Below are 128,381 nucleotides of genomic sequence, written 5' to 3'. Positions count from 1 at the left end.
TAATCCTGCTGGCACAAACGATCACCGTGGCTCACACGTTTTATGAAAAACACTTGAATATGAGTTTAATTATCATTTAACTTTCAGTTCATCCTTTAGTACATATATCATTAACATAAGCATCTGTCGATTATCTTTATCTGGGAGGGAAACAAAGAAAGAAAGCTCTGTATTCAAACCACTAATCACTGCTCCACTGTTAACGCTCTAGCATCAAAATGATGCTGTGAAATACTTTGATATCAAAGTGCTTGAGTGAGTGGAGGTACCATGGGATTGTGCAATAACGACCATGCGGTTGTACTTCCTGTACTACCGACAGGATTATAGAATTTGGGTCATTTCATACTGGAAACACAAATGTTTATGCCGAACCACAGTAATAATGTCGGTGTAGCATTATACCATACAATGCCATGTCCAACTAATGACTGGCAGCTCTTACATGGTTTGTCCTTGGACTTGTAATAATAAGATAATGACAGCTCACAGAATGACATAAGAGCACAGGGACACACAAGTCTTAGCAGCAGTCGAGCTGCAACAAGAACACGACCTGTGCCGACACCAACAGCTGCACCTGTGTGGTACGGGAGGTGGCAGGATGTTACCGACAGCTCTGCAGTTTTACAAAAGGAAAGGGTACAGCTTGGAAACAAAGGGCTCAAAAAATCCCGAAGGTGAAAGAAAAATCCTTGAATAACCCCCCCACAGTTAAACACGAGAAGACTTTGACTCCAACAAGACACAACATGGCGGGAGCAGATAGCATTTATCACCATCTAGTGTTTCCATTCTTATTTCGCCCATCTAAAGTCCAGCCATCAGCACTTCTCATGGCCTCGCCGCATCATTTTCACTGGAAAAGAACACAAAAGTGGATCAAGGCTGTCAGGGTGAGCGTCACTGTTGCCTCCGCGCTGACTGTTTTCGTTTGTTTTATCAGAGCAGGTTTGAGCTGCACATTGCCTATCATATCACACAGGCTTCTCTGTTTTTCAAAGCAGCTCCCACACAGCACATGAAATGCACGTTGTTTCCCCTGGGTGAAAACGGAGCTTTTCAAGACAATAGCGCACATTCAAGGTCTGTAAGTTAAAGAGTTTATGATGTTATAAATAGTTAATCTAAATATACTTACGTCATAGGATTGGATAACAGTTGCAGGGATGTTACTTCTTTTAAGTGTCCTTGATGCACTAAGCTTTTTGGTTGCAAGTCCTGAGAGTTTAAAGTTTCTCTCTCAGTTTACTTGCATGCATGTCACTCTGCACTGCTTCAAAAGTGATAAAACATCCATCCATTACATGGTATCTTTGGAAACAGCAGTGTAGTTTGTAGTTTGTTGGTAACCTTTGAGGAAAATGAGCATGACGTTGCATCAGCAGCAACACTGAACATTAAAACCTTCAGGAAAGGTTTTTACAGGACCACAATGTGACAGGACTGGTCCATGAAATTAACAAAATAAAATAGAAATAGATGAGGCACAGCACTTATATAATGAGAGACACACTATTGTCAAATTAAATAATAATAATTGTATACATGGATCTAATTCATAACCAGTGACCACTATTCAGACATTTGTCCGTTTGTTGTTATCCACTTAAATCCAGATTATATTTAATTTGCCAACGTTTTCCTTCATTTCTGCAGAAAAAGATGCAGAACTGTTGTAATGTTCTGCATCAGTGTGAGCTACATACCTCATAAACTAGCAGCTGAGTGTTCCTAATGCAATAACCGTGTATTCTATAAGGACAATATTTGGAGCATTGTTTTCTGGAGGGGGGTGAGTGTGAAGAATCAGGAGCAGCATTAAATCATTGATTTGTCCATTCATGCCAGCTCTGGGTGATTCCCATTGGCTGACAACTTGCGTCTCTGTGACACAGTGAAAACCAACACGCCTTAAACTTTCCATCAGAGGTCTGGCCGAGGTAAACTCGTGACGGCCGGATGGCTTCGTGTTACCAAAGTCAGAGTCAGGTCATGAAGAATTCAACAGGTAGGCCAGGTGAGTCGCCATCTGTGACCGGCTCCTGTGTTTACCATCGCAAAATCAAAACAGCAGCACAGAATGGACACAGCAGGTGTTCAACAGTCTGTATAATTTAATCACTTGTTTCATTCCTGTTTCAAAAACAAGACACAACGCTCAATTTCACAATTAGTCAAATAATGTGGAGAATGAATTCAAGCCTTTGAGATCGTCAGGCTTTTTATTTACTAATGTGTAACACTACATATTGGGTTATAATATCACAGCACACACTCACCCACTCTGGCGTGTGATGCACGAGCTGCATCTGAGACAGCTGTTCTGTAGATGGTTTAACCAGCGGAAAGATGACTGGAAATAGATTGTAATAAAGAACATGAAGAGGAAGATGACAACACTGGAGATGAGTCAGAGAAAGAGTCACATACCCGACTGGTAAAGGGCAACATAGAAGACAGTTGGGTGACCATGAATTCTATAATATTCACATCATTGTCATATTAACCATTCTGTGACCACTCCCATTGTTTTCCCAAAAAATACCCAAACAATGCCAAGAACACATCAGCATAACAGACCCCTCACTGCAGCGCTCGGGTCTGTACCGTCCTCTTGGTCATCGTTTATATACATGTTGATAGGATTCACTTATTCTTTATTGTATCAGGCATTGTGTGCTTTAATCTGTCACCCGTCTGAATGTGATAATCATAGACTGTAAATAACAAGTTGACGTCGTCACCGTGACGTCACACATTGGTTTGTGGACTACGGTTTGCCAGCTTTGGCCGTCGCCATCTTTGTTTCTTGTAACCAGAAGTGACAAGAGAGGGTCCTTTTTAGTTAACTGAAATGTTATGTCATGGATAGAAAACACGCTGTGAAAGGGTTGCAATCAAATCAGGTGATTTTCTCATAGACTTCTATACAAACAGACTTCTTTTTGCAACCTGTGGAGTCGCCCCCTGCTGGCCGTTAGAGAGAATGCAAGTTTAAGGCTTCACTTTTCAGACCCAGTTACCGTTTTGTGATCATATAATAATTTAAATAGTGTTTTGGATAGCGACATAAATACATGAATGAATGAATAAAACTTAATAATCATTTCCATCGACAGAAACATCGTAATATCCAGAAATATGCACTTTATATGCTTTTGGATATTAAAGATGAAAATCTGTATTTATTGTTTTATTTTATGTTGTATCATCATCATTATCTTTCAGTAGATGTGTTGGCTGTTTTCTCTGTCTGGTCTGAGTCCAGTTGACCCCAGGTGACCTTTGGAGCTGGGAGGTTTTCATCATCCTCCTTTTGTTCCTTTAGACAAAGGGACATCTTCAAACCTCACACACGGCTGACCTGCAGCATGCCACACAGTCTGTCTCATGAGCGGAGTCATCTTTTTTTTATCATACACCATAAAGAAGAGGGCATTCTTCCAGCCAGACAGTGACATCATGGATTCCTTGAAAGACGAGCTGATTCCTATACCCTCATCTGTTCAAATAAAACATACACCCGGTGGTCACATGCATACAGATCCTTACACTCACTACCAGGAACAATCCTGTGGAGTTATGATTAGGACTCTTTTCAAATCTGGACGAGTACGACCTTCAGAAAAGACACTTTTTAGCTGACTGGTAAAACTGTTACATTAATGAATGTAACTGTCGCCACAGAGACTGATGATGAGCCCATCTGTTGAGGGGAGATCAATGCAAAATGAATCTGTACTCCTCACTCGAGATGATAGGATGATCCGATAGAAGAACTCACAGCGCGAGTGCTGATAGAACTCACAGATGTTCTGCTGCCATAGTTTTTGTTGTTCAACTTGAGAAATGTTGCACTGAAAAGAAACTTTGGTACTGCATGCTGTAAAGGGAACGTCGACCAGCAGCTCTGGTGAGATAAGTGCTCGAGCATTTTCACTCCTTCGTGTGTTTTAAAACCGAAACATTGTGTTACATGTCTGTCTCTCCTCAGTTGCTCCTCCTGGTGTTTCTTTCTATCGTTCATTGTTAAAGGGTTTTGTTTTGGGAGTTTCTCCTTATCTGAAGCAAGTGTTGAAAGGACAGAGGGTGTTGTATGCTCTACAGATTATAAAGGCCCCCTGAGGGGAATTTGTGACATGTGATATTGAGCTTTATAAATACAATTGACTTGTTTTAGGCTCACTCAAAATGGCTCAACAAGAAGTTTCAGTTTACTAAAATAACAAAGTAAATAATAAGAGACAAAGAGAAAAGAGCGGCGAGAGAGAGAGAGACATGCAACCAGGGATGTTTAGGTTCGTCAAATTGTTCGTCTTTGTCTCAATAGATTGAGCTGTGAAGTGTTTTCTGCCTCTGAATCCACTCTGTCATGCAGAAATGTTCATAATAAGTTGAGCCACTTGTATCCTATTAGTCAGAGCCACCGGCCAGCTGCTTCATGGCATGACAAAACCCTGAATGACTCAAAATCACCATAATACATCATGCCATAAATCCACTGCTTCCCATTCCCAGAGGGTTAGTGCAGGCGTGGTGTGCAGCCTCACGCTGGTTCTGTGTATTCTGTGTGACCTGTCAACGACATCTTCAGCTGACCTACAGAGAGGGCAGCCTGCCGGGTGTGGAGGTACCAGACACTCAGCTCCACACCAACGTCCTCTTTCATTTCCCTCTTTCACTGAAAGATGTTTTTTGCACTACAGAACTGTCTTGAAGCAAAATGATCATACATGTGGTGAATATATTGACATATTATCACGCTGTATTGAAGAAGACTTGCAAACTAGCGACCGTGTGAGGCCATGAACTCATTAGGAAAATGTTTGCTGAAGTAATAAATCAAGTGAGAAGTAGGATTATTTTGTACGTGTACATACGTACGAGTTTAAGACACTTCTGCACTGGCTTCACTTTTCAACCCGGAGGTTGCCACCTTGACTAAACACATCCGTTCACCACTGCACACACGACGCTGGAGCATGTTTGTATCTGGGAGCTGACCACAGTTCGGGATCTGCTCAGCAACACACTTTGAAAGGGTCAAAGGAGGACGGGAACAACCGTATGTAATAGCTGAACGTTCAACGCTATACGCTGTGAACAGATGGCGATTACTGCAATAATAATAGCTCTCTTGGTTTTTGAATGGTTGGTGGCACACGGCTAAATAATGTATAAGATAACTACAGGGTCATCAGCTAAAAGAAAATGCACTAATAGAATGAACATGATGTTTTACTTCACTGCTCTCAGGGTTTCTGTGCTGCTCTGCTGATGAGACGGAGGCTATTAGCAGCAATCAATAAGACTGCTACTTAGGCTGCTGTCGCTGAGCTGCTGCAGAGAAGTAAAAGTGCAGTGAGCAGGCAACATCCTGGACATGCTGTACAGTGAGGACGACGGGCTGCGTTCCTGTCACGAGCGCAGAAATATAAACGATAATGTCTGAGATACTCTTCATCCTTCAGGAGAGTTGTAAAGAGAGGTGATAAGAGCTATGAACCTGAAGGAATAGGATTTGTGTGAGCATCAGATACACATTCTCACACACACAGTTTGGCCTGGAAAAGAGCGCCTGACAACCGCTGGGAGATGTCTGCCATGATTGTCCTCGATGCACCTGGAACTCTGTGGGCGGACATCACAGCGCACTCTGGGGCAACTCAGGACAAAGACATGGGTGGTTTCAGTCTCTCCTTTCCAACGTACACTTGCAAAGGATTCCACTTCAAAGATTAAGCCATGAATAACAAGTACAGCTTCCCAGGGAGAAAAGAAAGTAATGCCACCTTCATTCTGACTCCTCTTGGACAATGTTAGGTTCACGTTAGGTGTTGTAGATAGTGCACAAATCACAAAGAAAATGAAAGAACAACAATCAAAGCATGGGAACAAAGTGGGGTATACGTGTCTTTACATCCATATTGTCTTTAGATTCAGAGCGTGAGGAGAAGGTGCTCATTGTTCACAGTGAAGGCGATCCAGTGGGGAAACTTCAGCTTCTCCATCACAGATGTATCCCTTACGAGGGATGACTTTTTGAAGTCTGGGAGTTTTAGTTTTATACCTTTTTGCTGCATAGCAACAAATACAATCTTTAATCATTAACGATTTCAAACATCAACAAACTGTCATTTTAAAATCGGCAGAAAGGAAGCAGGACATTTCTCTTTAAATTAAAAAGAAAGAGGACACAGAATGATAGCACATTCCATACATAGGAATCAAAGGAAGGGTTATGTGAAGTAGAAGTGTGACCCTAAAGCTGTGATCTGACTGGGAGGTGCATGAGTGCCCTTAAACAGTTTCCTCCCACGACCCAATTTCAGTTGTTTGAGTCATACCATTTCACTTTGAGCCCAAACCAAACCTCTCCAACACTCACCACATAGTCACCTACTCACCTACTTTTAACTGCCTTAACCAATGCTGTGCACAACGTGACACTTTGCAAACTTTTCACACCCAAAGAAAAGAAAACTTGTCACACCATGCAGTTAAGTTCACATCTGTATATAGAGATATCATATTGTGGGACATTTTTATTTCATTCTAGTCTTTACCATGTACATTTTGCAAGATGAAAGTCATGAAACCAATGATTCAACAAGCACAGACTTTCAGTTTTTGGAGTGACACCATTTCACTGTGAGGTTTTAGCTCAAGTTTTCTCGCTTAACTTTACCAAAGGCTCTCTCAAACACTTTTAACTGCCTACTTATCTACTCATATACCTGAATACTGTTAGGTGACTTAATCTGTGGCTGCATTTCATAAAATCACCATTTTTTTTGTGGCAAGTAGCTACTAGCCTACTGTTGTTCTTGTTTTATCTATTCATTAAATATGTTAGTAATGCTGACGATGTGACGATGCTTCTTTAAATTGCATATTGTTTTATGTATGTTTATCTATATTTAGTAGCACTCTGTGTTAGTATAGTGTGTATGCTGTGTAAGGTTTTAATTGTATGAAATTGCTCTGGTGGCATTTTATCGCACAACACATTTCTTGAATGAAATATATTATTTATCAAATGAATTTTAAAAACGTTCACTGACATTAAGGACCGTTGTATTGTCTAAATATGTTTGAAATAAACTCCTGTGTATAAAAGGAATAGTTCTCCGTTTTTTTTCTAATTCAGAAAAAAAGATTTCTGTCTCGTCTGGGCTATATGGTAATTTATATTTTTAACCTCAAAGGGTGCGCGGGTGGATGTCGATGACGCGCAAAATCCCGACCTTGAACAAAAACCTCGCATATTACGTGTTAAAATCCTAAATACTGTTTGTACTCCGATATCAAACGACAGCACGGAAATAAATCAGTATAATGTACAAGTGTATAAATATCCGGTAAGGGAAATGAGCGTTTATAAACAGAGCCACATTGCATTTCATCCTTAAGCCAGCCCCTTTCAGTGTAGTAGTGGACTGTACCAAGTACAACAACAGGGGTGGTTAGAAAACGAAAACGCTAATTTGACCTAAAATCTGAATAAATACATCACGTATAACACGCAGTGGGGTTTAATATGGGTTTATAATGTGTATGCAGTGAGGTATATTGTGGATAAAGAGTGTAAAAGTGATCCGTAATAGGTGCATTGAAGTCAAACACCCCTCTATGCGCGTGCCATGTGTCTGGCTAGGAGGTAAAGAAGTACAGCACCCGGGCTGAAGGATCACACCGGCCTGACTGGTTTACACAGAAGCAAGTGATAATGCCTTCCCCGTGCATGTGCTCTCATAATTTCATTCCTTGAGATTCATCATTTCAGAAAAAGGACGACTATTACTCTACACGGGTGAGTAGCCAGCACTGCATCCTCAATGGCATGTATTAAGCTAATGATAAAGGCATGGCATGATGTGTGTGTGTGTGTGTCTAGTGTGTGTGTGTGTGTGTGTGTGTGTCAGGCTGACTGAGGTGCCAGTGCGCAGGATGTGGCTGGCTACTGAATGATGAAACACTTCATAGGGATGTCATGAAGACTGGGCGGGAGGGAGGACATTAATTTATTCTCATTCCTTAGAGAACACATTGTGCCTGGTTAGATGAACGAGCCACATGCCCCCGGGGTGAATTGTTCGCTTTATTTCCTTTAGTAATTTCCTCCATCCGCATTTTTGTCGTTGTGTAGGCTTCCCTCGGCCCGTTTATTGACAAATCATTCCTGAGTCATGTGCAGACGGAGAGGAGAAGGGCAGAAAAAAAAAAGCCCCTTTGTCTTTGTGCATGTATTTATTCATCATCCCCCGGATAAACACCACCATGTCCTCATGTTCCTCATGGTCCTTTAATATTATTCCTTATCGCAGCCGCCATAATAACCGCAGCATCAGCGGTCCTTCTGGCTGCTGTGTTGCGTTCACTGGGTTGTGAAACGACGGCCTTTGCCGAATACAAACCAGGCTAATCTGCAAGCGGTAAAGGAAATCTATTAATCACTTAATCCTCTGCTCGGTAAAAAGGAGGAGGAGGAGCGGGGGGGGGGGGGCATGTTTTATATCTGCAACATGGTCGCATCTGAATATTTTGCGCCTGTGATGCATTTTTCTGAACAAAAATGCGTAATATTGAAAACCAAGACGCCCTAGGATGCTAACATTTAGAAGAGAGGAGTGAGGCGCACCTTAACCCGCTTCTGGGTGGATAGAGTCCACACCCTTCAATCTTTTCCAACGCTATTTATTGTGTAAATTATAGCGGTTATGCTATTAAATCTGAATAAATAATGATTGTGACCAGTACACCTCTGTTTCCTCCACCCTTTTGGTCAGGGAACCTTCGCACGGCTGCTTATATTCCCTATTTTTTATTTTGGAAGTTTATTTTAAAGGGCTTTCCCCATCCCAGAGAGCTGCGGAGAAAAGTGTTTGGGTCCGTATGCAAATGGCCCCCTCCCTTCAATTATTCAGGAGGCTGGAAACGTGATCGTCTCCATGCCTCGACCTGTGACTGTCCCAGTCACAACCGGCCTATAGTGTTGCCTGGCGCTTTTCTTTTTTTTGGTAGAACAATGGCTTGTAATAAAAATGATTCCCATTCATTGAGCCATGTGACTTCCATGTGAGAAATAACTCTGCACTCCGGATAAAGCAATAATTCTCTGTATTGAATTTGAAAGATGGTGTGGGATAAGTACAGACAGTAAAATGATGAATCATTTTTAAAAATGAAATAAAAGTATGATTAACACTTTACTGTTTGGGTTGTTCAGTTAAAGTACTTGCGTATAGGATTAGAGTTTGGGTTTTAATTTTACATTTCGGATATTTACAGAAAGTCTATTCTTGTCTTGTCAAAGTAAGTTATAAAAAGTAACTAAACTAGACTCAACTCATCAAATGTGTTTTCTTACACACAGTTATTGGCTGTTTACTAACTGCAATATTTCCTCTTCTGCTCCACAGACATTTGGTGATAATGACGAAATAAACAATCTTCTGATCACTCAACCTCCACAAACTGTCAAAAAAAGAAAAAGAGTTTTTGCACATCAAAAGTTCAAAAAGAGATTTTCCCCACACGCCGGCCCTGCCCTTCCAGCCTGCCATCCAAAAAGACGTTCCACCCCTCGCCCTTGTTTGCTTTGTCAAATGCCCAAAAACAGCAAGGCCGTCAAGAGAGAGCTTGACGACGATGTCACAGAGTCTGTCAAAGACCTGCTTTCCAACGAGGACGCCTGTGACGATTCCTTCAAGAAGACCTCGCTGATCGTCAACAACCATGAAGGGGAAGGGAAAGAGTGCGATGTGGAGGAAGGGGGCTCGGACGGAGAGGAGGAGGAACGCCCGGCCTGGAACAGCAAGCTCCAGTACATCCTGGCCCAGGTTGGCTTCTCTGTAGGCCTGGGCAACGTGTGGAGGTTCCCCTACCTGTGTCAGAAGAACGGAGGGGGTGAGTTACCATCAGCGGTCCTCACTTCACTTTCACTGACAACCACACACACAGTAGGAGTGGGCAGCATGGGAAAACAAAAGCAGTGATGATAGTCAGATCTTATGTCAGGGTCTTCTTCTCATCATCTTGTCCTTTTACTCACAGGAATAGTTGCAACATAGCTACAAGAAATTCCAGCGGTGCATAAACACAAGCATTAAGATGATGAGAGACTACAGAAGGACACCAACTAATGTTAGCAGTAATGACTTATTTCACAACTACGGCAAGAAGAGTGGGTCAAAGCGGCTCCACAAAGTGTCTCTGTACGCCGTGAGGAACATTTAGAACCAACAGTTTGGGTAATAATTGTACGATAATAAGATAATGTTATACAAAGAGCAATGGTGGCCCCACAAGGTGCACGTTGTCAGGAACCAGAAGTATCTTTTAAAGGGAGTACAGAAGCAGAACTTTATAATGAGCAGTTCCCATACAGCTGTCAAACTGAGAACAAACTGCCACAATGTGACACGAGGGCCAGCTGAAGGTTCACATTTAAACAGCATTACAAAGAGGGCATCATGGGTGGTGTGAGACACATACAGAAGGTGCAAAGAAGATGACGGTACAGTAGTTCTAGTTTCTGAGAAGCACATCTCTGCTGTATTTGGTATTACAGAGGGCAAACGAGGACAAAATAAATTATGGATGCGATTCACTTCTCTGTATAGTCTTCCTCTTTTAGTTTGACGCTTGTATGTGGGTCCCAATTTCACAAAAAGAGAATGCAGCTTTTATCTTGTCCCTGTGTTCATACTGTGTTTACAGTGTGAGTGCAGGGTCACATATCAACATCCAAGCAATGTGAAAGTGAGTGTTTGTCTACAACATGTCTTAAAAACACTATCGTAAGAAAGACCAGCCAAATGTACACGTAAACGGTCTTAATTAGTCCTAAAATGCATATCTGGAATCAGCATGCACTAAACAGATGCAGGTATTGCATAATGTGCAATGGAGAAACCGTCTTTTCCTGTTTTTGTACTCGTCTGTCAAAACCAAACTGCTTTGTGACCTTCAGGGTCGACAAGAGCGCCACGTGACCACCTGTGTCTCTGTGCACGCTGCCGCTTTTAACTTCAGCCAAACCAAGTATAGACAACACTGCTGTCAACACGCAGGTAGTCATTCTGTGAGATACAATCAAACCCACATTTCCCACAGTGCCGTGCTTGACTCGCTCCCGACTCACTGCAGGGTTAACACTCTAATGTTTACGTGTGTATGTGTCCCGGCAAGGTGATACCATGTTGCACTTCCCACCTGGAGATTACGTAAAGCCATTGACTGCCTGAAGGAAGCTGATTAAATGAAACCTTGTCAGACAGTTTGTCCAGACGAGATGTAATCTCAAATCCAAGTCAAGTTTATCTGTTATCACTAACAATGTGTCTGAGGGCTTTACTGAATGCAATGCTTCCCAAAAACACCAGCAGTGCAGAACCAAGACAAATCTATTTGACTTTTCCTCATCACATATTATAATATCGTCGTGTGCCGCAGGGCGGGACTGTAATGATCACGTGTTGACTCAGTGTGTTGGGAGTTTATTTAAAGTTTTACACGTTAAAAGAGTTGCAGGTGATAAAAGTGAACCGTGCACAGTGCATCTGATATGTGTTGGTATTGTGAGAATGAGCATTGATAGTGATGTTCAACCATATCGCCCAGCCCTCGTATGAAGCAATGAGTTTTAAATGAGGAAACAACCTTTGTTTATTAATTTTGTGTGAATATTGTGCGTCATGTAATCTCATGTGGGCTTGGCTATTACAATGTTATGACACGCACACACACACACACACACACACACACACACACACACACACACACACACACACACACACACACACACACACACAAAACTAGTTTGAGAAATCTTATTCTTTCTTGGGAAAATTGGCAATTACAAAAATTACAATTACAAGTTTAAGGTTAACGGACGGGAGGGTGTGTGTGTGTGTGTGTGTGTGTGTGTGTGTGTGTGTGTGTGTGTGTGTGTGTAACCACGTGATAAATTGATGATTAAGCCCCCCAGTGCCCAGGTGTAGTTAGATTAAGATGGGGGAGATCTGTGTGTGAGATCTGACATGTGTACGTTCCTCATTGCCTTTCATCTGCTTACTCTGCACCATATTTCCAAGTACAGTGCTGGAGCCAACAATTACTTTAAATATCAATTAATCTGTCAATTATTATTATTGTTAGCATGTTCTGCGCCCCTGAACTTTCCCTTCTTGTAAGTGCACATGTGCCGTCTGTCCGCACCTGAGCTTGAATCTGGAACATTCAGTCAACACTTTAAATCCAAAACCTGCTGCGCCAAATACTTTCAGACACAAAGCGAGTGTAGCTCCATTGTTAGGAAGACTCCTGCATTTTCTCCCTCTGTTAACATCTCCTCAATTTAATCATACGTGTACTTAAGCAACATTTAAGTCTGTGTTGATATGGTGACTCATTCCTCGTTGCTCACACTACAGGTATGCAAATCCTTCCACACCCCGTGTCTCTGTGTACGTGGGGCTGCCAGAAATTACACGGAAATGTACAGAGGACAATGCCGAGACAGGATAAACCAGCTATTTACTGGTAGTGAAAGAAATGTAAGGAAAGATGAAATGCACTCTTTGCTTTCTGCCATCAAAGTGTCCAAGAGAGACCGTCCTGCGTTTGAGAAGACAATGGAAACTGAAGGCGACTGATGTTTAAAGCCTCTTCCCAGAATTAACTGTGTACCAAAATTAGACTTTTTAATATTAGAAAGCAGCTTGTATGCTGTAGATACACAAACACACACACTTAAAACAACAGACACACGTTTACTTCCCTATTCTGTTATCACTTCCATCCAAGCTAAACCTGGGAGGGGCAGCAGGACTCAGGGAAGGATGTGAACGAACGTCCGGACTGATGGAACAATAAACGCTATTGAAACAGGGATGAAGCTAATCTTTAAAAATATACACCCGTGACGGAAGCTCGTCATCAGTGACTCACGGCAGATGTTACAGTACGCCGACCGGACAATTTTAGCATTTGATGGTGTGGTTTAGCTCGTGCGAGGGAGAGAATTAAGTCACAAAAGGGAATTTTATTTTGTAAAACCACAAGAAGTTTGCTTTCACACAAAACCTTCATCGCACACACAGGAAACAAACCCTTAGCTTCCTGCCTGCCTTGTCATCTGTGTAACAAGAAAATAAAAAGGCACATTATTTTGAAATCTAACCACCGGCCATTTCTTCTAAACAAAGACGTTAAGGTTCTCTGCTTCTCTCCCGGACATCATGTGCCTGGCAGTCTTACCGCTCACAAGTACTCTTGTCACAAGAGATGTGCCCCCCTGTACTTTCTTTTTGCACCACGCTATTATAGCCTATCTTAATGTTAGTCATTCACCCTGAAACCTTAATTCTAGAGAGGAATGCTGCCTTTGCAATGTGCCTCCAAAGTAATCCCACTATAATTTAGCTAATTTTAGACTTCGGTATATTTCCTGGTTTGCAGAATTATTTGATTCAGCAGGGATGTATTAGGTGGAGACACACGGATGCAGCTCAGAACATGTGTAGTGTTTGTGTATGTTAATAGTGACAGATACTGCTAAAGAAGACTGCTGTGTACCTTTAGGTGATTTTATGCAAATGTGTCACCATCAGCGGAACATTAGGTTTCAGTGTAGCTCCAGTTTAAGAGGCTACTGAGTTTGTGTGAGAGTTTCAATATAGCTTCTGGCAGATCGAGAGATGTGAGAGATGTGAGAGATGTGTGCGTCGGCTGCTTTCAGGAAATGGTGAAATGGTTCACGGTTATCTTTTGACACAGTTTCCCTTCTTTGCATGTTCTTCATTTAACTTGCTGCATGTGTTGTTTGACTGGCAGGAGCGTACCTGGTGCCCTACCTCATCCTGCTGATATTGATCGGCATCCCGCTGTTCTTCCTGGAGCTGGCAGTGGGGCAGCGGATCCGCAGGGGCAGCATCGGGGTGTGGAACTACATCAGCCCACGGCTGGGGGGCATCGGCTTCGCCAGCTGTATGGTGAGTCGTAGAGTAAAGGTGTAGCAGGAGTAAGAAGGTTATAAAGAATCTTTTCTAGGGCTCCAATTGAAGATTATTTTCTTTCTCGATGAATCTTGTGGTTTCGTGTGTCTGACTCGCCTCTCCTGCCTGTAGGTGTGCTTCTTCGTGGCTCTCTACTACAATGTCATCATCAGCTGGAGTCTCTTCTATTTCTCTCAGTCCTTCCAGCAACCTTTGCCGTGGCACGAGTGTCCACTCGTCAAGAACAAGACCAGCACATGTACGACCCAATCAGACGTATTAAAGCTCCGGTGTGAAGTTTATTTGTGTTGTCGTTGGGGAAAAGATTGGTGACAACCTTTCAGGATATTGTCATTTGAACTGTATTAAGGTGTACAAAAGGAGGTGCAGAAGTCTAGTTTCCTCTCACACCACTTGAATTACAATATGCTGAAAAGTTAAACTTGCACACCGCAGCTTTAAGACCAGATTCACTCACCAATTCAATGAAAAAGTCAACGTTTAACCCCGATTACAAAGCCTGAATGCTTATTTCACGCTGTTTTCTGTCCATAGATGTGGTGCCAGAGTGTGAAAAGAGCTCGGCCACCACCTACTACTGGTACCGGGAGGCCCTGAACATTTCTGACAGCATCTCTGAGGGTGGAGGGCTCAACTGGAGGATGACCCTGTGCCTACTGGCTGCCTGGTCCATGGTTTGCCTTGCCATGATAAAGGGAATCCAGTCATCTGGGAAGGTAAGGAGGACTTGGTTCTCTGTTAGTGGAGGAAATGTCTTATTACTGCTGCCCTGCAATCCTAACTACTTTTATTGTCATCCCGATGTCTCCTTGCACGATAGAAACATTGCGATATTGCACTTTGAATATCGCAACAGCATATTATATACAAAAGGCTGTTTTGGAAATCCTCTCACACATACTTAGCTCACTTTAAGGTAGAGGCTTAAAGAGTGCAAACTGTATTGATGCCGGCTCTAAAGACACTGCTAAGTGACTACTGTAATGTGACTTGACAAATTGTTCTAATGATACCGTCTCCGATATGAGCCTGAGAGCTCATGTGATCTTCTGTGAGATTTCTGGTGAGGCTTACTTTAGCTTAGTGTAGCAAAGCTGACAGTAGCGTGACTAGCATCCGGAAGGATTAGCCCACTGGCTAAAGGTTGGCCGTTTGCACCCCGCTCCTCCTCTCTTTCTACAGGTGATCTTTATCATTCCACACGCTCTCATATCATATGACAAGTATTAGCCGGTGCACTTCCACAGTTACAGTCAAGCTTTCGCTAATTGGAAGAATGGTCACAATTTTAATCTTCCCAGAATAAGCTTTGACGGAGAGTCATTTGATTTTGGTATTATCCTCACTTCTGGGCCGGGTTACAACAAAGTGCAGGGTCAAACTTAATTTCAGAGATCACATTTTTTGTCTGCGATAGAGTAAAGTCTCACAGAATTTGAATCAACTTAACTCAATGAAATGAGTCTTTGTAATAGTGCCAAAATCATGGATACTTAACACCCAGCTCTGCGACTCTATTAGGCTTTTAAAGCCTCTTTTAGCTCATTATTTTGGTTTTACAGCACATTTACTGTATGGTTTAGTCTCAGCTGCATTCATCAACTACTGTACGCAACACAACACAAAGGCTCTGACAAATCCACTGCATGCAACCAGCACACAAAGACACAAAGTTAGCGACTAGCTGGTGAAAAAAGTGCAACAACGAGCAGCAAAAAGATGTTTTTTACAGGAGTTGGTGGAGACCAAACCAGAGCTGAAAAGAGTCAGAAACATGAGTCCATTGGGATGCTCATGTTGCTCTGTGTCAGTGTTTTACCGCAACATTAGCCATAACGGCTTCATAAGGCTGTGTCTCTGCTAAAGACTGTATATAACAAGTTGACGTTGTCGCCGTGAAGTCAGTTTTGAAGCCTTAAGTGTGGCATTTTGGCCGTCGCCATCTTGTTTTTTTTTTTGGAACCAGCAGTCACTGAAAAGAGTACAACCGAAAGCTCAACAAGACACTTTTAGGCGGCTAAAATGTTGCAATTAACTTTCATTAACTGAAAACACAAACTGTGAAAGGGTTACCACACCGTTGTAGCGACCTGTCAATCACAAGGTAGCCCCGCCCTAGAGCATACCCTGCTTTATCGCGATCTTACTAATGGGACCAGAAGTTACTAAATGAACATCATGCTGTATTGAAAAAAACTTGAAACTAGCGATAATAATAATAAATCAAGTGAGAAGTAGGGTCATTTTCTCATAGACTTCTATATAATTGAACCAGTACCTGCTAACCATTGGAAAGAATGCAGGTTTAGGGCACTTTCCCATTGGCTTCACTTTCCAGACTCTGCAGGTTGCCCCTTTTGTATCTGCCGGCTTGTTTTGCTATTTTCTTGCCCTCCACTGGCCAAAACAAAATATGCAGCTTTAAGGATTTGGACTTCCGGTTATTAAACATTGGGTCAACGCTAAATGAGTTTTTCCAGCTTTGATCCAGACATTGTCTTTAGCTCAGGTCTTAACCCAACAGCTGTCTGCTGTTTGCTGGGCTCCACTGAGCCTTCGTCTTTTGCGTCACATTCACCACAACAGCCACAGACAAAACAACAGAGGTGCTTTAATCTTGATTTGTGTCACGATGGCTTTGCTGTACCAGACAGTCTCATTTCCCACATCTTCTACCTCTTTCTACTTGGCGAGAAATGTCCCTGATAACCACAATCATTTTCACAATCACTATCACGACTGCCGCTCTGTCGGAGGAAACATTATGTTCTTCCAATGTCATCATTAAAATACAATGAACTGCCCAAACAAATAAGAAATAACCGCTCATTTCTTTCGTGAGGAGCCAAAAAGAACCACCCAAGCTACGGGTTAATTGTACAGTTTGAGCCAGATGGTCGTCCTCCAACTACCTGGTGTGTCTGGATGGCCTTTTGAGTTGCCAAGAGAAGAAATGGGGAAGAACTTTCCCTCGAAGGGGCCAGCTCCAAGTGTCTTTGAAGTTTAATCAGCGCTGTGTGTTACAAAAGAATATTAATGCTCTCCCTCCACCCGTGTTCACAAAAGCCCTTTTCCAAGGAATATCCCTACTGCGATCTGCATTTCTCTCCTGTGTGTGTGTGTGTGTGTGTGTGTGTGTGTGTGTGTGTGTGTGTGTGTGTGTGTGTGTGTGTGTGTGTGCGTGGGTGGGCGTGGGCGTGAAAGGGATCAGGCCGTTTTGGTTACCATGGTTATACGCGCTCTTTTGGCTTGGCTTGATTGTCAAGAGTGTGGCCAAAAAAACAAGAAGGGGTAGGGGAGGGTGTTATTGGCTTATGATGGGGGACAGAAGGGGGCTTGTCGTGGATTTGGTAAAAAAAATAAATAGTGGTGAAATTCATCAGAAGTATTTGAAAGTTGCTGAACACCATTCAAAGTAACCAATTATACGCCAGGTCATGTGTACATGTTTACACAATTACCTTTCTGTCTGCCTTTTATGGGAAAACCTATATTTTAAGAAGATAACAGTTCTCAGAACACGACCTTTCCAAGAAGCACATGCTATCTGTCGTGACACAGAATCTTTCATAATAAAAGCTCTTTTATAGAACATAAGGCTGAGGTTACAAAGAAGCCGATATCTGCTTATCACACAAAATAAGAGCCTGTTTGGCTTTGTGCTGAACCAAGGCCACCACGGTGTTCGTGAACGAGAGCAAGTTGTGGGCGGTTTAATCAGTAGAAGCTGACGAGCTGCAGCTGAGGAAAGTTTTTTAATAAACTAAGCGAAGGGTTTTCCAATTATGACATTTGACTTTATATTTAGGGGTATAGAGAAGTGTCCAGTTCCTTGAAAAACAGTATGTCAAAGCTTTGTTGCACCACTTTACAAGGTAAACTAAAGGTCACTAAAAACAGGAAGAGTATGAGTTGGTATGAGTTCCTGTGGAGGTGCATTAGCAGAGAACAAATGCATGGGACATAGCAAGTATAACCAAAAGGCTTCAAGTTCAGGAGAATCCCAGATTAGTCTTTCTTTGTCTCCAAGCACTTGAAGAAAATATCTTAATGAATCCTGCTTTAGGGTGAATTATCCCTCCCCCCCTTAAGACGAGACATTACAGTCGTTTCAGAGCTACATAAGGACCACCATGTGTTAGAGACGCAATGTCTCTGAATCACATTCTGATTTAACCCCAAACCATCTCCCAGTGCCTCGAGCCACACCCCACTGCCAGTCCTGTAGGCTGACGTGTCACAGCGGCTGAGTCAGGCCTCTCCGTTTTTAAGTACCACCTAGTCTACACAGAAGAAGGAGAAAGAAGACATGAGGCCCACTGTCTAATTAGCACCATGATTGGACAAAGAGACTCGCACAGGCACAGAGACCCTGCAGATATTGAATATACGGCTTTCATGGTACATTAAGTCCTCGCTACTTTAAGATGTCATTGTCAAAGATGCACAAAGGTTTAAATACATGTGCCATACGCTGCAAAATTGGGAAACAAAAAAAAAACGAATCCTGACATTCAGCTGCGATGAAACGTTAGACAGAACTGCTCAGGTTTCACCCTCTTTTCTGCACAATGTGATCTTCCTGTTAAATGATCATGATCAACACTGCATAGATACATAGATAGGCTGTAGGTTCACACTACATTTATTCTGCTTTCAGGAGCCGAACAGCAGTTATCATCTCATAGCCAACATTTGTGAACGTGACTCTAATCTAGAAACGCATGATACAGAACGAGACCTAATGTACATCAAAAGTTATCGACAGTTCAAAATGTAAACGCAGCTTAGTTTGATTTTTCAGCTGCTTGTTATCACAGAACATTTTCTCCTTATTGCTTAAAGGTTCAAATTACTGATTCAATTCCTGATAGTCTCATTTCTTCCAAGACGTGGTGTGCCACACTCAGAGGAGGGGTAGGACATCTTAAAGTATGCAGAGGAAATGTATTACAGTACAGGCTGCCTGCACAGGTTTGATGTGGTTTTGTTTGCTGACAGGTGATGTACTTCAGCTCCCTGTTCCCGTACGTCGTGTTGATTTGCTTCCTGGTCCGGGCTCTGCTCCTGAAGGGCTCCGTGGACGGGATTCGACACATGTTCACACCAAAGGTAATGCACGTTACAAGTCTCTAAACTGTTTAAAGTATAAAATCAGAGCCAGGGAGCCGATTATGAAGCCACCAAGATGAAACCTTTGTGAAGTACTTAGCCATAGCAGGGATATCTTAAACACAGGTATAACAATTATTTTCATTATTGATGAATTTGCCAATTGAATCTATAAAACGTTTTAAAAAAAAAGTGACAAATTACAATAAAATTTGGCCGGAGACGAAGTAAACATCTTGAGCAACAGTCCAAAACCTAAATATTGTACATTTACTCTCAGCAGACGTAGAAATACTTCTGTTATTTCTTTTACTTAATATCCCCCACTGACAAGGAGTACACATCAAGCAGCCACTGTTGAACTGAATGCACTCACCGTTTATAAAAAAAATAAAAAAAGGTGTCTGAACTCAGAAATTAAATCTGCGCTGTGATTGGCCGGCTCCTCGGCAGCAATGGGCCAATGGCACCTCAGGCTGTGGAATCATGTCACCATGGAAACAAGAGTTACTGAGGCTTTATGTAACCGACCAGCCAAAGACGCTCACAGCCGAGTCTGGGTGAGTCTCGTGTGTCTGCTCAGTCTCCTCGGCTGACATCTCACGACTTCAAACGCCGCGGCGTTGTACCTGCGGACATCAAAGTCCCGCCGCGTGTTCTGCTTTTTGAAATAGAAACGTGGAAACTGTCAAGATGCCAGCTTTGTCTGCTTTTAATGAGAATAATTGATATAATGGAGATTATGGATTGTTGTTGAGTATGTCTCTTAAAAGTTATTTTGTAGACATTTAATGGACCAAAAGTTAAACTTTTAAACCTTCAGCTTTAACTTCATTGTCCCCAAAGCAAAAGTGTTTGCTTACCTAAGCATGAAAGCATAATAAAAAACATAAAGCATAACACAAATATGTTAAAAAAACACACAACTAATGCTAACCAATCACACACACACACACACACACACACACACACACACACACACACACACACACACACACACACACACACCATCCAGCCATCATTAATCATAAGTTATTGAAAGTATTGTTTTGTATATTTATGTCTAGAGCTGCAATAATGAATCGAGTAAATGATAAAATGTCAGAACGCATCAATAAGTCTTCAAAAGTCAAGGTCCACTTACTTAATTCTTCTGCACTCTCAACCACCTCTCACAGTCCTCTGGCTCCCGTGTCATCATGTGACCCTCACCAGGTCATCAGGAACTTTTATAATGCTGCTCTCCTCAGATATAAATATCCCGTTCCATCCTGAGAACGTACACAAACACAACCGCATGCCATCAATGATAACCATGTGTTGTGTTTTCAGTTGGAGATCATGTTGGAGGCCAAGGTGTGGCGAGAGGCGGCCACCCAGGTGTTCTTCGCCCTCGGCCTCGGCTTTGGAGGCGTCATCGCCTTCTCCAGCTACAACAAGCGGGACAACAACTGCCACTTCGACGCCGTCTTGGTGTCGTTTATCAATTTCTTCACCTCCGTGCTGGCCACCCTGGTGGTGTTTGCAGTGCTGGGCTTCAAAGCAAACATAATGAACAGCAAGTGCATCATACTGTGAGTAGCACAAGCTTCCTCTCACATTGGGATATTTATAGACTTCCTGCAGACCATCAAAGAGCCCATCGTGAAGTTCAGTCGTGAATGTAACGATGTCGAATGTGGAAGGGTGATTGTGGGGGCTTTTAAAGGCTCTGTAGTATTTCTACATCTAGCGGTTGAAGATGCAGAGAAGGAAACAGTTTGGGGAAGTACTTTAGTGACCAAGTGATATTTTAGACTTTCAAACAACTGAACATGTTTTCTCTCAAGGATTTTGAAGTATGATGTTAAATTGACCCATTTTTGAAACTCCTCCCCCGAACAGCGACTGCCCTCTCACAGCACTGAAACTGTAACTAGGCACAGCAGATTTCTCCTCATGCTGAAGAGCAATACTGCGCATTTAAAGACTTGATTTTAGCCTTTTCAAATCAAAAAACACTCAATTCAGCCGACAAAAGTGAAAAACTAACTTCTGTCTACTTCTCGCTGAAATGAGTGACACGTTATTAAAACAAAGACTGATTATAAGCGATACATCGCTGTATACTTGATATGCATAGCAAACAGTAGCAACTATCAATTTTGTTTTCTAGGAACACCAACAAGATTGTGTCGTTGTTGGGGAATGGCATTGACCAAAGCCTGATCCCCCTCCACGTCAACCTGACGCACGTGAGCGAGGTCAGTGCTGAGGACTACCATCAGATGATTGGCATCATCAAGGGGGTGAAGGAGGACGAGTACCTGAAACTGGGACTGGAGGCCTGCAGCATTGAGGACGAGCTCAATAAGGTACATGCAGCTCAAAAGAACATAACAAAGACGTCTCACGTAGCACGTAGCACGCTGTCGTACAGAAGTGAACATGGAGGCCACTGAAGTCAGCGTTTACGGTTTCTTTTATAAGTTGGCGTGCGGTGGAAGGAATATGTGAGCAGATGTTAATGAAGATGAGGAGAAAGAGAGCCACGCTTTTAATTGTGTTATACTTGTATTCACCAGGGGACCAGTTGTCCGAATCAGAATCCATTTGTGCTGTTCACACGGTTATGTGCACGTAGCCGACGCTAACCAGCTGCTTGTTGTAGCTTCATATATACCGTTCAAGAGGAATCAATCTTCTCATCCAACTCAGCTTTTACTACATCAGCAGAGTCGTGTCACACTCACTTCTCTGATGCTTACATTTTATGACGTTAAGCTGCTGCTAATGTTTCACAATAAAAGCTTTCCAGGAGAGGGAAAGGATTATGCCTGCTGAACTTCTGAGAGGGCTTTAATGTGAAACAGATGAGCGTTTTCATCATACTAACAAAACAGGGTAGTTAGAAATAAAGGTTCATAAGGTCCTTAAAAGGCACCCAAATAAAGACCACCTCAGTGGAGGTAAAATAAAGACCCTGGCTACTGATTCTGACCTCTTCTTCTTCTTCTTCTTCTTCTTCTTCTTCTTCCTCTTCTTCTTCTTCTTCTTCCCCTTACAGGCAGTCCAAGGCACAGGCTTGGCCTTCATTGCCTTCACAGAGGCCATGACCCACTTCCCCGCCTCGCCCTTCTGGTCCGTCATGTTCTTCCTCATGCTCGTTAACCTCGGCCTGGGCAGCATGTTCGGCACCATCGAGGGCATCCTCACTCCGCTGATAGACACTTTCAAAGTCCGCAAGGAATTTCTTACAGGTAAGAGAGCCCTCCAACTACCTCTCCTTTAACTCATGCAAGGATCAGATGGTAAGATGTTGACGAATACAGTTAAAGTCAGGGCAGTTCTTACTGTTCTTTATACTTCTTAGTTCTGTAAAGGGTTCCCAATGATGGTTGTGGGTGCAGGACATATGGAGGTGGTAATGGTGGGCGGATGCAGGATTGCAAAAAGTCCTGTGCAGACTTCTTGTATGTTGAATGTTGAGCTTAAGTCCGGGATGTCTATGGAGAGTGAAGCAACTCTTTAACTTCTCCACGGATGGGTTAGTCTAATAACGTCATGATGCCAGAACAAAGTCTTAAACCTTCAGAGTAAAAACATGCACAACATCTAACGAGCTGCTCCTCTCCTGCAGTGGGATGCTGCGTGTTGGCCTTCTCCATCGGTCTCCTGTTTGTTCAGCGTTCAGGGAACTACTTTGTGGCCATGTTCGACGACTACTCGGCTACTCTGCCTCTGCTCATCGTGGTCGTACTGGAGAACGTGGCAGTCGCTTGGGTCTACGGGATCGATAAGTAAGTACACAAACATCCTCATCTGCGAGTGTCTCAACCTTTCTATGAGTAACTCATCTCTTGCAACAGATACATCTAAATACCTGGTATTTAGACGTGCAGGAGCTTTATCTCTCCATGCTGTTACTGAGAGTTGTGACTCTAAGTGGTCTTGAAACCACTGAATGGGTATTGTATTTTAATGAAACAATTAAAAAGGAGCCATGAAAGGATAATACAAACAGCATGTACAGGCCGTCAGGTTTATAAAGCGGACATATGAAACTATTGTGAAGTCTTTACCGCAGACATCTGATCTCCCCTCCTGCTGCGTCGCTCTGTTTTCTCTCAGATTCTTTGAAGACCTGAAGGACATGCTGGGCTTTACGCCGTACCGCTTCTACTACTACATGTGGAAGTACATCACACCCATCCTGCTGCTGGTCCTCCTGTGCGCCAGCTTCATCCAGCTGTCCATGACGCCGCCCAGCTACAGTGCCTGGATACAGGAAGAGGTGAGTCAACGTCTCCGGCTCGTCTCTCCTGGGACGAGGCATCAATGGGGGTGGGAGTCCTCCCGCTTGTTGAAAACCTGGAACAAGTAAAAAGCAAATTTAAGGGTTCAAAGTAAATGAGGCCGTAGCTAAAATAAATGGGGGGTTTTCACATGTACAGGCGTCTTTTAACACTCAGACAATCAACAATCAACAGGATGTGTGGTCTACCAGCGAGACCTGTTTGATCACATCAGGAGAAAACATGTCATTCTGAAAGCTTCTGTAAGTGGAGCAAAGGCCAAATGGAACAAAGTGTCTCTGCATGCGCTCCCCAATCTGTCCAGTTAGACTAAGTGAATTATGTTCCCCTGCAGCTGAAGCATCTCTGAGAGATGGCTCTACCTCACCGCAGTAAGGTGCTCAGAGATGTTCTTCAAGTGCAGACACTTAATGCCGTAAAGTCGACACCTTCGCAATTTCCCCGAGCCCACGGTGACATCCTCATATTTGCGAAGCTGAATCTAATTTTTAGACTTACAAAATATATAATTACCCTTCAGGGAAAAGAGCGAAGGATCCATTCGACAGCGTAAATTCCATATATTTAATGAATGTGACTGTTGTCTACTAAACACATTGATTACAGGATGCTTCCTGTCGTATACATTCTAAATGATCATCACTAGGGATCAACATTCAACAACTTGCTTCTCTGTCCTCCAGGCCAAAGAGCAGATCGTGGACTTCCCCACATGGGGCATCGTAGTCTGCATCTCCCTGGTGGTGATGGCCATCATGCCCGTGCCCGTGGTCTTTGGCTTGCGCTACTTCAACATCATCGACGACAACACTAGTGGCCTCTCCACCGTCTCCTACAAGAAGGGCCGCATCATCAAGGAGACTGCCCGGCCGGGCGAGGATGACGACACCAGCCTGATCCAAGGCAAGACACCCAGCGAGGCGCCCTCGCCGATGCCCGGCAACACCATCTACCGCAAGCAGAGTGGCGGCCCTGAGGCGGACACCGCACCCAACGGCCGTTACGGTATTGGGTACTTGATGGCCGACATGCCGGACATGCCCGAGTCGGACTTATAGACTGACTATAGTAAGCCCTGCCCGGCCGCACCGGCTGGCCACTCCTCCCCTCCACCCCTCTGCGTGCGTTTAGTTGGCCGTATCATAAATGTATATTTTACTTGTAATGTATATTCTTTGTAGATATCTTAGCTCCTCTCTTATTTGTCGTCTCTGAACCTTATATGACTGTGCACCTTTAAAAACAAAAAATAAAAAAGGTGTGGATAAATGTCCTCCTTGTCGAACCCTTCACCCATTTAGCTGCGTCCCAAACTCCTCTCTGGCTCCCGCTGCCTCCTCCTTGTGTGTGCTACAGGAGAGCAAAGGTGTATGCAATAAGGTGGAGGCTCCACCAGGCCGACATGAAGAAGAATCTGCAAAGAGGAGTCTGCGAAGGAGCGGGTTAGGGGGTCAAGAGGTCGTCTTGGGGCTGCACCTGCGTCTGTGGGCAGTGTAAATCAAGCCAGCTTTATGTCCTGCTGTAAAAAAAAATGGTTGTGTACATTATGATCCCCAACGCTGGCCAACAAGTCCTGAGATTAGTAGCAGTTTAGCCGCTCTGGATTACGTAACGATGCAAGATCTTTGTTGGTGAAAGTTCAGGTCAAGCTCGTTCAAACAGCGAGAGGATGGCCTTTGAAAACCACTCCCATGATTGTTTGAGACAAAAGTGTGCCTAAGTAATTTATATTTGTTTATAGAATACATGATGGCTGTTGTATATTTAAGGTATTCTGTAAATATAATATAAATATTATAAATATATTTATCTTGATAGTTTGGATATCAACACCGTGTTTTTAAGGTTCAGAAGTACTTCAACTCCTTAACTCCTGTGTCTTTGTTTTTTACTAATGTGCTTTCAATGTGTGTGAGGACCGAGTCCTCCGTGTAAATAATTTTTCCATGAAATGGCTTCAAATGCAAATGTCTTTTTTTCCCCGTCAAAATTAAAGGTCTACTATGGTCCATACCCTGAAACTAATGTCCTTTTGTTTTGTCTTTTGTCTTTTTCAAAGGCCAATTTTCAGGTTCCCAATACATACAATATATATATATATATATTCTTTTTAATTATATATATCTATATATATATCTATATATAGATATATATATCTATATATATATTCTTTTTAATTATATATATCTATATATAGATATATATATATATATATCTATATATATATATATATATATATATATATATATATATATATATTCTTTTTAATATATATATATATATTATTATATTAATGTAAAAAACAAATACAAGATACTTAATATATATATATATATTATTATTATATATATTAATGTAAATAAAACAAATACAAGATACTTAATATATATATATATTATATATATAATATACATGAATGTAAAAAACACAAATACAAGATACTTAATATATATATATATTATTATTATATATATTATATATATATATTAATATATATTAATGTAAAAAACACAAATACAAGATACTTAATATAAAGAAATTTATTCTGAAAAAACATGACAAAATCAGAATTTCTTAACTGTAAATCCAATAATTAAAACTTTAATTTAAAAATAAAAAAATAACCATTACACTCCTTCCGCCCATGTAAATACTGCTCTGACAATATAAACAGAGAGCCATCACATTACATAAAATAGTATACACCTTCACAAACTTTAGCTTACGTGACATAAAACCCCGGCAGCAGCTGAGAAGTCTGTTCTGTTGACTCGTGTGGAGTGAAGGAGCTCACAGGTAAACACACACACACACACACACACACACACACACACACACACACACACACATATCACAATAAATAATCAAATATACACTTTGAGGCTTCTTTTCCTTTGGCTTTCTTTTCAGTTTTTTGGTTGTTTTAAAAAAAAAAAAGTAAACAAACATCTGTAATTATTCTGAGCAGGAAATGAGACCATCTGTGTCCCTTTTAGAAAAATGTCTCTCTTCACAAATGACAACGATTGTCTTCATCTGGCAAAACAAGTGCATCTTGACAACAACAACTTCCGTTTTCTTATTGGGATCGATTGATTGCAACGTGCCCCCGTCATCAGGTCAGGTCAGTGTCTCCTGTCGTGCGCTGCTCACACGTCCATCCACTGGAGTTGATCCCTTTTCCACAAACATTCTGCAGAAAGTAACTTTAATTTACTATAAATACCAGTCAAACTATGAAATATGGTTGAAACGACAGAATTACAGACACTTCTGGATGTTGACAACGTGGCCAACGTGAATGTGAAATGAAATAAATGGGATTAAAATGCACACGTACAGATGTGTTCAGTCGTCGTGGAGCTGCTCTCTCATTTTGGCTGCGATCTGCTCTCGTTTCTCGCAGTGTTTGTTCAGGTCTTTGATCTCCATCGACAGCGTGCTGTTCCACACCATCAGCACCGACTCCTCGTCTGAGAGACAAACTCACACTTTAGAGACACTCGCACCTTTTCATCAAAGTGTGGGACAAACGATGCGAGGGTCGGACTCACCGATCTGATTTGTCTCTTGTGGGAGTTTCCTGCCCAACACCAGCACCACATTCTTCCAGTTTAGAGTTTCTATTCGTGAAGAAAAGGCTCGTTTAAGATGCAGCATTTAAAGCAAAGAGCAGAGGGAACGGCAGACACATTGAGTTCAGCATGCTGGCTTCTGCACGCAGCAGCTCTGACAGACTCACTCTGATGAAAGACAAAAGCTCAGCTGTAGTAAGATGGCTCTTTTCATCGTTTCCCTCCTCACCAAGTGCTTCTGCTGTGGCATTATGTATTTCTTTAATGTGCTCAAATACTTAAAGAGAAATTGGACTGATGAGATACAGATAAGACATGAAGTTGAAGTGTAAAGGAATCTAAAACGATCACCACACAAAACATGAGCACTTCTGCTAATGAGGTCAATAAGAGGCTAAATCCCTCAGTATTAATATGCTAATCATAATCATATATTACATAACAGCTGTCACTGTGGACTGCAAACCTGAAGAGTGAGCTGTTATCGTTTCAACAATACATTCTTTATTTAATTATAGGCGCTCCAAGTCTGTCAGTGAATGTAGGCCAGTTCTGTCACGACTGCAAGGTGTCCTCGCACAGACTCCATGACGACTGATCGCAATGACTTGCACATGTGGCACAATGCTGGCATCGCATGAGAAGTGAAAAGTTAAGCACACACACACCTATGAGTGCAGAGGCGATGCAGCGGATGGAGTCGCAGCAGGGGCCGATGACCTGCAGCGCCTGGTGTTTGGAGAGCTCCAGCAGCAGCAGGTGGCCCCCTCTGGTGCCGATCCAGAGAGTTGCAGCGCTCTGCACCAGCAGGGCCTTCACTCCAGCCCAGGAGGGAGCGGCCTCAGTGGGCAGCTCCACCTCGCCGCCCTTCCTGCCTCTGCGGCCAGAGTCATGTCTGCGGCGAGGAGAGGAGATACATGTTACAAGCAGGTGCAAGTCTGCAAAGCAACTGCATGATGCATCGTACACACTACTTCATATGTCATGGCTAAGAGGAAGGTCATCCACGGGAGATTACTGTAACACTTCATTATGCACAACACAAAATATAACAAATCTTTATCTGTGTGTGTGTGTGTGTGTGTGTGTGTGTGTGTGTGTGTGTGTGTGTGTACCTGATGATCTGAGCACAGTCGATGCAGTCCACCATCCTCTCGCTCCTTTTATCCCAAACCTCGACGATTGGAGTCCCAGCTTTGCTGAGATAAACATATTTGTCCACGACCATCCGAGACACAAACGCATCTCCTCCCAACACGCGCTGCTGCCTGAACAACATAACAACATCATGACTTTAACTCTAAACTCTTTCCTTTAACCCTTTCTCTCCTTTCAGACGCTGCTGATTTGAAAACCGAAACGTTGACCCACAAGCTGCCTCTCATTGGCCGACAGGACATGGACTCACTGAAAGATGAGGTTGGGTCTGGTGTCGATGCTCTTGCAGACGTCGTAGTCTGCGGTGAAGGACAGGATCTTGCTCCCGCAGCCGGCCCACACAGACCTGCTGTCCAGCGAATGCCCCGACTGGCCCAGACACACGACGGGCGTCCTGACGTTTCCCACAGTGAGAGTTTTAACCGGCTGCCCGTTCTTCTGCTGGAGGGAGGAGAACAGGGAGGACATTAATCTCCAACCTCCCGCTGGATACAGTGTCCTACATTTACAGCATAGGGGGGGGGGACTAACATCTGAGCACAATGTCAGAGAATCAAACAAACAACACGGGATCTTTTATGTAATCTCACCTTGAGAACAGAGTCCTCATACACAGTCAGCACTCCATTGGCTGTCCCAACCAGCAAGTAATTCTTTCTTTGGCTGCAAAACAAAGAGAGACTTTTAATCACTTGGTTTATACACGTGTCCTTCTCCAACAGCCCAAAACAAGCCAGACACAGTTAGCATCTAAACATTTAGCAGACCCTCCGATTTACAATATCCTGCAGCACCGCCGTCAGATCCAAATGTGTCCCGACCAGGCATCTCAGATTAAAACTGTGGATATTGAAACATTGAAATCTCACGTGCGACGAGGATGCACATGGAAGTACAGCGAGGTGACGGCGTCTGAGACTCTCTGCAGGTGGTGCCAAGTCGACGTGTCCTGCGTGCTGATGACCGCTAAGGAGCCAGATTGTGTGCCTGCAACCAGCCAATCACAGGCCTCGGTCGGGATTTGGACGGTCACAAGACACAAGACGGGACTGGTGTCGATCACCTGCGGGAGAAGGAGAGACCGCGTGTAAACAGGAAGTATGAGGTGGGCTTGAGGAGATGTCCAGTGAACAGCGCTGTTGGCACCTGTGTAGTGACTGCGTTGGTGTCCAGGTCCACGGCGGTGATGAAGCCTCGCCTCTGGGTGCTGCTGCCTCCACCCACCCAGGCTGTGTGGCTGTCGGAGGGGCCGTCTTCACTGCCGGAGCTCACTGTGAAGCACTCGGCGTTGAACGTCCGGGGAACCAGCAGCTCCCTCATCAGGCACAGCATCTCCCCTGAGTTCAGCCGATCAAACACCTGCACACGTTACAGAAGACACAAATCCTTCATTGTGAATGAGGCTCTGAAATGTAACGAAAGCCACTGCATTGTGTGTGTACGATAGCACCACTAGGGGGGCGCTCCACCACAGCTTGTGTGCGCAACGCTCTGCCTTCACAGTCACACGGTCCGAACCTGAGCAGAGGTGGGTCGACCCTGAGGACTTTCCCTCAAACAGTCCTTCATCAGCGCCTGGAAGCCCGGCCAAGGGGAACAACCGTAGTGCTTCACTGGGTCTGTGGACAGGACAGTGAATGTTCTTTCATATCTGTGCATATATATCTATGGCATTCATAACTTTACAATGTGAACATTTTACCTGGCAGTTTCCCCTGCACTGCAACCTCATCAAACTCACTGGGGAACTTCATGCCGTCGGAGATGCGCTCACCACAGGTGAGGAGGTCGTAGAGCAGCAGGCCGAATGAGAACACGTCCGCCTGCTGGTTGTAGATCACATTACCTCGGGCGATCTCTGGTGCTCGGAAACCTGCCGGATACACAGGAGTCCGTTTACAGGAAGCGACAGAAAGACACTGACCACAGTTCACTGGAGGTCCAGTTCCTCAGAGGTCAGACTCTTTAAGCAGAACGACCTTAAATATAACCAGGATGTGGAAAGTTTGAGGAGGCGTTTAACCTGGCGTGCCCTCTGAGCTCCTCACTCCCATGCTGCAGCAGTACTGAGCGATGCCGTAGTCGGTAATCTTGGCGATGATCTCGGAGTCGGTCTTCAGGTTGAACAAGAGGACGTTGTGGGGCTTGAGATCCCGATAGATGATCATGGCTGAGTGAAGGTACCTGATCACACAGCATCATGGATCATATTGTAATCTGGACTCAAGACTTTTATCACACTTCTCCAATACCTTATTTATTCTAAATGCATCTGGACGGGCTGAACAAGACAAAGGACGTAATGCGACTGTACCTGAGTCCGTCGGCCACCTGCAGGGCGATTCTGTGCTGCAGCTTTCGGTTGAGGCTGCCGTTCTCGTGCTCAAAGAGCGAGTCGAGTGAGCCTCGCAGAGCCAGCTCCATCACGAGGACCTGAGGAGCGGAGCTGGCTGCCAGCAGACTTACCAGGCTGGGGTGATGGAGGCGACTCAACACCACCAGCTCCTGGAGAACAACGGAGAAGGAAAGAGAACGTTAGTGGCAGCAACCTGAGAAAAGGCGCTGAGGTCCATGTAGAGTCCAGCAGCCGTCGGGACCTTTTGGTTCGTTATTGTAAATCACCTGTCGGAGGAGTCTGTAGATGTAAAGCTCAGATGCATGCTTGTTGAATATTTTCACGGCGACTTCTTCATTTTTGTAGCCACTTCGATAGACAGTCCCAAAGCCACCGTCCCCTGTAGACGACACACTCAATATATTTATGGCTTTCATTTGACGTTCTTCAGGCATTGTGAGAATAATAAGTAAAAATGAAACGCGTGGAAATGAGACGCATGTACCCAGTCGGTTCTCTTTGGACATGTCTATCTCCAGCTCTTCACTGTCCAGTATTGTTCCCGCAGGCTGGTCACTCAGCACCAAGTCAGGAGCGATCTGAGAGATGGGCAGTGTGCAGCGGGGGTCCTCCGGGTTCACCAGCAGAAAATCTACGATTGATAAGGAAGTAACGCTCGACATCATCAATTGTAGATAATTGTGACAGGATTAAAGTCAGCTGATCCTGAGCACTTTAGGAAACCAAATCCGATGTTTTGGATTAAAAAAGGAGCTTCATGGCAGTGCTGATACTGATAATACTGAAATATTGATCTCATGTTCATAATTTAAATGTCTCCCGCCCCGGACGTCCCACACACATGCTCGTATTTTGATCGCACTTGATTTGCCAATTATTTAGTTTTTTACTGTGATTTATGTACCATTTTCAAAACAGGTGAAGAGGTCCTCGAGCAGAATCTTGCTCCACTCCTGTCCGTCCTCAAAGCTGTAGAGAACCCACTTCTTCAGCAGAGCCTCGCCGCTGCCGTGCACGTCGGTGTTCAGCAGGCCAGGAAACCATTCCTCCAGCAGGGAGTCGATGTGATCCACCACCTGACCCAGCAGCACGCGGCCTGGGGGGGGAGACAGGCAGCAGTTCTTGGATTGTGAACATCTATATCTCAGTCCTCTCTTTCTCTGCTCTTCGTTTGTTTCTACTTTTCTGTTGCTGCTTGTTTTGTTTTTTAAATGAATTAATACAAATGTTTGTGTCTTTTTTTAAATCCTTGGCACCTTTGCGTGAAGAGGGCACAGTGACCCTGACGAAGCTGGAGGGGTTCTCCTCCACCGGGGCCGCCTCCACCAGACAGTAGGCGTCCGGGGACCAGCTCAGGTACACGCCTCTCCTCCAGTAAAGAATTCCGGTTGGGTCGCACCGCTTTTCCTGGATAACACACAACGAGAGAATAATTGTTATTTTCATCATTATCGATTTAATCTGCAAGAATTTATTTTCTAGATTCAATGTTTAAGCTAATGAACTATGTGAAACATTTCCATCTCTGTCACTGGAGATGTTTTGTAAAGGTCTTGTTTTATTAGTTCAAAAGAAATTCATTTTATATGATATAAAGTAGGAAAAACTATTTTATAATATATTTATTTATTTTATGTTTTAGGATATATTTATATATCGAGGAGATATATATAGAATATTAATAGATATAATAGAGATATGTAAGAGAGTATATTATTTATAGATTAGTAAGATTATTATATATATAATAATAAATTATATATATATTATTGATATATATATATATATTATTTTATATTTTTTATTATATATATTTTATATATAAATATATATATATATTTATATCAATATATTTATATATATATATATATATATATATATATATATATATATATATATATATATATATATATATATATATTTATATAATTAATTATGTTTGTCTGTCTTGGAAAATCTATAATAAATGTAAATGAAAGAAAACTATATTTTATATATAGTTGCAGCTCTAATCTGCAGAGAGAATGATGATGATGATGTTCAGAGAGAACAGTAACTGTGTCTGCTCTACGTTCAGTTCACCTCTTCCACACAGCAAGTAAGAAGAAACTTCCAGCAGGCGACTGATCTGGCGAGACCAGTAATCCAAGGGGAAGTACGGCATCTCATACAGACGCACAATCACCTCGGAGTTCTCACAGTGAGGCAGCTCTATCACCGGCCTGTGTTTGGACAAACTGGAACGGAAGAGATCGGTGACTTTTATTTGGTCCCATCTACAAAAAGCACAATCCAAAAAACTGCACATTTAAAAAGAACATACCTGCTGGGTACCAGGAGCTGATCCTCGCCGAAGGGTAGAGCGATCTGAAACTTCTCCAGCAGCTTGAAGAACTGCGTCAGGTGGCTCTTGGGGAAACATTTGGTCTCAAACAGAAACCTCTCCACCACTGAGCGCTGAATGACTCCTTTAGGATGCTCCCAGAAGCCACAGCTCTTTAAGGTCAGCTTCTACACAGAGAACAGAAGACACATTCATGCACCCGACAGCTCTGACACGATCTTCAGCAATCATGTTCCTGCATACGAGTGTTAACAGACGGCTTGTATGTGGCCGCTGACTAAAACAAGACTGTTGCTTTGTTTGTTGTTGCTCAGCGACACAGCTCAGCTGAAGCACGTGTGATCATCTCTGGGTGTCCAGATGAAGCTACCTGAGAGATGATGTTGCACAGCCACTGCGGGTCGATGAAGTAGAGCTCTTGGAGCTCAAGTGCAGGATCATCAAAGTGCAGTAAAACCCCTTGAATGAGAGGAGAGACAGAAACCCCACCAGGCGTGGTCAAACATTAAAGTCAGGATGAAATTCAGTGCGTTGTAGAATTGCTACATCTTCGTATGGGTTACTATTTGCACATGTTAACAAGGAGAAGTAGAGAACACGGTTGAGATGTTTGTTATGCAGATATTGAGGAATTCGGACAGAAGCTGAACGCAGCTTGACTTTGACTAACCTGCTTCGCTGAGGAAGTGGACAGCGTGGGGCAGCTCTGCCTCCTCCAGCGGCAGCTGACTCTCCTGGATGAGCTGCAGCAGCTCATGGTGCCTGAGGACGGGGAACTCCGGGGGAACCCTGGTTCTCTCCTGCAGAACACGGCGCTCCAGCTCCACGTAGCTGTCTGGAACCAGCTGGCCCATCACAGGCTGACCCTGGATCTGTGGAAGGGGGGGAGGAGATGAGGACGGAGCAGCGCTGCATAATGTAAAGGCTCAATCGGCCGTTTGCGTCCTGTTACCTTGAAGCTGGTGACTTCCCGGGCGATGGCCTTGCGCAGCTTGGAAATGGCGTCCGAGTCCTCGCAGGCGGAGACCATGTGGTAGTCCCTGATGGCAGGGAAGCCCTGGTGGCTCAGCAGCTCCTCTCGGATCTTGGTCAGGCAGGACTGGAGTTGCAGGTCATCGCTCACATCTGTGTGTGTTCCCACCAGGATGACCGGGGACAGAGGAGCTACGGCCTGAAGGACAGAGGAGTGCATGGCTTTCTCAAAAGAGGGGGGGAAACATCTAGTTTGGCTTCTAACGATAGAAACCGGATTAATAAACTGCGTGAACCTTTCGCTCTGTGACTCGCCTTGATGTTGAAGAGCCAGGGCTTGAGGGCGTCCACCTGACTGGCTCCTTTGCTCAGGTTGTACACCACCAGGTAGAGAGCTCTGGACGTGAGGAAGTGAGGGTGAGAGCCACTGAACTCCTCTCCACCTGGGGGGTTCACAATGTGGGGTTTGGATCAGTGTGTTGCAACATGCATGACATAAGACATGAGAATGTTGCACCTCTAATGTGTGACTTCATGTTTTTAACCAACCTGAGAAGTCCCAGACGTTCAGAACCATTTTCTTCTTGTCCCGCTCCCTGATGGCCCAGTCCCGGACGTCAATGCCAACAGCTGTCCGCTTCGAGTTCAGCTCGGAGCGCTTCAGCTTCATCAGCTGCTTGATCAGCGTCGTCTTCCCACTGCCCGCATTCCCCACCACGATGAGCTTCATGCGGTAGTGCGGCACCGCCTTCTTCAGCCGCTGCTGCAGGAACCTGGGAGACAGGGTCGAGGGGATGGTGAGATGTATTTCATTGTGTTTCTTCTGAATGGCACAAAGGGTGTTTGAGATTACCTGACAATGTCTTTGGTCTTGCTGCCAATGAGTTTGAGGTCCAGCTGGAGTCGAAGGCCGTCCAGCGGCAGGTCCCACAGTCGGCTCAGTTTCCCCATCTCATCGGGGAAGGACCGCAAGTTGGTATTACGACTCACGTCCAGGGAGGTCAGGCCTTCCAACAGTCCGATCTGTGGCGGGATCTGAACACAGACAATACTGATTACAACAGGTGTCAGAACGAGGAAATAAGACACGTCTTTGGAAGGTGAACCATCCTGCACCTCAGTGAGCTTGTTGTCACTCAGGTGGAGCTTCTCCAGTCGGGTCCATTTGTAGATCGGCCCACTCAGATCCAGAACTTTGATGCAGTTCTGACTGAACATCAGCTCTCTGAGGTTACTGGACTCCCAGAGTCCCGGACCAGGCAGAGCTGCGATGTTGTTGGTCCTCATGTCCACTGACCGTAAACTGCACACACACACACACACACACACACACACACACACACACAGGAGTGTGAGAATGAAGGAACGTGTCACGCAATCGTATACATTAGAAACATGGGACTTACTTTGGGAGATGAAGGATCGCCTCAGGGATGCAGGTGAAGCTGTTGTTTGCTAGTTTCAGTGCTGTGATCTTGGATGGGAGGAGCGACAGGGAACCTGGAGAGGGCAGTGAAGATGTTTCTGATCGCACAATATGAGCGTAGGACAAGTTATGGAGAAAACACTCCATAACACACGGTTATATGGATCCATCCTTCTCATAAAGTGACTGTCCTATGAGATAACAAACTGACCTTTAAAGGAATATTCTCAAATATTTTGAAATGAATTGTTCGGTCCACATAATCTGGAGTGTAGTCCAGAGAACATAGAAGTGCAACGCTAGAAATCACTCACAGATTCTGTTCATGGAGGCGCTGAACGTCTCCAGCTTGGGGCAGCAGGTCAGGAAGTCTGGAGAAATGCTCTCCACGCTGTTCTTGCTGACATCTAGCAGCTTGATCTCCGGCAGACTCAGAGGCACACGCAGCTCAGTTATACTGTTACTGAAAAGAGAAAGAAGATTATGAGATGCTAATTATTGTGCTTCAGTCGGGGTTGTTAGGGAACAGAACATCTCTCCAAAACATGTTTACTGTCTTCAAACAAGTTCGTCTGAAGACTTTGGTGCTAAATTAGAACATTTTGACTTGAAGGAATTCTTAAAATTGGGCAATAAAGATGTAACATGATTACCATTAAAACAACAAAGAGGGTTGAGCAGCACACAAGAACATTGTGAGAAATGTGGTCCATAAAAAAATTACATTTACTATGAGACAACTATTTCTGAACTGATATGGAAGTTCAGACAACTTCAAAACCCTCATACACAATAGAAGTCTTTATATAGCCCGTCTCAGGAAATACCCAACCACCCCTGGACATGTGCCCAGCTTTCTGCCACGAAGTAAATGGTTTCAATCAAATTTCATAATTTCTAAATATTTGTATTTTCTTCTTTCTGAATCGCAAAAGTCCAGAGAACATTTTATTCTTGTTCCCTTTTAGTAATCGTGTTGAGTGAATAGACTAAAAAGGGAACAAGTTACAGACAAACACTTGTTGAAGTCGTGAACTGTATGTAAACATGTTGGAGCGTTCCACCGGCAGCCTACCCTTCCATAAAAAGCTCCTCCAGCTGATCCATGGCGCGGCCCAGCTCGTGAGGGAACGTGGTGATTTTGTTGAAGGACAGATTGAGCTGCCGCAGTGATTGGCAGGTTACAGCGGGGTCAAAGGTCAGTATGGGACCCACGCAGTTACGAGAGACGTTCAGCATGCTCAGTGAGAGCAGAGACAGCAGCTCCACTGGCAGAGACTGGAGCTGGTTGCCCTGCAGGTCCAGCCGAGTCAGACTCTTCAAACTCTGTCAAATCAAAAAGAAGGAAACAGCTTCAGAGTGAACGGATGGAGTCATGGATTCTTTTTTTGGGGGGGGGGGGATTCGGCACGGATTAAATGCTACCTGGCAAAGAGCGGAGGGAAACTCCAGCAGACTGTTGTGGCTCAGGTCCAGGCGGAGAAGATGCCCCAGCTGCTGCCGCACGAAGCCGTCGTCCATGAGACAGGACAGAGAGTCCAGCTCGTTACCCGACAGGTCCAGCAGGCGGATCCTCTCCCTCTCTTTGGACAGAGCCACAGAGCTCTCCCCTCCAAACACTGAAGAGGTGAAGAGTTGGATTAATAAGTAGTTCAACTGTAGACCATTTATTTCATTTGTAATGCTGTGAACTCGAATCTAGAACCATAGAAGAAGTCATTAGTTCCTTAACCCTTGTGCTTCTCTTTAAAAAGGTCAAAGAACTGCCCACCATTATTATTTTGGACTTTCACAAGAGTTAAATATTTTTCACAAACTTGTGACTTCATCACAACCATCAAATATGAATTAATTTGAAGAGTTTTAAGCCTTTTTATATAATGCCACTGCGGTTACAGCTTGTTGTTGTTCCGTAGGGCAAACTACTCAAGCCGAAGTTCTAGATTGAAAGCCTGATGTAATAAAATGATTGATTTTATGCTGTAATGGCAGTGAAATCAAAAATGATGGTTTTAATTGGTTTCAATAGGGACTTTCTTCTGTGTGTCTGTTGAGCCAACAAGATCCAGAATTTGAGATAAACAAGACAAAAATATCATTCGTGCAAAATTGTTAATCTTGTAAGAAGGAACGTTAGAACATGCTATTTTCTTATGAATTACCGGTACTTCATTTGATCTACGTGGAAATTTTATATTCTTAAGCAGATATTGTTCAAATGACCTTTTAACCGGCATGACAATAAAAGTTACATCAACACGTGAAGGTCATGTGAAATAGGAAAGCAAACGGCCGCGTGTAAATCTGATGGAGAAACCTTTGTGGTTTGAGCCGGTCCTTCCACATCTCCTGTGCACATGTTCACTGTGTTCACTCAGTCTACGCTCTGCAAAGGAAAACAGAAGAGCAAAGCAAACAGTGAGGCAACAGAAGTACATCTGGGTGCATTTACAGATCTAGAACTAGGAACGGGACATTCAGTCTTTCACTTAAGAGTAATTCAAACTTTGCTTTATGACGTAAACTTTAAGGCAAGTCCAATAAAAACAAATGTTCTGACAACTGCACGAAACACGAGATGTTAACGAAGAGGTTTTACCTCGGCGCTGGCATGTCTGCGGCGCCCCGGCTTCATTTTGAAGGACCCCCCCCTCAGCTCTTCTGTTGAATTATTAAGCGGCTTTGAAGACAGAACCCCCGACAGTGAATCACTCCCTGCAAGGAACAACACACAGAGGTGAGGACGTTATCATCCGCAGGTACACAACGATTTTACTCTCGCTGCCACAAATGTTTTTATGTAATCTAATTTTAGAAGGGTACTGATTATCTTTTTTATTATGAACATATTTGTATTTATTTATTCTTCAAATGTTCTTTATATTTAATAATCTCCCCCAATTTGGCCTTGAATTTATTATTTATTTTTATTAATATTATTATTATTATTAATACTAATAATAATTAATTTATATATGTGTATGAATAATAATATTTTTCAGTATTTATAAAAATATTATTAGTATTATTATAAATAGATTTGTCCGCATATCCATCTGCCTTTTCTTTAGCTCAGTGGTCTCAGAATACAAAGAAATATTGTAATAATAATTTAATAATAATAATTTAATAATAATAATTTATAATAATATTATTAATAATAATATTTTTCATTATTAATAATAATATTAATCGCATCGATATAAAAATATTTTCTTTGTATTCTGAGACCACTGAGCTAAAGAAAGGGCGTCCAGACAGATGGATATGCGGACAAATCTATTTATAATAATAGTGAATACTCTGTAAATACTGATTCTTTGTAAATGTCACGCGAGACATAATCAGATATGCTTGATGTCTTTACTGTTATTGATGATTAATAGACATGCTTTAAAATGTGTACTTTTAAAACAACACAGTAACTGTGACATGACGGATCACAAGTCAAAAATATCTGTAGCTAATCTCCTTTGATGTGCAGCAGACTGTGTAAAGAGTTAAGATGGATGACAAAATGAAGTGGAACAATACAAGATCTACTGGGAATTAACTTGCACTGATGAGCTTCAGCCGTATAAATCTGATAAAGTCCCCCGTGTGGCAGAAATGTCCGACGTTTATGAACTTTACCATCACTCTCCATGTCGTCGTTGACAAACAGGCTGCCGTCCATGGAGACGAAGCTGAAGCTGAAGCTGGAGTCGTCGCTCTCGTCAGAGATGTAGCCAGAGGTCATGCAGGGGTCGCCCAGAGACCTGAGAGGACCACTGACACTCTTGGCTCTCTGTAAAGACTGAATGTACCTCGCCAGACTCATACCTTTACCTTAAAGACAGAACACAGTACATAGACATTAAGACAGATGGTTTTGGTCTAAAACTCAAAGATAATTAATTTACGACGTTACAAAACAGAGAAAAGCATCAACTCTTCCTCACTCTTGTTGGAACGGAGGCTGTGCGTTCTGTCTCTTTCAGCCAGCAGGGGGCTGAGCCAGGCAGCGTCCAGGCGGCCCAGCCTGAAGCCCCCGAGGCAGAGGGCGCTGTTGTTGAGGTCCAGACCCAGACGGCCCAGCAGCTGAATGACTGTGGGTCCTTCGCCCCGCTTCACGCTCACAGCCAGAGCCCTGCGGAGCTGCTGCTCGTGGGCGCCTCGGCTGAGCAGCAGCTCCACCAGATCCAGAGGTCCGCCTCTCTCACACACCTGAAGAAGAGAAGAGTAAAGTTTAAATACAATGCTAACATGCAATGGTGTTTAGCAGCTATATGTATGTTAGCATGCTAACATACTCACATGACAATGCTAACATGCTGATGTTTAGCAGCTATATGTTGTGTTAGCATGCTAACATACTCACATGACAATGCTAACATGCTGATGTTTAGCAGCTATATGTTGTGTTAGCATGCTAACATACTCACATGACAATGCTAACATGCTGGTGTTTAGCAGCTATATGTTGTGTTAGCATGCTAACATACTCACATGACAATGCTAACATGCTGGTGTTTAGCAGCTATATGTTGTGTTAGCATGCTAACATACTCACATGACAATGCTAACATGCTGGTGTTTAGCAGCTATATGTTGTGTTAGCATGCTAACATACTCACATGACAATGCTAACATGCTGGTGTTTAGCAGCTATATGTTGTGTTAGCATGCCAACATGTGCAAGTAATGAACAAATCAAATGTTTGTCCAGTCAGGGGGCGTCTGACCTGGTAGATGAGAGATTCTGTTTTGGTCTTCGTGTTGATGTCTGCGCCCAGCTCGATCAGACACTCGGCCAAGGTCGTGTCTCCGTCCTCGCAGGCCTTTTCCAGCATGCTGTAGTGCAGCTGTGAGTCGCACCACATCTTAGACAGAGCCAGGCACACCGACTTACGCAGCTTGACAGCCGACAGAGAGGGATGAGATAAAGTTCAATCGTTCACTTTTTTACTCAATTATGGTGAAGATTTACAGTCTTTCTAGCAAATGCATTTTCTAAGTTCTTTCCAAGAAGTAGACAAGTGGCCCTATATGCTTAATCTGAACCGTATACTCGGGCATGTCTGGAATGTCCTGCATGGTCCTTTTGCACTACATGTGTGTGTCAACATGACTTATACACAGTATGTGACTGAGACTGAAACTCAGCTAATCTCACACACACTACTGGGCCCATCAGCCTAATATATTGTGAGATTTGGACTCATTTTGAGCCGGAGCATCGGCAGCTTAATTCCATAACCAATGAATTATTATCCACTAAAGTTGGGCACGATAACGGATGAAAAGATCCCTCTTTTTGTTATCTTTGCCACCATCTTGGCTATAAGGGAGCCGGAAGGGACAGTTGTGTGAGATTACATTTGATCTGCGGTTCTATCTAACTCACAGCATTGTTGCAGTGGTCAGGAGTCTCCTCTCTGAGCTGTTGGAAGATGTGCCTGTCAAAGTCTTCTCTCTGCAGTTCAGCTGCTGCTCCTGAACAGGCGTCCAGCATCCTCAAAGCCACCTGAAAACACTGCGAGACGCACGACCAGAGACGAGTCAACCAAGAGAAGTCAAGTCTATTTTACTTAAAGTCACAAAATCTGCCTGGAAGGGCTTTACACTCTGTAGAGCGTGCAACACCCTCCATCCTTAGGTCACAAGTCTACACTGCTGAGACTGGAGCTCTGCAACCAACTGATAAAATAATGTATAATTGTGTTCAGATGTCACCTTCAGGAGCATCTCGGAGTCTTCTCCGTACTGGACGAGTGAGGCGACCACGACGGAGGCCAGAACAGGTACAATCATCCTCGACAGCTTCTTCTTGGATACGAGGCAGCTGAGCAGGGTGAGACCCCAGGAGTGTATCTCTGTTGGGAAGTTAGCGATTAATCATCTCTAAAACTCACGTTTGTGTACACAAACAAACACACATTCTTCTTTTCTTCTGGAACTTCCAGGATCTAATTATTATTCCCCAAATTCACTTTAACCAAAGTGCTTTATTGGCCCGACCTAACGGAGGTAATGACAGACAAATTACTCAAATGTCAGTTTTTATTACAGACTATCATTTTAAAAGGCAACAACACTGTTGTCCTGTTTAAGACGTGGGTTGCAAATCAATGATAGGTCAAGGTTTAGCTGATTTCCCCCCCCCCCCCCCCCATGCTGAAACAGACAAAAATCTAACCTCGTTCCTGTGGAAACATCTGTAGTGTGTGCAGCACTGTGTCTATCGCCCCCTGCTGGCAGAGCAGGTCCACAGCACCAGAGCAGTCAGCCAGAGCAGACAGCACCTTCAGTCCACACTTCTGTATGATGGAGCTGCTGATGAACTACACACACACACACACACACACACACACACACACACACACACACACACACACACACACACACACACACACACACACACACACACACACACACACACACACACACACACACACACACACACACACACACACACACAGCTGAGCTATTTATTCTGTGGGTACGACCATAAGATGTATTATAAAATGGACGAATGAGAGAGATATTTTAGGGTTGGTCGGTGTGCTCGTACCCTGTTGAGAACCTCCAGGTAGAGGGTGTGAGCTCCTTCCACCACACACTGGTTCTTCAGGACCTTCAGCGACACGTCGGCCATGTCGGGATCTGCCACCGAGACGCCATGCTCCCTCAAACTCCTGTCTGGGAATCAAACACACCGAGGGAAGTGAAGACAAAGAGGCAAACAAACACACACACAGCCGCTCTGTTATCACTAATCTAATTAGGAGTGTAACGAGGAGCAGAGGAAGCGTACACCATGGCCTCATTGATAGAAATTAAAAGCAGACAAGTTGCTCCACTGAAACGACTTTGTCTCATTTGTAGTCACACACAAATGAAACCCTGATTTAGTTTCCTTTGGATTAGAAGAATTGAAGGACAGATCCAGCATATCATGGAATACAATATTATTGAGGAGGAGCACATCATTCATTTTCAGTTCCACGTTTAGTTTTGCTTCGCTCTACTGGATGATTCCAAGTCCAATGTTCCCTCTTCTTCCTGCGCCCACACACCCACACACCCACACACACACCCACACACCCACACACCCACACACCACACACACACACACACAGCAGTGCGAACACTAGGGCTGCACCGGACGTCATCTTGTGTTATTGTGGTTATATAAATGTCATTTATAGTTCGGATAGATCGCTGCTAGCCTCGTTAATACAGGTGCATGCATTCGATAGAGTAAACTGTGTTGTGACCGCTGTCAGAACGCTGTTTCTGAAAGGCTAAACGGCAGCGAACATGGATTTAATCAGAACATTTCATTAGATAACTGCATGTTGTGATTTTTGGAAATTATTACATTTATCTTTTTTCACTAAATCTTGACTTTTGAACTACAGAGATGAGGAGTGTGTGTGTGTGTGTGTGTGTGTGTGTGTGTGTGTGTGTGTGTGTGTGTGTGTGTGTGTGTGTGTGTGTGTGTGTGTGTGTGTGTGTGTGTGTGAAAGATAGAAAGAGACACACAACACGCCCGACTCATCTTGAAGACACCTTGAGTCTTTAACAGCAAAGATCAGCGTACAGCCAACATCTCACTGTCAGGTCACGACTTATACGTTACCTGGGCAGAGGAACACCAGGCTGGCCTGCAGAGCCTCCAGCTGAACTTCTGGCTGGAAGTTGTGAACCTTCATGGTGCTCAGGATCTGACTCATGGCCATGTTCAACTCATCTAGACTGGCTGTCCTGCAGACATACAGAGGCAGGCTCATTACTTAATATTACATCCTGCACACAGATGTTGGGGGTCTGTGATAAAGTCCCAAGCATCTCTAGAAGCCACTGTGTTTGTACCCACCTTCCCTGGAAGAGCAGCTTGAGCAGTTTACAGGCGCTGACGGAAACTTCAGCCGAGGTTGAATGTCTCCTCATCATCTCCACTAGATTGACGTGGAGGCCACAGGACAGCAGCAGCGAACGCATTTTACCTGCAAACAGAGCAGATGAAACGCTCAGTGAAGGAGCAGACAACCTGCAGGCAGGAGAACTCGCTCCTCATCTGATGCATCGTTCTGTAAAACAACATGGAGTACAGCCGCTTTAGTGTGCTGAAGACTCACTGTTGTGTGTGAGGAGTGTGGCGATGGCACTGGTAGCAGCTTGGAACACACGGGGAGAGGAGGAGTGGAGCAGCATGGCTGCCATTAACTGTCTGTGAACAGGAGTCCTGAAAACAACAACAGATGACATCATATCTCTCATCAGACCTTTTTAAATACGTCTTAAGCATCCCTCATGACATGCACAACACTGAACTATGCTGATGTCCTATATATTCTAATAGAGGACACAGATAATGTATCATGTCCTTTGTGTTTTGAAGCTCCCACCTCTCCTCCTGCTCCTCTGCAGAGTGCTTCACTCCGGCTCCGTGCAGCAGCAGATTATGAATGGCCCAGCTCGCAGCTTCCTGACGCAGCACAAAGGATTCACGCAAGTTAGAGACCTTTAAAAATGATGCTTTGTGAAATATTGTCCAGAAGAACGTGGGACTGACCTGAACATCTGGCTCAGCAGCGTGGAGCTCCAGTGCCGTACAGCAGGCCTCCATCCAGCCCAGGCCCATGTCCTCCACCTCCTCCCGACCCCTGTTCTCCTCCTCCTCTCCTTCCTCCAGACCCTGCTCAGCCACCGCTTTGTTCTGCACGATGGTCGCAGCTAACACACAAATACAGTACGGAGTAAACGACTGCACCGAGACCGAATCGATTTCTGTTCTTATCAACAGCTGACTGCATTTATAAGAAGTACAACTGGTCCTTCTCCTCTGAATATGTTCTACTGAGAACTCATTGTGATGCATGGAACTCACTGATTCTGTCTGCTTGTTTGGCTGATTAGCAGATTATATCAAAGCTTAAAGGTTTGATGATGCTGAACAAAAAAAGCCTTTAACATCCTGCACAGACAATCCACAGTGGCACCAGCCTCACTTGTACTTCATGGATGTAGAACAGCACTAATCTTACTTTCTACGGCAGGAAAGAAAGAACATTCAAGAAAGTTTTTTTTAACTAAATAAAATGTATGAAGCCGCTCTGAACCATTTTGAAAAAGTAATTTTTTATTGATTTGCATTATTAAAGGAAATGTATTTCTAATTTTCATTGAAAGATACATGACATACATGACTTCTGAGCGGATCCGTACCACACAACAATGTTCCCGTAAGTCTGTCTGATATGATGTTAAAAATGTGATTAAAGATTAAAATGTGATTAATTGTTCAGCCCTAAGTTTTACGTTTTCTCGCATTGTGTCGATGTTGAGGTTAAATAAGAGTGTGTGTGAGTGTGAGCCTCACTGAGGTCGGCCAGGCAGGAGAGGGCGGCGGCTTGCAGCGCGGCGTTGTCGGGGAAAGTCTGACAGGCTCTCACTGCGATCCTCTGGACGCCGTTAAGAACCAGGATGTTGTAGTAACTCTCTACGAGAAGACACAAAAACAAGCGCACCCTGGATTAAATTGACGCCTCTACTGACGCCTTTAATCTTAATCTGTCGACTGGCAAACACACGAGCTCTTCAGGACAGTACTGCAGTGACATTATCTGCTAAACTCAGACATGAACAATTTATCCACAAATGAAACAAAGATTAAAGATTAAAGTTAAATATTAGGCTGTTCACATGTGTCTGTGGAAATGTCCTGTCTGACCTGATGTAAAGCTCCTGAACAGGCAGCAGCCCGCCTCCTGCAACGCCTCCACCTCGGGGAAGGCGTCCATGGCGGCGATGATGGCGCTGTAGCAGCGAGTGCCTCCCGACATCAACATCTCCACGTTGCTGCCTGCGAGAGAACATTCCATGAACGCGTAACAACGACAGCATCTCTGCTCTTTTGTCCTTTCAAATGACACCCTCAGTGTCTCAAGGTGTAATGACAGTGTTGTAACAATATGCACCATTTTAGATTCCTACACCCAAAAGAATGATGTCGGTCAAATTCAGCAAAAGAAAAGAAAAATATGAATTAATAAAAGACAAACGGAGGGTCAGAAAAAGTCCCTCGCAAATCAAGAGTATCTCCAAGCAGCCTGGAATCCCCCCATGAGTGTAATCAATCACACATCTGTGAAAAGCACAGATTAAAGTGGAAAAGTATTTATGACCACGTCCTGTTTTCATGCAGAAGTCCTCCAGTCTATAGCAACGTCTGCAATAACAGCAATATGTCATCTTGTGTATTCGCCCGGTGTTTGTTGAGTGACAAGCTTTTAATGCAGACAAACGCTCATTTACAAACTACAAACTCAAACAATCGCTTGCAATGCGGGACAAAAAACTAATATTTGGTGCCTTCAACCCTTATTATTATTATATATATCACATAATTATGCATGCACAGAGGCTCAACCAAGCAGGCAGCTGTGTTCTTCACCATGGAGGGAATAAAACAACGCTCTCCTGTCCCACGAACTGCTGTTCTTACACCGCAGCACAACGCCACACGTGTTTACTGGTGTTTGAGGGATAATCTCATTACCGTCAGGGTTCTTTGAAAAGCGTGGATGAAAGGTTAATATGTGGTGGACTCTATCCGGTCACCCAGAGTTATTTTCTCCCCACATTATAAACATCACTGGGGTGTAATGAGGTCTTACCGGGGCGAGCCAGTGGCAGCAGCACCCTCATGGCCTGCAGCAGCAGCTTGGGGCTGTCGGGGAAGCTCTGCAGAGCCGCCAGAACAACCACGTGATCCTGGTTCTCCACAAACTCCACCAGGTGCTCATCACTCACTGGAAACACAGAAACAACAAAGGTATGCAGATTCTGTACGCAAGCAAATAGAGAAAGCGTAATGCAAGGCGAGCTGTTGGATATTAACGTAACTGTAGGCGTGTTAAAGGGACAGTTCACCCCATACTTTTTATAAAAGCCTGCTTCTGCTCGTGCTCCCTCAAGAAAATAGTTCCTAACAGCACAACAAGCCGAGCGCAATCTAGTTGAGATATATTGGAGAGACGGCTGATCTCTGCAACACTCGGGAACTAGATTGATAAATAGCACGACAGGCTGTAACCTGCTAATTTATGCATGTTAGCAAGTTAGTAAGCCAACGTCCTGAGATGCTAATGCTAGCTTTTGTGCAGTTAAGGTTGACAAAGCACGTCTAGACTCAAAGTCAAAATATCCTAAAATTGTCAATTTACAGAGGATTCAATTTAGATAAACTCTTATTTATCAAGTCCGAAGCTTCTCTCCACGTAATGAGCATTACAACACCGCAGGACTCTAAACAGAGCCGTGTCTCTGTAACACAGGATACAGAGACAAATACACTGCAAGAACATGCATGTACCTCTGCACACGGGTATGTTTGGAGGTCAGATTGCATGTGTCAGCTCACCTTTCTCCAGGAGTAACTGCAGAGCTCCACAGCCTTGGAGCTGCACCTCTTCACTGGTAGGAAACATCTTCATCGCTTGCACTACCAGGCCAAACACATCCTCCTCCTCCTCCTCCAGCACCAGCAGAGGAATCATGTCTACATAACCAAGAATTAAACAAGTACACGTAATAAGTCTGAAGCCTTGATGGGATCAGGGGTATTGAATATTTCCTAGAAGTTGCACTTTTGAGTTTTCTTGCTTTTTGGGATTATGTGAATATTTTTCGGCTTTATTTTATTATTATTAGTATTTATTTGGATCCTCAGCAGTGCAGCCACTGACATTGTTCTGTCCCAAACAAGTGAAGGCAGTTTGCAGACCATGTGACGCTTTCTCAGAAGCTTCACTTCACACAAAACAAAATAAAATATAAACCACAATCAATGATCTTTTCAGGAAAGAGAAGAAAGGAAAGAAAATGTTGCTCTAAAAATAATCTACAATAAGTTGTCGGCTTTGTTTCTTGCTCACATGACGTGCGGGCAAGATCTCCCTCTTCCTCACTGTCATAAAGCAAGACTTACTTTATTTAAATCTAAATGACTTTTGAATGTATTCGTGTCCTGTCCTGATCAGATGATGACCATTAAAGGAGCAGAAGAGGCTTTTAAATTCAACGTGTCTTCACATCCTGATGTCTCCTGTGTGGTCGTGTACCTGATGTGAGCAGGAGAGCCAGGGCTCTGAGTCCAACCATGATCACTCTGCTGTCTGTGCTGTACTGAGATAACACCTTCAGGATCTGCCTGGGAGACACATCAGGAGAGCAAAGACTGAAGTCAGGCTGTGGCCAAGATAAAGAGATGTTACAACATTTTACTGTCTGCAATGCAACGGCCGAACGTTTGAAACCTCACAGGAGTTTAATGAATGCACCGCAGATCTTTACAGTGGTTTTACACTACATGCTGATTCACAGGTCTGCATATCTTAAGGTCGTAAAAGGTTATCCTTTAACCTCTTACTGTCTGAGAACACTTCTGTACTCCATGTTCTTGAGTTGAAATAGAAGTGAGACTGAAGGTTGAACTGAGAAAGAACAACTTACAGGTAAAACTGACGTGTGCTTCTGTAATACGAGTACAATGAACGGGAACTGAAAATTCAGCCGACAAACATTATACTTCACTATTTTCACTTCTTTTTGGGACACCTACCTTCCATATGAGGATGTGATTCTTATTGGGAGTAACAAGACTAAGAGTGTGCAGCCATACAATGTCTTCACTTACTGGTGCACTCCCAGAACCTCCCATTCCTTGACTGCCTGCAGAGGTCTGGTCAGCTGGTCCAGCGTATCGGGGCATATTTCAATCAGCCGACACAGCAGGGACCAACCCACCTGTAGCAAGAAGATCAAACCGCAACGATCAAAATGCAACTAAAGAAAAGATAGATGAATTCAAATCAGCTTGTGGAATCACAGCTGGATCGTTGTTACTGTATGTGAAGCAAACTTTGAATTATTAACAGTATCTGACAAGGTACAGCCACGAGACGCCATAAACATGCTAGATCAGGTGTGTGCGGGTGAGGCTGTAACTGTAGTTTAACGTGCAACATTAGTGAGTTTCATTTCAGCACCTTAAAAGCTGATGTTAGGTTACATTTGTCATTAAAATAAGCTGCGTTAAAAGCCACCTCTCTCAGTTTACTAACTTCCAGATGGCTGAATAACACACTGCTGACGCAAAAGTAACAAATAAACGACACCACCAGAGTGTGTGTGAGGTTTCTGACGTCCTGCAGTACCTGCTGGACTCCTTTGCTGCTGATGTAGGAGGAGAGCACCAGCATGAGGGGGGTATGGACATTTTTGCCTTCAAACAGTTCAGCTGCTGCAACAGATGAGAAGATGTGATCAGTTAGCTTTGAATAATGAGCGTCATTAACGCATTAACACTGGTGTGTATAGCAATAACAAGGGTCCACCCTGAATCAATTAGTCGATCGACTAATTGATTCAGCCCTAATTCCAAGTCCTGCGGTCAAGATTTGAAATACATGGAAGCACAATAATACAAGTGTTCTTGAGTACAGAAAGTAAAATGATGCATTATGATAAATGAAGGTTTACTATCTAAATATTAAAGACCAGATTAACCCATAACTACAGCAATGCATCTCTACAGTATGTATCTTTATCTACGACTGTGTGTTGAATGTAGTGCAGTAAATGTAAAAGTTCTGGAGGATAACATTTCAAAGAAAATGCTGCGGACGTGTTAAAGCGTCAGGAATAATATTCTAATAATAAACTCCTTGAAAGGGAATATTCTGCACAAGATCTTTAACTTGTACTTTAACACTTAAAGTACATGTTTGCTGTTGATACTAGTTGCACTTTTACAAAAGATATGAGCACGTCTTGCACCTTTATTTTATTCTCATGTATTTTGTGAAGCACTTTGTAACCTTGTTTGGACCAGTGCTATACAAATAGTTATTATCATTAATATTATTATTATTATTATTATTATTATTATTATTATTATTATTATTATTATTATTATAAACTGCAACATTAATACGATTCCTACACGTTTATGCATCAAAAACATCCAATAATATATTATATAATAATAACACATTAACATAATAAGTATTTCTTATATTGTAAGTATATTTTGCTGATAATTATTCTTTATGCATGACTTGTCATTGGGTATTTTACACTGTGGACTTCCCTCTGTGTCCTTAATTAAGTCATTATTATTAATAATAATAACATTGGTGTTGTTAATCATACTTCAGTAAAGGATCTGGGTACGTGTCCCACAACTGTTCATGAGTCAAACAACATGTCCAGAGGACATCGTGCCTGTTTATGATGCACATGCAGGAAAAATGTGTTTCCTACCATTGTCGGTGTGCGCCAGGAAGAGCAGATCCTGGATGATCTGAATCAGAGTGCACAGTTGTCTGTCTTCTTGGGAGATTTTCAGCCTCACCAGAAGTTTCTTCAACCTCTCTTCTAACTCCTCTTTGTTAACCATGGTCTTTAAAATACTGTTTTCCACGTGCATTTAGGTGAATCCCTCAGAACAACCGAGCTGCGAGCGGCCACCCTGCTGCAGCATTGCTACAGTAGCATGGGGAGGAACGAGTAAAGTGACACTGGTGTGTTTACATCCCTAAAGAGTAGCGATGTTACATCATATCACACGAGCTACAATCCGGCTGCACGAATAGAGAAGCTGTCCGCGTGAAGGAGTCTCAGATCGGACGTTGACATCACCGTCCTCCGCTAACTTTCCCCCGGCAGACAAACATGTTCCTCTTTGTGTGGCAGCAGTGTTGCTCCTTCCTTACAGTCACATCATATGACTCCGATCAGAAGAAACTTCCCGTTTGTTAAAGAGGAAACTGGAAATAAACACTGCGCAGCACCGGGGGGGCGGCCACGGAGAATCTCAACGGACAGACCTCTCGGTAAAACATTTCACGCATTATTTATAACCACCGAATCCTTTTTTTTTTTTTTAAATCAAATTACATTGACAGCTACACGTACATCCGTGCACTTCACAAGCTGCCTCCACCCACCCCGGTGTCTGATGTCAGTTACTGATTTACCGTTTTAAAAAGCAGTGAGAGACTTGGCACTGATTCGCGCCGTATTCCATTACAAAAAACTCCGATTGTAATGTTTGTTTGTGAATAGGAAAAAATACTTAGCCCGTAGAGAAAATTTAAAAACGTTTTACAACTTATTGAAAGATGTGTTTAAATTCGGCATACATCATTTCACACTAAACTGTAATTATTTCAACGTTTTCTGTCTGTTCTTCTATCGTCTTTGTTTTTTACTGCGCATCTAGCACTGTAGCTACGGTATTTACAGCATCGATAAAGTGAAAGATAGGGACTGAAAAGTTGTTTATTGAATGTCTTAATATTTTAACAAACGTCAATTCACATTTTATTTCCTTTTCTTTATTATTTATTTATATTATTTATAGAATGAAGGCCAGATGCTATTTGTCAAAAATGGAAATTGCCGGGGTAAAAATGCAAATATAAAAAAGAAACTCAAATTTGTCTAGGATAAAATAACCACATAAAATGACAAACAGCTCATTTGAGCTCCTAACAATAACAAAGTTAGTTCTTAAATAAAACCCCACATCCATCATTGTTTGGTCTTCGAAGGCGAATAAGAAACAGCTGATATGACCATATGTTGTGCCTTTTGCTCAGACTGTACAGCCCTAAAATATCTAATTTGAGTTTGACAGGGCTGAGAAGGTAAACACAGCTGTCTGAGGATCACAGGAGGCTCAGGTAAGCTTTTCCTTGTTCATTGTTAATTACAACGTAAAGGGGCGTGTTCCTCTTTTCTCATATGATCATATGATCCAGAGCCACCAGCCAAACATCCCGTTTGTTAAAGAGGACACCAGATAAAGTGCTCCAGAATAAGCTTTCTACAGGTATAGTTGGGTTTATTTTTGCTCAGATAACATCTGTTTAGTTAAGAGTGTTTTATGTGATGTGATGTGTTATGTATCAGCTGTTCAGTGTGAAGTTACTCTGAATGATACAGCGCATTGATTCTTTATCTTTGAAGCTCAGCGTCTAGTTTATTAGCACTTTGAGTCTATATCAATAAATAAAGCAATAAGCAACATGCTCCAATACATTCTCAGATATTAGAGTTGGCTTTTGACATACTTCACCACCCGCCCAAACTGGAAATACCGGTAGATTTAAGTTTATATTATTTTATATAAGCAGCTAGGTCAATTACTTATTGTGTAAAAGGTGGACATCAAATAATTATGATTTGATTTAAAGGCATTATACAAAGAAAAAAGACAGGGATACAAATGGGTCCACTGCATGTATGCCGAATTAACGGAACGTTCAATAAATGGTCTGAACTTCCGCGTTAACATAAATAACATTAGCCGATAATCTAGGATTTACAAAAATGATATATTATGAATGGAGTTTTGAAGAAACTAAATGAATAGCTAATAAGTTGATTGCTCAAACAATATGTATGTCTCAAATAACCGATGAATGATTTGGCTGTGGATGCCACGTCTTATTTACGAATACACCTAGTGGTGGCACATTGTCAACGTTACAAATTGTTGGACAACTTTGTGTTGTGCTGTAGGCTGACAGTCACGTGACGTGCCCCACATGACGCAGCCCATATGACGCAGCCCGTATGACGCACACCTTATGACGTTGACGTAAACATTAAACATGGCCGCTCACGGAACGGAGCAGAGATGTAGCACTGTCCGTGGTAAACAATCTTTTGGTGTCCGTTTTAAAGGCATTAGAGTAGAGCACATGTATCACATGACATGAGGGTAACATCTGCTGTATTAAGGGGTTTATCACGAAACGTTATCGTTAGCTAGTTAGCTAGTTAGCTGTTCAAATCTAGCCGCTTTGGCTTCTTCCGGTTTCTTCCCTCAAACTGGACCGCGAGAGAATCTCAGTTAGGAGCATTATTACCTCCTTTTGTTTGGGTCCACGTTTTCTCAACTCTGCTGTGTGTGTGTGTGTTTTTTTTTTTAATATAATTGATGTTCACTCCTAGTTTCCCCTTATGTTCAGCACCAGCAGCCACGATGAAGTCAGCCTGAAGTACATGAGCAACTCTATGGGCGGCAGAAGACAGAAATCATGTGGATGATGGAGAGCGCAGTCTCATTGGGCCTCCATCTACCACTGGTGGGGATCACCTGGACCAAGATGCCTCCGGGTCGGGGTTCGTCTATCTATTGGCGTTCTTCTCTGGCCTGGGAGGATTTCTCTTCGGGTATGACACCGGGGTGGTCTCCGGGGCTATGCTGCTCATGAAGAAGGAGCTGAACCTGAGCAGTCTGTGGCAGGAGCTGCTGGTTTCCAGTACTGTTTGGGCTGCGGCCTTCTCTGCCCTGAGTGGAGGCTCCTTGAATGGATGGCTGGGGCGCAGGGTCTGCATCCTTTTGGCCAGTTTCATCTTTGGCATTGGTGGCATCATCTTGAGTTTATCCCCGGACAAGGTGGTTCTTCTTGTGGGCAGAATCATAGTTGGCCTGGGCATAGGTGAGTTGGTGTTTGGAAATGATGTATTTTATTATTATATAGTATTAATACTAGTCCTGCAGTACACAAGTGTTAGCATCAAACTAACTTAAAGTACCAAAAGTACTAATTATGCAGAATATCCCATTTCAGAATAATGCATATTATATTACTGGGTTATAAATAGTGAAGCATTCATGTGTACATGTCTTTACTTTATATACTGCTCGGTAGTTTCATATATAATAATACACCATGATTTATTAGTTTATTATATTTTATATTAATAATCTAAATCTGGAAAGTAACAAATCCAGAAAGTACTTCAAAATTGTACTTAAGTACAGTACTTGAGTAGATGTACTTAGTTACATGTCCTTAAGTACAGTGCTTGAGTAGATGTACTTAGTTACATGTCCTTAAGTACAGTACTTGAGTAGATGTACTTAGTTACATGTCCTTAAGTACAGTACTTGAGTATATGTACTTAGTTACATGTCCTTAAGTACAGTACTTGAGTAAATGTACTTAGTTACATGTCCTTAAGTACAGTACTTGAGTATATGTACTTAGTTACATGTCCTTAAGTACAGTACTTGAGTAGATGTACTTAATTACATGTCCTTAAGTACAGTACTTGAGTAAATGTACTTAGTTACATGTCCTTAAGTACAGTACTTGAGTAGATGTACTTAGTTACATGTCCTTAAGTACAGTACTTGAGTATATGTACTTAGTTACATGTCCTTAAGTACAGTACTTGAGTAGATGTACTTAATTACATGTCCTTAAGTACAGTACTTGAGTATATGTACTTAGTTACATGTCCTTAAGTACAGTACTTGAGTAAATGTACTTAGTTACATGTCCTTAAGTACAGTACTTGAGTAGATGTACTTAGTTACATGTCCTTAAGTACAGTACTTGAGTATATGTACTTAGTTACATGTCCTTAAGTACAGTACTTGAGTAGATGTACTTAATTACATGTCCTTAAGTACAGTACTTGAGTAGATGTACTTGGGATGGCCGTGACATCTCAGGAACACCTTAACCTGTGTGTGAATTGTTTATGAGCCAACACAGTCCGTTCCTAAGCAACCTGTCCCGTCACCTGACCTGTTTTCCCAGTCGCAGTATTTGCCTGGATTGAAAGTAGAACTTATCAAAATGAAACCCTTTTTTCTTTTTGTCTTCCCATCAGGCGTTGCCTCGATGACGGTTCCTGTTTACATCGCCGAAGTTTCCCCCCCTCACCAGAGAGGTCGGCTGGTCACTATCAACAACCTCTTCATCACTGGGGGCCAGTTCGTTGCCACTTTGATCGACGGTGCTTTCAGCTACATGAGCCACGATGGCTGGAGGTATGCACTGGTCTTTCTTGCTTGTACCTTTCCATGACAGGCGTTCACTTTAGTTTTGTTGACCCTCTTTCTTTGTGAGGAACGTGACTGATTCATCTGCCTCGTCAACATCAGCTTCTACCACATGTAGTGCTATTGGCAAATAGATTCTTTTGATAGGAAACTCTTGTGTCGCGCCTTTATATAGGTATATTCTGACGGCTGAAGCGACCAGGCGAAGCAAAGATCACAAATGGATTGTGCTTTTAAAAGGCGACACTGACCGTTAAACAACAAGTAGTGACTCAATGCTGACTTGTGTGTCTTTGCTGTCCCAATTCATGATTTAGGTTAAATGATGATGATGAAATCGGCCCCCTGTAATGCCCGTCAAGACCCCTGAGAGTTTTCAGACCTTAACTTGAGACTCAGCGGTGGCAGGCGTCTCCTTCACCTCTTCCCTCCATCTCCTTCTCTCCACGCTTGTAGGTACATGCTGGGTTTGTCCGTTCTCCCGGCAGTGCTGCAGTTCGTCGGCTTCTTATTCCTGCCGGAGAGCCCTCGTTGGCTTCTCCAAAAGGGTCGGAGCGAAGAGGCCCGCCAAGCTCTCAGCCGGATCAGAGGAGGCCAGAGTGTAGACGAGGAGTACAACACCATCAGAATCAGCCTCGAGGAGGAGGAGAAAGAGTCGGGCGGAGGTGAAAGACTTCTGTGAAAACAGGAAAAAACAAATCTAAGCTGTGAGTTTTGTCTATATGTGACAAAACCACCTTTTGTACAAAGTGACATGGACGACGTTAAAGATAAACAAAAGGTTTGTTTGTCTTGTAGGAGGACTTGTTATTTTGCGGATCCTTAACCACGGTCCGACTCGAAGGGCTCTCATCGTTGGCTGCGGCTTCCAGATGTTTCAGCAGCTGACCGGAGTAAACACTGTGATGTAGGTCATCTTGTAATAGCTCCGATATAATGATCGCTCTGCTGCATCATGAATCGTCCACTATGAACCTTATCGTTGAACCTCTTCGCTTATATCCAGGTACTACAGTGCAACCATTCTGCAGATGGCGGGGGTGCGGGATGTTAAACAGGCAATCTGGTTGTCTGCTGCAACTTCTGCGACCAACTTCGTGTTCACCCTGTTGGGAGTGTGGCTGGTGGAGAGAGTGGGCCGCAGGAAGCTGAGCCTGGGCAGTCTTTTGGGTTTGTCCTTTGCATATTTCTACAGTAATTAGTTAATTAAAAGACTTTATACATTATACATATATATTATTATTTATATATATATATATATATATATATATATATATATATATACAGTATATACATGTGTGTTTATTTTGTATTCTTTGGTAATAACATAATCTGTCAGTAGCACACTCGGCTGATGTTCTGAGTTATGTTGTGTAATATTCTAAGATTTATATGACCATAATACTTTCATCATTTATGATATTATTTTATAATTATGTTTATTATTTTACAAAGCATAATATTATTCAAAAAAAAAATGTTGAACTTCAATTCAAATGAATCATGTTAATCAGAAACCACGCCATCCAATAATAAGTGATGGTGCTTCTGATCCTGAGGCTGCTGGATGGGATGGCAGCTCGTTTGACGTTCACTTCCTGCAGACGTACGTCCACCTCAGAGCTGTTTACCTTTAGACTTTAGTTTCTTTAGACATTCTTAACTTAATGTTCTCAACGTTTCTGTTTAATGTCAGTGCGTGCACACGGCCCTGCAGCCTCATGTCCCTTTATGTGGATTGGCGTGGCGTTTACTTATTCTAATTAGGATCAACTGGCATGCTCTTACAAACGAGATTCATCATCATAAGAACGCAGGTGAAAAGAATTCTGTGGTTCTCCAGAACAAATTCCTCTAGGTTTGAGTTGTACTTAATGTGTTCATAACTTTCTTCTTTTATTGTGTTAATCTCCTGTGATGCAGGTACCTGTCTGAGTCTGATGTTGTTGGCATTCGGGTTCTTGCTATCTGCCCAGTATTCTCCGCCCATCAACCTCCACCCGGTCGACCCTCAGAACTTAACCTGCACACTATACGGGTAGGAGAACACACACCTGGCTTCTTTATAGTCTCACAATTTGCATCATAAAGGGAAAAATCATCGTGCTTTCTACACAGACAGAAGCGTCACTATCTTGTCGTGTGTGTGTGTGTGTGTGTGTGTGTGTGTGTGTGTGTGTGTGTGTGTGTGTGTGTGTGTGTGTGTGTGTGTGTGTGTGTGTGTGTGTGTGTGTGTGTGTGTGTGTGTGTGTGTGTGTGTGTGTGTGTGTGTGTGTGTGCGTGCGTGCTCGTCTGTTGCTCAGTACTGTGACAGCCCTGTTGTGTGGATGTATATAAGTCTGAGAGGTTTTACATCCGTCTCCGTCCTCCAGGTCCTGTGAATCCTGCATGTTGGACCCGAATTGTGGATTTTGCTATCGTGAAAACGGCACCAGAGTGTACGACTCATCCTGCGTTCCCGTTCATCAAGCGTCCACAGATCACGCCGCCTGGGGAAGGTCAGGCACCGCTTCTCTGCGTGGTTGTGTGAGAGTTTGACGTTGAAGAAGCGTCACAGAACACACTGATGTGGCTGTCATGACGTGTTTAAATCTGCAGTTACATTTCTTTTCACACGAAATAGCATAAACAATATAAGTTATTAAAAGCAAATGCACTCTCAGCATCCTTAAAGCTGAAGCTGGAGGAGTAACATCCTCTTTGTGCTGCTGCATCTCAAAGTACAGAAATGAAATGCAGCACACCAACAAGACTTCTTTGCTGGATTATCCAGATTGAATTCAAATCTGTAAAACCTGCAGAGAAATGTTGGTGTTAATTTCTTGTTTTGCTTCATCCAGATGTTCCAACCAGACAGAAGCGTCGACCGGCCCGATCTGGGCCTACAACTACTGTCCCACATCGTACTCCTGGGTCGTCCTGCTGGGCCTCATCCTCTACCTTGCGTTCTTTGCTCCAGGTCTGAAACAACTTTCTCATTGTTCTTCATTTCATGTCTTTTTGTGAATGACAGATTTGATGGTATTACCACCTGTTATTACTGGTGTGATGGCGGCTTGTAATAAACCACAGTTATGCAATACTGCGACACAAACCTAATACCTGTGGCTAACACGGGGAACAGATGCCACATGAAGGGGACGTTTGTTTATATGTACCCTGAACATGGCAACAGAAATCTTCCTGCCAACAATGATGACGTGTCTGATCGTGCATGTATTGCCTCTGTGTGTCAGGGATGGGCCCCATGCCTTGGACAGTGAACTCGGAGATCTACCCAATGTGGGCGCGAAGCACCGGCAACGCCTGTTCAGCCGGGGTCAACTGGATCACCAACGCCCTCGTTTCTCTGACCTTCCTTCATATCGCTCAGACGCTCACCTATTACGGTAAGACATATTTGTATTGCCATGTGCACAGAAGGATAGGAAATGTGAATATTCTTTGGCAATTAGAATTAATACACGAATGGCAAATGATTTCACGCTAAGATTGGCAACCATAGCTCAGAACCTAATGTAACGTGCATGTGGCTCTCTCTTCCAGGGGCTTTCTTCATGTACATGGGCCTGGTGGTGTTGGGTCTTCTCTTCATCCAGGGCTGCCTCCCAGAGACCAAGGGCCTGCAGCTGGAGGACGTCGAAAACCTGTTCACCGGTCCACTCTGCTCCTGTGGATCCTCCTCACCCAACGGCAACGTCCACTACACCCGGGTAAAAGGCAGCAACTACCTCCACTCTGACAACGACGCCTCAGATTTAGAGTAGACTGGGAAGATGTTCTCTTTGTGCTTTTGGTTTGCTGAGGCGGTGAGGTAGGCATGCTGCCCTCTGGTGGCCGAGAACAAAACAAAAGCTTGAGCGCTCCAGTGATTGGCTGTAACTGACACTTTCCCCTCACCTGGTTTATTTCCCGTTTGCCTCAGCCGGGAGTTGGTCTGCTTTTTTCTTTTTGTGCATTCTTCTTGTTTCCGATCGTTCTCTCTGTCGTCACAAACGGGAACATTGGAGCGAGACTCTCCAGGATTCTGCTGAGCAGGTCTATTGGTACTACAGATCACGGTTCTCTCATGGAAGCTCCGTGTTCAACAAGCTGATCCTCTGGATTTTAAGGACATTAAAGATGAACTTTGGGGGATTTTTAGAAACAAATCTATTTTAGTTCTCTGGGTGAGTTCAGAAAGCAAGCGATCGGTTTGCTGACTCATCATTCGCTCGGCCTTTCTGTAGCAAGTCAATTTTATTTCAAGAACGTGTTTGTCTTCTCCCCTCGATGATCTGTCGTCATGAAGATATCAGACGATGGAGAAGAGACAAACACTTTCATTCATTTCTACCTCATTTGCACATTTTCTCATGTCAGTACATCGTGTAGAACGCTTTGCGATCTGTGCTGCTGTTAGACTTTAATTTTGGGTTGCTGCTTTTGTTTGCACAGTGGGGGGGGAGATTGCACGTTAAAAACCAGAAGTCTTCTAAAGATGTCAGATTGCGAGAACAAGTTGCTCAAATCTTAAATATTTCTAGCAAGGGTCGGAAAACAGCGAAGCACACTATGGAGCGGTGGGGTCAGAGAGCGCCATAGCCTATATAACTGTAAGTACTGCGTCAAGGTGCACCTGTTCTACTATGCTGCAACCGTTCTAAATATACTGTATGCACTTTTAATGATCAATGTCTTTGTTTTCGCAGCTCAGATAATGGGGACCGAGTCGCCCTCACCAACCTTTATACAGAGCCCCTTTGTCCACAACATCCTGTTTGCATAGACACACTTTAATATATCTGACAATTAGCATTTTAAAATCTAAAAACTGTACATTTGACTTTTGTTTTTAAAAGTTTTCTGATGCAGTCTTGTTTTTATTACAGTCATCAGTTCAAGTAGTTTCTGTTTTAAATGTTTTATTGAAGCACAATCTTCATTCTGAGTATTTATCTTGGGATTCTTCTGATGAGTGAAACATTTGGAGATAACAATAATAAGAACTTTGCTTTTATGCGCACAAATTCTTTTCAGTATTTCTAACGACATATTTTGTTGTTACAGGTTCGTAACCCTTCTCACATGATGTCATACCTGTTGTGAAATATAATAACCGTGATATAATCCTGCCACTATTCGTGTAAATCATATTGAACACCAGCCTGTGTGAGAAATTAAAAAGGGAACAAGTTTGTGCATTTTGCATTGGAAAATTGGATGTTTTAATGTTGGTACTGTCATTTACACTTTGTATATGTATGTACTTACATTCCATATCTGTTCGATCACGTTCTGGTCATCAGCGTGATCTTTGGGAAATAAACATACAGTCGATTGAAGCCTGACTTTATTATGCAAAGCTTCCCTCTATGATGTGGTGTTTAGGTAGATGTGCTGTATATTAGTGCGTGCACTCACTCAAAAGTACATTTTACTTTAAGAACAAAAAGCAATGATGTAAAAATATAGCTCCTGTGTTGGAGCGCAGGATTTAAAGGGCCAGTTCCCCTCAAATGACAAAAATAACACTAGGATTAAAACAAACCTTTTTCTAAGAAATGTATTTGCCAATTTGTCTTTAATGACAGAGAAAAGCTTTGAATCTGCACATTTGTGAAGCAGGAACTAGCAAAGGAATGCCCCCCCCCCCCCAGGTTTTGAGACGTCCAACTCTAAGATTTCTTCCGCCACCTTAATGTTTGTTTTTAATGCTTAATGTTGAAATTTGCATTTTAACTCCACAGTGTCCTGTAGATCGTAGATCGTAGATTGTAGATTGTAGATTGTAGATGAGATGTTTAGCTAAGGGGAGTCTCGATGATTTGGAGTGATACATAACTGGGATGGTACTTCATTGAGCCACAAAGTGCAGGTTAGCAATGACTGTAATATTATCTTTAAAGATATAACTTCCTTCAGTCTCTGTAGAGCGGTCTTTGGCTCGGCTTCACTATAATGTGCACTAACGTGTGTCTTGTCATTAGTGAGCCTGTGGTTTGGTCACTTGATAGGCTTGTAACGGGACTCCTGTGTGCATGGTGTCAGCGCCCAGCAGGAAGTGGCTTTTACACTCACCAAACTTTAATTATGCAGCTTTGGCTTGCTTTGCTTTGTTAGCGTTCGCTGTGGCTTAGTTTTTAAGAATAATAACCTTAACTCAATTAATTTAACGTTTTAAAGTTTTGTAAAGATTGATTTAAGTCCAAGGCTCATGACATACTCAAAGGGACAATTGCATACTCACATACATATGTTGTGGAAGTATATATATATATATATATATATATATATATATATACCATCATAGCATCTCTGTATACAGTATCTAAGGACACAATGAGTTCCTTTACAGTCAACAGTGATGCAACAAATAAACGTCTGCAGAGGAAGACTATATCAGGGTATTTCTGCGTATTCAGAGCAACAAGATACGACTGCCGACAGTTACACAGTAATACACAGTAAAGTGTGCCAAACGCTGGAGGAGCATTCCTATAGAAGTCCAGTTCTGACCTCTGCTAGAAAACTCTCTGACATAACGTACCTCTAAATGTCCTTGAATTCCCGTCTGTGATTAAAAAGGACTTTCTGTGTCAGCACCTAAGAAACTTAATTAAAACCCTTTCGATCGCTCCACTGCCCTCACACAGACCGTGATGGTTTCTTTACACAGGGGGGCGCTAAAAGTTCCCTTCAGTGTGTAAGAAGTGAAGTAGCATCATTTAAACACGTTTTAATGTTTCATATGGATATCATATACACACTCCAAATAAAAAAATGCACATTTCGATTATATGTAATCTTACTCTACTTTAGCTATTCAGTTTAGATCCATGTTGGTGTTTGAGGGGGATATGTGTGTGTGTGTGTGTGTGTGTGTGTGTGTGTGTGTGTGTCTATATGCCATGTTACACAATAAACACATGTATTATATGATAATGCATCTATGTTAGTTAAACACATGAAAGATGTACTTTTGTTCAATTATAGTACAAAAACAAATACAGCTTGAATAAAAGGGGAAACGCTTATCAATACCAAAATCCAGGAAATGACAAAAAATAATATAATATATATAATATTTAAACAAATGTATAAAATACAACAATACAATGTTTTAGACACTCCTTATTAATTGTAATTTGAACATTTTAAATTGATGTTTGTGGCATTTACCTGATATATATATATATATATATATATATATATATATATATATATATATATATATATATATATATATATATATATATATATATATACTGTATATGTAGTGTACTCAATTAATAACAATAATATAGTTTTAGGATGTTTCTGTGCACGAGACCCACGAGACCCTCGTTGTTATGACGTCACCTCGCAGCCGTTCTCCCCGGAGAGGGCGTGGCTTGCTGACGCATTGCGGCTCCCTCCCCGGTGCGTAAACGGAGCAGAGAGGCACTGTTGCTGCGCGTGTATGCATGTGTGTGTGTGCGTGTGTGTTTATGTGTACGCGCGTGGCTCACCTAACAGCAGCAGCAGCAGCAGCAGTCTGCATGTGAGCTCGAGCCGGAGCTGAAGCATCCGGGCAAAACTGCGCAGAGATGCAGCGCACGTAGACGTGACATGTGGACCCCCGCCTCGCCCCCGCGCGCATATCATGGTTAAAAACATCGTTAAGACAATTGTTGTGTTTGTTTTGAAATGGCGGCGCTAAAGTCGAGGTGAGCAGCTGTGTTGCTCTGTCCGCCCGCCCGCCCGCCCGCCTGCCGGGGTGTGCGCACTTTCTTCTCGGTTTTTTTGCCAGGACAAGGAGCCAACATTTTATTTTTTTGGGTTATTTCTCTATCGATTATTGTGTAAGGAATCATGACTTCTGGACAGGATGAAAGCTCAGTCCGCGTGGCACTGAGGTAAGTCACTAATATTTATTTTAATTTCCCATCAACCGGTTAAATGCGTAGCTGTGTCTTCTTAATTGCCCGGTGCCACCTGTCAGTCAGTGCCACGGGCCTAGCGAACACCTGCAGGTCAACGCACACACGGGTCCATAAAATATCCTTATTTCATTGGTACACGGTGACCCAGTTCCCCACGGGCACCTTCACACTGCTACCGGCTTTTCAGGACACATTTTTCGGTCAGTTATGTGGTCCACCTCCTCTAGGATTTGCATTTTCCCAAAGTGTGATGCACAAAACCATAAAGCAGCACTCCCTTTGCACAGGTGCACACACACACACACACACACACACACACATTTGGGTCCGTCTCCAGCATACTCTGGCATGCATGAGGAGGGATGATATCATCTATTGAAAGGGCTGAGCTAACAGAGAAAGGAAGGCAGAGAGGGTGGGAGACAAATCAGCTGTGTGTGTGTGTGTGTGTGTGTATATGTGTGTGTGTGTGTGTGTGTGTGTGTGTGTGTGTGTGTGTGTGTGTGTGTGTGTGTGTGTCTCCTAAAGCCTGGCCTCTCCTCAAAGCCTCCTGCAGAGAGACAGTTAATCGATGAAAGAGGAGCTTCACTGACAGCCAGGTTTCAAGGAAAGGACAGTGGGCCGTTCAGAGCCCTGTCAAGTCTGCTCTTTGTTAGTAGACCACCACGCTCTGGTGATTCAAGCCTGTTAGAATCAGACATGTTTGCTATATCAGTAAAAGTACCAACACTTAATGTGCTATTGTGCTAAAGTAGGCTGCTCCCAACAAAGCTGGTGAGGTGGCACAGCAATGGGAAATCAGACTCCCCCCTCTGTCTCTCTGTATGTGTAATTCGGACCATTTGACCCGAATGAATGATGGATAACGTGTGTATTGTTGCATTTATCTTTAATTTTCCAACTTGCCCATGCTTAGATTTCCTCATTTGTGTGTAATACTCTTCCTCGTGTTCGCAAAAGTGCATCCTCATCATTGTGTGTGAAGACTGGAGCGTGTTTGTCCAAAGCTTCCTGATTCTATTCTTCTTCTTCTTCTTTTCTTCTTCTTCTTCTTCTTCTTCTTCTTCTTCTTCTTCTTGAAGGGGGAATATGCACGCAGAGCAGGTGACATTACGTGTCTGCTTTTTGTTTCATCCTCTGATATGTTGCTTCTGAATGATAAATGATGTGACGTCATGTTGAAGACATTTTCCAGCAGAGGTTTGTTTTTTTAGCAGAAAGTGTTTAAAAATCAAAGGACAAGATCTTCTTTCTACAGATGCCAGTTTGTGCCAAACATCTTCGACACTGAATGTATCAATAGATGTGAGTTCATCCCCAGGCTGCCTCCCTGAAGCAGAGTAGAACATGTGTTGCTGGGGGGGGAAAGTGAGTGAACTCAGGGTGAATTCCAACGTTTAATTGCAAAACATTTCCTGGAGAGATCTGCAAACCACAAATGAATGAAGTGTATTACCAGTGTGAGTGTTACGTCCCCGTCTGGAGCCTGCTGTGCTGTCAGGTGGGCCTTTCTGTTCATCCCTCTGCACAGTTAGTGGTGACAGCACAGTGACCATGACAATAGCAACACCTGTACTGATGTAATGCTACACGGGACAGCTGACCTGCAGTAAATACGGCCTTACTGTGAAAGTTCATGTTTGAATTCTTTAAGGCTCTTTAAGGCTGTACTTGTGTAGTTGCTGTTGCACTGGACTGGATCTTAGAATATAGTATAGAGACCACAAACCATCTCAATCATGGAGCTGAATTATCATCCATTTAATAGTGTCTCACATTTCATAAGGAGGTTGTGAAGCATTACATTTGACATACAAGTCAGGTTCCTACTCGAGATGCACGTCACCATACGGATTTATTTCAGCCAATAATGATAATTAATAACCATCTTTTTCAAACCTATAGTTTCCCTTTTTTTAGAGAGAGAGAGAGAGAGAGAGAGAGAGAGAGAGAGAGAGAGAGAGAGAGAGAGAGAGAGAGAGAGAGAGAGAGAGAGAGAGAGAGAGAGAGAGAGACTTTCTAAGAGCGTGCAAACGCCGTTCATCCAGTACGAGGAAAACGTTTTGTATTCTGGTTCCAGGAACTGAAATTACCGGCCAGATTATAGCACGCTACCTTCACTCTGTAAAACCAGTTATCTTTCTACGACGTACCCAGAGGAGCGCAGTTAAACTTTGTTAATAGCATAGTTAAGGATTACTAATAATCTACAGGAGGATGTAATGATGCCTGGAGAACCAGTGTTGTAATTAGTGCAGCTTGTGTGACACTCGGCTCTAGTTATGAGTTTGCAGTGACATGTTTTAACTGCTACCAACTGGCAAAATAGTTTGTCCTGACTGTGTTGACAAGTCTCACCGTGCACGTGCACAACCTGTTAATATGGGTGGGTCTCTGAGCTGCTTCACTTCCAAATCAACCCCACGAGCTCCGACATATTGAGCACGCTCACTCCTGTGTGTCAGCAAAATGTGAACGTAATGGGAAAAGTGTTGAGCAGCTTATCTTGGAGACTGTGCAGTTTAAGCCATAATGCCTGATCCTAGATTGCACAGTACCTTTAAACAGGGTTGCTTTAGGAACGAGGGGTCCGCTTGAGGTTGTTTAATCGTTTTAAAGACCCGAGCTTATCTCAACAGCTGTACTTTCCACAAGGGAACACAAAGCTCAAAAAAAGTGTGCTTTCAACATGCATTTGAGTCCACCGTGTGTGTTTACCCGGGCACAGAGAGGACGAGCACTGTACATTGTACTGTAGTGGTCTTGTTTGCACAGTGCAAGACGTTACAGTAGTTTGTCTTCAAAGGTAGGTGTACATTGAGGGGAAGGGCTCAGGTGGAACTGAGGACTTGTTGAACCTGCCTGCTGGGGCCATTACTGCAATACAGCAGCTTTGTGTGCTGCTGTTGCCAAGCTCATTAACTACTCGATAACATGCAGCAGCCAAGAAATCTAAATATGTATCGCCTCGTGAAAACATCACTTTTGTTTTCTTTCCCCTTTTGTTTGATTTTGATGCTCAGCTAAAGGCATAACAATGACGATCATGAACTGAAACATGTCCCTAACCCTCTTACAGCTTAAGTTACAGGCGCACTTTAATGTAATGACATGGGGGCATGCAGCAACTGGTGTAAGTGGCTCGGTCTAAGCCTCAGGTTGTAGAGACAGAGTTAACTGGTGGAAAGAGCTTGTTAAAATGAGCTGCGTGATTAGAGAAGATATCTACTATTACTTAATGACCAGACCGGGCCTGAACTCGGATGACAAGAGACAACAGCTGACGATGGCTGTGGGGGGTTTACAGTGCAAACAGAGGCGAGGGGCCTCTCTACTGAAGTGTGGTGCAGAATCATTAAAAAAACATGGGGAAAGGATATGGGTTTTTTAACATTCAAATACAGCCCAAATGTACTTATTTAAAGTCTTTAAATAAAGAAAAGTCATCCCATAAATATGCAATTTTCCTAGTTTTCTTTTTTAATAGGATTTATGTCCAAAAACTAAACATGGTTATTTTTCCAAGTGTAAGAGTAGGATACTCATTTAATATAAGATGATAAAATGCTTAATCCACTCCACTTGGCAGCATATGTGATTATTCTCTATATATATATATATATATATATATATATTATTAATATATGTATTATATATTTATTAATATATATATATGTATTATATATTTATTAATATATATATATATATATATATATTTATTAATATATATATGTATTATATATTTATTAATATATATTTATTATTATTTATATATACATTAATATATTTATTTATATATTAATATATTTATTTATATATATTAATATATTTATTTCTTTACTTCTCCGGGCCAGCTCCGACTGGGGGTATATTTAGTATATATTTATTAATATATGTATTATATATTTATTAATATATATATATGTATTATATATTTATTAATATATATATATATATATATATATATATATATATATATATATATATATATATATTATTAATATATATATGTATTATATATTTATTATATATATTTATTATTTATTTATATATACATTAATATATTTATTAATATTATATATTTATTATATATTAATATATTTATATATTTATTTCTTTACTTCTCCGGGCCAGCTCCGACTGGGGGATCCTGAGGCGTTCCCAGGCCAGTGAGGAGATATAATCTCTCCACCGAGTCCTGGGTCTTCCCTGGGGTCTCCTCCCAGCTGGACGTGCCTGGAACACCTCCCTAGGGAGGTGCCCAGGTGGCATCCTTACTAGATGCCCGAACCACCTCAACTGGTTCCTTTCAACGTAAAGGAGCGGCGGCTCTACTCCGAGTCTCTTACGGATGGCTGAGCTTCTCACCCTATCTCTAAGGAAGATGCCAGCCACCCGTCTGAGAAAACCCATTTCGGCCGCTTGTACCCGTGATCTCGTTCTTTCGGTCATGACCCAGCCTTCATGACCATAGGTGAGGGTAGGAACGAAGATTGACCAGTATATTGAGAGCTTTGAGCACAACGGTGCGGTAAAGTGACTGTAATACCGCCCCCGCTGCTCCGATTCTCCGGCCAATCTCTTGCTCCATCGTCCCCTCAGTCGCGAACAAGACCCCGAGGTACTTGAACTCCTTCACTTGGGGTAATGGCTCATTCCCTACCCGGAGTAGGCAATCCACCGGTTTCTTACTGCCGAGTATCCGGACACAACTCTCGCTTTGGACGTACAGGGATTGGATGGCCCTCAAAAGTGACCCCCTCACCCCATACTCCCGCAGCACCTCCCACAGTATCACCCGGGGGACCTGGTCATACGCCTTCTCCAGATCCACAAAACACATGTAGACCGGATGGGCGTACTCCCAGGCCCCCTCCAGGATCCTTGCAAGAGTAAAGAGTTGGTCTGTTGTTCCACGACCAGGACGGAATCCGCATTATTCCTCTTCAATCAGAGGTTCGACTACCGGCCGAACCCTCCTTTCCAGTACTTTGGAGTAGACTTTACCAGGGAGGCTGAGAAGTGTGGTACCCCTGTAGTTGGCACACACTCTCTGGTCCCCCCCTTTTTAAATAGGGGAACCACCCCACCCAGACTTCCACGCAGTGTTGACGAGGCGTGTCAACCAAGACAGCCCCTCAACATCCAAAGCCTTCAGCATTTCTGGACGGATCTCATCAACCCCTGCGGCTTTGCCACTGTGGAGTTGTTTGACTACCTCAGTGACTTCCATCAGGGAAATTGGCGATGATCCCCCAGAGGGCGTGTTAGTCGGATTCAGGAGTTCCTCAAAGTGCTCCTTCCACCGGCCGATAACCTTCTCAGTTGAAGTCAGCAGGGTCCCACCCTTGCTCTACACAGCTTGGATGGTTCCTCGCTTCCCCCTCCTGAGGTGCCGGATGGTTTTCCAGAAGCACCTTGGTGCCGACCGAAAGTCCTTCTCCATAGCTTCTCCGAACTTCTCCCACACCCACTGCTTTGCCTCTGACACAGCAGAAGCTGCCGCCCTTCTAGTCCTTCGATACCCTGCAACTGTTTCCGGAGTCCTCCCGGATAACATAACCCGGAAGGACTCCTTCTTCAGTTGGACGGCTTCCCTGACCACCGGGGTCCACCACGGTGTTCGAGGGTTACCGCCCCTTTAGGCACCTAAGACCTTGAGACCACAGCTCATCACCGCAGCTTCAGCAATAGAGGTTTTGAACATCGCCCACTCAGGTTCAATGCCCCCAACCTCCACAGGGATGGCTGAAAAGCTCCGCCGGAGGTGTGAGTTAAAGATCCCCAGGACAGGGGCTTCCTCCAGACGTTCCCAGTTCACCCGCACTACCCGTTTGGGTTTACCAGGTCTGTCCAGAGTCTTCCCCCACCCCTTGATCCAACTCACCACCAGATGGTGATCAGTCGACAGCTCCGCCCCTCTCTTCACCCGAGTGTCCAAAACATGCGGCCTCAGATCAGGTGATACGATTACAAAATCGATCATTGACCTTTGGCCTAGGGTGCTCTGGTACCACGTGCATTTATGAGCATCCTTATGTTCGAACATGGTGTTTGTTATGGCCATTCCATGACTAGCACAGAAGTCCAACAACAAACGACCGTTCGGGTTTAGATCAGGGAGGCCCTTCCTCCCAATCACGCCTCTCCAGGTGTCTCCATCGTTTCCCACGTGTGCGTTGAAGTCTCCCAGCAAGACTACGGAGTCCCCTACTGGAGCCCCCTGCAGGGCTCCATTCAGGGTCTCCAAGAAGGCCTTTCTACATACATACACACAATACATTTATATATTTATTAATTTATTAATAAATATATTTATTAATATTATAAATATTTATATTATTTATATATATATATATATATATATATATATATATATATATATTATTATATATTAATATAAAAAATATATATTAATATTTAGATATATTTATATTAAAAAAGGAAATAGTTATTATATACAGTGCATGAAATTATAAACAATAAAATACCATACATGAATGTAACTCTGACCGTTATAAAACGTGAGTAACCTGGGCAGGGTCAGTAGAAGACTGTCAGAGGTCCAGTGGGAGCTCAGGATTCTGGACGTTCAGATGCGTGTTCGTTACCCATGGCATCACCATGCAAACACAAAAGCCTCGTCGGGACTAAATCCTCTCCAGACCTTGTGCTTTGTTCACATCCACTGAGCCAAGTCAGTCTGTCAGGAGTTAGCCGCTGACCCATGCTCCTGTGTGTGTGTGTGTGTGTGTGTGTGTGTATAAAAGTGTGTGTTGGTCTCGACCTGTTCTCTATTTCCTCCCATTGTTGTAACATTAGGTCCGGTGTATTATCTTAATACCCATCTGTCGTGACTCGTGTTCCAGTTTTACACTTTCACACTGGAAGCTTCTTTAAACTGAATGTGTTGAACATCAGGGGAGTAAATCACAAGGTTTCATCACGACACAATATTAAATCAACTCTTTGGACATAGCAGTTGCAATATTCAGTTATTCAAAAAAAGAAATGAGAGCACGCAGCTCCAGGAGGTCATGGTTATTTTATGTGCACTGACGACCCCGAGTATTTAGAACAGCAGTCCAAACTGCGTAATGGGTTTCAGAAAGTTCCGCCTCAGGTATAGCCCGACTGAAACGTAACAAAAGTGGATTTTCTCTACGTGGCCCCTGGGGAGTCTGGGTAATTCTTTGTTGCTGTGTCTGGAGCGATGAGCTTTTACTGTGATCCACATTCTTCTATTAGAGAAATGGCCCGAGGGTGAGCTCACTTCATGCTGTATTTATTTATTTTTAAGTGTTAGCCAAGTTACCCAGATGCAAGCTATGAATTCCACCCTCTTTGCATGTAGCACTAGTTGAAGGAGGAGTGTGTGTTTCTAACAAGCGAGCTGCAGCTCAGCTGTGAATAGACTCGGCTCATTACAGTGTCGGATAAACGGACCTTACATCACTTAGTTTTTTATGGTACTGTAAGGAGAGCACTCAGGCTGACGGACGATATCGTTTTATAGTGTTGGACACATCTGCACCTGTAATCAAGCCTTCAGATGACATGTGTATAAACTTAAGTGCAGTACTGAACTAAGCTTACAGTGTTTAAGTCTATAAAATGAGTTGATGTCTTTTGGTTTGTCCAACCCAACATCCCAAAACCCAAATATATTCATTTTACAATGAAGCTAAACAGAAAGTCTCACATTTGAGAAGCTGGAGCCGGTGAATGTTTGGCGTTTCTGCTTGATTTAAGGATTAATTGTGTTAAATAACTAATGGATGAAGTTGGTAATTAAAGATTCCAAGAATGTTTTTGTCTCCAGCTTCTCAAATGTGAAGAAGTTCTGTTTTTATATCTTTGTAAATGAAATGTTGCTCAGACATCCGATGTCTCCTGGGTTTCTGGGAAGCTTTTCATACACTAAACAATTTTCATAAGAAACATAATCATCAGTTGCAGCCCTACAAACATCTAAAACATAATTGGGGAATGTTTCTATAGCAGGACTGTATACTTATCTCAGCTGAACTACAACGATCCGATATTCAAATCATCTCTAGTCACTGACTTTGTCTCGGTGTCGAGCCGCCTTGTAACGCAGTCGTTTGAGTGAGAACCCCGGATACATATCCAGCGTTTGGCTGCCTTTAGGCTCTTCCAATCCAAGACGATGCTAAGCATAGCCTACACTTAAACTCAGCTTGCCTTGAAATAGATTCACGACTGGCCGCAGCATTGCTGGAAGACCTCAGTTATCTATATCTCAAACCTCTAAGGAGTCAGCGCATTTCTGCCAGACGCATCTGCACCGATGCACTGAGCCTTTCAACTGCGGAGCCGCACGCACCACATGTGGACACGTTTATGACGAGGAATGGATTCACTCTCCTCCGCCTCCTCTTCCCCCCCCCATTATGTAGCACTTAGGAAACAAGCTGGTCAAGCAAAACAAATTGGATGTAATTATAGAGTAGCTTACACGACCACCACGCCCATGCAAATATGTTGCATTACTGCCTTTGTCTTTCTCCGCCGCTTCAGTTTGAACTCTGCTTGTGTGCTCAGCCTTTTCCTCTCTGCACAGATCTGTCCAGTTAAGGGGCTCTGCTCAAATGGATGAGGGTCTAAATGTGGCGCCGGAGCCGCGAATAGGATGTGGATGTAACTTAACTTGATCATCAAACTGCCAGCAGAACGTCACAAATAGTCCTCAGACAGTCACAAATAGCTGTGTTTGCATAGCGAGCTGCCACCTTGTTATTTATGTCAGGAGGCTGTCCCTGCAGTCGATGGGGAGGGAGCTGCTCTTCATGAATCACACTGTTGGTCCTTTTAAAACGTGATATTAGAGGTTATATCTGTTGCATCTACGACGTCACCGGCCTCATTTTACACGACGCGTCTTTAAAACTCATATAGTTGGCCACATGGAGGTGGCATAACTCAAAACTTTGTACTCAAATGTAACATCGCAGAGATGGTCGATTTTTAAAAGTCAAATGAAACAAAGAAAAGCAGAAACTTTGTATCGTGGATACACGAGCAAATATATTGAGAAATGCCTTAAATTATTCGTCAATTTACTAAATTGATACGGATTACTTTTCTGTCACTGAACTTGTTTCTCCAGAGCTAATCTTATAGCGCTGGTTCCACGTGCACTGTTTCGCACTGATGAAGGTACGTCTGAAACTGTCAAAGCTCCTGACAAAGAAATGATTAGTTGATTATTCAGTTAGTGCATCAACAGTAAATTAATATAGTATATAAAGTTCCTCCCCTCACCTGTGGTCATGAAGGGTCATGACCCAAAGAACGAGAACGAGAAAGAATCGTGGCTACAAGCGGCCAAAATGGGTTTTCTCAGACGGGTGGCTGGCGTCTCCATTAGAGATAGGGTGAGAAGCTCAGCCATCAGGAGAGACTCGGAGTAGAGCCGCTGCTCCTTTACGTTGAAAGGATCCAGTTGAGGTGGTTCATCTAGTAAGGAGCCACCTGGGCGCCTCCCTAGGGAGGTGTTCCAGGCACGTCCAGCTGGGAGGAGACCCCGGGGAAGACCCAGGACTCGGTGGAGAGATTATATCTCCTCACTGGGAACGCCTTGGGATCCCCCAGTCGGAGCTGGAGGATGTGGCCCGGAGAAGGGAAGTTTGGGGTTCCTTACTGGAGCTGCTGCCCCCACGACCCGACCCCAGATAAGCGGTAGACGATGGATGGAGTTATTTTTTGTCTTATGTTATGACTTGTGGTAGGATCGTCTGAGTTGTTCAGATAAAATAAAACCTTTAAAGATGTCGCCCTGAACTCTGGAAACACTGTGATTTGATACTTTTCCGTATTTTCCGACCTAATAAACAAAACCGATTTTTAATTGATAATGAAACTTGGAGAGGTGATGCACCTCAATACTAACCCTCTCCCCTCCCTCATCGTGGGTGGAGGACATCTTGAGATCGTGATCTTGAGCAACACAACAGCTTCGTCACACGCACACCGCTCTCACACCTTGTTGTACAGGGAGGCTGTCAGACACCTTCCTGTGTCAGACAGTCTTGCACCTGAAATGCAGGCGTGGATTGAAACAGTGCTGAAGGCAGTGTATGCAAATGAGCAGCCTCACCACCTGCCGGCAACATGCAGCAGCAGCAGCTGTCTGAATCTGCATATTCATGAGGTGGTAGTCATTTAGCTGCAGGTGTGAACACTCGACGTGGGTGGTGTCTTTATTAAACGTCTCAGTGTTGGTTGTCCGCCCACCGTGCAAATTAATGGCAAGAAAATATAATTCTGACAGAGATGCAAAATGGTTAACGGTGGAGCTGAACTGACTTCACTCAACCTCGACTGATGTGTTTACCTAACCTATTATCTGCAATCTGGCTGCCTTGAAAGCTGCATATGGCGGCTGGTTGTGTCCTTCACACACACACACACACACACACACACACACACTCTCCACATCGTCATGTTTAGCTTTTGTGTGGCTGGCCTGTGGTTGACACAGAGATGGGACTCCTGTGTCAACACCACATGGTTGAATGACACTGCAGTCCAGGGCTGACTCTGCAAAGCGGGCAGTGAGGTGTTATTAGTTTTCTCTTTCTTTATGTAAATTGCACGATATATTTGTCTGGCTGTGATGACAGTTCACTTCCTCTACCTTTTATCGTCTGTGCTACAGGACAAGTCAACGGGTGACTGAAGGACGCACAATTGTTTGTATAATTCAGACATTTTGTGAGTTTTAGGAAGATTCCTCTGCTTCTTCAATAGCATTAAATGTCCTCATTTAGGTTTAGTAGTGCTGTGAGGGAAGGGCGACCTATCTATTCAATTCCAGATTCATTAGGCTTTTAAGTTCTGCAGAAGTTTGCAAAAGAAGTAATAGAAAAGTGGTTGAACTGTCCAACCATGAACCATTCAGCCAGGGGTATGCAACGCCTCATCTCTCTCCCCACTCCTGGACTCTCTAATGTAGGATAAATGATAAATGATGGCAAAAGATTTATGATTTGTCATTAAAATGTCACATTTGCAGCAGCAAGAAAACTTTAACGCTCCAGTTTTGGACTGCTGCTGGCCATGCATTTTTATTTATTTATTATACCTGCAGTATGCAATGTGTTAAATTCAATAACTTTATGTAAATATCTTTCATACAAGAGCAAAGGTGTCCTGTAATACTCTCATCATGTTGACTATATATGCATACGAGTTTATTTATTGTGCTAGATGATCCAAATTTAATTAAACGCCTCTAAATTAGGTTCAAGTTGTGCGTGCGTGTTTCCACTCCTGAAAAGGATGCGTCATTCATAGCACACTACTGTATCCAAAAATAAAGTGCGTCATTAACCAGGCCAGAACAAGAGTGACGGCTGCACCGTCGGTTTTCAGAAAGCTGATCATTCAGAGTGAAAAGTCTGATCTGCTCTCTTCTCTGTGGACATGTTCACGCCAGACGATGTGGTGGACATCTAGTATGTAAAACAAGTGAGGTTTTGTTTTCAATAAATAAACCTTTTTAATCGTGTGACCAAAACTTACTTAAGAGGTTTGATCAAACACTAAGGTTAGGCTGCTCCGACATTTTAAAGTGTCCGATGTTATCTGTAGAGCTGGAGTTATGTTATGAGTCGGCACAGCTTGTCTTGGCAAAGAAGCTGACATTATCAAAATACAGAATTGGATATGGACACCAAAATATGCTTTTCACCACTTCACTGTTTTTGTTGCATGTCCGTGTGCACACAACACGTGTCACTGAGAGGAAGACACTGACCCCAGCCTGCTGTCAGCTACAGATGATCCCTCGCTGACACCTTCTGTTGCCTAACCTTCCCCCCCTCCCTCCTCTCCCCTGGTAATGGTGTGGTGGTCTGCTCATTGACCTCTGACCTGCAGGAAGCAGTAAAGCCGTTATCGGCGTGCCACAGGGCCATGGTGCAGCCTCGTTTTTGTTTTTGAAATCACATTTTCCAAGAGGATCAGTGGGATATCCATACATATCCAAAGCTTTATTAGAGCAAGATGAACCAATCAGCTCATGTCGGCCTCATGAACCTGGTGTGCAGATTATATAACGCTGTGTGTGTGTGTGTGTGTGTGTGTGTGTGTGTGTGTGTGTGTGTGTGTGTGTGTGTGTGTGTGTGTGTGTGTGTGTGTGTGTGTGTGTGTGTGTGTGTGTGTGTGTGTGTGTGATGTCTTTGCAAGCTCTGGCCTTGTGTTAAAATAAAATATGTGATGCATTTGTGCAGGTGGAACACGGAGCTGCTCTGTGGGAACATCTTTACTTGTTAAATAATTATTTCTATCATTTGTTCTTTGAACATTTTCCGTTTCTGAAGAGAAATTGCGGTTATTTAATTGTTGTAAGAAGGTCACCTGACCCGAGTCTCTTCTCCAATAACTGTGGGAGAAGAGTAATTACACGATGAACCCTTTTCGATGCTCGTGTCACGAGGATGGAGGCACAGAGAAAACGCTGAGCTGCGTTGGCAGTGATCCTGGAGTCTCTGATGGCGGCAGGATGCTGAGCGCCTTCGTCTCTCTCTGGTGCCCCTCCTCCTCCTCTTCCTGGCATCTCTTCGCCAGACCAGCTTTACATCCTGCTGGGATCGGATTATGACTTTAATTCTCTGCTTCCATTACCAGTCACCATGGCAACCCCATCCTTCATGTCACGCAGAGTACAGCACTGCGCCGGCATAAAGACGTACTGCTGCATTTAATAGGAAATATTGACGTTTAAAGCTTTTATGTGTTTCTTTTCACCGTGGCACAGATTGCATGTGCTCGTGGTGTTCCCTGCAGCTCGTCTGTGGTCTGCCGCGGAGTCTAAAGTAGACGCTGCTCTGAGCTCTTTGTCTGGGGCTGTAGGTGGTCCCGTCTGGCCGAGCATGAAACCACTTCGAGTAGGGTTCTGATACTAAAAACGTCCCTTCTCATCATCCTGCATGGCTCTTTAAAAGAATCCACCAGAGCCGCAAACTATCTCTGGTATGCATTTATCCGTTCTGTGTATTTGGGCCCAAGATGTCTTTCTGTGCCAAACTGCAAGTAGTCATCAAACGTGCTGTGAAACCAGGACTGTAATATCCACTGCTTCATATTCATGTCCTGCTTCTCTTGCCTCAAAATGCACACGTGCTTTAAGTCTTTAAGGTTTAAGGCTCCCGCAGTGTAAAGTGTTTCTCTGTAAACCTGCACACCCCCCCCCTTATCAAGTAAGCTCTGCTGCACTAACCCTGCATATAAATTTAATAAGCAACCACTGCCAGCATGTTGTCTTTTATAGGGCAGAAGTATAGTGTAGTGTAATGTAGTGCAGTTAAAGTATGAGGTAAATGTACCTCATTAGTGTGTGTGTGTGTGTGTGTGTGTGTGTGTGTGTGTGTGTGTGTGTGTGTGTATAAGTGTTGTGGTAATGTTTAAATGAAAGACTTAGATGCAAAGAAATGCAGTAAAATAAGTTATTACGCGGCCGGACCTCCCTGGGGGGGTCGGCTACACTTATTCCTGGAAATAAGAATAAATATTCTTTAAGTTTTAGCACAAATGATCAGATAAAGTGAGATGTACTGGTAAATGTACAATCTAATGGTGTTGTATCATACTGTATATAGTTCTAATGTACTTGTATAGTGTAAGAGAAGTGATTGGTGCTGTATAGTGTAAGAGAAGTGATTGATGCTGTATAGTGTAAGAGTAGTGATTGATGCTGTATAGTGTAAGAGTAGTGATTGATGCTGTATAGTGTAAGAGTAGTGATTGATGCTGTATAGTGTAAGAGAGGTGATTGATGCTGTATAGTGTAAGAGAAGTGATTGATGCTGTATAGTGTAAGAGTAGTGATTGATGCTGTATAGTGTAAGAGTAGTGATTGATGCTGTATAGTGTAAGAGAAGTGATTGATGCTGTATAGTGTAAGAGTAGTGATTGATGCTGTATAGTGTAAGAGAAGTGATTGATGCTGTATAGTGTAAGAGTGGTGATTGATGCTGTATAGTGTAAGAGAAGTGATTGATGCTGTATAGTGTAAGGACAAATGTTATTTTCCTTGAAACGTAGTCGTTGGTCAAGGTAATAACTAACAGGGATTCAAATAAAGCAATATTTCCTACATACTGGAATCCGAGCTTGCTCTTAAAATGTTTCTATCAAACCTTTTGCTTGAGAAAAGCCCAGTAAAACCTGTCTTATACACTGACTAAGTTGTAGATACTCCTCCAGTAAATGCAGCTTTTGCAGTCATTTCATTTGCAGGACTTTTCCTCCTGATCTGGATCTATAACTTTTCCCTTGTGGTGTTTGAAAGCACCTGAGGTTGCACACTTAAGTTCAGGTTCTCAGGACTGCAGGATTTGCAGTGATTGACAGGAAGCACAAGACAAATGACAGCAAATATCTGCAAAGGCAATTAAAATATTCCTGTAATTTACAACTTCCCCGACCGGTTCTGAACTGTCCTGAGGTTGTAAAGCGGGAAGGTGAACCCCACCCGCCTCTCACACGATGTCTTGTTGGAAAGGATTTTCTGACGTGTCCTGACTTAAAAGGTGAGAAAGGAAACAGCTATCGCAGCTCCCCTTTCCTTTTCTGCCTCGCTATGATTACGATCACGAGTAGATGTAGACGCCGACCTTCAGTGTCTGGCAACGAGCCCCGTGTGTTACAAAGACGCACGCACGCTCTCTCCTGTTACATTTTCTTTCTTCTGCACACACTCTCTCTCTGTCCTTCACACAGGCTTAATTGTCTCCTCTATGAAGGACAATAAGGCGTCATGCTTAAAGTTGAGTGGGCAGCCCGGTGGCAGGTGACGTCACTTCAAGCAGCCGCGCTGCTGCTCTCAGCAGATCTCCACATAAAGATGGCGTCACAGTCTACTTCAGCTTTTGTGTGCGTGGCTTTGATTTTTGGCTGTGTTTGCACTAACAAAGGATGCTCTGAAGGTTTTTCCCCTGCATGTAAGCAGCCGGGTTCTCTGCAGCACGGCTCTCTTTCTCTGCAGACGCATGGAGTAGTGCACTAACCTTCATCACATCGACAAAACTGACTGCAGTGAAGAGGACTGCTTGCTCCGGTTGTCATAGTTGACAGAAGTCACAGAAACGAGCTCTAAACTTTAGGAAGTACAAACCAACAAAACCTCTATAACGTCAGAGTTCTGAACGGCGTCTGTCATCATGCTGAGTCAGTTTTTGTTGTTTTGGACCTGCTGTGTTTGTGTGTGAATCCGTTACTGATATCCAGACATCAGGGCTCCACTGCAGAGACGTCACGACCTTTGACCCCGACCCTCCCCTGAACTCTGACCTCGGCTCCTCTCCTATAACGCTCAAAAACCAGAGGCCCTAAAATAGACAAGTCACCACAGCGGCGTTTTATGGCTCTTGTATTGAGACCCTTATTATGCATTGTTAATGTTGATCTAAACTTCTGGCTCGTCAAATCTTTGTTTTCAAATATGACACATTTTTACCAATTCTGCAAATATTGTTGTAATTATTGTTGACTAAACTATCTAATATTAATGTTTTTGCATAATTGAGAAAAAGATATTCAGCGAGACGCCTCACTGTACGTGCAGATGAAAAGAGAGGACATGCCTTCACATCCCCGGGTGTGAAAGTGCTGTGGGAGAGACACAGACAGGATTACACACCACATTAGTGAGCTAAATAGTCTGAAACAAAGAACCCCCCCCCCCCCCCCCCTCCCTGGAGAGGATTAGATTACTAAACACTCTTACAATCCGCAGAAACATGATTGGGTTGAATACGGTGAATTTGTCATGGAAGCTAATAGATTTCCTGACTGAGGAACACGTTGTTTGCATCTTCGCCGTGAGACACGAGCGCTGCACAGACCTGGGGTTTGTCTTCTGAGGAGCATCGCATCCAATCGGCTGCTTTCACTCGTACCTGAAGGCTGTTTATTCAAACTGAGGACGCTTCAGAATCAGAAATGTGTAATTGGTAAACCGCTGCTGAAACATCTTTAAATCGTCGTTTCATATATAGCATCCGCCTCAAGGTTCATGTTTTATTTCTTAATAGTGTATTTATTATTTTCCCCAAAGTGCAGCCAGGTATCTTCTGGTCCGACTACTTTGTGTGAAACTGAAAAAGTTAATTGATTGTGTTTTCTTGATATGTTTTGAGCCAAAGTGCAACAGAATAATGATTTTAGCAGCAAGTGATCTCGAGCCTTGTTGGACTGCATGTTACCAAAAACAGCCAGCAGAAGAAAAAAGGAGAAGTTAGCATTTTAGGGTACACGGACTCATTTTGTGTCGTTATTTGCGGATATGTCCTGACCTCCAGGCAGGACATTACCTCTCCTCCCTCGCCGCCGTGTAGTCCTGGCTCCTTTGCGTTGGTGTCAGATCCAGTGTCACACAGACGGACACAATGGCCGCACTGTACTCCCCTCGCAGCATTGTTCTCGCCTGGACATGGAGGCACAATGAGGCCCTTCACACGGGACGGAGAGGCTGGCAGGCCCGCTGTCAGGTGCTTTTCTTCCAGGCTTGTTTGTGAGCTGAACCCGCGAGGAGAGTTTGTTTACAACGACAGAGCGATTCTGAACGATTGGCCCACGATTAAGCACAACATGCTGATTCTGTTGTTGCATGCTCACTCGTTAGAGTGCAAGGGTCTTCAACGCCAAAGAGCCCTCAGCTGGAAGAGACAGGCAGGGACCCCCGACTACTACATATAGGATTGAGTTGCATATTAAAATAGGCCTCCAATAACATGCAGGGCGGCTTAAAGTGCAAACATTATTTTTTATGGAGCACAACATACTAAATAAATAGCTGATAGATGAAGCTCTCGTGATTCATGGGTAATAAATATGATTTATTTTGCAGAATAACTTGATGTTATCTTTGCTAATATGCTGGATTTCTTTAAAAAACAAACAATTATATCTTATATATTATCAAACAATAACTCTGCGGCCCCCCCTGCAGTAACTGTGAGCCCCCCTATAGATGTGAAGCTAACACAGTCTGACAGCCAGCGAAGTTGTGGTGCTTTAACCTTTTACATCAGAGTTATTCTCCGTTTAATGAAGCAGGAGTTGAGAGTAGACCCGCTCTGCGTCTTGTACACGAGCGTCTTCCTGCACTCGGCTCCTGGAAGATTGAAACTGTTCTTCAAAACAACGTTTCGGTCCCGACGGACCCTTTTCCAGAAAACGAGTTCTCATGTTCTCATCGTCTCTAACTCGCTCTGAGGCTGAAGGGACAAACTTTTATCTGATGTACTGATCCAATAAGAACACGGTCTCCTTTTTACACTGAGCTCCTCCGCAGTGTGCCAAACATGGAGGTCCTTTTCCAAACCTGCTGAAAGTGAGAACAGAGTTCATTTTGTTAGAGCTAAGTTAAAACAAAAAATAAATAAATTCAGAAAAATAATAAAATCATTAATTAACAAAATACAAAAAAAAATTGATATATATTTTTTAATTAATTTATATATATAAATTAATTAATATATATATATATATATATATATATATATATATATATATATATATATATATATATATATATATATATATATATATATATATTATATATATATATATATATATATATATATATATATATATATATATATATATATTTATATTTTTTCTTTATTTCTTTCTTTCTTTTTCTGTAAAATAAATAAATAAAAGATCACATTGATGGGCTGTTTCCACAGAAATTTGAGTCCTTTTTATAATATGTGCGTGTGTGCACCATATTTCTGTCACTAAAGAAATAAATTCTCACTTTCACTGCAGAATGAACACACACACACACACACACACACACACACACACACACACACACACACACACACAGGCACTAAAGCAGTACATATTAACGCAGCTGGCAGGTTTTATGGGACACAGAGTATTGGGTCAGATTAGGATGTCGACCCTGAGCAGATGAAAATGTTTGCAATTACAAAAACAAGTTCAGTATGTTCCCGTGATGTAGGACGGTCATATAACATGGATTCTTTGGAGTTATAGTTTCGACATTTTGATCTGAAAGGGGGTTTGTAGAATGTGTTTGTTCATTACCGTGTGTGTGTCAACCACTTCAGCTGAATGAAGCAGCTGCATCTTCAGCAGCAAAGTTATAAAGATTGTATTTTGATTTACAGATTTCATCCCTTTAGCTAACTGCATCCTTGAGGGGGGGCATAGTCCGAGAAAAAGATCACAAATGAACAAGAAGAGATTGTAAAGTTACACATTTGAATACGTAGCATATCTCTAAATTGTTTGCAGATCTGTTGCGCTGCTTTGCATCAGAGTGTAGAAGTGTCCCTGTTTATAAAGTGGACTTCCTCATCTCTCGCTTCTCTCTGCAGGATTCGTCCTCAGCTGGCCAGAGAGAAGATTGAAGGATGTCACATCTGCACGTACGTGATGCCCGGGGAGCCGCAGGTGATCCTGGGGAAAGACAAGTCCTTCACCTACGACTACATGTTCGACATGGACTCCGAGCAGGACGCCATCTACACCAACTGCACGGAGAAGCTGATTGAGGGCTGCTTTGAGGGCTACAACGCCACCATCTTTGCATACGGACAGGCGAGTGTTTGACCTCTGTGTGTTCCAGGTGGTGTGTGTGTGTGTGTGTGTGTGTGTGTGTGTGTGTGTGTGTGTGTGTGTGTGTGTGTGTGTGTGTGTGTGATCACTAGTTACAGCCCTGCTCCTCCTCTTCCTTCAGTTACTCCCCCCCCCCCCCCCCACGTGGACATAACATGCAAGTTTGGGCCTCATAGCCCCCCCTTTACCTCCCCTACTGCTAAGGTTGCTGTGGCGACAGAGCTCCTGCTGCATGGCACTCACACCATTCCCAGTGAAGTTCTCTCTCACACACACACACACACACACACACACACACACACACACACACACACACACACACACACACACCTTTTTAGACAGCTATACATCTTTAATGCGGGGCCATATTAACCCACGTCTCCCCAGCGACTGCTTCTGTGACTGCTGGCCTACTTCTGAAACACGCAGAGCTCAGTTGGCTCGGCCCGGATAGACCCGTTTGCCTGTGTGGCTTCACACGCACTCCTCTAGATTTAGACCGACCCACTCGGCTGCGTCACATTTCTGGCTTCTCAGGACTTTGGGATCTGGTTTGTTTCTCTTTGCAAAGCCTAACATGCTAAATGTTCATACCGCAGTTTTAAATTTGATAATAAATATATATATTGCATTAAATCTAAGTGTATTACACACTTTAATTTCCTTTTCTTAAACATAAACAAGACGTTTCAGACTTGAGTGAGCAGCGGAGCAGGTAAATGGTTAAAACGATCTCCGCTAACAATCGACAAAAGACTCAAGTGTCCGGATTCAGACGACATTCTTTATGAACAAAGGGACAGAAGTCACTTTTCTTTTCTTGACTGGAAAAACTTGCTCTCAAACTACATGTATGGCCCCCTGTCTCCCTCTGAGGGATGTCAAGAGGCATTCTGGGAAATAAATAAAGTCAAAAATCACATTAAAGTAGAGCCTTTGAGATGAACGGAGACGCTGAGTTCAGTGTTTGATCTCACGAAAGCTCTTGAGGCTGATTTAGAGAAGATCAGGAAAGCAGCAGATTAATGCCGATGGTTTTAAAACCACATGTGCAGCAATTACATGTTTTTAATCTCTACTACCAGCTGTAAAGAAGAAGTAATGGAACCTATTAAATATTAAAGAAAAGTTGTTTTTTCTCAATTTAATCAGAGTTGGGTGATCTTTGTAAGTGTTTACATGTTCCAAAATACAACATAAATGTACTAAAATACAACATCATTTAATAAAATACAACATAAATGTACTAAAATACAACATCATTTAATAAAATACAACATAAATGTACTAAAATACAACATCATTTACTAAAATACAACATCATTTACTAAAATACAACATCATTTACTAAAATACAACATAAATGTACGTAAATACATAATTTACTAAAATACAACATAAATGTACTAAAATACATCATTTACTAAAATACAACATAAATTACTAAAATACAACATAAATTACTAAAATACAACATAAATTACTAAAATACAACATAATTTACTAAAATACAACAAATTACTAAAATACAACAAATTACTAAAATACAACATAAATTACTAAAATACAACAAATTACTAAAATACAACATAAATTTACTAAAATACAACAAATTACTAAAATACAACATAAATTACTAAAATACAACATAAATTTACTAAAATACAACAAATTACTAAAATACAACATAAATTTACTAAAATACAACAAATTACTAAAATACAACATAAATTTACTAAAATACAACAAATTACTAAAATACAACATAAATTACTAAAATACAACATAAATTACTAAAATACAACATAAATTTACTAAAATACAACAAATTACTAAAATACAACATAAATTTACTAAAATACAACAAATTACTAAAATACAACATAATTTAAATGTAATAAATGAATGCAGCGTAACCAGACATGTTCTCTTTTTATTCCACACATTCTTCTGCGTTGATGAAACACTTTCATTCCCCACAGAGCAGAAAACAAAATCCCTTTGAGTCCGTTTCTCATTGTTCTGCTTAGTCGACTGAGATTTCTTTAGTCGATCTGTAATCTTGTTTCCATGCAGAAAGACTTCTCTGGTGAACACAACATTTCATTTGGAGCTTTGCAGGATTCTTTCCGGAGACCTTTGGTTTTTGGTTGATTAAATCGTGTGTTAGTCGACATGATCGTCCTGATCTTTCACATTTCATTATCGTTCTTTTGAATAACATTTTCTCCTCCCCCTCCCCAGACGGGTTCAGGGAAGACGTACACCATGGGGACGGGCTTTGACGTCAACATCGTCGACGAGGAGCTGGGTATCATCCCCCGCGCCGTCCACCACCTCTACAAGGGCATCGAGCAGCGCCGCCAGGCCGCCCAGGAGGAGGGACGCCCCGTACCGGAGTTTAAGATCAACGCCCAATTCCTCGAGGTACACACCCAAGTGCACTACATCATAATGATTTCTTATTTTACTTTATTTCAAGGACAAAATTCAAATGCTGTATTAACTAGAATGCACTTAGAGCGCAGACTGCCACCAAGGCCAACGCTGCATTCACGTGCTCCTCAGATGGTCGTGTTTTAAGTCGTAATGTGGAAACGAAGAAGATTAGATGCACTTTATTCCTCAGAGCTTTTGAACAACACGTCGATGGTTGTTGTTTGGACACGAGGGGGCGTTCACATGGATCTTCCAAGTCGGGAACTTATTTTTCCCACGGTTCCGACGCCACATGAACGCAGCACAAATGCCCTATCTCGCAATGTAAAGGAAAGTGAAACATAACTCCAGTATCTGCCTCGTGATTCAGATCAGCTCCAAAATGTATTGGATTCTTCCTCGGCCCAAACTTCATCCAACCACCACGTTTCGTAACAATCGCATCAGTACTTGTTCCATAATCCTGCTGACAAACGGTCTGGACAGGAAGAGTTAACAGGAATAATGAGAGGACACAGTTGTGCCGGTCCATCAGACTGTGACAGTGTTCAAATTCCTGCAGGAGACCTGGAACTGGAGAGGTGGAGGAGGCCAAGCAATGTGGATGTGCACAGAAATCAAACACTAGACAGATGTTGAGATCCAGACAGTTAATGTTCATATTCTTTAAATTTGAAATGTTTAGAACTTGAAACTTTGAGATAATCTGGTGAAGTTTGATTAATGAATGACTTTAAAGTGACGTCTGGTTCAAAACGTTTTCTCTGTGTGCGTTTTGTCTCCCTGTAGCTTTATAATGAGGAAGTTCTGGACCTGTTTGACTCGACACGAGACACCAGACAGAAGTCTCACATCAAGATCCACGAGGACGCCACCGGGGGAATCTACACCGTGGGAGTGACCACGCGGAGCGTTTCCTGCGAGGCCGAGGTACGAAGCCTCTGCACACACACCTCTGCACACACACTGCTCGTATATTATTCATTCCTGCGTTGATGCTACCTTTATCGGTTTTTGTTTCTCCACCGCTACATCAAAGTGAGTTTGCGTGTTAATATTTCAAGCTCTTCCTCTGCCTGCTCAGATGATGCAGTGTCTGAAGCTCGGGGCTCTGTGTCGCACCACAGCCAGCACGCAGATGAACGTCCAGAGCTCTCGATCCCACGCCATCTTCACCATCCACCTGTGCCAAGTTCGCGTCTGTGCCTCCGACAATGTTAGTACGGTCTCAGTGTCATTTCAAATGTGTGTATTGCTCTGCATGTAAACGTATTCAGTGTATAGCTGGAAATATTTATTTCTATATAATTTCTCTTGACTGCAAGGATAGCATGATGCTCTGTGACTAACAGTGTGTGTGTGTGTGTGTCGTTGTCTCTCAGCAAGAAAGTGAGACTGATAACAGAGTCTCCAACGGGAACTCTGAGATGGACGAGTACGAGACGCTGACGGCCAAGTTTCACTTTGTGGATCTGGCCGGTTCTGAGAGGCTGAAGAGAACCGGAGCGACGGGCGATCGAGCCAAAGAGGGAATCTCCATCAACTGCGGACTGGTGAGCGGCGTCTTCCCTCCTCTGCTTCATAATGCATCATTATGCATCATTCATACTCATTGTAAAGTCGCTTCACAGAGCCGCCGCAGAGTCGGACTGCCATCTAGTGTCTGAATTCAGACCCTGCACTTAAAGGTCAAATGCACAACAAATAAAACACAGCATGTAAAATTAAAACGGGAGAAAGCACAACATGAACAGCTGAGCAGGAGTAATGAGCAGCAGCATGTTTAGTGATCTGAAATAACGTGCGTGTTATTCAGTAAACTGTGTCTGCTGTTCTGGATCACCTGGAGACACTTTTCTCCGCTTTGCTTCCCTCTCTGTCGCCGCAGCTCGCTCTGGGGAACGTCATCAGCGCTCTGGGCGACCGGAGCAAGCGCTCCTCGCATGTGCCTTACAGAGACTCCAAACTCACGCGACTTCTGCAGGATTCATTAGGAGGCAACAGGTCGGGGGACAAACTGCTTTCACCTTTTTCATAAAGTTCCATCCGTGTCATTGTGGACGATCATTTAGATATTATGCAGAAATGAACTGCAGAATAAAGGAACGTAAGAGTCAGGACTGTGCAGCTGAACTAATAAATATTCGTCTCCGTCTCATCTCAGCCAAACGGTGATGATCGCCTGCATCAGCCCGTCCGACCGGGACTTCATGGAGACTCTGAACACGTTGAAATACGCCAACCGGGCACGGAACATCAAGAACAAGGTGATGGTGAACCAGGACAAGGCCAGCCAGCAGATCAGCGTTCTGAGGACGGAGATCGCCCGACTGCAGATCGAGCTGATGGAGTACAAGACGGTGAGGAGTTTGACAAATGAACCAGGGAATATGTACTTGGTAAACTCATTGATATTAAGATTTATAAATGAATAACTTCTTCCCCCTCCTCCTCTTCCGTGCAGGGTAAACGTCTGACGGATGAAGACGGTGTGGAGAGCTTCAGCGACATGTTCCATGAGAACTCCATGCTGCAGACGGAGAACAGCAACCTGAGGGTGCGAGTGAAGGCCATGCAAGAGACCATCGATGCCCAGAGGGCGCGGCTCACACAGCTGATCAGTGACCAGGCCAACCAGGTGCTCGCCAGGGCAGGTAGGTCGGGTTTCATCTTTGGTGTGAAGTGCTCAATTCCATTTCTCGCATTTATAATCCTGTTGACTGTCTTCCAGGTGAAGGTGCAACTGAAGAAATTGGAAACATGATTCAGGGTTACATCAAAGAGATTGAAGACCTCAGGTAAACAGCTGACTGCAGATTACGTGCCTCAACATAGTGTAACAGGAATACACCTGCTGTGTTTTTGGACTCTAGAAGTCATAAATATGTATCTCAATGAGAGACATGACAAAGTGCAAGAGCACTCAAAGAAGCAAACCTTTGTGGAATATGCTTCGGGGTTCTCCCTTTAACATTTGGTGCTCAAAACTGCGAAACATTTATATTTTCAAATTCTCCCCCTCAGAGCCAAACTCCTGGAGAGCGAGGCCGTGAACGAGAACTTGAGGAAGAATCTGTCTCGTGCCTCCAATCGTCAGTCGCTGTACGGAGGGCCGGCGCTGCTGGCCCCCGAGAAGGAGACTTCTGACATCATCGAACTCGCCAAGAAAGACCTGGAGAAACTGAAGAAACGAGAAAAGAAGAAAAAGAAAAGGTAGTGAGACTATTGTGGACGAAGCATTTGTTGTAGGAGAGATGGGCTGAGTCTGCGAGAGTCTCAAACTGGTATCGCACTTATTTTATGATTTGTATCCTCAAACATTCAACGTTTTCACCGTGGCATCACTGACTGTCAGTTTGACTTGTTATACATTTTAATAAGGAATATGGCAACAGTTCAAGATTTAGTTCAGATAAACATGCATATTTAAAGAACTATATAAACTTAAGTCATGACATCATATAGCTAATAGATGCTTAAATAATTTATGTGCAGTTTTATTCACTCACTGTATAGTCATGAAACGATTAATAACATACACATTTAATGTTTGTACGTAGATAAGCAAGAATTTTACAAGGGATGCACAATATTGGATTTTTGCCCATATCTGACGTGCTGATGTTGCACTTATCTTACACATATCTCACACATATGTTGAGCATATCTTACACATATCTCACACATATGTTGAGCATATCTTACACATATCTCACACATATGTTGAGCATATCTTACACATATCTCACACATATGTTGAGCATATCTTACACATATCTCACACATATGTTGAGCATATCTTACACATATCTCACACATATGTTGAGCATATCTTACACATATCTCACACATATGTTGAGCATATCTTACACATATCTCACACATATGTTGAGCATATCTTACACATATCTTGCACTTATCTTACACATGTTGCACATATCTTACACATATCTTGAGCATATCTTGAGCATATCTTACACATATCTTGCACTTATCTTGCACTTATCTTACACATATGTTGAGCATATCTTGCACATATCTTGCACATATCTTGCACTTATCTTGCACTTATCTTGCACTTATCTTACACATATGTTGAGCATATCTTGCACATATCTTGCACATATCTTGCACTTATCTTGCACTTATCTTACACATATGTTGAGCATATCTTGCACATATCTTGCACATATCTTGCACTTATCTTACACGTATCTTGCACATATCTTGCACATATCTTGCACATATCTTGCACTTATCTTACACGTATCTTGCACATATCTTGCACATATCTTGCACTTATCTTGCACTTATCTTACACGTATCTTGCACATATCTTGCACATATCTTGCACTTATCTTGCACTTATCTTACACGTATCTTGCACATATCTTGCACATATCTTGCACTTATCTTGCACTTATCTTACACGTATCTTGCACATATCTTGCACATATCTTGCACATATCTTGCACATATCTCACACATATGTTGAGCATATCTTACACATATGTTGCACATATCTCACACATATGTTGCACATATCTTACACTTATCTTGCACTTATCTTGAGCATATCTTACACATATGTTGCACTTATCTTGCACTTATCTTACACATGTTGCACATATCTTACACATATCTTGAGCATATCTTACACATATGTTGCACATATCTCACACATATGTTGCACATATCTTACACTTATCTTGCACTTATCTTGAGCATATCTTACACATATGTTGAGCATATCTTACACATATGTTGCACATATCTTACACATATCTTGAGCATATCTTGAGCATATCTTACACATATGTTGCACTTATATTGCACATATGTTGCACATATCTTGCACTTATCTTGCACATATGTTGAGCATATCTTACACATGTTGCACATATGTTGAGCATATCTTACACATATCTTGCACATATCTTACACATATGTTGCACTTATATTGCACATATCTTGCACATATCTTGCACTTATCTTGCACATATGTTGAGCATATCTTACACACATGTTGCACATATCTTGCACTTATCTTGCACATATCTTGCACATATCTTGAGCATATCTTGAGCATATCTTACACATATGTTGCACTTATATTGCACATATCTTGCACATATCTTGCACTTATCTTGCACATATGTTGAGCATATTTTACACATATGTTGCACATATCTTGCACTTATCTTGCACTTATCTTGCACTTATCTTGCACTTATCTTACACATATCTTGCACATATCTTGCACATATCTTGCACTTATCTTGCACATATCTTACACATATGTTACACATATCTTGCACATATCTTGCACTTATCTTGCACTTATCTTGCACATATCTTGCACATATCTTGCACTTATCTTGCACTTATCTTGCACTTATCTTACACATGTTGCACTTATCTTGCACATATCTTACACATATCTTGAGCATATCTTGCACTTATGTTGCACATATCTTGCACATATCTTGCACATATCTTGCACTTATCTTACACATATGTTGAGCATATCTTGCACTTATCTTGCACTTATCTTGCCCATGTGTTGCACTTATCTTACACTTATCTTGCACTTATCTTACACATGTTGCACTTATCTTGCACATATCTTGCACATATCTTACACATATCTTGCACTTATGTTGCACTTATGTTGCACATATGTTGCACATATCTTGCACATATCTTGCACATATCTTGCACATATCTTGCACATATCTTGCACATATCTTGCACATATCTTACACATATGTTGCACATATCTTGCACATTATCTTGCACTTATCTTGCACTTATCTTGCACATATCTTGCACATATCTTTCCACCTAATGGCAGAGAACAGCTCCAGTTTGCAGACGATCAGAGTTGTGCTGTGAGAGACTTTAGGGGGGATATAAGGTGGGATTTTCCGTGCAGAGCTTCCTCTGATCATTCTTCCCTCCATTCTTCCTTCCTTCGTTCATCTCTTGTTTCCTTCTCTCGTTTGACCCTTCACCCCTCCCTGAAGACTCCAGCTGCTGTTGGAGGAGAGAGAAAGGGAGGAAAGGGAGGAGGTGGTGGAAGAGGTTGATGACGCCAGGTTTGTCAGAGCTTCCACCCTCCTGTTGCCATTCCCATCCTCTGCTTCCCCTAGTTCAGCACTTTATTTATTTTTCAGAGGTATTTCCCCACATGGAGCGAGACTCGCTACCGTAAAAGCACTTCCTTTCCATAAAACACTTTTCACTACATAATAATCTCTCTTTAGATCTTCTGTGTGAACCCTCACGCTACATCCCTGCTTCCTGTTTTATCATTCTTATGTTTTTACTGACTTTATAGCTTTAAAAGAGAAAATTCTTTTGAAGACAACATCACAATGATGTCATTTGATGCTCATGGTCTCTGATAAATGTTCTAGTCCAGCCATAAAAAAATGTTTAGATCATGAAGAAGAAAGTGAAGTCAGTTTTTTATTTATTTATGTATGATATGTAGTTACACATGCAGCTATTTTACCTTATGGCAGAGATATTGCGACTCCCTATCATGCGCTGTAACTCCACCGCTTTGATTTCTTTAACATTTCTCCCTTCAGATTATCAGTTTTGAATTTGAAACTTCCTAAAATGTGCAAAAGGTTGAGCTACACAACTAGTTATCCAACACATCTGCTTTATGGACTTGATTCACTTTTTTCTTTTTCCCTTCATGCGTTTTTGCTTTAGTTGGGACTCTGATAAGACGCCTCCCTCCTTTTGTTAAAAACATTCGCTGTCTTTTCCACAAACAAGCTCATGGTAACGGAGCAGCGCCTTCTCTGTTTATAGTTCACGCTTCATTTTCTCACAAGTGTCAAATGTATGACAGTAAATGAAGTTCTTAACAATGACCAGCTTTATCGCTGCACAGCGGTGAAGTCCATAAAAGAGTTTGTTTGCCAAAAAGACAGTGTTGCTATGCATTGTTATGTAATTTATAAAACATGCCACGCCAACTATAAAGAAAACACGTTTTCCATGCGTGTCCCGGTGCCTGCGGAGGTGCACCTGCTTCTGCTCACGCAGCATAAATGAAGTCTCTGATTCTCATCCTTGTCTGAATGTTTCAGTGTCAACAAGGAGGAAGTTCCCGACAACGAGCAGGAAAGGGGCACGGAGAAGGAAATGGCTGAGCGAGTCCACGAGGAAGCAGAAATTGTATGATGCACTTCCTCTTGTGTCGTCTTCTCTTTACATTGAAATACAGCGAACAGTGCCTTCGGATATTAAACTATTGATATGTTATTGTGTAGGAGGTCCAGGAAGGCAGCGACCACGAGGAAGGAGAGGAGGAGGAGGAGGATGAAGAGGAGATGGAGGTGGAGGAGAGCTCGGATGATTCTGACTCTGAGTCGGATGAAAAAGGTATGAAGGTATCTCTCACTCGTTCAACTGAAAGGGCTGCGGATCCTCCACGAGGGGGCGCTGTTTAATCATCTGATGGCTCATTTTACTCTGCAACCAGCACCACATACAGTACAGCTGTGTTTCAGGGACGTTCACACCTGCGTTTGAGCTGACCACTTGGGATAATTTCACCGGGTGTAAGGACAGAGGGTCTGAGGACAGAGGGTCTGAGGACAGAGGGTGTGAGGACAGAGGGTGTGAGGACAGAGGGTGTAAGGACAGAGGGTGTGAGGACAGAGGGTGTAAGGACAGAGGGTCTGATAACAGAGGGTCTAAGGACAGAGGGTCTAAGGACAGAGGGTGTAAGGACAGAAGGTCTAAGGACAGAGAGTCTGAGGACAGGGGGTCTAAGGACAGAGGGTCTAAGGACAGAGGGTCTAAGGACAGAGGGTGTAAGGACAGAAGGTCTAAGGACAGAGAGTCTGAGGACAGAGGGTCTAAGGACAGAGGGTCTGATAACAGAGGGTCTAAGGACAGAGGGTCTAAGGACAGAAGGTCTAAGGACAGAGGGTCTGAGGACAGAGGGTCTGAGGACAGAGGGTCTGAGGACAGAGTGTGTGAGGACAGAGTGTGTGAGGACAGTGTGTGTGAGGACAGAGTGTGTGAGGACAGAAGGTCTAAGGACAGAGGGTCTGAGGACAGAGGGACTGAGGACAGAGGGTCTGAGGACAGAGGGTCTGAGGACAGAGGGTGTAAGGACAGAGGGTCTGAGGACAGAGGGTGTAAGGACAGAGGGTCTAAAGACAGAGGGTCTGAGGACAGAGGGTCTGAGGACAGAGGGTCTGAGGACAGAGGGTCTGAGGACAGAGGGTCTGAGGACAGAGGGTCTGAGGACAGAGGGTGTTGTAACCTGTACAGTCTGTAAACACTGAGACAAATGTATAATTTGTGATACTGGGCTGTATAAATACATGTTATTTGATTTGATTTAGTCAGACGAGGAGCGACGACTGTGGCTGTTGTATTTAATTACATTTTTAGGACGAAGCCAGTTTTCTTTTTGCAACATTTATACTATAGAATACTGTAAAATGAAGACGTACAAAGATGTCCTTCAAGTACAACCATAGTCTTCTTCTAGCCGCCACTCTGCTTGCGTGCGTTGGGGGTCGGGTGCACGGCAACATTATGCCGATGTTCTGTAACGAGCAAAAGAAAAGCGGATCATTGTGATGTTTGTAAAGTTGATGAATGAACTTGTTCCGCACTGAGCCGAGCAACAAAGGGAGAAAGCCAAATGATCCATCACTAAAGGTTGTGTTAAGGCTGTTAATCTAAGGACGTGAACTCTTCTGCTCACTGAGAATTGTTAAATGTTTCTTGCAACAGTGGGCTCCTCATGTGGTACATTTAACTTCCAGAAAACAACTCATGTTGATGGCATGCTGTCTTTTAACTCGTGCTGTTAACGTGACTATCTGATCCACAGAGAACTTCCAGGCCGATCTGGCCAACATCACCTGCGAGATCGCCATCAAGCAGAAGCTGATCGACGAGCTGGAGAACAGCCAGCGGCGCCTGCACACGCTCAAACAGCAGTACGAGCAGAAGCTCATGATGCTGCAGTGCAAGATCAGGGACACCCAGCTGGAGAGGGACCGTGTCCTGCAGAACATGAGTAAGACGAGCACGCCAGAAGGGGGGAGTCGTGTATCGCTCAGTGGGAAGAGCGTTGTACATTTGTCCCCTCATGCTCAGACAGTTTGCTTATAAACAGCCACTAAAATGTGTGTTTTGGCTGTTAATGTCGGCGCCATTTGATCAGCTCGCTTCAGTTTTAGACGGGACTATATTTAAGTTGTTGCTTGTCCTACTTGAATTTGGAAGAATTTAAATCTTCCCCTTATGTTTTGTTGCAGTCTTTGTTCCTCAGTAATGAAGAAATGCTGCATAACGCTCCAGACTTTATGTACTTCAGAGGATCCGCCAGCAGCCAGGCGATGACGTCTCTGTTTATATTTAGCAGCACTAATGGATCAAAGCATGGAGGAGTTTTCAGCTCGTCTAATTAGAACAAAAAGCACACAAAAGACATTTCCTGACAGCTGAATATCCAGGTTTAAACCATCACAGAAGATATGTTTGTATCTGCACTGTGGGCGCTACATTAGAAAGTGATTGTTTAATGTACCGTTTACATTTATTTTACAGCATTATTGCATTTTTAAGGGAGATCTTTTGTGTTGCACACTTTCAGATACAGTGGAATCTGGCACAGACGAAAAGTCTCGTAAGATCAAGACTGAGTACGAGAAGAAGCTGAGCGTCATGAACAAGGAGCTCCAGAAGCTCCAGTCGGCTCAGAAGGAGCACGCCCGCCTGCTGAAGAACCAATCGCAGTACGAGAAGCAGCTGAAGAAGCTTCAGATGGACGTGGCAGGAAATGAAGAAGACGAAGGTGTGACTGGTTGCAGTAGTTGATCGTGATCATGCTTCTGGTGGACGTCTGAGCTTCCATCGGGTGGCATCAGAAACATGTGCACATGATTTACTTAATTTAGCTTCTTGTCACACGTCTCTTCTCCTGTGTCTGAAGCAGAAGTGACTTCAGGTGTAAAGTAGGCCAGACTATGGAAAATAAAGAGTGATGAGAACTTTCAAATCCAAATATTGACTTTCACGATATTAACATAAAATAATCTGAATATTTCTTTAAATGCTCCAGGTCCGTCTCATGAAGCAGATGAAGGAGCAGCAGGAGAAGAACAGGATGAACGAGTCTCGCAGAAACCGAGAGATTGCTTCGTTAAAGAAAGACCAGCGCAAGCAAGAGGTCAGCGGCGGGGACGTCCTCTACGTCCTTTTTTTTTTGTTGCTCCAGTTGGCTGTAATTACATGTTAATCGTGTGAGCCACGAGTTTCAGTATCGTTAATGAACAGCTGTTGAACTGTAATTGTGTTACAGCACCAACTGAAGTTACTGGAGGCTCAGAAACGGCAGCAGGAGCTCATTCTGAGGAGAAAGACTGAGGAGGTGAGCAGCTTCAGAAATACGTTCAATTGTGCCTTTTTTACATTATGAGTGCAGAGATACCTGTGATGCATTATGGGTGCAGATATACTTGTGATGCATTATGGGTGCAGATATACCTGTGATGCATTATGGGTGCAGATATACTTGTGATGCATTATGGGTGCAGATATACTTGTGATGTATTATGGGTGCAGAGATACTTGTGATGCATTATGAGTGCAGAGATACCTGTGATGCATTATGGGTGCAGATATACTTGTGATGCATTATGGGTGCAGAGATACTTGTGATGCATTATGAGTGCAGAGATACTTGTGATGCATTATGGGTGCAGATATACTTGTGATGCATTATGGGTGCAGAGATACTTGTGATGCATTATGGGTGCAGATATACTTGTGATGCATTATGGGTGCAGAGATACTTGTGATGCATTATGGGTGCAGATATACTTGTGATGCATTATGGGTGCAGAGATACTTGTGATGCATTATGGGTGCAGAGATACTTGTGATGCATTATGGGTGCAGAGATACTGGTGATGCATTATGGGTGCAGACATACGTGTGGTACGCCGTTCACCTCACACTCACGTTTCCGTTTGCCATGTGTGTCAGGTGACGGCGCTGAGGAGGCAGGCTCGGCCTATCTCGGGTAAGGTCGTCAGGAAATTCAATCTCTCAGACTCGTTGCAGGACTCCACCTACAGACCTCCATCTGGACGCTTGTACTCCTCCGGCAACGCCGCGCCCAACGGCACTCGGTGAGTCTGTGCATGTGAATGTTCCCAGAGTAAATACGAAAGCAAAACCTAAATATAGATGTTTTTTTTTCTTAAACCAAAATAGGCCAGGTTTTATCAGGACAGTATTAAAATAGTGTACTTAGAAGACACTTGACACCTGCTCATAAATCACCCTGGAATATAATATCCTCTACATCAGGGCTCAAGTTTATCTTTGGTAACATTATGTTTGGAGAGAAGAAAGTGTATTTTGAAAGGCTTATAATTAACATACACTTCTAGAATCTTGATATAATATAGTTAAGACTCTCATAAATAAAAAAAATCAACGATCTTATCGAAGAACAGAAACAATATATCTTTATAAATGTGTCCACTTAACCGCCATTAAACGTGTTTGCTGCATGTCCCCCCTTTTTAAAAAAGGTAAAGTGTGTGACGTCACTAGAAAGCCCAGGATGTGCTGTTCACAGTATATTAGGACTCAAATAAACTGCATGCATGGTGTTTGGAATAAAGGCCTCAGTGTCATGGCATACACATAAATGTAACCTGGATGTTTTTGCCATTATAATGTTGGATTTCCAGACATAATTCTGCATCTGCGACATGTTCATGAGCTCAGTGTTAAATCCATTATTTATGTTTGTGTGTGTGTGTGCAGGACTTCCTACAGGCGCACAGTCGGTATTTTATCCACCAGAATCGCACGCAATAAATGGCTGTCTCTGGAGCGCCGCATCACTGACGTCATCATGCAGAGGATGACCATCTCCAACATGGAGGCCGAGATGAACCGCCTCCTCAAGGTACAACTACGGCAGTGCGTGTTTGGACTGTACCGAACTAAAGAAGGATAATGAGCAGAGTCATATACATTACCGAGCTTATTACATGGCTGCTTAGTAAAGAAAATAAAGGATTTTATTGATAATTATGATTTATTTAATTGATAATCGAGTATTCAACAAAGCCGTGTAGTAAGTGTATATACTGTGTTGCAGTTGCCGGTAGTTTTCCACTAAAGTGTCGGCTGAATAGAAACGCTCTGGCACTACAGAGCTGTGAGAGTCTGAGGGGGGGGTCGTGCCAACGCCTGACCTTGGACGAGGCTTTACCTACTTCTACATCATGTTGTTGTTGCATGTTGGAAAACAAAAACTCAAATACAACCTTGCATAAAATCCTTTTATTCTAACTCGATAAAAACGACCTTGGCTTTCCCCCCCCCTCCCTGTACTTCTGCCACATTTCCCATGTACACGTTTAGGAAAGACTGCACGGACTAAAATCTGTTAAAATGTTTTGTGTTCATAGCAACGAGAGGAGCTAACCAAGCGTAAAGAGAAAGTCATCCGGAAGAGGGAGCGGCTGGTCAGGGAGGGGCCAGAGGCAGAGAAGGCAGTGCTCCCCATTAATGAGGAAGTGGATGCACTGACGGCCAACATCGACTACATCAATGACAGCATCGCAGACTGTCAGGCCAACATCATGCAGATGGAGGAAGCCAAGGTGAGAGGCTGACTTGTCTCGATCCCCCCCCCCCCCTGCCACCTAAAGCTGAAGTGTTTGTAACTTCTGTGTGTGAGCCACAAACACCTTGTTGTTGTGGTTATTTCCCAGGAGGAAGGCGACACAGTGGACATTTCTGCTGTGATCGGTTCCTGCACCCTGACAGAAGCTCGTTTCCTGTTGGATCACTTCATGTCGATGGCTATCAACAAGGTACCATCCCATAATAAGAAGAGTGAATCAGTACTTTGTGCTTATGGCTGCTTCATAACAAATTAGAACAAAGATTCTCAGGTACATATCAACACCTCTCACTGATGTTTCACCTCCACTCAGTCGCACTTTTACATTTTAACATTTTAAATGTTCTAATTCTGCTATATTTTTGCTAATAACATTAATATTTTTTTAAAGAATATATTCTTACAAATAAATGACATTGTACATATTTCTTTAATCTTTAAAGAATATTTTTAAATGTGTTTAAACACGTTTTCTTCCAATTCTATATTTATGTTTTATGCACTAATAGGAAGTGTTTTTGTAACATTTCTATTCCAGCGAAAGTTTATAAAGCTGCACCGTGTGTGTGTGTGTGTGTGTGTGTGTGTGTGTGTGTGTGTGTGTGTGTGTGTGTGTGTGTGTGTGTGTGTGTGTGTGTGTGATGTGTAGTTATACATGTAGTACCACGTCTCACAGATGTGGGTGTGAATTTGATTTATACAAAACGTATATACAACGTCTGCTGTCTGGCCTCTCCAGGGTCTCCAGGCGTCCCAGAGGGAGTCTCAGGTGAAGGTGATGGAGGGCCGGCTGAAGCAGACGGAGATCACCAGCGCCACACAGAACCAGCTGCTCTTTCACATGCTGAAGGAGAAGGCCGAGTTCAACCCGGAGCTGGACGCCCTGCTGGGGAACGCTCTGCAAGGTAACCACGGCGTTTGTTTGGGTTGAGATTGAAGTGAAGATGGCGACCCAAAACACGGACCAGACCCCTGGTTTAACCCGGCCCACCTCCTGGAAGTGTCCTTGATATCATGTCAAGTAAAACTGGGATTCTGATTTCTCTCTTCCACAAGTCAGTTCTGTTGCGAAATGTCAATTTGGCACTGAAGATGCATTTCCACGTCTGCTCCGAGGCATATGGGCTTTCAGGAAGTGGACTGGGTTACTGGTCAGTTGCATGATTGGGCCTATTGACATGCTCTGCCTGTTGCCTTCTGCTGAATAGAAGCTGGCCTAATTATTATACAACTGGTACATCCTCTGGTACAAAGATGATATTACGAGAATACAAAGTCCTAAACGTGTGACACTTGATGACAGCTGACAACATTTATACGACGGTGTGTTACTGTTGGCAGCCTCTGTTCAGCAGGAAGCTCTGTTTACAACAGCTGCACTTTATTTTATTTTTTTAGAGTTTCGGGGGACAGTGTTTTTGATTTGTGCATTGCCTTTTTTTCTGTTCCCCCCACGTTTTTTTTCCCGTCTTTCTTCCCCCCCCCCCATGTTTTTACAGAGCTAGGTAACATCCCGGCCGGTAAGTGAAACCACATTAGACTCTTATCTGTGTAATGAATGCATGGTTCCTTCCCTTTGCACTTTGGAAACTAACTAAGCGTAACATGGAACAGGTGCATGAGGTGCAATGCAACCAAGGCTTCTCCCTTCCCTTCCCCTCATCCGGATACACTCCTTCTCCTGCTAGCTCATCGTGTGCTCCAGCCTCCATGCTTTAGCACCCTGCTAACCCAAGACCCTTCCACAGGAACATACAACATGGATGTGTTAGCTGTCAGACCCTGTAGGTCAGCTGACCCCGTCGGGAGCAACGGACTAATGACTCCTCTCACTCCTCCACCTTGTTGTCTCACATTTACCTTTACCCCACACGTCTCTTCATAACCTTCCCCACCTGGCCACTCTCTGACCTCTGACCTCTCGCCTTATTCCATCCGTCTGATCCCATTGAGCTCAGTGAGGACCAAGTTTCTGTTTGTCGATAAAACAGCATGGCGCCGCGCTGACATCTCCCTCGTCTGCTCCCCCTGTTCACCTTCTCTACACCCATTTTGAGCAGCTATCTTAAAAAATAAATAAAATAAAAAGTTAAGAAAATCGCTTCATCCGTTAGTGAGAGTGAGCAAAGTGATAAATGATTTAGTCGCAGGCAAAGTGTACTCGCTAAGAACCATTTTAGAAAGTCATAAGCAGTCATCTCATTGGCCGAGAGAGTTTTTAATCTTATTCATTGATCTCGTTCCACAGAAAATGGGGACGACAGCAGCAGTGATGAGTCTGCACAGAGTCCTTCTGCAGACGGAAAGTACGTTTGTTATGTTATGTTACATTATTTTCTGTTTATATGTTATTGTGTTTGTTAATGTTATGTTCTGTGGGGTTATTATTTATGTTGTGTTTATGTTACATTATTTTATGTTTTATTGTGTTAATGTTATCTTATACTTTATGTTAATGTTACATTATCTTTATTTTTTACCTTTATGTTGCCTTGTTTTATATTTTTATTGTATTTATCTTATATGCTTATGTTATATGAGGAGTTGTTGTATGTATATATATATATATATATATATATATATATATATATATATATATATATATATATATATATATATATATATATATATATATATATATATATATATATATATATATATATTATATATAGATATATGTATATATATAGATATATATAGATATATAGATATTATTTATATATATATTATTTATAGATATTACATATATATAGATATTATTTATATATATATATATATATATTATTATAGATATTACATATATATATATATATACTGTGTGTTTTTTTACAAAAAGTTAATCTGTTCATTAATACTGTCATATAAAACTCTTGTATTCCCTTCAGCACCTTGACATCAGATCTCATGAAACTCTGTGGAGAGACCAAAACAAGAAACAAGGTATCAAAGTGTTTATAACCTCGTGCTCTTATAACCGCAGTATTTCCTCAAGTACTTCATTTCCACTTCTCTGCGCTCTTCAGGCTCGCAGGAGGACGACCACTCAGATGGAGCTGCTGTACGCAAACAGTGACTCCGCCCCCGACGCTCCGTCCGCAGACTTCTCCAGTCCGATGCTGCCGCTAGCTGAAACACCAGATGGGGGAGGAGACATGGAGTCGTCGGGCTCATCAGTCAGGGACTACGCAGCTCTCTCCCCCGGCTTTTCCTCTAAAATGGGCAGCATGTAAGTCCAGGCCCGGCACTCTGTTACTAACACGACCGTTACTCCTTCCTTCCTTCCTGCATGTTTGATGTTGCTGCTACATCCTCTGCTTTAGGTAATTCTGTTTCACATTATTCATGAGCATCCTTACATCAAATGACCATACCTTCCTACGGATGATAGAGGCATGTAGAGAGCAGCCAATATTAACATGTGCATGGCTGATTTATTACTGTCTCCTGCTAAATCTGCCTTTCTAATTCAGTTAAACTGAGAGCGATAATACTAACCAGACTGCTTTACCTGGCTGGTGGAAGTCCTTGCTTTAAAGTGCACATTGACTTGTATGTAAAGAGCCTTGGCTGACGATGATCCATCAGCAAATAAAGTAAAATAATTATATTTGAGTGTAGCACAACATCCACAGTGTCCTCAGTAGTTAAACATGAGCTTGGCGAAGAACCACCACAGTGTTGGGACTTTAAATCTCAGGTAACGTGTGTTCCTGTGTGGACTGCATGCTCATCTCCTCATGGTTGCCATTATTTTATGTTTGTTTCACATCCCTTCTGTTGTTTTATCATTATTTTTGTATATTGTTTCTTTGTGTTGTCTGTGGATAACTTAATGAAACTGAAACGATCAGTTCTGGCTCCAGAACTTCGTCAGGGGTGGAAAAGCGAGCACCGGAGCCTTCCCCGCTCTCTCGCAGGAAGACCTTTGACAAGGCGCACGCAGCGGCTGACAGGGCAAAGGTCAAGGAGATTAAACAGTAAGAGCTTGTTGCCGACATTGTGGCTGCAAAGCCGGAGAAAGCAGAATAATTTCACCACTCTACACACACACACACACACACACACACAACTAATACTTCTCTCGGTTTCCTGCTTTGAAGAAGCATGTGGTCTCAACCAAATGAAACACGCTCTGCGCCTGGTGTGATAACCTTTGACCTGCCGAGTTCTCTGCTGAATTTAAAGTCACATTGTTCCTACCTTACTTGGTTTTCTCTTTAAGTATTTCTGACTCCAATTCAGTGTTCAACTTCTGCTGCTCATCTACTCATGATGCACATTTTAATTGAAGAGTCTCTGTTCTCTCCGTCTCTCCGTCTGATCAGTCGATTCTTGTGAGTGAGACGTGAAAACAATTTGTTGCAAATGTTTCTAGTTCCTGTCGTGCCGTCTCAACATCTATAACCCTGGAAGACGGTACATTACTTTATTAGTTGAGAATCTTATGTTCTGTTTGCCACCTTGAAACAACATTTACTTCCACTCGGGCGGTGAGAGTGATGATGATGATGTCACCACCTGGATTTAACTGAGCACATCGGTGAGCGCTTCCATTGGATAATTACTGCAGTGATTAATATGTTTACGCTGGCAACAAGTTATTTAACCCGAGCTGATGCGGTGCGTAGCTTCTCATTTCTTAAACGACCATGTGGGAAGACTGATCCTGTGGTCGTGGGAAGGATGTGAATCAGTTTCAGGGTCAAATTATCGGCCTGCATCAAGCAAAGAAAACTACTAAGGAGATGAAACGACTAAGAACTGTCCAACGCATTATTAAAACCTGGTGAACCATCGTCTTCAGGAAGAAATGTGCTCGGGGGGAAAACTCTTATAAATATCATATCGTAAGAAATCAACAGCAGAACTCTCGGCTATGTGTAATAGTGAAAGTAAGAATATTTGCACACGCACAATGCGAAGGGAAGTCAACAGCTGTGTAGCCGTAAGAAAAGCATCAGCGAGGCTAATCGGGGAGCATAAAGATCGGACTCTGGAGCAAGAAGGTCATGTGGTCTGATGAATCCAGAGTGACGGGCGCGTCAGGGTGAAGTGACGCACCATCACGCCTCGTGCCTCTTTCTCATCATCAATACAAGATCTTGGCGATAAATTTATGCAACTCTGGACGGAAATAAATGTTGTGACATTGCAGAAGCTCATCGAGACGATGTCGGATGCGTGTCGTACTCAAAGCTAAAGGCGGTGCAACTAAATAGTTTTTGCACGGACCGTGTGTACAAGTTATATTGTATACTAACTGCACTCGTCATATGGCAAGGAACATTGACCATCTTAGATTTACACTGCACTACTCAGTTTGTCTCGCTTCCTGCGCTCAGAGGTCGCCGTTACAGTGCAGCGTGATTTATTCATTTGCATGCATCAGAATAAATCATTTTGATTGCACGGACATATAGAGGATGGTTTGTTTTCCTTCATTGAGAGCAGATCGTAAAGACAGACATGAATCTGACCACGAGACTAAACTTCCACGACTGGACAATAAAGGACGTTGAACAGAAACCTCAGTAATGTCTTCTTCGCAGCTTCGGATGAATCTGAACGCATGAAGACTTCCCTCGTCGAGTTGACAGTTGCTCCCATATGACGTGAATGAAGCATATGCGTCTCCCTTCTGCCTCCCTGCAGTCCTCCCACACTCCTGCCAGTAGTGTGTAAACAGCTTAGCACACGCTTTAATTATGCTGCAGCTTAATTGGCAACCCTGCTGTCTTCCTCCACAGCACAAGTCATCAGGACGCTGAAGAGCAACCCACCACTTCCTCTCTCCCGTACCGCTCCTCCCAGTAACCTCGTCGCCGCGTTTAGCCGTATGACAGGGTCTCTGGGGCGTTCTGCAAACGTCCTGCAGGATAAGTAAGAACCAGAGATAAGTGAAAATGACACGAGCCTGCCAGAGAGTCGGATCAGAGCCGGGGAAGGATGATGAGCGGGAGCACAGCAAAATCTTATTTCCCAATTTACTGTCGATATCTTCTGTTAATGCAGATATGACCCACACATTTGGATTTTGGTTATAATAACTAGCTTTCCCACGGTAGCTGTTATCATTTTGATTGTTGTTTTGTAGTCAAAGTCATTTAGTGATAGATATAAATGCACATCGCGTCAGTACAAAGTGTCCTAAACCATTGTCTTCCCTATGGTGCATTCAAGTACTTAAGTCAGCTGCCAGAAGGTGTCCGATTCAAATGGTGTTAGTTTCTTTGCATTTTGCCGTTTGTAGTTCTTCTATAAGTTGTAGCACACTGAGATTTCAGACCCTTCTCATCATTATGTCAACTTGAAAGCATGCATTGTGACATTTCCAGCAAAGGTAATGTGAATTTGGAGCCTAAAATAAATGGCAGAGCACTAGATTGCAAATAGGAAGTGATTGTAGACGGCCCGTGTGACGATAACTAAATGTTTTTCTCCGGTGCTGGTACGACCGGAAAACAATGGCTGCATGGAAGGTAGAGAATATTTAAAGTCACGCTACACCACTGGTATGGTCCTCTGTGCTCATTGGATACCAGGAGTGACATTAAGTTTCATTATTGTGTTCTTAAAATAACTCCCCCTTCTTTAAAGCACATTATCTCACTCTGGAATGAGCTCTTCCTGAAGTTGTACCTGATACAGAACAAACTTAATAAGAACAGGAAGTCATTTGTGTTTTAAGCTAGTAGCTAATCAGGTCTCAGGAATATCGGATCCTCTCTTCCTCTGCAGGACGTCTCCACCTGTCGTCCAACCACATGCTGCGTTCTGTTTCCCCTCCGCTCCCCGAGCCGGCCAAGTGCAACGTCTTGTGTTTATCTGCCACACGAGTCACTCAAATGTTACCTTCTGTTGTCCAGGGAACCGCAGACGCACGCGGTGTGGATTCTTGACCTCCACATATTCCAACACTTGGTTGTGATTTCATCAGATCCTCCCGGTGGTTTGATCCCACCACATTAACCGTGAACAGTTAACGTGGTTTAAAAAAGTTTGTCCTTTCTGGGATCAATAGGGAATTACAATAAACCCAAACAGTGTCATGTTGTAAAGCTTAGTCCTGCTGTTGAGCCTGAACCCTCAATACTCTGTTCATTAGCCTTTCCTTCCAGCGAGCCTCGTGTTCTCCACACAACAGGCCTTTTTAAAGCTTATTCATTGAGAACTCCTGAATATCGACGTCTGGATCAGCGCTGCACCATCAGCTCATCACCCTGCTGCTCCGCTGATGTGTGCTGATGGTTACAACTGCTGCAGAGTAGTGATTGTACAATTACACTATCAGATGCCAATGTGTTGTCAACACAAACAATTAGTGATCGAGTTTCTGTGATTCTCTTGAACCTTCGGTCCCTGATGATCCGCCGCCGCCGATTTCCCAAGGATCATCTGTCTTTGTCTCCTTGGGTGTTTTTAATCTATTATGGGCTGGAAAGGCTCCTGCGGGGATATCGTTGGACTCTCTCTTCAGCACAGTAAAGGTGCCTCTGTCTCCTCATTTGTCTTCGGACTGTTCCTCTCCCCTCTTTTCTGTTTTTGATTTGCAGCGTCGTGCTGATCAGCCACGGATGCTGCATGCTGTGCATGTTGTGTGGGGTGTCATTTCTATCTGCACTCAGATTACTAGACATATTTACGTCCAGGCTGCACCTTTTGATGGTGATCTACGCGTGTGTTTTCCAGGGGCGTCATTAGCCCGGTGCCAGCCACTAAAAGCAGCCGGTCGGCGACGTTGCAGTGCGTCCACGTGGCGGAGGGACACAGTAAAGCTGTTCTCTGCATCGACTGCACTGATGACCTTCTCTTCACGGGATCCAAAGGTTAATACCCACAATCCTTCCTCCTTCCTCCCCTATTCACTCTTAATTCCTCCCTCTCATCGGTATTCCTCACTTGTCTGCTTGTTACGACACGGCTAATTCATTACACTCTGCTGTTATCATTTTATATGACGCAAATAAAAGCTGACAGGGATTAATTAAGATTGTCACATGCACAGTGGGTGGATAAATGAGGCGAAGGAATGAGATGACATTGTACATGCAGTGAAGCTCTGATGGTGAAGGAGCTTTTTATGATGATAAATGGAGGTAAATATATTGGCAATCAACTAGATTGGAGTTGTTGTTGTTTTCTTTAACGGCCTCTTTCTTTGTTATCATTATTTGTGTTTTCACTCTTAATCCTGAGCTTGAGATGATCGCCTGTGTGTCTTCCTGCAGACCGGACCTGTAAGGTGTGGAATCTGGTGACGGGTCAGGAGATAATGTCCCTGGCCGGTCACCCCAACAACGTGGTGTCAGTCCGCTACAGCTCCAGTTTGGTCTTCACCGTCTCCACCTCCTACATCAAAGTCTGGGACATCCGGGACTCGGCCAAGTGCATCCGAACACTTACGTGAGTGTGACGTCTCCGTCCTCCTATCTTCAGCACAGTCATTTGGCTTTAGTTACCTTGTGACAGAAGCAGCTTTATCTTTCGAAATGAACTTTAAGAAGTATTTGAACGGTCTTCCTCTTCATGTGTGGGAACACCTCTGCAGATTCTTACATGTGTCATCCGTGTGTCTCCAGGTCGTCTGGGCAGGTTAATGCCGGGGAAGTGTGTGCGTCCAACACCAGCCGGACGGTCACCATCCCAGCAGGAGAGAACCAGATCAACCAGATCGCTCTCAACCCAAACGGGACAGTTCTGTACGCCGCCGCCGGCAACTCAGTCCGAGTCTGGGATCTACGAAGGTAACCAGAGGGGCTGAGTTTAAAGACTTCACACTGTGAAACTGCATAATGGATTTAGTGCTCATGTTCCGTGTGATTCCCTCTTTGTCAGATTTGCATCCACAGGGAAACTTACTGGTCACCTCGGTCCGGTGATGTGTCTGACTGTGGATCAGTCTGGAAACAACCAAGACCTGGTGATCTCCGGGTCCAAAGATCATTACATCAAGGTGTGTTTCCAGTGATCCATCGCCTCTTTATGTCCTGCAGTCACACAGGCTCATGCTCGTAGTGTTTCCAGTGAGATTAAACATTTGATGATGACCATGAATTGCTTCATCACTCGACTGACTGGCTCTTGCGTCATGTTCCACGATCTTGTCTGAAATTTGGAAAAACTGCTTTTTAGTTTTAGTGCACCTCCTATTAAATAATGAATTTATACTTTCTTGACATTTTAGAATCTTGAATCTCCCATCTTCTACTTGTAATTGTTTTTACATTTTAATCTTTATGTCAATGATCGATCGTAATTGTAGTTTTTTTTTTACATAAGTGTCTTTTATTCTCCATAATGCAGGATTACCTTCAGTATTATAAAACTAATATATACGAACACTCTCTTTGAAGATAAAGAGCAGCTGTAGCTGTAAAGTTACCGTGTCTGTAACTCGCATCTAACGTGCAGTGTTCGGGTTGTTGCAGCTGTTTGACGTGACCGAAGGATCTCTGGGGAGCATCGGCCCCACACACAACTTTGAACCTCCGCATTACGACGGCATCGAGTCCCTGGTGGTCCAGGGGGATATCCTCTTCAGCGGCTCTCGAGACAACGGCATCAAGAAGTGGGACCTGGACCGCAAAGACCTGCTGCAGGTACGGGACGAGTGAGATGGTAGATGGAGACAAAGGTGGACCGAGGAGACTGATGAGAAGGGATGCCATGAAAGTATTTAGGGGTTTTAAGTGAAGGAACAATGAGGGAATTTAAAGCGCTTTACATAACACATGGAAAGATATTAAGACTGAGATATGCATAAAAGAAAAAAGCATCGTATGTATATAAACTAATAATATAGTTGTTTTCACTAAAACACATTAAAACAACTTAAAAATTGAGATTTGAATAAAAAGCAGATGAAAACAAAGTTTTAAGTTCAATTTTGAGGAGCTGAGCGTTGGAACAGACCTTATGTTTGTTTGTTTTTATGGAAGTCTGGTGCATAACAACTGAAATGTATAAACATGATAATACAATACTTTACATTCAGTGTACGTTTAAAGACTTGACTTCCATGAGCTCACAAGTGATAATTCTCATTTCTTATGCATCACATAAATCTGCAGCCGATCAGCTCTTCTGCGTCAACAAACTTATTTTCCTCTGATGTGTTTGTAAAGTCAGAGGATGAGATTTAACTTGGCAGCTTGAAGGATGTCGGCCTGGAAAAGACGGGAAATTAAAAAATGTTGCCAACATGCTGTTTCAAAAGCTTTCCCACCATTAAAATAATCGAATATGACATGAAACACAGACTCGGGAAGGTTTAGAAACCGTTTACCCGAAGACTGGAACACAAAACTCATTTAAATGAATTGTATTGGTCTAAACGTTCTCTGCTCAGAGACCTTTAAACCTTTGTATTCCTTCTCTCCAACAGCAAGTCCCGAACGCCCATCGTGACTGGGTTTGTGCGCTGGGTGTCGTCCCCGGGTCCCCGGCCCTGCTGAGCGGCTGCAGAGGTGGGGTGCTCAAGCTGTGGCACACAGACACACTGGGGACTCTGGGGGAGCTGAAGGGTCACGAGAGCCCCATCAACGGCATCTCGACCAACAGCAGCCATCTGTTCACCGCCTCCGAGTGAGTCACACCACCAGACGCCATGTCTCTCCGTGTCCCTGCTTTGATTAGATTTAGGATACATTTTGAGATTGTTGTTCTTTTCTTTACATTTATCTCGTGGTTATTGCAGTTTTGAAGTTCAGAGGCAGAGGAGCCAGAAAATGTCAAATGAGAGCAGAAAGAAATAAAAACATTGACCAAAGTTTTGTGCTGTTTCATGCTCCTGTCTTCCAGTGACCGGACTGTGAAGATCTGGCGGGCTCGTGGTGGACTGGACAGCACTTCAGAGGCGGTTGACAATGCGGACGAGGTGGCCAGTAACTGATGGAAGGACACTCGCGGCATCTTCTGATGCTGCTGCCCTGCACTTTGACCTTAACTGCTCAAGCCCAACGCTGACTCCTAAAAACACTTACCTTCCATGCCATGTAACCTTTATGACTGAGCCAGCAGGAAAGTAATCTCATCTCCACAGAAACTAGCACAATCATTATTTACTTCGCCTCTGTGTGCTCAGAGCGTCGTGCTAATCAGTTTTAGTTATTGTGCGCTGTAGACGACATGTCACCGTGGATCATGACTCACAAGACGCTTATTTAAGACTTGACCACGACTCGTAGAAGCTGCTGCTCAGCGCTGTGCCAGGATAAAGTACACCTGCAGACACATTACCAGGAGGAGGGGAGCCGTGTTAAATTAGAAATAAATAGACGTAGAGTATCGGAGGAGAAAGGTGTGGCAGCAGCTAACGGGTTGGCAGCTGGTCTCCACCACCCAGTTCTCCAGTTTCTTGGGATTGTTTAGATCTTTCTCTGCACTCGAAGCAGAACCAATGCCCCCCCACGCTCCTCCCCCCCCCCCCAAATAACAAAAGTGGCTTTAATGTGTGTGAAAAAGACAAATCACCGTTCCCCTTAACTTCCCTCTCCTGCTTTTGTGCTCCTCACTTTCTGCAGCTGTTCATCATCAGCGGACAAAATTGTGCAAACGTGTCGTCTTTGCTGTCCTGCACAGAACTCGCTGTACAGCGACTCTCACTCTAAAGCAAAGGTTCGACATTTTGGTGAAATACGATCATTTTGCTGCAGCCCACATCTGGTTAGCTTAGCATACAGTAAAGACTGGGAACAGGGGGAAACTGCTAGCCTGGCTCGTTTGACGCTAACATGATATAGCGTGTTTGTTTAATATGTACAAAAACCAACGGGTTATAAATACAATTTGCGGTTATGTGCCAGACTATTTAACTTCTTTTCCCAACTCAAGTGTTACTTTTACGTTGGTTTTTATATGGATTGGACAAAGATATTGACTTCATTTTATTACCTTCGCTAGAGCCAGGCTAGCTGTTTCCCCCCACTTCCAGTCTTTATGCTAAGCTATGCTACCGCTGCTGGCTGCAGCTGGTATCGACCCTCTCGTCTTACTCTTTAGCAGAAAGCGTATTTCCCAAAAATGTCAGACTATTCCTTTTAACTTTTGAGCACTTGTGAAACCTACAGTTAGTCTTTGAGATGCACTTAATCCTTCGTAAATGTGAGCAGGTTCAGCGTTTGAGGATATTCTACACTTGTTGTTCACGTTACATCGTATGTAAAAGCGTATGTTCACTCTTCACATGTTGCAGTTAACACTCACTGAACCTACACTACTGAGTCGTCGTGTTACCCCCATGCTGCTACGTCGTGTGCTCACCTTCTTCTCTCAACCCTATAAGAGGGCTTCTTGTCAAGGACTCCGGGTGAGGTCCGCTCACTACCGAGCAATGTGTATGTATATAAATGTAATGGTATCTTTTTGGAGAGGAGAGGCCTTCAGGCTCTGCCTGTGTTGTGAGCGTAACCACGTCGACTGACGTTCTGATCCTTGCGGGGCCTTCCCGGAGACGCTCGTGGTCTCCCTCATGTAACTGACGTGTCTGTCGCGATTGTGTGCTGTCACTTCTGAATGTTTGGTGAAACGGCAGTTGTAGGCATTATCCAAGTACATATCTAATGTATGTAAACAATGTATTTAAAAAATAATTAATCTGACTGAATGTTAGTTTTGTGGGACCACCGATCGGATGCCTCACACGAGAGCCGAGAGAACCAGCGGGAAGACGCACGAGCTTTAAAGCTTCGGACGCAGCTTTTCCTCCAATGGCGTCGGATTGTGTTTAGTGGCCTACGGTTAGTTTTTTTTTTTCTTTGTTATGCTGTCCCTGTTCCACATATCCCGGGCGTTCCCACTCTGGAGTTTTAGTAGCCATTCCCAAATGGCGGACTCTATAGCGATTCTAATGTCAGATGCCTTGGTGAGAATAAACGCCATCTGTCAAAAACAACCAACTCTGTTTCTTGTGTCATTTAAAGACGTATTAGTCCTGTTAATGTGAATGCAGGTTGGTTACTTTAATATCTCCAGTTAAATGTCTCATTTTTATCATTTTCTACAACTCTCTTAAGAAAAGTAGTTTCTCATTTGTATTTCTCTCTGTTGGATTTCCTTGTTTTTGGATATTCAGCTCTTAATATCTTGTTTTGGTGACACTTCACTCTCAGTCCCCCGCTGTAGCATCTATAAGCAGAATTTTAACATTCAATAAAGGGTTTATAACACACTTTAAGGACATTTTGAAGAGTGAGTGTGTTAACAATTAAAACTTCTATCATTATTACCTCTGCAAGCAGGTTATGTTTTCAGTGTGGTTGGTTTGTGAGCAGGATAACAGGAAAACTACCAGCGCCATTATCAAGGAACTTGGTGGAAGGATTTACCAGGAGCCGAGGAAGAACCAATCACAATTTGGAGCAGATGCACAAATTATATTCTTTTGTTAACATAGCAAGGTAGGGCATGGCCCTGGGGGAGGTCTGCGCTCTGGTTACAACTTTGACTTTATTGTCTTTATACATACACCAGAATCGCCCAAAGGAGTTATTGTTGTTGACAAAAACATTAATAAACAGTTATATCTGCTCACAACAACATGATGTTGTGTTACAAAGCATGTGTTAAACATTGCATGCAAATAAAGTGTTGCCCTTATTTTCGTTTCACTTTTTATTTGTAGACAAGGAGAAAATCAACAAATTCCTTTTGTTTTACCAACAACCAATAGATTTTAAGAGATTCATGTTATTTCTTTAAGCCACTTATTCTGTGAGTAATCAGAGATACAGTATGTTGCTGTTCTTGGGGATCTCATAACCTGAAATGTCTCTTCAGGTTCCCCCACAATATCTTAAATCTTTACACAAGACTAGAACGATTATCATGCGTGTGCACACAACCTCCAAGCCCTGCTGTTGAGAGCGCTTCATTCCTATTTCTTTAATCTCCTGGTCTAATTTCTCAGCGTTGCTGTTTCTTACACACCTGTTTGCTGAAGGTGAAGCTACTTTTTTGTAAAGCAGATGGTGATTTAAGTGAGGAAACGAGTATTGCTTTCAGATGTTTGAAGCAGTGACCAGAAGATGGCAGCAGCAGCATCTACAGGACTGACCAGCGACACTAAGTAATCCTCAGAGCTGTCGATGTCCACAAATACTTGCTCTGACATTTTAGGAATGTGGCTAATAAGAAGGAGGGGGGAGGGGGAGTGCATCAGGGTCTGCATCATAAATCTGCAGGGCTGTTGGACACGCAGGACCAATCACCGGACACCTGCTGTGAACGTTACTGTGTGGATGACACTGACGTCATGTCAGAAGTACTTTTCACTTTGTGCCACGAGTCCCCCAACGTGAGTAAAGTCTTTAAATCACAATAACGAAGCCGTCACCAATGTTGCAACGCCTGCTGACCCTCTCACAAACGCCACGTGCTCATTGGCCAGTAGCTTCTTTCTTTGATGTAAGTCTATTAATCCTCATTTAAAAACCGCACGACCAGCTGTTTTCTCAAGATGCAGAGATGTGCATATTTTTGCCCTGAGCCCTGCTGCTCACTGCTGAGCAGGTCTCCGCCCCTTAGAGACACAGTTTGACTTGCATCAGCACAAACTACATTTGCCAGACCCTTTATACACTGAACAATGTCAATGGGTGGGTTCCGTTCATACATAGCTTTAATTAAGGGCTCTGTGCTGATATTTGATGAAAATAACAACATTGTTTTGGGTCTGAAAGCCATTCTTGTCACGTGTTTCTGTTGTGTTACCAGTTCCAAAAGTAAAAATCATGCAAACCCCTAAAACTATTTCCCTCAATTACTTTACCTTAAATTGGAACAAACATAATCGTTTCAGTCATTTTTCAAGCAGAATTGCCAAACATTTGATGGTTTCAGCGTCTCAAAAGTGATCATTTGTTTATCTTGTCTTGCATCACAGTTGAATATCTTTGGGTTTGTACAGTTGAGTGTCACCTTGGGTACTAGTGATGTTTTACCAATCGATGAATTAAGAACATAAATCTTAGTTGCAGCTCTAACGTATACTATACTGTATTTTGACAGCATTACATGAAATGAGAATATCATTTATAATGAATTGTATTTAATATATTTTGAAAGTTTGAGATCTTAACGAGTTCAGTGTAAAGTTCTGTGGGTTCGAACACCTGCACAACAGATCCACCAGTGGGTCAGGCAGGGTTGAGGATGTTAACACGTTTTATAAAAACTCCACGCATCTATCACAGCAAGACTTCTTGCTGGCAAATTAAGAGAAGGGAGATTGAGGAGACAGTCATTAGAGCAGCTTCACACTCTGATAATTTGAAATCTATTTGTGGCAGTGAGGCATGAATATAATACAGTTCTGTCAGTCCAGATACACTGGCAGCTTAAAGCAAAAAGTACTTTAAAATGTAAGGGATTAAACCCACATTGAAGTCATGCAAGCATTTTGATTAAAGTCAAACTACTTGCTCAACTCGAGCTTCATATTCAGATATTAAAGAATGAACCTTCCTCCCACCCCAGAAGAAATTAATAAAAGCTTCAAAGGATTTTTAAATACTGCCTCAATCAATGTGTACTCCTGAAAGTATTAATGATTTCATGGCCAATATGGATTTCCAAAGACTTATTAACAAAAGCGAAGGAAGTTTATTAATTTATCTGGGAGGAAGTACAAGCCAATAAACCCAATGAAGAGTCGATAAAATAGTTGCCAATATCGAGGCTCATTTGTCAGGAGGTGGACAAAGCCTTCTCTAAATCATCACCTCACCACTTCATCTGGATCACTCCCTCGGCTGCTGTGTGGAGCTCATATTGGACTGAAGAAAGGCGGAGAACATTTAGAGTCTAAATGATCTCCGCTCTCAGCGCAACAAAACAGATTGAAAGTAGACTAAGTGTCCATGCTAAGCAGCTCTGCAAGGAAGTACTCAGGCGCAGTGGTGCTTCGTGCTAATTGCTAAAATGTTTAATCATGGTTAGACCCTTTCGTGGTTATATAAAGATGTGTGTCCAGGCGTTTTCTGAGGGCTGACATGTACGAACCCTCCGAGTGATCAAAATGTAGCTGTGCAGCATCGTGTTAGTAGTGACCCCTTAACATTAAAACAGCACTACTTATGACCTCATCACATGTTGCTTTGACCTTCTATAAATTGTTTCAATTTTAATATTTTTACAGGCCTAAAATGTCAAACAATCTGTTATTAACCTAAAAACCAAGAGGATCCAGCCATGTAAGACAGAGTGCTGCTAAAAATGTCATTTTCTGAAATTGATTGATTGATTTCATTTTTTTGTTTTTTTTAATTGTGTATCTTTTTTCCCCCCTATTAAGCCAATTTGTTTGAAAAGTTCTATACAAATACAGCGGTATTGCCTTAAAGCTAAATGCTGTCAGCATGCTAACATGTTGATATTTAACAGGTGTGTTAGCATGCTGACATTTGGTAATGAGCCTTAAACACAAAGTACAGCTGAGGCTGATGGAACATTTATTAGTTTTTAAGTAAAATCAAAGTTACCAATCTTGTTACAATTCATCTTCAGGTGCATGCACATTTCATGGCAATGGACTTTCAATAAAACCTTTGAATTTGAACTTTCATGTTACAGCTTTCTTGCTGGCTGCTAATAATATCTTAAAAAGGCATGAGTCTTTGGTGCATGGAGTTTGACTCTTACCTCCACGTCAGTTTGCACTGAATATATAAAGCCAACAGAGCTGTGGTTGTTTTTCAGAATCACAAGAACAAAGTGTTAATATACTGATGATTATTAACTTTAGTTTCTTAAAATCCCAACAGACCTTATCCAGAACACATGGTACCTGTCAACAACTGCAAAACAGTCGTTAAATGTGTGAAGCTGAGAGTGTTCGCACTTGATTAGGATTTCAAACGTCATCTGTATTCCTGGCATGAAGCAGAATGGGTGGATTTCTTTCACTTTTGCAAGCAAGGTGTTTCCAGCAGTTGATGTATTTAACAGGGAAAAGATGTAACCGCCACTCAGCAGTCTCCAGGACTGAAATACCATTAAAAGACTAAATTAAATGAATTCATAGAGGTCATCCATTACTTTTTCATTTTTTTCCTAATGTCTTTGAGGAAATTTGGATTCAGATCATCCTGTGGACGTTTTTTTTTTGTTGAACAAATTGCCAGGCGCTGATTTTAGGCACTGAAATGAAGTTGTCAAAGCCACATTCAGTTCCTTCATCCAAAATGTGACTGGGTGAGATACTAAAATGCAGAAAGATTGCGGTTTGAGCTCTGTGATAACAACAGAGAGTTATAGCTGGTATAGGGTTGTAGCAAGTCCATGGTTTGGGATTTTTACGTTTCCAGATATATTGTTAGTATGCCCACAGACTTATTTTGTATGTTATTTTGGTTTGGTTTTAAAGATGGAAAAGGTTCAAAAAGTAGTAATGTATAGTCAAAATCATTTGATCTCAACACTGTATCAATAAAATACAAGATGCCAAAAATAAATCCCAATAACAAGGGAATAGTGACACAGCAATAATAAAACATACCCCACAATCTGATATCTAAATGTATCAGTTAGTGGACAAACTACAGTATGTATATTTAGCAGTTAACTTGGGGGTCGTGACCCATACTGAGGTTACAGAATAGGGCTCGCAGGATTATTAACAGGAGACAAAGGAGACATAACTGACTTTCTTTCCTGCTTTCACTAAACTATACTGTGGTTTAAAGGGTTTGAGGACAAAAAGGCTGGGAATCACTGCTCTATATGACATGAAACATGCAAACATGCAAGTCAATGAAAACAATATCCCCCCCACAGAAAACACAGGGCTCTTTAATTGGCAAATCTAACAGGTGTTTGACCTGCAGGATGAACTTTCTGTCTATTTCTTCAGACTAATTGAAGCTGACAACCATATTCCCATTTTTAGCTCTCAGTTTCATGCTGGGCTGGTTAATTGAGTTGGTTTTGCTCCTCAGGTGCTCTTTGTCATTTGGCTCTGACACGTGGCCTCAGCTCATTTGACACACCTTTATACCTGACAGTTGTTGGAGGAGGCTATGGTGAGAATAAAGTGTTTTATAAGTTACACTGTTAGTTTTATTACATTGCATTTATACTCCACCACAGATGTTTCCTTCGCCATTTTTCATCTCAATTACTTTAATATTTTAAAGGATGGTTGAAAATCCCAGAAGGTATTAAAAAACATTTACCATTGTTCTGAATGTCTTTTCGGAATCCAAAAAGACTTTTAACCATCCTTCCGCTAACTGATAAAAAACATTTTATTTTGAACATGTTTGTTTCCTGCTTTTCCAAAACAAAGATGGCGGCCCGCCGGAAGAGGGAAGAGTCACAACTTTAGGGAACTGGTTAAAAATCTTCTTCTTTTTTTATCGCGTAGCAAACGAAATATTTTTTCCTACAATTGGTTAGAAGAATCTTTGAAGATTCTGGAAATATCGTCTGAATAATGGTAAGTTTTAAAGCGTTTTTCAAACTTGGCTGGTATCTTTTGACGGTTAGCTAGCATGTAGCATGACATGCTAATGGCGGTACATTAGAAAGTACAGTTTCAGCCGTTAGCGTGTCTGTCCTGTATTTAGCTGTTTGTTATGCTTTTTAAAGTTTATGTTAACTAATAATTCCACAACCAAACTTTAAAATAAACTGCATTTGACCGTTGGAACTCTTTCCCCTCCACATTAATACCAAATCCAACTCTCAAACCCTGAATCTTGACCCTAATCGTAATCTTCTGAACTAATTTATAAAGAGAAAAGAGGAATCATCATTTATCTTTGTCAAGCTTTTTGGTGTTTACAACTGGATAAATACTGTACACTCCCACAACGTGTGCAACCTCTGTGTGTGTGTATGTGTGTCTTCCCTCCCCTCCACACCGTCCTCTCTCCTCCGGAGCACCGAGGCGCACAGAGACGCGATTCCGGCGCGCTGCAGCTCCGCGTCCGCAGCTCCGCGTCCGCGTTTCTCTCTCTCTCTTTCTCTCTCTCTCTCTCTCTCTCTCTCTCTCTCTCTCTCTCTGGTGCTTCCAGAAACAAACGGTTTATTGTCTTTATTAGCAAGGCTTCATTTCTATTCTCCCCAATTGTTCCTCTTCTCCCTGCTCTTCCCATGCCGCCGCTTAGGCGCTGGATACGGGGCGGTTTGTGATCGACCAGCGGCTCGATGAATATGGCGTGTATTGGGGACGCAGACCCTTTCACCGCTGCGATACCTGCCACTAAAGTTGAACTCACGGTCTCTTGTAGGTGAGTACCAACTGCTGCTGGTTTCCCACACATGTTTATATATATATGAAATAGTTTGGACATTTGACACTTGACAGAGAGTAACTGGCGGTCACTACGATGGATGTAGTGGAGAGTAAACGCACCGTTCGCGACCCTGTTCATTGCTGTTTCCATTATATCATTTTAACCTGACACGCGTCCTTTTTAAGGGTCAGTTTTCTCTTTGTACACAGTAGTGGAGGTTGAATGATAAGATAGGGGCTTAAATGGGGAGTTTGAATGGAAATACAGCTGGATACTGTGCGTCTGTTTGCAGTGGTTTGCCTTTATAATCGCCAGATGGAAGTCAGAGTTGACATGTCTTTACTGTACTGCTCCGATACAGATGCCACATGCTCATCTGTGGAAATGTATGTTTTTATCACATCACTTTTTCTAGCCTGGTAATAATGTAATATTCTACAATATTACATATTTGTCTATGGATTTTGTGCTTGCAGACTGGATGAAGCAGGGGATTGTGGCAGTTTTACTACTGAAGCAGCCTCCTCTCCACTCCTCTCTGATCATAGCAGTAATAGTAGAGGGGTGGGCTGTAGATGGGGTTGGGAGGGAGGGATGGGGTCATTTCTGGATGCTGCAACTGGCTTATGAGACTTATCTACTGTAGTCACGTTCGTTATTCATTATGTTTCTTCACTCATTTATTCTCAATTTTCCTTTTAATGTGTCACCCATCACTATAATATCAATACAGTATTGAAAGAAGATACTGTATTATCTAGGATGTTGGATATCGTGATATACTCTAGCTGAGAGTATGTCTTAAATAGTTCACTCTTCTATTCTACCTCTACCCGGTCATCATATCCGCACTAGTAATGATAATTTTTCCAGTTTCCTGTGTGTAAACACCTAGAGCTAACTATTACTCTCATTTTTATTATGAATGTTGTCGTATTAAGGCGTTAATTCACCCAGCTCTATAGGTTATGCTGTTTAAGATATTATTTGACTGGAAAACTAAGTCTTGTAAACCAGTTTTGAGATAATGAGCAGAAGAACAAAGACTTTGAACTGAATTATGTTTCCACTGACCTAAAATCTGCCAGCTGCTGTTGTTGTTTTATGTCGTTTTAAGATAAAAGTGTGTATAATGACTCAACAGAAGAAGTCAGCCTGTTAATGATCTGAACAATTTGAGATCAGAGCCTTTGAAGTCCTTTCTTCCAAAATGAGGAAGCCACCATCTGGACAAAATAATTGTTTTTTTGAAATGATTGCATCATGAAAGAAAAGCTCTTCTGTGTTATGAATCATTTATGTTTTCTTACACATTGCTGTTCTTATACAAACTATTTTTTTTTATAAGATTGTGAACACAATTATAGAAAATGGATTAATGGGCATAGCATTGAAAAAACTGCAGCAACCTTTCTTTAATGGTTGTAAAGGAGTTTTAAGGGCCATTAAATGATGTGTTGTTTACGTGTGTATCTCCCAGGAGGAGGTGTACCGATGTGGACGGAGCTTCTACAGCTCACACTGACCTGTGATTGACAAACACGTTAAAGTCACCTCTCACAAATAATAGGAGAAAACTAATTAATGAATCACATTTTAATCACGATTTTGGCTTCCAACAATTAAATGAGCATAATCAGCTATTGACATTTAAAATACGTGCTCCGCTCATAGAAAACTTGACTGCATGTTGTGGCTGCAGTCAGCGTAGAAGAGTAATATACAGAGAGACACAACGGACCCTGAATTCAGGTGAAGAAGAACCTTATATTAATTCTTATTTTGATGCAAGGACTTGTTAATTAGCAGGAATGTAGCACGACGTGGAAGTGAGGGCAGTGCTCTCTTTATATAAATGTGAAAGTGAGATAAAAGTATTTTATCCCCAAAAATCAGAGAATGAATCGTGATAAATAATACATGTAAAGTTGTTGAGCAGCTATAGTTTGTTGTTTTCTTTTTGGATCCTTGAAAATGTGAATTTTAGTCTAAAATCCACAGTTTTTATATAGTATTGAGCTGAAAAAACCTCTGAAATAAAAATAAATCAATGTCCCTATTACTCTGGAAAGCTACAGGTGCTGTTACTTTTGTAAGAAGTCGCTTCCAGGGAGGTTTTTAACTGGGACATTATTTCTAGAGTGACCAGTTTTATTTCAGTTTTCAATGCTGCGAGCAGCACAAACCAGATCCCACTTACCTCCATTGTGTTGAGTTGACGGCAGAAATCTCAATGACAGATATCCCAACACCTCTGGGAATGAGACTATATTTTGAAAATATATTGTTTTCTGAGCTTCTTATTCCTAACAGAAAGCCTGTGTTTCAAACTGGAGGTGTGGAGTGTGAAAGGCAGGAGTGTTTACCCTGCAGCGAGGCTCTTAAGAGAGATGCTATCGATTTACATTATGGGGAATGTATGATTGTGAATTTTTGGCGCATGATCCATAACCAGGGACTAAAAGACAGGATATCTTGGCCTCTGATTCATTGATTTTTGACTATTCATTCTTGTAATCCGTGCCTGCGTGTACTCCAACTTTATGGAAGTGCAACACGAAATCTCTCTGAAAAGCACTCGGCACTCTGAAAGCTGAAATTCTTGCTCTGCCCCGGCAGTGAAGGAGAAGTGTACTCAAGGATGTTTCAGTACGTCATGACATCAGTGCTGTGGTCCAAGGAGCAACAGACTCAACCAGAGAGGGTAGAAAAGCTTTTCAGCCTGGTATTATATCATTGATTAAGCAATCTGCATCAGGGCTGCGACTAATGAGTACTTCAGTTATTGATTGATCTGACAATGAATTTCCTGATTAATTGTAAACCATAATTACACTGTAAAATGGCCTTCACGATATCCCAGAGCCCAAGGTTACGTTTTCAAACTGTCTGGGTTTGGATTCGATTTCATTCTGGGGTCTGTGATTGATATGAGACGATATCATATTCCATAATCCGTTACATTTACATCAAGAATAAAAATTGACCTCCTGTTGTTGGAGGTCTGGTTGCTCACTAACAGCGGCGGCGCTACGCCGAAATGGTCAAGCAGACATGCCATGAGAATTTCAAAATAAAGGCGTATCTTAAAGATGATGATATTTATCAATGTTTTCACTTTGCTTCCTTGATGTTGGATTGTTGATCATTGAATCGACATATCGATCAATATCCATAGATCGTTACTACTACTACTACCTACTAAATATCACGTCTTCATCCATAAGATGAAGTGGCCGGTATAGTTTCCACTACTTGACAGACACATCCATTGGTAAACTACTAGGTTTGACTATTTCCAAACAGAAAACATTGATTGATCACTGTTCTTTGGCTGCTGAGCTGATGGCAGAGTCGCCACTCACCCAACACAGAATTTACCAGCCCTGAGCTGGTGGGTGGTGTGATTCTCCCACTTTGGTGTCTCTGCATGTCGGCAAAGCTACTGAAGCATTCATTCTAGATAGATCCCTTCCTTCAGTGAAAGCCCTCCTTCACTCAATAAATCCAAGCCATGGCAGCACCCATCATGTGTGTAGTCAAGCAGAAGAACTGACAGATTGATTAACTCTAGTCCAATATTGTGCATCAGTGAGAAGCAAATACCCCATTCTGTTTGACTGATGACTGTCTATCACTCCTGATCACAAGGCCTTGATGAAACACACACACACACACACACACACACACACACACACACACACACACACACACACACACAGATGGAGTTGAGTTTTGTGCATGGATAGTAAACAGGCAGGCCTTTAGAGCCGCAGACAGAGAATGTTTGTGCACAAAGATGTCTGTGTTCACGGTAGTGTGGCTGTCACCTGATCTGAGTGGTCCACAGCGGAGAGATAGCCATGACCTTTGGGCACAAAAGGTAGGTAGTGTATCCAGTCGAAGAATTGAAGTGTTGTGATGTGGCTGTATTGAAGTCGGACGCTGACCTGCTGAGAGGCAGGTCGATGTGTCACAGCCAATGTTGCACTTTACGCGATGAAGGTGAAGAAAGAGACAGAAAGACTTGTTGGAGCAGAGAAGGATTCCTGTGTGCAAGTTATGTTTTAGTACTTTACATAAACAACTGACATCGCTGCAATGTTAAGCAGGTTCACCAGACACGTACATTTGAGAGGAAGAGAAGGACATGAGTTACAATCAGGGGCAAAGATTCCTCTCGGTACAGTTTGTTTATGTAATCTATCGCTTTTTCCAATTGATTTATTATGTTATCTTTCTTACCATTTTTCATACTTATTGGTTCATACACTTCCTCTCGATTCCATTTGTTCTCATTAATTACCGGGTAGATCTGTTGACTACCAACAAAAAGCAAAGAAGTACAAGTTCAAAACATCTTTAATGAAACAAAGTTAAATGAAAACAGACTAACTAGATCCCCAGTCCCCCCCCCCCCCCCACACTCCTCACTGTTGCTCCTCCTTGTGGCTTTGCCACCTGAATAATTGGGCCTCCGTTTTACAAATCCTTAGCTGGAGCAGAAGCAAAGAGCATAAAACCAGCGGATCAAGGCTGTCTCATGTGGTGGTACTAAACCGCAGGAGGCCCAGGGGGGGTCATGCTCAATGGGTGCATTAATTAGTTTTTAAAGGAGTCATTTGGACTAATTAAGGCTCCAGCCAGCCACTGTAGCTTCACCTGGTTACCTCTGAGAGCCGACATGGCTCCATCACCTCCTGCCCTCTTTGTTCCTCTGCTTTCATCTTTTGCATAGCCATTTTCCTCCATCTCTGGGATTGATGCGGGCAGATTTGAAGACATTCTGTTGATTGGATCAGTGTTTGATGCCTTTCCATTCAGTACAATATGTGATTTGAATGTAGCTAGTGTGCTTTGTACCTAAAACAATCCAGCAAAGACGTCACAGTGTAGCATAATACATTCTAAATACAATAAATTGTTGTAATATGTAACGCTATATAGTTAATATAGCCTACATTTTGTAACTATGTTATCTGTATATGAGGAAATGTGGTTAGTTTTAGTTTTATTATTGGATGCACATCACTTTCCCCTCTGCTCACACACAAATACACACTGAGACTCTGAGAAAATCGCTGCGAGTTAAGAGTGTCTCTGGTGCTTCAAAGGTTGATTGATCGGAGCAGCTCAGAATTTTCTTCAGACTAAATTGACCTTATTGATCTGGAGATATCTTCTCAGCAGGACAAGCTTGTGCTGTTCATTACTGAGGGGACCTCTTTATTAGAAACGTCACATCAGTAGACTTCGGTTACGCAACGGGAGTCAGCGCCCACGCTGCAATTTGGACTTCAGGAAGCAAGAAGGCAAAGAAGTTTTCTTGCTGTGAAGGTTTCCTTCTTGCTTCTTGTGCTCCTGTGGAGTCGGGTGAGCGGAGGCTGGCACTAACACTGCCAGGGTTAATGCTTCCAATCCCACCGGGGCCACCCAGGCTAAAAATGTAGGCACTCACATCCATCTCATAGCATGTGTTACGGTAGATGGAGGAATGGTTGAAATCGTTGCGTTGACGGCTGTTTCACAAGTGTAATATACAGTATACTTATTGTTGCTAATACAGGTAATATGATGCAATTAAAGGTATAATATGCAGCATTGTCCTATAAAACAATCCCTCTCAATCATCCCTTATGGCGCACTAGAAGTGTGTCTGTGTCTGCAGAGACCCTGCCCTCTTTTTCTTTCTTATTTAGCTGTGTTTTTACACATTTCTGGGCATCAAGAAAGAGCCTTTAGGCACCACGTGGGTCTGTAACCCCCCAGCCAATAAGCAGGGTGTGCAGCCCCTTCTCATTCCCAGGTCGTCAAATACCGCCACTTTGTCACAACCCTTAGCGTCCGATGCAGAGGCACAGGTTCCATTTTAGTGTGTATACAAAGCAGTTGAAAGACAATTTCTACAACCGGATTGTACATAGTTTAAATATTGTTTATAGAGATGAAAACAAAAAGCCAAGTCTTGTCAGAGGATAGCTAATTTTGGACAATGCGTTCCGCCTCTTTTGCTGTTTGTCAAAATCCCGCTCAAACGTGATTGGTCAATGATACTAATTCAAACAGAAACCAGGATGCTTCTGATGCCAAAATCTTGTCCCGTTGCCTTCAGATTGTGCATTCACATGCAGATATCTGTTTATAGAGATTATGTAACCTGTTTGACAATTACAGCTTTGGGTGGGAGGGTGTATGAGTAAGGCAAATGATACAGTATGTGCACATGATCTTTACTTTGAATGCATCACTATGAATTTTTCGTATATTTGCTTGAAAATTATATTACAATGTATTACATTAATAATTAACAAAGCATCTCCAAGCCCACACCCCTGTTGAGATGAAATCCTATTTGATTCTCATTTTATGTCTCACTGCAGCGATGTTCTCTTTTTTTGGAGAACACATTTTGGAAAATGTAATCTCAATTGCCCCCGCAGATGGAAGTCCCCCCCCCCATCCTTCCTCTTTATCCTCACATACAGGTATTTAAAGCTCCAGCTGCCATGTTTAGGTGGCTGTGATGTAACTGGTGGGATTTCAAATGTAATTCTGGTGTCGAGGAGGGACCGCTCTCGTAAATGTTTGATGAACGTCAAGGCACTCTGCTCGGACCGCCCAGACGTTTCCAGGGCTGCCCGCGGTGGAAAGGGCTTTTTAAAGAGTCGCCCGTCTCTATCAGGGCCAGGTGGAAGCCCCAGGGTGCACATGATTCAGAGGGAGGTTACCATATCCATATAAGTGTGTGCACTTCTGCCAGCACTCGTACACATACAGATGCCTCCTCTCTTTCATACACTCCTTACACTCTTTTTTTCTTCTTCTTCTCTTCACTGGATCTCTTCCCCTGCCCCCACTCATACTTCTCTGGGAGCCGACAGAGTACTATATTACTTTTTATTGGACATTTATCCCATTTGGCAGGTGAAGTCGCCCACTTCTCACTCCTGCACAATCTCTCAGACTTTCCGCCAGTCATAAACACAGCCGCGATGTGACTAGGCCCGATTCCATCGCTTATTATCATTTATTTAAGGTCTCAAAGCCGGGGAAAAGTCGGTAGGCGTGCCCTGACAGCGAGTCAGCAGAGCGTGGCGTTTTACCATCTGGGCCACACTGGGATCAGCACAACACGAGTGCCTGATCTAGATACATCACTAGCCATCAACGGCTTGAAGACACTCAGTGCTTGTCATACAGGACAGGACGGGCGACAGAACGCTCGCCCCGCAGCTAGCATGATAGCGGGAACCTCTTTCCCCGCTCCCCCTTCGTCTCTCTTCTCTGTCAGGACAGCTCAATATGGACGAAGTCACTCTGCTGCGATTACTGCAGTTTAAAGTGAATCTCCCTATTAAGAATCAAAATCACACAGTGTGGGCTTGGAGAGTTTGTTGTGGCTCTTACTTCATGGAGCAGGGGGGGGCAAAGGTCATCTTAAATCCATGCCAGTCAAAGGATTCCTAATGTGACTGGAAACTGGAGAAAAAGGCATCAAATATCCATAAAGACTTGAGAGACCTCTCCTGCAGCATAATTAATTTCTTCGTGTCCCATCTGTATCCACAGTATAATCCAAGCACTTCCCCAGAATATGGTTAAATTCATAACTTCTGTCTCAATCATCACGCACGTCCTGTTAAGCTCGCAACTTGGCGTGCGTGTCAGTTTGTGCACATGAGATCCTGCTTCGGGAGAAGAAAGGCTTTATCTTTATTAGAGGATTTTGGTGAAACTGGATCATGTTTTATCGAGAAAATGTTTTCTGGTTTTCCCTTTCCTCCACTGAATTAGTCTTCCTCTTTAAAATGTAATTTAATAGAGTATAGTTATACATTTCATGCCTGTTTTACCTTTTGATGTTGAGTAAAATGCTTTTGCTCATTTGCTATACAACAGTATAATATGGGGTAAAATGTCCTGCTGGACCTTCTGCTGATGGCCAACACACTCATATGATTTTGTCTTTCTGGGTTAGCTCTGTGAAAGCTTTATGTAAGATTTGGCAGGAGTCCAAGCTGAGTAAGTGAAGGGTTCACATCAGCCCCTTTGGGTGTTGTCCGCCCCGTCCCTGTCCTCCTGGGACCTGGACACTGCAAGCAAATGACCAAGAGGTAAAACCACAAATGCCCACCAGTGACGTAACAGGCCGGGTTTCCCTTCCCTGAGCCGGAGCTTTCTTCTTCTTTCTTCCTTCTCGGCTCCCAGGCTGCAGTGACTTGTCGTCTTTGTGTGCATATTTAATTCCTTCAGAGCTGTTTAACCGCGGTGTACCTTAGTGGTGCCGAGCATCTGCTCTGCAATGGGACTCTTTGGTGCATTTATCTCTCCCCATGCAAAGAGCAAAGACTGGAGTGTCATGTAAATTTGATGGCAGCCTCCACTGTTGTTGCTGGCACCCAGGGAGTGCAAAAATGTGAAAAATAGTTCCTCTCTTCCGCTATTTTCTCTGTATGTTTAAAATATAAATGGGCTCCACTTTAAGCTCGATGTTATAGTGTGTTTAATGTTGCTGCCTCAGTGACTGGATGAGATGGCTTTTGTTAATCAAGTCGGAGGAGGATTATGGTTAAACAAGTTGTCGGGGTCAGTGAGCGAGCTAATTAGGCCAGTTTGTAATAATGTAATAACTTTTGAGATTCACTTTCTGTGTTGAAGTGGTCGAGCTGTGCAATTATTTTTAATGTTTCTCTTTGTGTTCTTGTTTTTCAGAAACCTGCTGGACAGAGACACGTTCTCCAAGTCTGATCCAAGTAAGCTTGTCACACACATGAACACAAATACCAGCTACCAACAAAGCCCCCCCCCCCACGCACACACACACACACACACACACACACACACACACACACACACACACACACACACACACATGCACATTAAATTCTGCACACAAACAGAAATATCCACAGACAAACATCCACCACATGCAGGCAGATATTAACTGTACAAACACAGGCTTGCATGCACTACATATGGACACACACACACACACACACACACACACACACACACACACACACACACACACACACACACACACACACACACACACACATGCACATTAAATTCTGCACACAAACAGAAATATCCACAGACAAACATCCACCACATGCAGGCAGATATTAACTGTACAAACACAGGCTTGCATGCACTACATATGGACACACACACACACACACACACACACACACACACACACACACACACTCTGCCTCGCCTGTGTGAATCAGTAGACATTTGCATATGTCAGGGGTCGTATTCGTCACTGTTCTCTCTCCCAATGTGAGTGAGGGGAACCAGATCATCCTCACACACAAACCAGCCACTTCCCTCTTACAGATTAAAGGACGCTCGCACACACACACACGCACACACACACACACACACACACACACACACGTTCGTACACACACACACACGTTCACACATACACACTCCTTCCTCCCTTGACAGCAGGGGTTCAATTTGTCAACTGGTCCAGTGGTTTTTAAAGGCCCAGTCTGTAATCCAGCAGTAATTTGCCTTGATAGAAAAACATAAAGTGTTTTTAGAGAATGGTTTTGTCTTTAGCTAACATGTAAACACTAGAGCTGGGTATCAAACCTTATTTCTTTTGTACAGATTGAAATTCAGCCATATTCAAAACTATCAAATACCAAAAACTGGCATTTAGTGAAAGGTCAGGATCATAATACCAAATGTATCACACAGCTGATCAGCCACACACCTCTTTCTACCAACTGGGATAAAGTAAGTACGGGTTCACAGACGATGCTGTCAGGTGGATCAGTGATCCTGGTTCATAGCAACTTCTTCACATATTTCTTAACGCACGTTGTGAAAGACGGCAAGCTATGATTGGTTGATGATTGGTGGAGTGACCACCTCAAAAAGAAAGAATATTGAAACGGGTTTATATTCCTCAAATGAGTAAAAAGGTATTGTCCAGTTCTCTGTATCACAACCACCTTCTCAGCAGGATTGTTGAAAGTGAAACCCAGCCTGACTAAATGCTGAGACCAGATCCTCTCATACTCACGTTCACGGGCACATGTGCACACACAAGCTTGAATATTGTAAAGTAGTTCCTTGCTGCTTTCATCTGTCGTGCCAGCTTTGTTTTCTGTAACAGACTGTGACAGTCCTGTCTGTTAAAAGCCCTCTAAAAATAAAACACATGATGGTAGGAAAATATGAAGTTGAAATATATGTATCTTTTTTTTTTTACTCTCTATTCACGTGGGGTTTTGTTACCATGCATTCCTTGCTTCATGCCCACAATATTCAGCACTTTGCCACCTGGGTAATGTACAGTGAACCCAATAGTGTTGGCCAGTGTGCGTGAACTCATAATTGATGAGTTCCCAGAATTGCGGATTGTACCTTTAAGTGTCAGGCGGTGGGAGAGGAGGACGAGCATCCCTGCCCACCCCAACATTTATGCAAGGAGGCACTTGTGCTGCGTCCATGTCTCTGCTCTGCTGACAGCACTGGCCCCAGTCACACAGCATTAGACCGCCTCAGCAGAGCCACACACACACACACAAAAAGTGCACACATCCAGGGCCCCAGGCAGGCTCACGCACCATATTCATATTAGCTTATAAAACTGGACAACAATTCTGTGTTTTGTGTGTTTATACAGTATGTATGTGCATTTTAGCTGCTGCAGGAATGTGCATGTGCTTTGATCAGTGTGCTTCAGTAGATTGTAAAAGGGCATTTAGCAGACGGGAACATTGCACCGTAGATATCTACATTCAAAATAGAGATGGTGTTCGGTTGCTATTGTCAGTCTCTTTCCCTCATCATCAACCTGAATAGGAAGAGTTGAAAGTCCGCCGGTACGGATGGCAAGATGCATCCCTATTTACGGGCGTATGATTGATGTATTGCTATTCACCCCCCCCCCCCTTCCCGCGCACAATAACGCAGAGACCATGTGCCATCTGATGCTTCATTGCAAGATTAAAGGATGACTGTATATTCCAGCAGCTGAGCCCCTGCTCGCTGCACACCACCCACAATGCAACATATACAACATCCCGATTGACAGTCTGCCAAAACACGGCAAGTTTGAGCACTTCTGCCGCCGCACCAGACGCAGGGTAATTAGGACCTTTGTTTTTTGTGTTTGCACTCAAAAACAGCGTGACATTTTCATCATGGCTGTGATTCAGAAAAAACTAAATGTTAGTAATATTCTAACTTTTCTGGGCGCAGCAGGAGCGTCGTTCTAAAAGATGGAAAGGTCAGTTTTGGGAGGGAAAAAACTGGAATTCATCAAATAGGATGATTTTCGCTTCAGTCCCACTGCTAATGAAACCATGATTAAATCAGTCATGTCATTTCATCAGTAGGTGGTAGCTCATACATTAACTCAGGCATAAATTTACAATTAATTAATGCTGTAATTAATGATAATGCTCAGTGGAAGGTGTTGCCTTCATAATCAGATGTCACAAGATCAACTCATGTTCTTTTTATAGGGTGTCTGATTGCCTTCCCAGACCCTGATTTTAGAGTTTTTAATGCTTCATTTAAATAGTTTCACCTTTTGGCTTCAATGAGCTTCTCTGCTGTATATAACATATACATATACAAAGTTAATCTTTTTAATTTTGCATCATGTTTTGGAAGAAACATTCTGTTAAAGGTAATGTAACCTTAACTTAGATATTTACATATGTTTCATTAACATGTGTGGCTGTAAAAGAGTTTAATGAGCCTTCATAACCCGTAACAGAGCATGTAATGCTTCAAAAAATAGTTTTCAGTAGACTGAGTCCGAAATCATTCACTTATTCATATATAGGATATAATAATTTGTTATGGAGATGCAACATTTCAAGTAGCGAACAAGCAAAGGGTCAACTAACCAAGCTTGATCTACATCTCCATACACAAGTCTAAAATGAACATGTTGTGGTTTTATGAGGTGTTATCTTTGGGACTATTTCTTGTCCAGGCGCAGTAACTTCCTGTAGTCTTATCGTCACTGTAAGATTGCCAGGCAGCTTTTCTTCTCCCCTTCCTCCTCCCTTTGTCTGCCTCTGACAGGCTTATAATGATAACAGGAAAATTACAACCATGTGACACAACGGGACACTGCCACTAGACAGAAGAATAGGGGAAGGCCACAGCAAAAGGAGGAGAATAATTATTACACGCTAACAATCATTTTGTAAAAGAGACAGTTTAGGATTTAAATGGATAGTTTGGATTGTTTAAAGTGGGGGTAGCCTCCTTTAGAATATTTCCCCTGCTTTAGCTTGCTGTCCGCCAGCGCTTTCCAAACAAACTAACTAACCGATCGAGGCCCCTGTGTTCTGAGAGGTGAAATTACCGTTTTGTCAATGGAGTCTGGTGGCTTTGAGAGAGAGCATTGATGGAGAAAACTGCTTCAGTTCCGGGTCGGAAAGGGCTGTAAAGTGGTGACAATATTGAACTAATATTGATTTTCTTTAGGTGGGTCTTTTTTTTAGATGGCTCAAATGTGTTTTGTAAAATGTACCGTCCACATCAGTGCATTGCTTTGCTCCCTTGCCCATACACTGACTACGGCAGCTCATACAATCCCACTTCAAACTCTCCGAACTGTCTCTTTAATCTCAAAGCCGAGTCGGACAATGCTTTGTACCAGAGCTAGCTATTTTATATATATATATATATATATATGAGCTATTATATCTGCAGTCCCTGGCCAGGTAAACACAAACAATCATGCAATAAATACTAGCCTAAATTAGTGACAGGCATGAGTTTAGTGTCTCGTTAAGTGACACATGGCCAATGATGGACACATATTGGTTGTTGGAATAGTGTCTGTAACCACTGAGCTACAGCTCACCAGCCGTGCCGTGGGTCCCCATGGATGGACTAACAGCCAGGCAGACCATCTTAGTGCTTACTTAGCACTCAACACAAGCTACCAGGCTCATGCCTGTTGTTTTTTCCTTCTCTTTTCTTTTTTAGTGCTGTCGTGCAACCAGATGGGACAAGGACGGACAGAGGTTGTTGTTGTGGCCTTTTAGAGTTAGCGATCATTGTTGCTCAGGTGGAATGGGTTGGAAACGGGTTGCTCTGCCTCCCTCGTGAAGAGTGCTCAGATTACAGCAATAAACAGCGACTATACAAAACTGAGTCTAGTTATCAGTGTTTGTAAAGAGGGAAACGGAGTAAAAGAGAATGTTTATAGATGAGATCGCTGTCTTCACTACATTTGTTTCAAATGGATCCAACTGGATTGGATTTCACCCACTATTTGTAAATGAATTACTAAGTTTGTGTCTTCCTAATGTCATCGTCATTACTAACTAGTTTCAAAATAGTGATTAACTAAATCAGGTTGCACCATA

The 128,381-nt window shown here is 42.8% G+C and overlaps 5 protein-coding genes across 5 annotated transcripts in view; 4 read left to right on the top strand and 1 right to left on the bottom strand.

The window, feature by feature from the left end:
- Nucleotides 1–7,669: 7,669 nt before the first annotated feature.
- slc6a15 (solute carrier family 6 member 15) lies at nucleotides 7,670–25,456 on the top strand. The gene is made up of 12 exons (XM_029433784.1): nucleotides 7,670–7,816; nucleotides 9,426–9,912; nucleotides 13,843–14,000; nucleotides 14,136–14,262; nucleotides 14,559–14,740; nucleotides 19,026–19,136; nucleotides 20,469–20,710; nucleotides 21,292–21,490; nucleotides 22,183–22,375; nucleotides 22,756–22,915; nucleotides 23,247–23,409; nucleotides 24,115–25,456. The coding sequence occupies exons 2-12, from the start codon at nucleotides 9,612–9,614 to the stop codon at nucleotides 24,487–24,489; spliced, it is 2,211 nt and encodes a 736-aa protein (XP_029289644.1). The 5' UTR covers nucleotides 7,670–7,816; nucleotides 9,426–9,611; the 3' UTR covers nucleotides 24,490–25,456.
- A 500-nt stretch (nucleotides 25,457–25,956) lies between these two features.
- Nucleotides 25,957–50,165, bottom strand: lrrk2 (leucine-rich repeat kinase 2). The gene is given in 53 exon segments (XM_029433449.1): nucleotides 25,957–26,624; nucleotides 26,772–26,904; nucleotides 26,986–27,054; nucleotides 27,675–27,901; nucleotides 28,122–28,274; nucleotides 28,415–28,605; nucleotides 28,755–28,827; nucleotides 29,034–29,227; nucleotides 29,311–29,523; nucleotides 29,683–29,783; nucleotides 29,867–30,037; nucleotides 30,188–30,348; nucleotides 30,479–30,669; nucleotides 30,787–30,899; nucleotides 31,005–31,151; nucleotides 31,425–31,616; nucleotides 31,777–31,903; nucleotides 31,905–31,927; nucleotides 32,603–32,757; nucleotides 32,844–33,031; nucleotides 33,235–33,323; nucleotides 33,535–33,736; nucleotides 33,817–34,035; nucleotides 34,152–34,279; nucleotides 34,386–34,609; nucleotides 34,690–34,871; nucleotides 34,953–35,139; nucleotides 35,243–35,336; nucleotides 35,577–35,725; nucleotides 36,338–36,588; nucleotides 36,688–36,881; nucleotides 37,580–37,648; nucleotides 37,849–37,977; nucleotides 38,896–39,090; nucleotides 39,204–39,468; nucleotides 39,987–40,157; nucleotides 40,649–40,777; nucleotides 40,978–41,117; nucleotides 41,441–41,585; nucleotides 41,816–41,943; nucleotides 42,887–43,011; nucleotides 43,124–43,253; nucleotides 43,386–43,492; nucleotides 43,656–43,735; nucleotides 43,823–43,983; nucleotides 44,630–44,749; nucleotides 44,981–45,112; nucleotides 45,927–46,061; nucleotides 46,673–46,810; nucleotides 47,373–47,461; nucleotides 47,948–48,057; nucleotides 48,468–48,553; nucleotides 49,576–50,165. Coding segments are annotated over 52 exon segments (7,683 nt in total). The 5' UTR covers nucleotides 49,742–50,165; the 3' UTR covers nucleotides 25,957–26,624; nucleotides 26,772–26,779.
- A 2,119-nt stretch (nucleotides 50,166–52,284) lies between these two features.
- Nucleotides 52,285–59,451, top strand: LOC115009473 (proton myo-inositol cotransporter-like). Its single transcript, XM_029433448.1, is given in 11 exon segments — nucleotides 52,285–52,361; nucleotides 52,363–52,766; nucleotides 53,950–54,109; nucleotides 54,578–54,786; nucleotides 54,920–55,028; nucleotides 55,128–55,291; nucleotides 56,045–56,159; nucleotides 56,494–56,619; nucleotides 56,962–57,080; nucleotides 57,358–57,510; nucleotides 57,668–59,451. Coding segments are annotated over 11 exon segments (1,857 nt in total). The 3' UTR covers nucleotides 57,889–59,451.
- A 2,116-nt stretch (nucleotides 59,452–61,567) lies between these two features.
- On the top strand, nucleotides 61,568–108,677 carry kif21a (kinesin family member 21A). The gene is given in 36 exon segments (XM_029433168.1): nucleotides 61,568–61,998; nucleotides 80,406–80,628; nucleotides 82,891–83,073; nucleotides 83,875–84,015; nucleotides 84,170–84,301; nucleotides 84,468–84,638; nucleotides 84,974–85,089; nucleotides 85,250–85,445; nucleotides 85,550–85,739; nucleotides 85,817–85,883; nucleotides 86,110–86,298; nucleotides 89,112–89,183; nucleotides 90,195–90,282; nucleotides 90,378–90,489; nucleotides 91,961–92,149; nucleotides 92,729–92,907; nucleotides 92,909–92,929; nucleotides 93,197–93,304; nucleotides 93,437–93,505; nucleotides 94,123–94,268; nucleotides 94,915–95,059; nucleotides 95,568–95,762; nucleotides 95,874–95,975; nucleotides 96,525–96,690; nucleotides 97,285–97,305; nucleotides 98,034–98,091; nucleotides 98,671–98,725; nucleotides 98,809–99,011; nucleotides 99,637–99,762; nucleotides 103,475–103,611; nucleotides 104,014–104,188; nucleotides 104,365–104,529; nucleotides 104,621–104,738; nucleotides 105,214–105,384; nucleotides 106,170–106,369; nucleotides 106,586–108,677. Coding segments are annotated over 36 exon segments (4,764 nt in total). The 5' UTR covers nucleotides 61,568–61,954; the 3' UTR covers nucleotides 106,677–108,677.
- A 6,164-nt stretch (nucleotides 108,678–114,841) lies between these two features.
- The window catches only part of LOC115009587 (copine-8-like), a 58,979-nt gene continuing 45,439 nt past the window's right edge, over nucleotides 114,842–128,381 (top strand). The window contains 2 exon segments of the mRNA XM_029433681.1: nucleotides 114,842–115,014; nucleotides 123,733–123,773. Coding sequence (XP_029289541.1) covers nucleotides 114,932–115,014; nucleotides 123,733–123,773 — 124 coding nt within the window. The 5' untranslated portion in view covers nucleotides 114,842–114,931.

The sequence above is a fragment of the Cottoperca gobio genome, chromosome 6 (assembly GCF_900634415.1).
Source record: "Cottoperca gobio chromosome 6, fCotGob3.1, whole genome shotgun sequence".
NCBI lineage: Eukaryota > Metazoa > Chordata > Actinopteri > Perciformes > Bovichtidae > Cottoperca > Cottoperca gobio.
Note: the sequence above shows the minus strand (reverse complement) of the source record. Positions and strands in the feature narration are given on the sequence as shown.

Coding starts and splice junctions, on each gene's coding strand:
- slc6a15 (XM_029433784.1), top strand. CDS start 9,612: ATGCCCAAAAACAGCAAGGCCGTCAAGAGAGAGCTTGACGACGATGTC. Junction 14,263..14,558: donor CAAGAACAAGACCAGCACAT/GTACGACCCAAT, acceptor TTCTGTCCATAG/ATGTGGTGCCAGAGTGTGAA. Junction 21,491..22,182: donor TTGAGGACGAGCTCAATAAG/GTACATGCAGCT, acceptor TTCCCCTTACAG/GCAGTCCAAGGCACAGGCTT.